At 42.3% G+C, this 133,302-nt stretch overlaps 6 protein-coding genes across 6 annotated transcripts; 4 read left to right on the plus strand and 2 right to left on the minus strand.

Moving 5' to 3' along the window:
* Positions 1–5,135: 5,135 nt before the first annotated feature.
* On the minus strand, positions 5,136–31,190 carry cd109 (CD109 molecule). Its single transcript, XM_041959402.1, has 32 exons — positions 31,120–31,190; positions 30,420–30,522; positions 28,213–28,449; positions 27,827–27,952; positions 26,939–26,978; positions 26,033–26,114; positions 25,788–25,881; positions 25,340–25,481; positions 24,767–24,876; positions 24,206–24,487; positions 23,070–23,171; positions 22,784–22,846; positions 22,218–22,391; positions 21,524–21,676; positions 20,468–20,557; positions 19,715–19,784; positions 19,490–19,601; positions 18,868–18,985; positions 18,459–18,572; positions 17,146–17,364; positions 15,514–15,655; positions 13,340–13,516; positions 12,651–12,732; positions 12,328–12,556; positions 11,289–11,460; positions 10,280–10,470; positions 9,117–9,272; positions 8,384–8,449; positions 7,174–7,310; positions 6,206–6,362; positions 6,032–6,134; positions 5,136–5,335 (listed from the first exon to the last, which is right to left on the minus strand). The coding sequence occupies exons 1-32, from the start codon at positions 31,188–31,190 to the stop codon at positions 5,136–5,138; spliced, it is 4,314 nt and encodes a 1,437-aa protein (XP_041815336.1).
* Positions 31,191–32,051: 861 nt separating this feature from the next.
* Positions 32,052–35,020, plus strand: naa20 (N-alpha-acetyltransferase 20, NatB catalytic subunit). Its single transcript, XM_041958310.1, has 6 exons — positions 32,052–32,125; positions 32,690–32,714; positions 32,987–33,077; positions 33,274–33,409; positions 33,486–33,631; positions 34,634–35,020. Exons 1-6 carry the CDS (start codon positions 32,073–32,075, stop codon positions 34,717–34,719), a joined length of 537 nt encoding a protein of 178 aa, XP_041814244.1. The 5' UTR covers positions 32,052–32,072; the 3' UTR covers positions 34,720–35,020.
* Positions 34,132–42,998, minus strand: crnkl1 (crooked neck pre-mRNA splicing factor 1). Its single transcript, XM_041958309.1, has 14 exons — positions 42,844–42,998; positions 41,975–42,127; positions 41,540–41,631; positions 40,951–41,109; positions 39,940–40,106; positions 39,629–39,807; positions 39,230–39,400; positions 38,454–38,645; positions 38,042–38,101; positions 37,772–37,852; positions 37,298–37,537; positions 36,911–37,012; positions 36,494–36,742; positions 34,132–35,497 (listed from the first exon to the last, which is right to left on the minus strand). The coding sequence occupies exons 1-14, from the start codon at positions 42,889–42,891 to the stop codon at positions 35,108–35,110; spliced, it is 2,283 nt and encodes a 760-aa protein (XP_041814243.1). The 5' UTR covers positions 42,892–42,998; the 3' UTR covers positions 34,132–35,107.
* Positions 42,999–43,354: 356 nt separating this feature from the next.
* Positions 43,355–78,287, plus strand: cfap61 (cilia and flagella associated protein 61). The gene is made up of 24 exons (XM_041959204.1): positions 43,355–43,497; positions 43,945–44,095; positions 44,329–44,405; positions 44,765–44,832; positions 44,919–45,039; positions 45,787–45,913; positions 47,228–47,377; positions 47,640–47,722; positions 48,642–48,681; positions 49,013–49,149; positions 49,252–49,378; positions 50,093–50,170; positions 51,204–51,410; positions 53,030–53,158; positions 57,985–58,112; positions 62,479–62,571; positions 68,390–68,558; positions 68,769–68,946; positions 71,678–71,970; positions 73,108–73,435; positions 74,918–75,000; positions 75,462–75,673; positions 77,829–77,916; positions 78,117–78,287. Exons 1-24 carry the CDS (start codon positions 43,355–43,357, stop codon positions 78,285–78,287), a joined length of 3,381 nt encoding a protein of 1,126 aa, XP_041815138.1.
* A 3,946-nt stretch (positions 78,288–82,233) lies between these two features.
* Positions 82,234–84,851, plus strand: insm1a (insulinoma-associated 1a). Its single transcript, XM_041959067.1, has one exon. The coding sequence runs from the start codon at positions 82,359–82,361 to the stop codon at positions 83,703–83,705; it is 1,347 nt and encodes a 448-aa protein (XP_041815001.1). The 5' UTR covers positions 82,234–82,358; the 3' UTR covers positions 83,706–84,851.
* Positions 84,852–124,136: 39,285 nt separating this feature from the next.
* Positions 124,137–125,555, plus strand: LOC121622446 (bifunctional protein GlmU-like). The gene is made up of 2 exons (XM_041959403.1): positions 124,137–124,403; positions 125,088–125,555. The coding sequence occupies exons 1-2, from the start codon at positions 124,137–124,139 to the stop codon at positions 125,343–125,345; spliced, it is 525 nt and encodes a 174-aa protein (XP_041815337.1). The 3' UTR covers positions 125,346–125,555.
* The last annotated feature ends 7,747 nt before the right edge of the window (positions 125,556–133,302 follow it).

Below are 133,302 nucleotides of genomic sequence, written 5' to 3' on the forward strand. Positions count from 1 at the left end.
TTTGTGTGTACAGATGACAGAAATGGTTGTTAACAGATAACACTCTGAATAAAATAGATTTACCTCACATGGACACTCAATTTGAAAGTTAGCTCATTATAAGGTACTGTATTACTTTATTGCCTCACTGGAACTGAGACTGTGAGACTTTTAAAAGCTCTTCACACTCACTCAGGTAATTTCTGTGACATCATCTAACTACAAGGACCTGTGACGACAATAGAGTTGTTAAATAGTAAATTTGTCCCACCACCAAACTGCAGCAAAACTGACAACAGAGTGAAGGAGATGGCAATCAATCAAACACACGTCCACCTGAGGAGAGGGCCAATCAGACAAACAGTGAGAACACCTGTGTAGGTAAGGTGATCCAGGCTGTCTTAATGTTCTAGTACAGCCATGTCCAAACTATTCCATAAAGGGCCGTGTGGCTGCAGGTTTTCGTTCCAACCAAGGAGGAGCGCACCAGGCTGGACTCATTTAATCAGCTGATCTCCCTTTTCAGCTGATAACTAAGGGATCCCTTGATGTTGATTGGTTGGCCTGGTGTGCTTCTCCTTGGTTGGAACGAAAACCTGCACCCCCTGGCCCTTTATGGAAGAGTTTGTACATGCCTGTTCTAGTACATTAAAAAGTAAACAATTTAAGGAAGAAATGTCATGAAGTTGATCCATTTCCTCCAGGATTCAAGGGGTTATGTCATGAATTAATGTAAATTTGAGGATCATTTGAACGATTATGAACAAAGATGCCTCATTTAATCCATCCTCAGTCATTTCTGTCAAGCAATCAGTAAAAAAATTAAACCACATCTCAGTTTCACTCATGTTCCTCTGATTGGGGACTAAAGGTTCTTCGAGGAGGATGTGAGTTCCTGCGTTTGTCTGCTGTATTGTCAGACTTTTATCCAATAGAAACAGCCTCTGTAGCTCGTCCTTGGCTGCTGATTGAACCCAGATGGCGGCAGCTGCACGTTCTAATGACTCATCTCCTTCATCCAAGGGGCTGTCTTGAAAAATGGTAGCGCCAGCTCTGTGCGACCATGGCATTCCTGCATTGTTTGATATCCATGAGAAAGAGCGGCGTGGCCTGCGGGGCATGTGCTGCAGCTCTGCTCGCTCACGGACGATGCACTGAAAGGCCGGTGTTTGGAGGAGGAAGTATTGTTTATGCTCTGACGGCGTCTGATACACCATCATGGCTGAGCGATGGAGAAAGTGGGAATTTCACACTTTGTTTTTGTAACCTGGTATGATGCACAGAGGAAGTTTGTGTTTTGACTTTATGACACAAATTCTGAGAAGGGGAACCAGTTTTAATGATCAGAGGCGCATAGAAGGAACGTGAGTCAGTGGGTTGTTGCATCAACATCCTAACTGATAGATTTCAGACATGTGTCCGTGCAGAGAGACACCTACAGTCCACCTCTGCTGTTCAGACTGAAATATCTCTGAAAATATTCGATGGATAACGTTTAAATTTTGTACAGACGTTCCCGAGAGCGTGAAGCTTCCTGACTTTGGTGATCCTCTGAGTATTCCTCTAGTCTCCACAACTATTGGCTGGACATTCATGTTCGATGAATTATCACACGCTTATTAGCAAATGTTAGCATGCTAACACGGTAAAGTGAAATGGAGAGCAATGTAAACAATACACAGCCCTGATCCCAAAACGGTTGGGATGCTGCATGAAACATTAAACTGAATGTGATCGCTTGTTAATCTTTTCTGATATAAACTCAAATGAAAACAGCACAAAGTCAATATATTTAATGTTTGTCTTCATCAGCGTCATTAATTTTTCTAAATATCTGCTGATTCTGAATCTGATGCAGCAACACGTTTCAAACAAGTTGGGACAGGAGCAACTAAAGACTGGGAAAGATGTGGAACGCTCCAAAAACACCTGTTTGGATCATTCCACAGGTAAACAGGTTGATTGGTAACAGGTGATAGCATCATGATTGAAAGGCTCAGTGGTTCACAGCGAGGATGGAGAGAGGTTCAACACTTTGTCAACACATTATTGGATAAAGGAGATTAATACCTGGGCTCAGGAACACTTCAGGAAACTGTTGTCAGGAAACACAGTTTGTTGTATTTTGAAGGATTTCTGTGTACAAGCACTCAAAAAAGCTTTAAAGCAAACTGGCATCTCATTATCAAGTGTGAGAATTAACCACAGCTCACTGTTGATGATGGTTTGTCAGATAGTTTCAGCTTGTCCCCAGCTCTAACAGCACACACCATTTCCAGCTACACTGAAGCTACGCTAGGCTTCTGTACAGTTTATTGGCTCCAAACTGATAACAAATGTTGACTCCTGCGAACTCTGAGAAATATGACCCGCGGACCGTTGTGCACCTCGAGTGGAGGTCAGGTGTAATGAGGCAGAACGACTGAGGCCGTAAAAAGCCAGAGGACGGATAAATACCGGCGATATCGATCCCACCTGCTTCTCAGGTCCACATGTGGGTCAAATATATCGGCTCAGATCGTTGTTCCTCTTAACTGGAAAGGTCAAGCTGTCCATCCAGGCAGGCTCTTTGAAGTCGAGACGCTGCGTCGTTAATGTTTATGCCTCCATCACTTTGTTTGCTGCAGGGATTTATTGCTCTCTTGTACCGTTAAAGCAGCATTACTGCTTTATTATACAGATTTATGGGAGGAGCTCAGGTGCTGCTTGTGTTACATTTGGTCACAGTCACAGTCCACAGGGTAACTCTTTCATATTGTTTCGTGATGTTTTGTACTCTGTCGTTATTCCGATGAGGACAGGAACAGCTGTGAGACTGCTACTGTCCTCTGGCACACCTGGTTCTCCAGCCAGGGGCCGGGACCCCCCCAGGGATCATAGAAAGACTTTACATGAATTCACATGAAATATGTGTGTTCTTTATTGGAATTATTTTCACCAATGAGGTCGAGTTTTAAGTTGCACTTCTGTCTGTTTCCTTGTTGTTTACAAGCAGGATGATGTGAGTTAAGTGCTTTAAATCCCTCAGAGCCCCTGATGAACGTCCTCAAGTGATGTCACTCGAGTCAGCATCGGAAGAAGACTACAAGTTTGAAACTGAAATAAGTCTGTTGTTGTCCAGTTAGAAAGAAGTGAACTGACCAGACCTGCTGCAGGCAGCTACAAGCATAACACACATCTATACATTTGAGTGAATCAATTCAAGTTGCATTGTGGGTAATGTAGGCAGCAGGTTTTAATAGGGGAGAAGAATGTATGGAAATAAAACAACATTTGTCGCTCTGCTGTGTTGATTTTGATCCTTTTTTAAAAAAAAATGTCCATTGTGAGTCTGATGAGAAGTGTACTGCTGAATCACTGCAGTACTCTTTTAATGAGGAGGGTCTTTATGAAGTCTCACAGACAACACGACACACCCACTTTACTACATGACACGCCCATGAGATAACATCCTGGATTAGCAAATTTATCTTAACTCAAACCATGATCTTTTCTTAACCTAACCGAGTAGTTCGGGTGCATAAACTCCATCATCCACGGCATCATATCATAGGAGTGTCCTGCTGTACTCTGCATCCACAGATCTACTTGCTTTTAATGACACCAGACGCCAGGTCAGATTCGTGAAATGGTTCGTATGTTAAGAAGTAGTACAAAAAGAAGAAACTCAAGCTGCATCCACAGAAAATCCCATAGGCAAGAATTTCACAGTGACATTTAATTTTTGGCAGCAATCTGCACTGTCTCTACTTATTATGTCCTATAACTTCATAAATCATTGTTGTTCACTTAAACAAAATCATATTTTTAATCAATGCAGGTGAAACACATGGGATATACATGTATGTATCTCATGATGAAGTAAAGCCTTTCCCTGGCCTCAATCATTTGATTAAAATACGAAATTTCAATTTTAATATATAAACATGACACAGTGCAAGATTTAACAATATAAGAGACACAATATTTAGTGGCTTTGTTCACACACAGAGTGATTATATAGATGAATTTGGTTTGTTTTATTGATTTTCTCTGTGCTTTTGCTTGCTTGCTTTTGTTTTATCACTTGTTTCTGTTGCTACTCTGAGTTGCCTCTGGGTGTGAAATGTGCTGTATAAATTAATTTGCCTGAGCTTAGAAAAGCAGGTTAACGCCTGGCTTCAAATATCTGAAAACGTGTTCCCGAACAGAAAAGGGTTCATTATGATCTAAATCAGTCCAAAGATGGTACCAGTATCCAGACAAAACTGATCCTCACTCTCAACTCCAGGTGTCTTCTTGAAGCTGCAGTAACAATTTCTGAGCACTAGAGGGTTTAAAGGCTGTCTCTACTAGCAGACTCAGAGCGATAATCACTCTCCTTTTAGCTCTGGTTTGGTCTCCACCAGCTACTGAGAAAAATATGTCTCTTTAGCTGCTTTCTTCACCACATATTGTCTAACTGTGTCTGCTGGGTGGTGCTGGGCGGGTGGTGTACAGGCTGCTGGGAACCAAAATTTAAATGTGCCATAAAACCAAAACTACGAGCTAAAGGAGGCTAAAAGGCTCTGCAGAGCTTGTTGGTGTTGATTCTATGAGGGGTTAGCACTACAGTCCATTTAACACGACCCTTCTCATTTAAATGTAATGTTACCTTAAAAAGACATCACTCACTGGAGTTTGAGGCCATTTCTTCCTCCAGCTCTGAACCAGCTGAGAAACAAACCTGCTCATAACTGGTAAGATCAACGCTTCCATTAGCTCACTTAGCATTACAGCAGTTTCTGAAGCACTAAACTTTTTTTTTTTTTAGCCAAGCAAAAAATCCATCATGTCACACAATGCATGTAGCCACAGTTTCTACCTTCTACAAAAAAGCTGAACTTGAGAAATGTTTTCACGTACAAAGGTTAAAGGTCCAGTGTGTAGGTGTGTGGCATCTAGTGGTGAGGCTGCAGATTGCAACCAACTGAGTACGGTGGCTGCTAAAAACATGCTCCGTCTCTGCTTCTGTAGATATAAAGAGCTCATTCTCAGCTAACAAAAACACGATTCCTGTTTTCAGGTGGTTTATACACTGATGACAACATAATTATGAATATTATATTACATTTCTGCCATTAGATCCCCGTAAATCCCCCACACTGGACCTTTAACTAGCAATAGCCGGACCTTATTTAGATGCCGAAGGTAATGATGAGGAGGAGGAGCAGAGCAGGTGGTAAACTGGTCAGCAGCAAGTTTTGGCTGCAGTGGGATGCAGCGTTGGTAGAGTAATGGATGTTTACTTCGCAATAATAGTAGTCTTCACCACAGAAGGAGGTGGAGGACATGTCGCTCCTCCAGTCGGATTTATACGTCCTCGCCGTCCTCCGTGCTGGAAGGTCAGAGGTCAAAGGTTCAACATGAGTCTGCCGACATTTAAGTTCTGTTTGCTCAGTTTCATGCCCGCTGTGTTGCTTTTAACAGGTTTCCTCACACTCAGGCTGCTTCTGTGCACTCTGCTCTCAGATTTCTGTTCTCGGATTTTTGGTGCGACCACCCCTCAAAATGAATGAACTGAGCCCTGCCTCATTGTGCCTGCCACACTCCATGCTGCAGGAAGTACAGCGAACACGCCCAAAATTAACAGGGATCATTTCATTGGTCAACTGAAACTGACAGATGAAGTTTTCCTTCATGTCTTGAGAAAATTCTCCTCCTACACTGTTCAAAAAGCCTCTCGGATCAACTGGAAAATGCATCGTAACAAAGCTGAAAACAGGCTGTTTTTCAGAGATATGAGGTTCTCACAGGACAGCCATGCTGCAAACATGTGATGATCTCATAGAATATGATGCATCGCTGTAGATTAAACCAGGCAACATTATATAAAGTAGTTCAAATGAGCTCAACCTGAAACATCTACAGCAGGAATATTAATCCACAAACATTATACATATTACAGAGAATCACTGACAGGAACGTTTGACACTTCCACCACTGTTGCCACATTTAGCTTAGCAACAGAAATACAGCTGGTAATAGTAGAAAAGGTAGAAATGAAGATGAATGAATTGAATTTCGCTCTTACCTGGTTCATAATAATCATAAATGACCACACTGGCTTCCTGCACTTTGGCAACCTTGTACTCCATGACCAGAGGAATCTCAAGACACATCTCCTCCGTCGTCACCTGGAAACACATGTTACCTGTCAGACGCAGCACACGGTGTCACCGATACAGTTTTTTTCGGCGATGCTTACAGAGTCCAGGTACAGGATGACTTTCCCCGGCTGCGTCTCCACTTTCTTTACGACGCTGTCGGTGTGGACGCCGTCCTGCAGCAGGCTGAAGCCGCTCGGCAGCCCCACCTCCATGATGGCCATGCCGGTCGCGTTCAGACCCAGACCCTCTGACAGACTGCAGAGAACATTTTATTTATCAGGTACAAGGACTTTATATTTGTCACAGGTGTGCAGGAACAGACAGTAAGAAACCATCTGAAAATAAAGCAGATATAAAATATTACACTACTTCATCATAACAAACTTTGTCATGTAAGAATTTAAGAATAAAGTTATCAGTAGCATATAAACTGCATACATACAAACTTTATTTGTAAAGGAACTTCATTTCAGTTTACAAACTTATTCATATGGTGACTTACAATTTTTTATTGTTTTTGAAATATATGTTAAAACATGAATATTTGTGCATATTTTTTAATCCTAAATTAAAATGCTCATAAATTAACAGTAAAATGTATTCATTTTAAAATCAACATAAAATAGTTTCATTATTATGTATCATTCAACATTAAATAAATATAAAATGTAAATACTAAATAATCTAATAATTTCAGTTATTTTTTAAGAATCTATGATTACAAATCTACCAGCAGCCTTTTTGGTGAAGAGCAAAGACACGATACAACATTTGAAGTGATGTGATTTTTCAGAATTGCTGGATTTTAACACACTGATGTTTTCTTTCTGATGTTTCACTTTAGTTTCTGTGGAATCTTATTCACATGTTCACATCTGGTATCTTTACTGTTCATCCTCTTCACTTCAGTCTTTACTGAGCATGTTTTATTGTGTGTAAACAGGCGTAGTGTAAATGTGACAGATATCATACACAAGCCGTTGATTGTTCTGTTGCTGATGCAGCTGCATCATGCTGACATCATGTGAACAAACAGGAAGGACGGTCACAGAGCCAAGCCGCTCACCTGCTGCAGATGTACAGATGTGCCGAGTTTATTCCGGTGTCAAACAGCTTGACGTGCAGATGAAACGCCTCGTGTTCGCCCGCCTCCCGCCGCCTCCTCATCAGCTCCTCGCTCCTGACGTTGTAAAACACGTTCAGCTGGGGGAGAAGACGAGAAGGGAGATCAGACTCCAGTGCATAGTTGCTGCGATGTCATGTTGGCGTGAGGGTGCAAAAGGTACACAACTGATCTCAGACCAGGTGTACTGATTAAAGAAGTATTCCACTTGCAAGAAATTACAAGAATTATTACAAGAAAATTGACACTGTGAGACAGATTGTGGCGGTTTTTCAGGTGCAAATGTGATGCACTCCTCCTCAGTTATACTGCGTGTGGTGACTGTATCAAACAAAAGAGCACAGGCTGAAGTTTTGGTACATTTAAAATAATATTAAATGTTCTCAGTCTGATTGAAAACAGATGGAGGGAGTTTGGTTCGTGCTGTGATAAATTTAAACCTGATATTGAACTAATTCTAACATCACCACAGGCTGCACTCATATTTCTGACTGCATTTGGTTCAGTGTTTTAGTGACACGTCACCCATATGAGCAGCATCTCACCTCCACCTGCTGACCTCAGAGCTGCTGGACCTCCTGCTCTGACTCTCTCCACTGGGTTGGACGGTTTGTGTAGATTTTGTGTGTCTTCGATGCATCTTGTTACGCAACTTCATCTCCTATGATATTAACAATATGTGTGTCCACTGCCTCTCTCCTCGCCTCCACTTTCCTGTGCGCTCTCTCTCCTCTTTCCCTCCTTCAGTCTCGTTTCCAGGGCGCCTCGAGTGCATCCAGTTGTTTTGGCTACGAGAAAATCGAGCATGTTTGAAAGCTGCGCTCGTGTCTGGAAACGCTCACGATGAGGCGTCTCTGAGCTGCAGGAACTAGAGGACGCGTCCTGACTCGAGAGTTTTTCATCTCAGGTCAAAGACGTTTGTCTGAGACGAGTAAATCGTCTTCGATCTTCTAATGTCACCTTCTGCTTTTGTTGTAAATTTTCAGTATTAGATTTGAGATTATCTCAAGAACACAATTGTTTCTTCATGTAACTAAAAATCTGCTCCCACCATAGTGGCTGTAGACACGTAACGATTTCATTAAGCCTGTGCATGCTGACCAGCAGGAGGCGCTCTTATAGTAGTGATGTACTAACTAGAACTGTGTCTTACCTGAAACAGGGCGAGTCCACGACCCTCTGCAGTCACCTGGAGCTTTAGTTCCTTCACTGGTTCAATCTGAAACAAGATGAGATTAATTCTGACTTTACCACCATCGGTTTTTGGAGCCAGAAGTGACCATATTTGGACGAGAGCATTGATCGGATCTGACTGAGAACCCGTGGACACGTTGGTGTGGAGACTTGTAAAATTACAAGGTAGCCACTATTTATACAGTTGATGATCCTACCTGAGCGTCAGTGAGCTGATCTGCAGTCTGCCGCTCACTGCACCTGCAGATCAGCTCACAGTGAACTACCTGACATCTCTAAAGGTGTGTTCAGGTGTGCGGACACAAAGCAAAGCGGATTTTCACCAATTTATCAAACATACGTTAGCTAGCAATGATTTTTCAGGACTGGAGCCACAAAATAAAGCCATAGTGCAGCTGTATGACACCACCAACAATATTTAAACCACACTGTCATGCCCCCCAGAGGATGAACCATTTTGATCGTAATGATGCCAGTACTGCACATTTAATTTAGCACCAAAACCAGGAGAACAGATTCAGCTCCACGGCTGATCAGACATCACGATGTTCTTTGATATTGGGACAAAACATGTTTAACACGTCTGTCCCTCATTGGTTATTGACAGTTCTTGATCATCAGATGCTGAATCGTGAGTGCACAGATCACCTTTCAGCTTTTCTCCCTGATAAACGCGCACAATGCAAGCGTACCTGCTGCCTCTGGTGAAGCAGATAGTTGTCCTGGCGGATGTGGAAGGAGGCGACGGTGGTCGAAGCGTCGGCGTTCACTCGGACAGTGAGGTCAACATCGTGAGAGCCGCCAAGAGCTGCGAACGTGGACAAGGCCTGCAGAGCCACGACTGTATCCTGAGAGAGGAAACGAGATTCAGCCGCTGATTATCTGTGAATCCGTTCCAACATGTTGCAGGTCAGTCTCTGGCTTTGGCTTTGATAGTCGCTGTTAATTTCCTGTTTGCGGTTGTGTATGTGAGTGTTGTTTTGCGAGTGTGTTCCTGTGCTCATATCTGCCTTTGTGCATGTGTCCATCTGTGTTTGTAGACAAGTTTGGCTGACAAAGCCTGAGAAAACCCCTGCTGTACTTTTCAACGTTTTATATTTGGAGCCACTGACGCAGTATTTGGATGCTTTTTGTGTCCTGTCGTGTGTGTTTGTGCATGTGTGTGTTCATGCGTGCTGGGGGTTCATTCCACTTTAGTCACCACATGCCCAGACGGCCACAGCCTCACTCTGATGTGACACAAACCAGAGTTTCCAACTGAGGTGACACAGATGGGAATTGTCAGGTTAGTCCAGTAAACAAAAGACTATAATCTTTTAAAGGTAAGTGACCTTTTGGTTTTTGTTTTGATCCTTGTATTGTGTGTCCCTGAGAGCACGCTCACAGGGACACACATGTATGCATTAAAGACAGGGCTGATGTGGAATTTCCTGCAGAGGGAGGCAGCAGTTGTTGGGCTTTAAAGGATACAGCTGGGAATATTTTGTACTTTTCTAACAGCAAACAAATCCTATGAAAAACCAGTCCATCTCTAAATACTTTCTGATACTGTTACTTCTCTCTCTCTCTCCAAGCCTTTCGGTATCTTCTGATTAGCTGATTCCATATTTTATAAAATCCTTCCACATATCCATTAGCACCTAGTGAGGGAAAATGGCTAATTTAAAGTTGTTTTAGATTCACTAAACTTTACTAAACAGCTACCTTTATTGTGTAAACATGCAGAACAGAGACTGTTCTATACTTTTGTAGGATTAAAATTAATACTATTTATTTTGACATCTACATGCTCATCACTCAAAGTTTTATGAGACCACATTGATTCATTTCTGTGTTTTGAATCTTAGCATCTCACCTGGGTGCTCCCGAATCCTCCCATGTGGTTCCGCTGTCTGCTGAGCCACTTCATGAGGACCAGGCCCTCTGTGATGAGACCCAGTTTGTGCTGAGTTAGCAGCAGGTAGGACGCCATCTCAATGTCTGCAGAGCGAGGCTGCCACGACAACGACAGGCCGCCTTCTGGGGACGACCACATCGGCACGCCATCTACTCACGGAGGAGAGTCGGGGGAGATGCAGGCTTCATTAGAAAATATGATTTATTTGGTGTCATAAAAAAGAGTCTTCAATAAGGCCATCGTTAAGTAACTACTTTAGTATTCACTGTGCATGGCATTTACTGTGTGGAAAGGCTGACTTTAGCAGTGAGGTATATTGTCAGATCAAGCATGATCAGGGGTAAACTGATGTCTGGAATGGAGGCCACTTTTAGGTGTGGTATGAGAGGCCACGTAGGGTCAGATAAAGAATAGATAAACCAGAGGTAGTAATGTTTAGGGGGCTATTAGGACTATTAGCTTTAGATGTAGACATAGATTGTCACAAAGGAGAACATTCCTTAGTGGGACAATGCCCAGAGCATGATCTGGTCTTTAAGCTAGGGAAAGGTATGGGTGGAGTTAGATTAACAGTCATGCTATATATTGTGTTGTCTGTATGTTAAGAGCAGAGTCTTCTGATCTGACCCTGAAGCTCTCTCAGATGGCCGGCACTCAAGCTTGTATCAGCGGAGTTCTTCCTACATCATCATCATACCACTGCTTGGCAGGACCTGGGTGATAAACTTTCACCCCAGCAATCCAAGCAGACATCGTCGCATTTGCAAAATCCATCTGTTAGTGCTCGATCCAAAAGCCCTTTTTCTTGTAATTTTTGAGGGGGGGGGGGTTAGTGATAGTTGTAACTGTGAATGTGCAGCTGTGAAGCCAAGATGACTGTAACTCCATGAAGGAGCAGTAATCTTCTTGGGACTCTCTACCCACACAATTCACACGCACACACACTCTCAAAGAGTTGTCATCACACCTTTCATCTCAGCTCGTCCAATCAGCTGGCTGACTGCCGTGTTAGCACCCGAGCTGCCGGCCAGAGCCAGAGCGTAGCTGAGCAGGCTGAGGCTGTAGTTACTGGAGACGCCAAGAGCCAGACGGGTTTCCAGGAATATCAGGGCTGCAGACACGGAGTTTTCAAACTGAGCCTGACAGACAGAGAACAGGGCAGCGGCATTTAAGAAGTCACTTCAGCTCAATGGCATTTATGAGATCAGACCATAAAGACGCAGTGTGGATGTTATTTGTTTATCCCATTTGTGGTCACATTAGTTTGTCCAGCTTTCACTTTTCATGTTTTAACAGGCCGCTCATTAAGATCAAACTTTATTGATCCCTGTGGGGAGAACAGATATCCATCGGAGTGAGAGCCAAAATCGAGTCAAACAATTGCAGTTTTTCTTACATGTGGTCGAAGAGTGCAAAAGTAATTTGTCTTCTGTCGTTATGCAAAACCCATCTGTAGCTGATGGGGCATTCTGGGTGAACAAATTGGCCTCAGCGCCTCCTCTGAGGTTTTCTCTGGTGGACAAACTGTAATGAAGACACTGTCTCAACCTGTTGAAACCTTGTTGGCATTTCTGTACTAACATTGATTTCACTTATTGAGCGACATATGCTATGCTATAGATCTGCAATAAGCTAATATCAGAAAATGCAGCCTGGCTGCTCAGTATTGAAATAGTTGAAAGCCTGGTATCCTTTGATCAAATCTATCGAGTTACCTTCTTTGGTACAGGTGCCGCTATTCTGTAAAATTATCATATGATCATGTGTTTACTTTTTTTTTTTTTCCTCCCTGTATTTCTGCATTATGTCTTTATTCCCTCAGATTTATTTTATTATTTATCTAATTTATCAGTTTTATCATTTCTTGGGTGCATTCGTCTAAAATTGTTCTGTTGTTTTTATTTGCCATGTAACAAGCTTGTCAGTCATCAGTAAAACATTGCACTCACCTGTATGAAAGGTGCAACAGTATTATAATCAAGCATGACTGATTCATTGACTCCCACCTTGATGTCGTTGGCTTCCAGCAGGGCGATCAGGACGTAAGCTGTGAGGGAGACGGGGCCGTCCAGGCCTCCCTGGAGCTCGGTGTGGATGACTCGGCCAGGCTCGTTGAATCTCCCATCAGCCCCCTGCTGGGCTCCTAACCAGGCCGCCACTCTGTGCAGCACGTGGTCGTCGATGCTGATGAACGGCCGCGCCTGCAGGAAGCACCTCAGCACGAAAGCGGAGAGCCTGCAGAGACGGAGTTTCTTTCATCCGTGTTTCTCAGAAGCATCATGTTTTCTGTCCATGTCTTCAGCTACTCGTTTGTACTAGTGTGACATACCAGGTGCTTCCAGATGAGTCCTGGTCTCCGAAGGCACTGAAGGAACCATCTAGTCTCTGATAGGACAGCTCTCGCTCATAACCTGGTAAGAAAGCCACCAGAGATTACACTGCAGTCAGGTCGTCTTCTGAGCATGACATCAAATCAGAATGATAAACATGGGGAGAAATGACCTAAAATCTCCTAAAATCAGATTATTTTACTCAATAGAGGCAAAAACTGTAGACAAAATTCAGTAAAGCCAGTTCTTAGTTTTGTAGACTCTTGTAGACTTGTAGACTCTTGTCCCTGATGGTAGTTCAGAAATATTCTGTCTCATTTTTGAGACTCTTACGAGTAGAAATACACACATTTCTATAAAGATTCCTTAAACGGGAGACTTATCATGGAGAAAAAGAGGCATTATTGGCAGAAACACAAGTTTAAAAGCAGCATCTGGTGGGCGTATGGACGTTTCTTGCATTTTATAGCCCAATCTGGTCATAAAAAGGAAACATTTTAAATTTAAAAAGCGTTTTCTGTCACAGTGTCTTCTTTGATACTACCACTGTGGGGTGCCGAAGTCAGAAAGGTAAATTAATTTGCATAATGAGTATTTTACCCATTGATACTTAAAGTACTTTTGCTGATGTCCCTTTGTTTTTCCCTATAACAGAGTCTTTTTGCAGTGTAACATGGCTGTGTTTTACCCTTCATCATGTACGCTGTGGCTCTGCGTGTCGTCTCCTCGTCACTCTGTCCTGTAGAACTCAGATACTGCAGAACGTAGATGTTCGGAGCAAAGTTGATCATGTTCTGTTCACCGCAACCGTGAGGCATCTGGATCAGAGAGTCCAGGCCGCTGATGGACGGGCCGAGGATGTCGCCTTGAAAAAGCAGACATGATGAGCAACAGCAGGGAGAAGAGTCACGTTTACTAAACATCACTCGTGGGTGGGTGTGCTGTGAGGAAAAAGATGCTTCACTTTCACAACAGATTAGCGAGACAAATATTTGGATTTGGCCGAGCTGCTTTGGAGGCAGAAATAATCCCATTGGTTGATTTAAACCTCTGAGGGCGGAGCCAGTGTGCCACAGTGATGGTAGATGAGTAACAAGATGGCCTTCTGTCAAGCAGGTCAAGTCTGCAGATTTTTGTTGGCGGGGTTTAGCTCCTCATGATCAGGACATTAAATCTGAGTCAAACTCTTTGATTTCCATTTATTTTTTTGTGGAAAACTGAATAATTGGTGAATAGTTGCTGTCATCTGACTGAATGTGTTTTGAAATGTCACCTGCAAACTGTGTTGCACAAGGTCAAGTTCAGCTCTGAGCTGATGTCTCTGCTCCTTCAGCGTGAAGTCATGTTTCCACTGATCACATGACGAACCACAACCAGCTGCTCCATCACAAGGTTCTTCCTCATCGCTCACACTACACTTAACCTTTAACATCATCATCATATCTCCTACGCGCACCTGGAGCGTACAGGAAAGTATGATCTCAGCGCGCTGCAGCTAGCGTTGCACATGTGTGTTTCACATTGAACGTCTGCACTTTGTTACTTGGAAAAGCAACGCGTTAACTTCCTGCAGAGCTTGCTGTTCGAACACGCGTGAAGAAACGTCCTCTGGTTATTGTAATCCATGTTGTCCAGAACACGTGTCTAAAATGTTTGACACATGCTGGAAGCCATATCGACCTATACAGACATATGAGTATGATGATGTGCTGAAATCATCAAAACATGCATCTTAGGTTGATTCTCCTGTCAGTCAGTCTCTGTTGACCAAGGCACTGATTTCCATAAAGACTCTTCTTTTATATCCGTTAACTGCAGCTGGTTTTATTTTGGCCATTGTTCAGATCTGCTCGTATGCCTTCTCAGTTGTAAAATCCCATTTACGTTCATCAGGAATCAGGAATCAGGATTCCTGATTCCTGATGAACGTAAATGGGATTTTATGGTGGCATGTTATCAACATCCAGCGTCTCTAGACAACTACCTCTGACGTGGATGATGTCATTACTGAACGAGCAGCCAGCCACAACACAGCTAACTCTATGGCGGTCGGCTACGAATACGCAATAACGAACCATAGCTGTGCCAAACTACAGCTAAACTAGCTGACCGCCGGCTCAGAGGGGAATAGCGCCAGCATATCATAACAAAATATTGGAATATGAATGAGTTTCGCCGCAGATTATGTGTTATATAGAGGCTGCGCATGGATGCCCCGAGTACTCGCATTATACGGATATACGCGCCGCTCCTCTGGGGCTAATTTCTTCAAAACGACTCCAAATGCCACCAAAGTTGTCTGGGTGAGTAAATGGTCGTATTTAATGCTAGAAATAAGGTCCAGGTTGTAAAAAACGAAAGTTATCCTTTAAGACAGCCCACAGTACTTGAATTAAAGTTGAAAAGGTTGAGTAGCCTTAATGTCATCAATTTACTTTACATTAAGAAATTGAGCACCTTTGAATGCTCGATATGACATAAAGAAGCTAGTCCCAGCAGTGTGGCTCTATGGATGCCAGTGCAGGTCTGTCTGATCCACACTGAAATAAAACAACAATTATTGGATGGATTGCCATGAAGTGTTTGTACAAACATTCATGTTCCTGAGAGGATGATTCCTGGATAAACTTGGGTGATCTCTGACTTTAAGGTTGACATTTGTGGCTTTGAGTGAAATATACTGGATGAAATCTGCTTCATGTGTGTTGTTGTGTTTACTGTACACACGGTAATGTTTCTCAGGAATCGGTGGTTGTTCTGCTGTTTCACAGGAATCTGACCTCTGGTGATCTGAACGTGAATCTGTGTTTGTTTCCCAGCAGCTTGCGACTCAGGTTTTTTTCGTTTGGTGTGTTTACATACCGACGGCCGTCACCGAGGCTCTTTCGCTGCCTTCCACAACATCTGCCGGGAAGGTGAAATTCACGTCTCTGGAGAGGCTCGACTGCGAGGGAGAAACCTCAAACAGCAGCGAGGTGGAGAACGACTGCTCGAGTCCTTCGGCCTGCAGAGTCAACAGCCGACAAATATGAAAACGCAACACAAACAAACGCGGTGAGTAATATTTCTGGGAAAGGCAGAGCTGTAAAACAATATCAACATTTCTTGGGTTTCAGCGGAGCAGCAGATGACGGTCGGTTATGTTAGAAGAGTTTCCTCTGAAACATTTTTGTTTTGGAGCTACAGCAGGTTGACAGATGCTCTGATAAACACAGTCTGACATCTTAAACTCTCACTGTCGATGTTTTGTTGAGCAAAAGCTGAACCTCTGACTGATCACTTCACTAGTTCTTTCACTTTCAGTTAAAAACCTCCGATCAGGAAAACTTCAAAAGCTCTTTACCTAAACTCTTTGAGGATGAAACACACAGTGAAGGTACATCAGTGTTTGGTTGAGCTGCTCACAGCTCACGTACTGTGCGACACCTGTGACGAGGGGTTATGAGTAGGTATAGTTTGGCTATAAAGGCTCACAAGCCAAAAAGCTTGAGGGTCACTCATCTAATCATTACATGATAAACTCAAAGCTGTTTCTTCCTCACATTCTGTAATATCGGATTATACACAGTTTTAGTTTCAATAAAATGTTCTCCTGCAGAAGTATTGTCCTGTAATTAAAGGATAACTTTCGTTTTTTACAACCTGGACCTTATTTCTAGCATTAAATACACCCATTTACTCACCCAGACAACTTTGGTGGCATTTGGAGTCGTTTTGAAGAAATTAGCCCCAGAGGAGCGGCGCGTATATCCGTATAATGCGAGTAATATAGCGGGGAATAGCGCCAGCATATCATAACAAAATATTGGAATATGAACGAGTTTCGCCGCAGATTATGCGTTATATAGAGGCTGCGCATGGATGCCCCGAGTACTCACATTATACGGATATACGCGCCGCTCCTCTGGGGCTGATTTCTTCAAAACGACTCCAAATGCCACCAAAGTTGTCTGGGTGAGTAAATGGGCGTATTTAATGCTACAAATAAGGTCCAGGTTGTAAAAAACCAAAGTTATCCTTTAAAACTTCTGTCAGCGCCAGTGGAATCCAGGCATTTCATCCACTATTATCATTTATCATTACTTCATGTGGAAGCCTCATTATTATTAAAATGAGGCTTTAAGTCATATGAAGTGATTGGTCTATCTTGCTATCAATCAACAGATCAATAGCCCTGTTTTTCACAAGCAGAATGCCTGCAATGCTTGGTTCTAACCCCTCATTGCATCCAAATGCACGTGTGTATTATAGTTTATCTAATTTTCTAGCTGCTCTAATTAAAGATTGTAAAAATGTTCTAATAATCTACGTAGGTTTCCCAAAACGTATTTATTTCTGTATAAGTATATTGCAGCAAAGTCAAATTCTTTGTATGTGTACAAATACTAATAAAGCAGATTCTCCTGACTATTATTTGTCTGATCTCGTCCACTGCAGCCACGTTATCTAAACGTCTCTGGCACCGACGCCTCATGTGCGATTTCCTCACAGCACCTTGACGAGCACCGTCGTGCGGATGAAGTCGGACGCCGCAGACGACATGGCTTTCACAGAGATGGGGATCTCTCCGAGGACCCGCGGCCTGATGGGAATGAGGACGGACGCTCCGCTTTGACTCCCCACGGACACATGACTAACACTGGGCATGGAGAGCCCCTCATTGTCCGGGAAGACGAACTCGAAGGTGTCACTGTGTGCGACGATCACCATGACCTTGCAACAAAGACAGAGAGAATCCACCCAGATCACATTAAACAGAGCTCTGACAATACGAGGAATGTGGGAGGAAACAAAAGAAGTGTGTTATTGTAACTAAATATCAAATTAAAACACAAATTCACAAAGAACAGCAGCTCTCTAAGGGTTCAATGAGCTCTTTTATGTCACTTTTATGTGTTGAAGGATTTAAAGATTAAAGAGAACCTGGGTCAGGTCTTTGTTGTGTCCTCAGAGGTGACAGCAGAGTTGCAGAAGATGATGAGTACACGAGACTATAGCAACCTGATGCCTAAAACACCCTCATTAACCCCGTTAACCACATTCACTGCACGAACAGCCAGCTGTGATCCAGCACCTGCTGTATTCTACTGTTATACTAAGCAGATACATGTATATCATGTAGTCTCAAATGAGCTCAACCTCAAACATCTACAGCAGTAAAATACAACAAACACATTAATACAGCAGTAATATTAATCCACAAACATCATAATAATAGAAAACACTGACACTTCACATACTTTAAGAACATTTTACTTATAATACTTTGATGAGGCTTTGAATAAAGGATTTGTACTTGCAGTGGATCTAAATACTTCTTTCACCACTGTCTATTTCACGAGGAAGAAAATAAATACTTTTAGATTAAAAAAATAGAAAATGAAAGGAGAGAAGTCAACCACGACTTCCAAGATCCAGTTCAGTAAGAAACACCCAATCAAAGAGCTTAAAATTCTGCTCATGTACAGCTAACATCAAGCTGAAGTTAAAGCTAACACACGCAGTTAGAATCAGTTCACTTTCATTCTGGGTCACTCTTAGATGAACTCGGTAACCACAGCATTGTGTTTCATACCCAACTGCCTCTGATAGGGGAAAAAAAATTCTTAGAGACAAAGCTCATAACCATCATGAGTCCAAACCGACAGCCTCCTGCATCATTCATTGGAAATGTCTCCCGGCTTCTTATTAACCATCCGACACCTTCAACATCTTGCATTTACAATGTTAAACCCAGTGGAAATCAGGCTTCTTTGGGGACCACCCACTCTCATCCCGCCCAGCTGCGTGAGGAGAAGCAGACTGACCTCCAGGTCCTGTGGGAGGTAGTTGAACAGAATGACTTCCAACAGCAGCTCCTCTCCTCGGACGATGTAGGCCGGAAGATTCAAGGACAGGAAGAAGTCCTGGAACACTGTGAGCTACGGGAGGAATGCATGGAAACTTTAAACAACACTAACAGGGCAATATACGACACTAATACTAACAACTGAAAGCAATATTAATACTAGCAGCGTTCTTACATTTACTATTGTGTAAGTTAATGCAAGAAGTCAAAGGGTCGAAACGTGTTTTAAGTCAAAGCTTAAAATAATATTGAAACAACCTGAATGGAGATCAGAAAAGTATCAAACATTTAGGTCTAGGGAGTTTTCTCAAGGTGAAGCAGAATTGGTTTGTCTTTTTTACACAAAGTCACTGAAGTGATGTAAATACCTCTGCAGGCTCCTCGATGATGGCCAGGCCCAGGTTCTCAGACATGACGAAGGCAGTGGCTGTCCAGGTTGTGATGCTGTCCGGTACAGTCAGAGTTATCTCTGCTGAGTCTGAATCACTGTGGGGAAAATAAAATAGATTACAAAGCTGATTTTTCACCGAACACAATGCAGTGGATCTACCTCATGAAATGTCAGGTCTGTCTTCTCCAAATGAAATCACATGTGCTCTAAATGGCGACCAGGAGAAAGAGCATTTGGCTTTTTTTAACATAAAAATCCCTTTTGCTGAGAGTAAATCACAGTTATGGAACACTTAAAACTGTCAGTGAGTCAGAATAAGCACATATTTACAAAAATCAACCAAGTTCATGAGGTAAAACATTAAAAATATTGTCCTTGTAAAAGTTTTCAATTAAGTTCATGTCAAAAAGGATCACCAAATGATCACATTCTGCTTTATTTATTTCTTACAAAGCTTAACAACTTTTTGGGGAGTCAGGGTTTTCCACCCTCTCCACCAACATACAGTCATCTCTGTCTTAAAGTTCACTTTTAAAGTGAAGTGTTCCAAACAGAAAAGTCAACAAATGTGTATAGTAATAGTGCGTTGGTGGCTTCACCCTGTGTTGGTGTCCATCATTATCCAGGTCTCTGGAAAGTTCCAGCGCTCCCGAGGCTCCGGCTGATGCTCCATATCTGAAATGTCCATCTGGAAGAAGGGTCCCTCCCCTGCTGTTTGGACGACGAGTGTCAGTTATGTTAGCACCGCATAGCAACAATAGACACAATAGACAAAAAAAACTGCCTGTGAAAGCTTTTGATCAACGTCGATTTTTAAAACTTACGTAATACAGGCTTCAGCTGATATTCCGTCATGTGTAAACTGGCATCAGTCAGCGCCACAAGGTCACATGTCTGCACAGAGACATGGAAGACACGAAAAATACACGTTTCACTCCATGTTTGGCTGGAAGGCTAATGAAGGATAAGTTCATTAGCTGGAATATGTAAACTGGACTGACCGGATGACTTCTGACAGTTTTTGATACTCGATTCTATGGATGCATTTTGGTCTCTGCTAAGGAAAGTATCAAGGTACTACTTACTATTACTATCACTGGAGTTTCTTTGAATCCTTTCCTCACTGTGCAAACTTGCAACATCAACAACATCATGTGCAAAATACCAGCAATCAATGCAGGGTCTCACTTTTTAATCATTTTGTTGGTTTAAGGGGTGACAAAGTCCTATATCATCGGCAGATTGGTGGTTGGACTGGGCCATGGCATTCAGATTAAACAGCCTATCAAGCCAGCTGGGGCAGCTAATGTAGGTCAGCCAGGTACAGGTACAATGTGGAGATAGAGTCAGATCACTGAAGGCCAGTGCAGGTAGATGCACAGGGATGAGGGTAGGATTCAGAGGCAGCTTAAAGGTGTGTTACGTCAGGGTTAGAGGATGATGTCGCCTGTTAGAAGGCCCACTTGATTTCACACATAAAAGCACAATCAAATGTGATTGGAGACAGTAAACAGGAAGTTAAAACAATCCTGTAGTGACAGAACAAACAGATGCGATGCGTCTCTGGGGAGGCTAACCTTGAAGACGGAGGATGGATCTCCCATTCCAAACATGTCCGAGTAGGCGTCAGCCATGGAAAGGCCGTACTCCCCCATCTCTTTCAGCACCTGTGAAAACAATACCGACATCCTCAGAGCTGCTACTGTTCCAGCCCACAAAGACCAACAAAGCAGACCATGACACAAAAAGAACACTTATTGTTTGAAACCTGTTTGACCGAGCTGGGATAAAACAGCTCATGGTGCCTCGGTTCACACTGAACTGATACTTGGGTGGGGGGCTGTAGTTTGGGTTTCACAGGAGTATCTGCCTGGGATGTTATACCAGTAAAATATGGGTGTAAGGCGGGTGGACATATAGCTGGAAAACAGTTACTGGAAGAAAATATTAAACCAGAGAGGACCCTGGGGAGCTTCTGGTGTTCACCGATCACAGGATGGACAGAGCAAGCTACACAACAACCAAAGGTCTTTATGAAACAGGAAACATGGGACTCAAGGCTTCTAGATTTATCTCTTTCACTGAGGGTTAGACTGAAGTCACAGTGAGCTGCTTCACTTTTTAGTAACAAGTTAGCAGACAAATACACTTAGTTAAAACATAATTTCTGAACACATAAGAGCAAACAAGTCAGTTCAGGATCCCCCATTAACACGTCAGTTGCAGGTAGATACACAGGGAAACTGAAGCTATCTGCATGGATTTATTTGTCCAGGTTTTGACATATCTGTCTATAATGGACATGAAAGCAGGTAAAAACAAACAGTGTCAGGTGGACTGGATCACAGCTTTTGCTGATGACATCGTTTTATAGCCATTATGTAAAATCAGCAGTTACTTGATCATGATGCGGTAAAGCAAAAACTTGCCGATTGCCAGGTCAACAAGACAAAGAGTGTAGTCATGCTATACACTCTGTGACATCAGCAACCCAGGATGCTTACAGTGACAATGCTAACATGCTGATGGTTAGCAGGTGTAATGTTTACCATGTATGTTGATGTATTTTGGTGTCACAATAAAACAACAAAGTAAAACTCATGAATAAGCAGTGACCCGGGTGTTGCTCTCACCGTCTCCTTGGTGATGTCATTGTGTGATCCGACAGACTTTGTTGCCTTGTCGACCACCAGGATCCCGACCAGAGAGGCGGGCTCTGCGACTTTGACCCTCAGTGTGACCTCCTCGCCTGGCCTCCTCATAGCGTTGTTCCAGCTCAGAGACACCTGCCAATCACAGGCTGGTCAGTCATATACCATCATTACATACCACACCACTTTCTACCACTGCACACCCCCATTCCCCCCAAAATCTGCTTTGCATAGGTGGTTATTTGTTTTTGGTCTAAAGTATGGTCAAACGTTTGGTCAAAATAGCGGTAAAAAGCGTATATCCACACAGAACCACACAGTAGATCTATTTATCAAAGACCAGTATAGGAAAGCTTAGAAAAATATGTTTATGTTCCATTGAACATCTAAACTGGAAACATCATCTACTAACACTTTAAAGAGAGTTTTCTAGCCCACACCCCTTCTGACGTCTGACAGGGTGTGATAGCATGAAATCTTAGTTTAGTCTTAGTTTTATCTTTAGTTTAGAGGCAGTCTGCCCCCCATTCTGTATAGACTGTTGTGACTGAAGAGGGTCAGACGAAACCTCTAACTTGCCCAAACATTTCACAATATTTAGGCAAATCACCTAAATTGTTACTGTAAAGCTAGTTAGCATTAGCTAACTATCAATAAACGAATAACAATAAATCACCTGGTTTTGAAAAGTCTGTGAGATGGATAGCTGTGTCAGGTCGTTTACAATCTCTCCACTGGGACGCACACAGTAGACGATGATGGTGGCCAGAGGAGCCCAGGTGATTTCTGGGACCAGAGATAGAACACCAGAGCTTTTCCCTGCAAACACCACCTGGCCTCTGGACTTCACCTTCACACACAGGAAACAGATGTGCAGCCTTAGTTCTTAATTCTTATATACATTTAATGTTTAAATTACATGATTTTTTAATAAATCCAAAACAAATCAACAAGTTGTGACTTTAACAAACTTCATGTGCCATTATGCCATTTTAGTTTTTTACTGTTAAAAATTAAGTTCCCAAATTGCCACACAAGATTAAAATGAAGAATGTGAGAATATGGAAAAACGGGAACAGATAGATTTAGATAAAATTCAAGTTTATCCTACGGTCGTGCTTAATGTAAGTCACTCTAAATGAAAGCCTTGGAAGACTGAACCAAATGTAAATCAATTAAACGCAATATGAAACAGATTAAGCATCTTTTTAATCTTTTTGAGTGTCACAATATGGTTCTCACCAAGTAGTGAATCTCAGTCACTGGAAAATTCCTTTCAATGTGCAGCAGGAGAGGTGAACCAACCTGAAGGAAGGGACGATTGTGAGGAAACATGCTTAATGATTGCTTTAGAAGTGGTTTTGTGTGTGTGTGTGTGTGTGTGTGTGTGTGTGTGTGTGTGTGTGTATTTCACTGAAATAAATGTACATCCGGTTTGACCAACCAGTATCTCCACAGTGCTTCCAGACAGGACCATGTGACACAGGTAGTACTTACTTACGAAGTTACTTCAGTTGCTCATACTTACCTCTGGAGGTCTGGAGGGTTTCTGAATCTGCAGGTAGGAGTTACTGGGGGATGTGTAGCTTCTATAGAGTTGTAGTGTGTTGTGGCTGTCCTCAAAAGATGCCTGAAAACAAACAAAAAACAGATAAATATGTTAAAGAGTGTCTAGTTTTCTTTCCTGATGCTGAATATGTTGTAGAAAAATCTTTGTGGGATCTCCAGCTGACCTAAAAGTCCCAGTTTGTCTGTGGACATGTTTAACATCTGTGTTATCTGTATCTTTTTCACTTCCAACTTTACTTACCTCAAATCCAGGTCCTATAATAGTTCAAATTTACCATAATGCTCCGACACAACAACAATATCCATTAGAGTGTCCTGATCATGAGTCCAGTGATATGGATTGCCTGGTGTTACCATTATATTTTCTAATTTGAGGTTGCCTTGTGGAGATTTCCTGCAAGCAGAAGTTCTGTTTACATTCAGTGTTACTCACCATTACACACTGCATGTATCCCTGAGGTTCAAAAAATGTGTTGAACGCATTTCCTTCCATATAAAAAAGCCAGTTTTTCAAGTGTATGCATCCTTGTGCATATACATGTGAGAAAACAAAATTTAATCAAGATTTTATTGGCCCCAGTTGGCTCCAAAAATCAGAAAACATGGATTTTTTTTTCATTTCTATGCAGATGATACTCCACTCTACATTTCAATTAATCCTGTCAAAAACAACCACAGTGTCTAAATTTCAAACAAAATATCAATAGATCAGTAATCCCTCAGTTGAGATGTTCATGATGATTTCTGCTTCAAGTTCGTATGATATGAATTATATGTTTGTTTACTGGAATATAACTGGAAATTTGATTCGTCATATATGTTGAATTGTTTGTTTACCTGTAGACAACTCCACATTTTTGTATTTTTAGCTGTGATTTCACTTTTTCTGTTTCTATTTTTGCATGGCATTGCACACTCAACAGCACATCAAAATCAGACTGAAAAATCTACTGGTTTTATCCTTCGCTCTGGCATTTCTTGGTCTTTTTCTGTTGTCATTTTCATAGTGAATGTACAACACACACAATATATTATGAGACTGAGTATGCATCAGGATAAAGAGCAAGTTTCAAGGTGATAAAAAGTTCGGCTTACATCAATTGTGAGTGTTTCAGTTTCATTCATGAGCTGGATGTTGAGGGGTATTACTCCGTCTGCAGGAACAGGAAACTCCATATCTTCAGGCGGCATCTCCTCTGGACGGCGACGCACAGTTCCTGAAGGATCCGATATGTTTGATCTACGAGGCACCAATTCTTCCATATTGTCCATTTTCCAAATCCACGGACTTTGCCTTCGTTGAATCACTGACACTTGAACGATCTTAAGCTGATCATCCAGTGACAGCGGCTGATCGTTGTATGTAGATATTTTTAGCTACAAAATCAAGAAAACTGTTGACAACATGCTTTTAAACTGAAACCTTTAAGTAGAAATATAGAACAGTATCTAAACAGAACAGAATGTGCAATCAGAGGCCGTTGTCTTCAGATATCTTTGTGTAAGAGTGCTGAGGTGAGCAAATAGCTAATTTGCACCCATAATCCTTACACAACATTTTACCTGATATTTTACTTAATAAAGTAAATTATCTTGAACAAGAAAAGGAAATTCTCGCAACAAATTACATTGAAACTCTGAAAAAGATATACTTACCCTGGCTGTGAAGTTCAGAGAGGGTCTTAAGATCTGGGGATAGCCATCGAAGGAAACTTTATATCTGAACTTTGCCAACGACACCTTTGCCGTACTGTTATATGTGAGACCTGGAGGACGAGAAGCATCCACAGCGAAGTCATGAACACACAACATCAGGAATATTTGATAAATAAGCAAACTCCGCTGCAGTACAGAACGGCTCCAGGCATCATTAATGTTTTGACTGAACAACAGAACAAAACTTAAAAGTCTAAAGACACCCAAACGCCCCCTAGTGGCAGCACTGCAGAGTTCATTACACCCCACAGTACAAAAATGTTGGAGATGAGTTAGCTATTTTGAGAGCCTTACCAGCTGTACTGCTAGAAACACATTAATTAATTTTGTTGCAGAAAAACACACTTTTGTGCAAAATTCCTCCATTATTATGTATGTGGCGTGTTGTGACAGATCTGCACTGGGTGGCTAAAGGATCAAATCATGGATGGGAAACACTGAATCTTTTATTTAATTATTCTTCCTCCTAAAACAATGCACTGGAATGAGACTAATGAGCTAAGAACTGATTACCTGTGAGGTCTTCGGTCACATGAACCACAATTGTGAGAAACTCATCATCCATGTATTCATCATAGAAGACCATTTCCAGAGCTCTTCTGTTCACTGGGTGGTAGTCGGGAACCTCAAACATGAAGCCTTCGGTGCCGTTAATCTAAATCAAAGCCACAGGGATGTCACTAAGGATTTCTATTGAATATCAGTTCATCTGTTGATTACACACTATTTGTTAGCTGATGGATTGATTTACTGATTAGCCAGAAATAATGATGAATGTCTCAATTTCCCAGATGTCATGCCAGTCCAGAAAAACAGCCCAATGTGTTTGATTTATGTTGATATAAAATAAGTAAAATAGTAAATCTTCAAAAGCGAATATATACTTTTGGTGTAATCAGATCATCAATCCTCGCCTTAACCCTGCTTCCAAGTCACATGAACTTTAAATAAAATTACACACCTCTCTCTGTTCATCATAGGCGTCTTTAATACCATGAAAATGATGCAGGAACGTTATGTTCATGTGTCCCTGGACAGGCTTGCCGTACATGTACCTGAGGATGAAAACGCAATAATCATAAATAATCCTCAGGTTTTATTCACAAACAAGATCATTTATACACAAATGTGTAAATGGGTGTAAAAGTATTGAAACAGCATTGAACATGTAATCTGAATGTGTACCACAGAAATAAAGGTTCTCACTTTGCTGTGACCGAGCCCCACAGAGTGTCCTCATGAAAAATCACATCTGGAACGTCTATCGCAATTTCAAACTTTGCCAGAGCTGCAATCACGCACAATGAATAGAACTGAGTGATGCCAGTGGTGGAAGAAGTATTCAGCACATGTACTTAAGTCAAAGTAAAGTAAAAGTATTGCATTCAAAATCTTGCTTGCACACAACGACAAATATTATTAGTAGCAAAAAGTACTTCAAGTTGTCTGTTTGAAATTAGTTTTATTCATACTGTTTTTATTCCTGTTTGTTTGAGCTTATTCAGTCAAGTGGTTCCCAACATAGGGGTCAGGCCTTGTGCACGGGTCACCAGGATAAATGTGAGGGGTCGTGAGATGATTAATGGAAGAGGAAAGAAGAAAAAAAAAGTTCTGAAATACAAATCTGTTTTCACTTTTTGGTCTATGGATGGAATTTTTGCTTTGCTTTAATGAAATTTTGGATAATTTTACCTGTTTGTGCTTCAAATAGTTATTTAGATGAAACCATCTGAGCAGTTTAGAAGTGAAATGTCTCTAGGTGAAACTGATAACAACAAGGAGATACAACTACACACAGTTTTTTTTGTAAGAGGTCGGAAACCTAAATGTTTAAACTTCTATAATGTGTAATCTGGAAGGTGATAACTGGTAAATACATCTATCAAATAAATGGATTTCCTCTGAATTGCAGTGGAGTGAAGGAGCATAAACTGGATATACTTTTCCACCACTGGGTGATACTGACAACATTTAATATCACAGTTTACATGTGGATATAAAGTCATCATGTTTTATGCTGAAGAATTTATGCTTTATATGGAAGAAGAAAAGATTATTTCTACCTCCAGTCATCCAGCTTTCCTTATAATAGACATAACAAAACATACGTACCGTAATGGGCCACGTTGAAATGCTTCTCGCTTGTAACACTCTGTAAAACAGACAGAGGACAAGAGTGCGAGTGGGAAGAAGCTATGAAAAATGGCAGAGTGTTTCATGGAAAATCTTACCTCTGTGAGACCTTTCTCAAGTCAAACTGCAAGTCAAGATGCAAGTCTGCAATCTTTCAGTTTAATGATGGCTGATCTTCATTATGATGCAGCACCAGCTCTACTAGATGGTAGTGGACTCTCAACTCTAAAATTACAGCTGCAGAGTCCAAATCGTACATTTCATGTTTCACTTGATGTCCAGGTCTCAGATCTGCAGAATGAGCCACCTGCTTTCCCTTAGCTGAGCTCTTTCAGTGGTGTATCTCAAGTTATGTCATTCAGTTTCAGGACACTGAAAACATCTGTTTCTTAATAAGGAACTTCTTGTGCTCTGTTTTGAAATCTTGTTAGAGTTAAATGGAAGAATGTGGCAACAGAACAAGCCAATAGAAATCTATATAAACCTGATACCTTGTAATGAATATTTTCCTACAGACATATTTAGTTCATCCAAATTCCATTTTACGTCAGGGAATCTGTGATGGGTTCTTACAGTCCTTTAAAAGTCCAGTAAAGTACACTAAGAGCACCTGTTCCCAATGTGGGGGTCACCACCGCCACCAGGAGTCGCCAAAGCTTCATGCGGGAACGCAAAGCCTTCTTGATTTTAAGGGGTATACAGCACGCCTAGATCTCAGCATTTCATTCATTCATGTTATTTTGAAAGTTTAGATCATCAAAGATATACACTTTAAAAAATCGTACAGGATCACTGCCAAGCGTCAGGGGGGAGGGGCCCCTTCAGGAAAAAGGCTGGATATGACCGTATGAGATGCAGCGGACTTACACTGACTGTGGTGACGATGGTCCATTTACCCAGAGGGGGGTTTTCAGACAGCTGAAACTCTTTGGACACGACCCCCAGGACGCTGTCCACAGCCAGCCACTGTCTGAGCAGGTTCCCCCTCGGATCCTGGATCAGGTAGAACGTGGACACAGAGACATGACATGGTGCTAAGTGATGGGGGGTAGAACTGCAGTCAAGGAACCAGCATGACGGCCAACGTTTCTATCAAGTTCGATCAGAGTTTTTGATATTCCTGCTGATCATTAGTGGAGGTCCATCAAGCCAACAGATTGCTTAATATGTCCTTTAAGGAGTAGTTCACCAAAAAACTTTTTTCTTTATTACACATTGTACATATGTACAATGAACACTGATGTGAGACTCACTCTGATGATGATGTCCACCGGGCTCACGTAGGGTTTCCCGTCGGGGTTAATGGACACCACTCTGATCTTCACCTCCTGCCCGGGCAGATACTTCGGTTTGTCTGTCTGAATGAAGCTGGAGAGAGCTTTGGGGTCGAACTGCAGCTGTGTTGAGTTGGAGAAAACCTCAACGTTACCCTGGTGGCCTTTGACCTCCAGGCTGTAAGGGTGCCAGTAGCTGGACTCGCTCTCGTGGATCTGCGGGGGGACAACATTTACCCCCATTTAGAGGTTTAGCTGAGAAATGTTTGTAATTCTACAAAACCTCTGCAGACTAATACACCAAACAATCATTCTATTTAACAATGGAAACCCAAGATTCCCAAACCCTGACTGACCCTTTGTAACTGCTCCAGCATGAGTTAAAAGCTTCTCAGGTGTCTGTAAACTAAAGGATGGGCAGACTGAGACCTGGGCTGTGGTCCAGATAAGAGGCTTTAACTTTGGATCTGCTCAACATCTGTCTGAATTTTACTTGATGGTATCTGGTTCTGTTCAAAAGCGTCGGTTTACACTACACAAGCCTCCCCTCCTACTCTGAACACGGAAGAATCTGTGTTTCTAATTTCATTTAGAGAAAAACTTTTCCAGCACTGGTGGAAGACAACTTACAGACAGTGTCCTGAGAGAAAGTACTCAAATCTGTCTGACAGCCGCTCACAGGCAGGCGGGAAGATGTTTTAATCAGCTATAGCGTTCCGCATCACGGTCTAGCAAATGTCAACAAATGACAGATTATTTCCTGTTAGCCAACAGCTCAAAGCAGGGCGATGCAGTGAAGCTGAACGCTTCAATGATGTGGTCCTATTATGAGCATATTGTGAAACACACATACGATAAATCCACTGAAGCTAGCCTGGCCGCGTTAGCTAACTTTAAAGCTACAACTTCCAGCCGTTCCGACGGCCTGTCCGCGGACCTCAGGAGGGTTTATTGTTGTTTATTGTTCTTCCCGTCTACCAACACAAGCGCTATGTTCCCATTTATACTCATTTTACACACTGTTAGAAAGCTAAGATTCAACAGGAGGCACAGTAAACTCCAACAGCGGAGAAGCAACTGTTTCAAAGTTTAGGCAACTTTATTTCACCGATTCACCGACTCACCGATAACGTCTCTCATTGATCCACAGATCGATAACAAACAACCAAAAACTGTCTGGAAACATGTACAAAGGTCCAGAAGATCCAATGAAGTAAAAATATTTAGTCCATTTAGTTTCCCGCTACAACTTTTATAAACATTTAAAGACAGGCGCCATCTTGTCTCCAGTTACTCTAGTGGATTATGACACCTCGTTGACCAATCACAATCTGCCACATGCCACAGCAACCAGAGAAGCCAATAACAGTCTGAGTCTGAACAGAAGGGCCTCCTTCTCTTTTTCCATGTGAATATTGAACCAATCAAAACCAGTTTTGCAGATGATTGATGCTTCGAATAGCTAATGAAATTCTGAATACGCAGATAAGCCCGTTTGTTATGTACAGTTTCAATCACATCAAATTAAAGGATCTCAGTGCTAGTAGGGATATTAGGCGCAATTTAAAGTGATAAATATAATAAATTACCTCAAATAAAGATATACAGCCCAAATATAGGTATATATATACCTTAAATATGGCTACAGATGGTAAAAAAATGGGATTTTATGAATATAAAAATGATATTTATTTAGATAAATATATGGTTAATTGCCTTTTTTTGGAGGACACCTAGATGTACTATTTTTGTACTGAGTCAATCATGTTTTTATTGAACTTGTATCAGGGTAAGGCTTCATACTGTGGTCCCATTGTGTTTTTCAGCTAATAAGTCCCAGATACCGTCATCTGCAGGCATCTATTGCAAAAAAAACACAACGACTCTTCGAAACTTTGACCTAATGATGGCGCTAGATGAAAAGTGAGAGTATCACTAAGCATTGGTATCCTGAGAGCCACAACAAAAGCTTAAAAATGATGTATGTCATACTTACAGGCGACAAAGTCAGCAGCTTGGTTGAACCTTTAAAACAGAATTTGACAGTAATGTTGTTTCATTCCACTGCAAGTAACTTAAATCAGACGACAGACTTTTGTTAATCTGACACTAAAAGTTTCACCTCCTTCTACTGTCGTAGAGTTTGAGGCCACAGTTTGGTTGCCATGAACAATGTGAGCAGATACAGTGACCGGCGAGGTGGTCAAGATGGTGACTGACACTGATGTGGGGACTCCGGGACGGAGGGCTCTGGGAGCCAGCAGCAGGTAGGAGGGCTGATGGTCGGGCCTGAAGAACCGGAGCAGCATCAGGAACATAAATCAGGTTAAATACACAAACACACTGGAGGGAGAATAGATCTTTTTTAAAATGTCATGCGTCAGTTCTTTGAGCATCACACACTAAATTCCATTCACCTCAATTGTTTTGGGGGTGGAAGCAGAAATTACAGCTGAACAAATATGAGCAAAACATGACAACACACCACTGTATGTTTTGTAATTTGAGTGAACTAACTCCTTAGGGGAAAAAAAAGAAGTCATGAACAGATGTAAAGTAAGACAAGAGAGAAGAGTCTCAAGTGAATTTTGACTAATTGGTCCACTCTAAACCTTAAAGATTAATGTGCCACATTCATTGTAACTGTGTCAAACCTCTGTGTGATGATTTATGTTGCTTTTTCAACTAAACGATACATTCAGAAAAAACAATCAAATTATAAAAATGAAGTCTACTAATACATGATATGTTAATTATCCTTAGCATCAAAAATAAGACTTCATATCAGGCAAAGGTGTTGTTATAAATCTCATATAGACCCTTAAAATGTGCGGATGACTTCCCCTGGCTCTGTCTTCACCTGTAGGTTTACCTGCATGTGTTTACCTGTGTGTGGTGCTCTGGGCAGCAGTGAGGACGATGAGGCATAAGAATCTCCACACCCGGAGACGCTCCATTTGCACAGGTGAACCTCACTCCACGGGGCTTCGCTCAGTGCTGGAAGCAGGTGATGTCAGCGGCAGCCTTCATAACTGCAGACAGTGACTCTCCCCCCTCGTGCAGTATCACCTGATAAAACGAACCAGGGTCAGTTTACCTGAATCCCCTCAGGGAGCTCTCATATGAGGAGCTGAGACTGGGTGTTTCCACTCTGAGGAAATTTACACTGTTCACACAGATGAAAATGAATCCGTGTCCCAAAAAAGATTTATAATGTCTGTGTGGGTCGCTCAGCCTTGCAGCGCTTGTGTGAAGCTGGAAAAGGATGAGGAGACCTTGTTAAAAGTATTTGGCCTCTCAAGGAGGATTGATTGTCATGGAAGTCATGTCCACCTCCGAAATAATTTTAATAACCTTATTGATAGTTTGACTTTTGAAGACTCATTTTAGCAAAACTACCACAATCCCATTGGCCTCAGCCCTGCATTGTGTTTATGGCTAATTAGCAAATGTTTGTATGCTAACATGCTAAACTAAAATGATGAACATGGTCGATATTGGACCATCTTAACATCAGCATGTTAGCAATGTGTTTTGCTATTATATCTGATGTTTGTGGATTAATATTGTGCATGGCCTTTTACTGCTGTAGATGTTTTAAACAATAACAATGAAAGATGATTTATACCTTTTTAAAATGCAACGTAAAAATACTCAGAACAGGCCAAACACATATAAAAACACATTACACAAATGATAGTATTTGTTCCCAACATTGTTTTCTAAATGTAGTACCTCCGTTTCAGCAGGGGGCGCTACACTTTTTCTTTTTGCCTTTTAAAATGAGCCGATGTCTCTTTTCCTCTATGAGGTGAAAGGACACAGAGCACCAAGTCAAGATGACAACATTAAGACCGTTTACCTGCGATGATTTATTTAAATTCAACAACATGTGAGTGAAATCTTGTCAATTTTACCGTATGTGTTACATTCAGGAACCTGTTATCTTATGTTTATGTGGCAGACTTATCCGCACATCCTGTGTTTGGTGTCCAGCAGCATTAGCAGGCTAACCAGTATGAACACAGATGGATTTTGCTGGAAAGAATACTGTCCCAAACTCCTTTTAAAAAAATAGAGAATATAGTAGTCCCATCTCTTTTTTGTAAAAAGCATACTTATTCATGCTTGACTGAAACACTCTATGAATCGTTAGCATCCTCTGGAAAAATCGGCACTAATTTGGTTAGTCAACGTTTTGTCGTTTTAGTAAAAAATATAATCTTTGCCTGTTTACCCAGCTAGATAGCTAAGCTAGCATCTGGCATGGCTAGGTGAACAAGCTAGGACGTTAGCGAACAGTTCAGACAAGTTGTTTAAATGTTTACGGCAGTGTTCGTGAATAACGTTACATAAGGGAAGATTAAATTATTCGATTGTGTTTGGTTTGTTTGTGTCTTCATACAAGTCTTCACTGAGTAAACATGAACCCTGATGTTTTTGTTTTGTCCAACAGCAACCTGGACCCCTTGACAGAAACTGTATCCTTCATTTTACGATGAAAGTCAGATCCTAGCTAACATTAGTTTGTCATTTCATATGTAGTTCATTTTCATATTGTGAATATATTATAAATCTCCCATCTTTCTATCTCTTGGTCTGGTGTATGCCAGACTTTACAATCATAATTTACAATCAGTTGTTTAATAATTGCATCTATTGTTGAGCTGCATTGAGTTACACGGATTGGTGTTTCTAATATTACTGTTTTTATGTCATAAGTATGTAGTTTTCTTTGACCTTTGACCTTCAGTATGGGATCCCTTTCTACCTCCAGTACCTGGCTCACTGGCCGGAGTACTTTATTGTTGCTGAGGCTCCTGGTGGTGAACTGATGGGCTACAGTAAGTTCTTCTAAATTTTAATATTTTAATGTTTAAGATGGTTGAGTGGTCAGGGCGATTGTTCTTTACAATGACAAGTTCATGTTGTTAATCCTACAGAACAGCCACACAGTTCTCTTCACCACCATATTCCTGTGTTCTTGTTTGGTAAAATAAACCCTCCGTAAAGCTCATGTGACTCGTTGTTTGTTGACAGTCATGGGGAAGGCGGAGGGATCTGTGGCTCGGGAGGAGTGGCACGGTCACGTCACCGCTCTGTCTGTCGCCCCTGAGTTCAGAAGACTCGGCCTCGCAGCCAAACTCATGGAGATGTTAGAGGAAATCTCAGAGAGGTTTGTACCATCACACAGCACACAGCCCATACTGGACAGTCATCACGGAGGAGTTTAATGTTGTATTGTGTTGTAGGAAGGGCGGATTCTTCGTGGATCTCTTTGTGCGAGTCTCCAACCAAGTTGCGGTGAACATGTATAAACGTCTGGGCTACAGCGTCTACAGGACAGTGATCGAGTATTACTCAGCCAGCAACGGAGAACCAGATGAAGACGCATACGGTGAGAGGAGAAACTGAAACCAGATAATTAGGGGGGAAAATACAGGATTTTTAATAAAGGTTTTCTGTGAAAGGTGGATTTTTCAAAAAAATCTAACTGATCCCTAGAAGGAAAACTTGAAGGACCAATACTAGTGTTTTTGAGCCATTTTTAAATCATCAGTTTTCAAATTAATTTCAGTACACTGCAACTATCAGCCTGCTTGATTTGGTTCAAACACTGAGCTCAGTGACCTCTGAGTGATAATGTCGCTGAAAGTTTTGGAAAGTCTGTGCCACTGTGGTGTGTTCAGGTGCTGGTGTGAAGGCTCGACACTTGAGAGTTCTCTCCCCAACACCCAAAACCTTAACTGTTCAAACTGAAACCCAAAGGACCAAAAACTAATTAAATATAATGATCATGAATAGGATCATGTGACCATTAAAAAAAGCTGCTGTAGGGCTGCAGACACACAACAAGCGATGTTTATATCTTGGAGGCCAAATGTTCAGCATTTAATGGGTTAGTTCACTCAAATCATTAAAAACATTTCTCACTTCCCTTTTGTGGCATATTTATTTGCAGAGGTTTCAAGGTGTCAGTCTTAGATTTCTGCTGACTTAATACGATGGAGGTCAATGGAATTGTTTGTGCTACTTGACACATAAAACTGTTGACATCATTCTCTGGATTATAACGGTCATTTTTCTGCAAAGGCAAATTTGCTGTTGAGGTTTCTTTTTAATTTTCAGAGCTTTGCGCAGCACAGACATTTTCTTCACCTTCACTGTATTTGGGCTTCAGCAGAAGTTTCAGAAAACCTGACAAAGCATGGATCCATACTGCTGGAGGCACATTAATATTTTACTGTATTTGATGAACTGACCCTTTTAATGACTTTCATGTGTCACACTATAAACAAACTCTGTGCTGCCTGTCTTTACAACACTGGGCAGCAGAGGGCGCTGTTCCTCCAATAGCTGAGACTGGTTTTAAAACCATTTCTGTTTCTTCTTCCTGCAGATATGAGGAAAGCTCTGTCCAGAGACACAGAGAAGAAGTCGATCATCCCGCTGCCACATCCTGTCCGACCAGAAGACATTGAATAACAGTAGACTGTGGCTCTCTGCATCCTGATAATCACATGTGAATTCTACGCAACTACAGGTCCTGCTCAGTTACATTGTACATAATTAAACTGTCAGAGGCTTCTTACCGTCTCTCAGTGATTAGTCAGAGAGCCACCGATTGTACAAATTCCAGTTTCCTATCCTGTAAATTCTAAATTAACATTTCACTGAGAAATAAGACAACAGGCGAGTTTGAATTGATGTACGTATAATGGCATAGTGACAAAGAAAACATGGTCGTACAATAAAGACTGCTCATGAGATGCTTTTGTTTTTGTTAGAAAAGTATCAGTAGAAAATTAAGTCCACGATGAACGTCGCTCCCCTCGTGTTCCTCAGCGGGGAAACTTTCCTGCAAAACGTGAATCTAATCTTTTTCGTCATCTCCGCTCCTGCTTTCTTTTGCCTCCTTCTCTCCATCATCTTCGTCATTACTGTCACTCTCGCTGCTGCTGCTGCTGCTGCTGCTGCTGCTGCTGCTACTGCTACTGCTACTGTCTTCATCGTCTCGATCGTCGTACGTCTTCTGTTCTGCTTCGGCCGCCGTGTTTCCCTCGGAGTCGTTTTCAGGCAGTTTTTCAGGAGGGGCTGCAGGGTCGGAGGACAGCGGTGTCGTCTCTTCGACTTCTGGAACCTCCTTGTCCACTACCTGCTGCCTCTTCCACATCTTTGCCATGGCCAGCAGTTTGAGGTTGGGCTGGTTGGCAGCATCCTCTGGGAAGATGTAGTCGTAGTACTCCTCCCAACCTGCATCCGACTGAAAGAATCAGGAGAAGAGATTGTGATTAATGTCTGTGACTGACTGCAGCTCAGGGTTATTCTGATTACTGATTCATCTCATTTTTATCTAATAAGTCAATGTGACTAAAATGTAAAAACTGTGAAAAAAATTAGAAATTAGAAAAAACCAGGGAGACACTCAGTTTACCCTGACCCAGGATATAAAAACACTGAAAAGCAGTAAATTCATTTTTGAGAAGCTTTAACCAGATAAGTTTTTTTCTTTGCTAAAAGAAATTGACTGTAACTTGATTTAACTTGAATATTTAGTGCAGTTTTATAAAATCCAATTTGATGGCAGGGCGTTATAGAACAGCTTTGCCAAAATATTCTAAAATCTTTATCTGTTCTATTTGTTTTCCATCAGATTAATGCAAGGCAAACATTTCATATTTACACATTCTGTTCAGAAAACTTTTGTTGACTTGCTCATGAAATAGATCAGTTTCTACAGATTTATTGATTTGACCTTCGTACTGTCCTCATAGATAAAACACATACACTATCTTTGAGATGAATTTTCAAGGTTATTTTAAAAAAACAGAACAGTAAATCTTAGATTTAAATAAAAAAAAAAGAACTGGTTAAAGTAAATCAAATTAAATAATCAAAAATGATTCGAGGTTTCTCAAAATCACATCAATATTATTTTAGATTTAAACTAAGTTGTGCTAAAGATTAACTGAGCTGAGTCTAAGATACCAGAGCCCTTCTCAAATTAAAGACCAAAAGTTGTTTAAATGTCATCATAGTGGTTAAATGAGGAAGAGCAGAAGTTGAAGTTTAAACATGAAGTTTTAGCTACTCGAGCTGCAAACTCTCATCAACAGCCAATCAGTGAATTAAAAACTGAAGTTACGATTATTCATTTTAATTGTAACCTCTCAACTATTTATTGACTGAAAAGGTGGAACCGTAGAACGATGGACACTATGACACCACAGCTGTTCACCAGTTGACATCCAGTTCTTACCCCGTCCTCGGCCGTCAGCTTCCTCCTCTTCTTCACCTTCTCTGGCAGCAGCTTCCTGACTCTCTCCATCGTGCTGTCGGAGCCGAACTCCTTCTCAAAGTCGCTCCAGGACTCGAGCAGCATCAGCCGCTCCTCCTTCTCCTCGCAGCTCCTCAGGCTCTTGTTGGCCTCCTCGAAGATCTGCCGGCACTTCTGCAGCCTGTCGGGGCTGTCGATGGACAGCTCGAACTTGGCGTAGCTGATCCAAACCTGCAAGGGAGGAGGAGGATGAGTAACGGTTTGGTTGGTGGAGAATATAAATCACAGATCAATCAATCAGATTTCCACATTGATTGTAAAACCTCGGCGTCTGAATTCCAGTTCTTTCCAGGTTTGGAAAGCATTTTTTCCAGGTGAAAGCCACGATGCAGTTCTCACCTTGACGTGCTGAGTGCGCTGCAGCAGCCTTTTGTAAAGGTTTCTGGTGTTTCCAAACTCCTCCTGCTCAATCTCAAAGTCAATGTAGGACTTCCACAGCACCTGAATAGATAACAGATACAGAATGAAAGTGACTAAATGCATTTCGGCCATGAAGCAAAGATACTGAAGGAGAGATAAAATAACACTGTTACACTGGCAATCCTGTCGTGTTGATTTTTTACTTTATTCTGATTCCATACATATCAAAAAGTCTTTTCAGCCACCAAAGAGAAAACTGATGAGAAGGAACAGAAATGATAATAGAAAAATAGAAACACAGTATTAATTTATTTCATATTCCCTCACCCTGAAAAATGGTTGGATGAACAAATCTGTAATAAATACCTCCGGCATGTCCAGTCGTGGCTGTCCGATGGCGAGCTCGAAGATGCCGCGGGCTCTGTCCGTGTCTCCCAGGATCGTCTCCAGCTCGGCGAACTTGATCCAGGTGGTGCAGTTCTCCGGGCTGAACTCCAGGTATTTCTCGTACAGCTTCCTGCAGCGGTCGAACTCACGCAGCTGCAGCTCCAGCTCGATGTAGCCCTTCAGCAGTTTGTTCTTCGGGCATTTACCGATGGCTGTACCCTGAGAGGAGAAACAATGGCGATCGCAGATCAGGCTGAGTTCATCTGCAGAAAGTTTCCTGTTTCTGGCTTTTAGTCAGTAGATGTTTTGGTGATGATTGAGAACCTGTGACCACGTCTTCGACTAGAAAGTTATGTTCAACTTCATTTCTTGTTTGCTCTGCTCTCTGGGTCGATCTAAATATATATTATTTTATATATTTTTTGAAAGCTCGTCAGTTCTGGTGAATCTTACCATGATCCTTCTGGCTCCCTGCAGGTTCTTCTGCCGGATCTCAAACTGAGCACAGAGCAGCCAAATCTTAGCAAATGTGAACTGAAATGAAAACATGACATACGATTATCACAACCTTGTAAAAACAGTTCCAGACTTTAACTCTTAGATCAACTATATCAGCATTCTGTTTTAGTACAGAGACACTAGTGGTGTCTTTATTATAAGGAAGAGACACAACAGAACTTCAGGATTGATTATAAGAACATGTAGAACAGGAATCTAAAGTACCTTTTTATGTGGCATGAGGTCCAGACAGGCTTGGTACACCTGCCTTGTTCTCTCAGGATCCTGACAGAAAGTAAAAACGTATTATTAACAATCATTGCTTTCCTGTTGGATCAGTGTTACAGGACAACTGTGGTTATGCAACAACTCGCTCTCAGCCTGACAGCAAGCCTGCCCCAGACCAGGTTAGTTTCCCATCATAAGTTTCCATAGTAACTGAGCTCAAACTATGGAATTTGCTTTATGGAACCAATTTCCTCCAATTGAAAAAGAGTCAGACAGTCTTGGCTTATTTGGTAAACTCGCTTTATCGAACAGGTGTCTGGTCAGTTAAGTGGTAGCAGTAGTAATAATAATACACAATAATACACATCTCTTGAATTAAAATGACGGCTGATGATGACGATGAACTGACCTTGACCTCCAGCTCTTCATACAAAGCGTAGTTGATCCACAGGTAGATGTATCGCTTCCAGTGTCTCTTCTCCTGGATGGGGGGTATGTTGGCGATGGCTCTCTCATAAACCTCTCTCACTGTGTCGGGGTCGGCGTCGTTCTCCACCAGGCGGAGGTAATCAAACCACGCGTCGTAGTTGTGCGGGTTCGCCTGACAGAAGCAGAAAAACATCAGTGACGAGGACAGGATGTGACTTTTTCCATCTGTTGGTCACACAGACCGATCCTTCACTGCAGAGCTTCAACACAAAGGTATGTTTGAATAGAAAAAGACCTCTGAATGGTCGCTGGTAGATTAACTGAACAGCCATCAGTGGCCATTTTTAAATTCATTTGCAACCATGCTTTCTGCTTCAATTCCTCACTTTCTCAGCACTTTCGTTCATATACTCATTTCTGATATTTGTGAGGAAACAACACTGCACACTAATCACAGACTCGGGTTGGAATAAGTCCTAAAAACACACTATAAGATTTTATCTTAAAACAGGACATCAGACATCGTCTCTTTTTGTCTGATTATTAAAATTGCTTAAAGAACATAAGATTTATGGAATGAATAACAGAATAAATGACAATGCAAAGTAAACCTAAAGGAATCTGTGCCACTCAGTAGATTACTATTGAAAACAACCCATGATATAACTAAGTAAAATATTGTATATATTCTTGTGAATCTGAGATAAAGAGCAGGTTTTTATGGGAAAGCTAGTTGCTAGTTTCCACTGTAAATACCTTGACTTCCTCCTCATACTGGAACCTTCGTTTGCTGACGATGACGTCCTCAATTCCCCTCCGGTCCCCAAACTTCTTCTCGAACATGGTGTAGTACTTGAAGAGCTCCTGTGCCTGGTGTTTAGGGATTCTGTCCAAAGCATACTTATAGATCACCCGAACGCGTTCAAACTGTAAAGGAAAAAACATTTCATACAACCATTCAACACGGTTTGATAAGAAGCAATGACAGCCAAGCACAGCTCACAAGCTAGTGCCACAATCTAAGGACGAAGATATCAATGTTTTAATAACCCTCCAGCATAACAAGAAACTAAAGGCTAACCAAGGCTCTCTGAATCTGATCTGAATTCACAGTCTCTTACAGGTTGGTTTTGTTCTGTACTGGGCTGCACAAACCTCTTTCTGCGTCTCCTCAAACTTAGCAAAGGCCACAAAGAGGTTTTCTTCTACGTGTTCCTCTCCGAAGAACTCCACCGCCCTCTCGTACACCTTTCTGCTGTGAGCGATGTAGCCATGCTTCTCTTCAAAACGAGCATACTTGATCCAGTTCTTCACTTCAGGGTGAACCATGACGAGTACAGTGGAGTTAAGGTGTTTTTACATGACAAAGATCCAAAGCTTACAAAATACAAAGACTGTCACAGATGTCATCCAGTGACCGTTTAATACTCACAAAACAACACATGAAAACCCCAACGAAAGGATATATCGCTCGTAAATGGTGCGGGCTTTGTCCACTTCCTTGTAGCGCAGCTCAAAGTTGATGTAGGAGTGCCAGGCCTGCTCATCAGGCTCCCACTCCATCCAGCGCTCAAACACCTGCCGGCAGCCGGCGACGTTCCCCAGCATCTCCTCCATGTAGGTGTACTTGTACCTTTTACAGGACAGAGGGTCAAATGAAAATAAAGCAGAGGTAGATATTTGGATCGCCATGTCAAAAAGTAAAAGTTGGCTACAAACACACATCAAAGATTTGCAATCTGCACTTATAGTGATATACATTTATCAAGCTTTCAAAGTTTCAAACACAGGTTCTAAATAGATTCAAGCATCCTGATTCCCGTGTTTTCCAATGTAAGCATCAAATCAGCTGTTTCCTAGCAACGGAATCCAATTAGAACAACAATTTAAGCACTCATTCCTCCAACTCTTTCTTTCTGTAAATATGAAATGAAGCAGAAACATTTAGCTATAAGCTGTGATTTATGGGCTTGTACATTACAATATTTCCCATCTTAAACAAAGGCACTTTCAGCCCACTCAGCATAATTGATGATGATTAGTTGCTTTATCAAAAATACTACTATACATAGTTTCTTTAAACACATTGGAGAAAAGTGAAGTAAGCTAAACAAACAGAAATGCTGTTTTCTTATCTTATTTACAAACCAAAAGTGAACTGACACATTTCTCTGATGTTCATCTTTTTCTTGCTGAACGCTGCTGTTTATACGTAAGAGGCTTTAATAAATATTTCCACTTTTTTTAAGCAAAAAGGCAGCTTTCAAATATATTTTTGTTAATTCTACTTGGTTCAGATTGGAAGCACCTTTTCTCCTGCCCTTTAAATGGATACCTGACTTTACACACTGAATCACCAAAATTCAACTTCAAAAACACTGTTTTTTTTCTCCTTAATGAAATATATTTCTCACATAAACCTGCCTTTACCACCAGAAGCCAAAGCAAACACTGCAGTACATTCATGTCAATCGTACCAGAACTGGTTGACTCGTGGGAGGATGGTGATGGCTCTGTCCCAGATGTTGCGGGCATGGTTCACCTGGCGGCTCTTCATCTCCATCTCGGCATACTTCAGCCACAGAGTGATGTTGCGGTGATCGACGTCCAGTGCACGCTCGTATATAGAACGAGCCCTGAAACCAGAGGAAGCAGCTATGAGGTTAAAACCATTAGGCAGTGACTGTTAAGGATTCTGTTCTAACAACAACAAAAAAAAAACAGGCCAAATTCACCTGTAATATAAAAATGAAAAGACTGTTTTTATTTGTATTTTATTTTGTTATTTTTCAAAAATACTGACAACAACAGGAAAAAGGCTCAGTGTGAAACTGTGGTACAAAAGGTTACAAATGCAGGTTAGAAATGTCATTAGATATTGTTATTAAAAAGCTCCTCCCTGTCATAATGCACTTGACAAAGATCTTAAATGTTTGGAGTCACCAATGCAAACATTTTTTTTTTTTATATATTATATAAGTGGGAATTCTAGGACAGTGGAAAAAAAAGTCTGATTCACTGCAAGCTTCTGTAGGAAAAAATATTAAATGAATACAGGCACAATACCTCTGGATCTCCTTCAGGCTTTCTTCCCATTGTGCGTATTTTATCCAGTTACTGATGACAGTGCGATTCTTTCTGATGTTGTCCTCAAACCCCTGAAAGAAAAGGCAGACCATAGTTTGATGAGAAGTCAAATTTCTGCCTTTGTTCCTGTTAAACAATGATTCAGTCATGTTTCATGAAAGCAATATCATGTGTATTTCAGCGAGCACAAGTCTTAGAATTCAAGTATAATCATGTGATCTTGGGGCTCACAAATTTTAATTAATTATAAGTTTCACTGGACAAGTAATGCTGTTAAAATGTGTCTAGAAGATCATTTCGTTAAAGTCAAGTACGAATTGGAAAATCTGAGCTGTTTTGGTCAAATTTTGCACTTCTGCAAACTGAAATACTGTAGGTTCATATCAAAACAGAAAATGAGAGGCAAGCACATACCTTCCTCTTCTTAAGTTTGTAATCGTTCAGCTCCTCCTCATCAGTGATCTTCTGTTTCGGTGGTGGCGGCAGAAGTTCAAGCTCCCTCTCTTTGGCTTCTCTCAGCAGCTGCTCAGCTGTGATCTGAACTTCTGCAGGAGCTTTATTTTTCACCTGAAACACAAGAAGAAGTCATTTAACATGTTGCTCCATTCATTAACATAATGTTCCATCAGTTGTGTTGTAGGTAGGAAGGTACTGTTGGTATACAGTAAACAACCCTATTCAACTACTGCAGTAATCCATATTACGGAGAGAACGACTCAACTAAGTAAAAAGAAAGGATCGTCCAGCTATACTTTAAAATATGAAGGTCAATCAATATGCAAAATTTCAAGAACTTTAAATGCATCACTAAGTACAGTCGCAATGACAATCAAACGCTTTGATGGAGGGCCAAGACCAAGAGTTCCCTCTGCTGCAGAGGATAAGTTCATTACAGTCACCAGCCTAAGTAATCAACAATTAACCGCACCTCAGATTAGAGCCCACATAAATGTTTAACTGAGTTCAAAAAGCAGACAAATCTAAACAAAAACCAAAGCGCAGTAAGGTAGACAACGGCTAATCACGTTACATGCCTCAAATAGCTTAGATGGGAAGTCAGGTTAGCTGTTATTCGGGAACATGTGGTTTCCATCAGCCTCACACTATAATAACCATTTAGTGTATATTCTTCTACAAGATCTGAACTTGGCTAAAGCCAAACATAAGCGCTATCTGGCGGAAACTCGAGAAGTTTGCCGTATTACATTTTGAGTGTACCGCCATCTGTTAGCATTAGCTTAGCCGAAGTAAGCTCATCGTTCTTATACCGAGTTTCGTTTTACCTTCGCCACTTTCGGTATCCGCTGTTTGCCTGCCGCAGTGGAAGCCATTTTGATGGCAGGTTAATCCCAAAGTTACCAAGCTTTCTTAAAATATTTCGACAGAAACAAAACAACAACAGGTAAGGAAACGTTTCGTTCGGATCCACTGCGAGCCACCATGACAGTACCCAGAATGCCTTGCGAGTTCCCATTAACCCCTGGTGCAGCGTTCTGTTACTATGGTTACAGAGTTTATGATAGCTAGCTAAGACCACGGCGAAAAGTTGCAGTTTTTATGGAGCCTATAAGTGCCTATAATTTAATTTCTAATTTCACGGAATAGATAGTTTGCCAATAAAACTAACGCTGTAGTTTATTCGAAGAAAATCTGTTATAGGTAAGTGAGTCACAGTTCAGTGCGGTTTTCATTTTTTTAATTAATGTCAGCTTACGTCGTAAATTGTTGCTCCTGTTGTTAGTACAATGGCTGAAATGATACTGTACCGTTTTATTAGAATCGGTGCAGGTGAAGATGAGGATTTTAACTTCACCCAGTGGTCAAGAGGAAAGTGTGACCGTCAGAAGAAGTGAATCGGCGGATGCTCAGGGGATTGACAGCCTCATTAGCCCCTCAGTTCTGGCGGTTTTTGGAAGGGTCAATGTAATTCACCTTCTGTAAGAAAGAACATTTCTTTTTAAGTGTTTAAAGCATACAGTACACACAGTAGTTAACAATTTTTGTGTTCAGAGGCACACAGAGCAAGTACCTGACAGACATTATTTAGAAATACACAGTATACACATTTCTACTGCACTTTCTGATTAGATGGCAATCTATCTCGCCATACTGGTTCTTACTTATGTGCAATGTCTATAAAGTTTAATCTAATAATCGTATAAATTTGATGATTATTAATATATACAAAATTATGGTCATTTGCTCCACCTATCTGCACTCTTAGTTCACTGATCATCAAAACGGTGTATTTAACAATATTTTAGTGAATCTTGCCTTGCGAGTAATCATAATAATGATGATCATGTCATCAAGTAAGTGTTACATTGTCATCTTAACATTATCCTCTGGTTCTTGTTTCCTCTCTGGTTCCCTGGATCATCCAGAGAGAAAGCTAATCTGGCTGTGACTCTGGCCAATGAAAAGGATGACATTCTGGCCCACGCTTCCTTCTTTGATCACCCGGTTGGAGACTTGGTGGATCAGACTCACTGGGAACGTTTCATGCAGAAACACTTCAGTGCTGAAAAATGCACAGTCTGTATCAGTCTTAAATTCTTTCTGCAAAGAGCTGCTGCTGTAGAGTTATTTTTCATTATACAGGATCACATCAATCTTTGGTTCTAGCAGAACTAATCTGGCTGTATTCTTACACTTAGACTTTTCACTATTTAAAGTTGAAGTAAAGTTGCTTCTTAGATTTGATGAAATGAAATTGAACTGACACCTGCACTGGAGAGAACTAAAGCTGAATTTTCTTCCCTCTGCAGCCTTTGAACACACTCTTCCTCCACCTTTTTGTGGCACAGCCGAATTTTGCCACGGCAAGTGTAAAGGAAATAATGAGGTATGAAAAAATAACGGCATATGCACTTTTTTAAAAGCTAAATAAAACTGGTGCAATTTGCAGTATTCCTATCTTGAATATTCACCTTCCGGATTTCAGTTTCAATCAGTTCAATGGTGTTATTCCATAAGAAATCATCTGAAGCATAAAATATAGCCTTGTATGTACATTTGATGTTTCGTGTGGTACAGTGATTATAGACAACTGGACTGTAAAAAAATGAACATAGCTCTGTCATGGTTCAACTCCCATAAGCCATAAATATTAAAAACAGTTGTTACTCTAACTTGCTTTGGTTAAGAGGTTTATGCAACGTCTGCCAAATTATAATGCCCTTGTTGTTATGCTTCTCTTTGCAGGGCGGTCTTTAATGCAGTCGCAGAGCTTGAATATATCTGCCTGGTCAGCCCAAACATTGGTGGTTTAGGTGAAGAACTGCTTCAAAGTCATTGTTAAGTTCATCAGTTATTCATAAGAAGAGACTTGTGAGTCTTGTGACTGCTGTTTGTGCAGAGCCAGCACTGGATGAGATGTTTGTGCCGCTGCAGCGCCTGACTGACCCCGGGCCTCAGTGCTTAGCTTTCATCTGCAACAGACAAGAGCACTGTGCAAGGCTTGATATCCGCCCAGCCAGGTGATTTCAGTTTCCTCTTAACTAACCTAAAATTGTGTATAGCATATAGTGCATATTCATATAATGCAATGAAAAGGGTGTGGAGATCATGGTGGTGGACATGCATGTGAACATTTTCCTTCAACTTCAGCATGCCATGAGCTGGCTAGAATGTCTTTAAGAGTCAAATACTGTGATAATTTAATTTAGTAGAGGCACACAATGTGACAATAGTGAAATTACAGCAGGATTCAAAGGATATGAATCTTCATCACATACAATCTAGATGTATTGTGCTGTTACTGGGCAAAGTTAAAGCTGCATTCATTGATTTTTTTTGGCCATTTGGAGGCAGAATAGCTCCCAGCAAGCACACAAACCCATACACCACCAGAAGACATGGAGTAACATTACCATCCTATAGGAGTTCTGCTCGAGTCCACCTGATGAGTAAAAGTCCACTCTCCTTTTAGCACTGGTTTGGTCTCCACCAACTCCTGATAAGAACATCTTTCTTCCTCTTTAGCTGTTAAATGTCCTTTTTTCATCAGCTACTATTTTTGTTTAGTCACTAGTCACTATTTTTCACTTGGTTGCTGCTGCTGTTGGAAATGAGGTTGATGAGAGGCTGAACCATTCATGAAATGTGCTGTAAAACCAAAACTATGATATAAAAGAGTCATTTCATTCATGTATTATAAAAATATATATATATATTGATTGGTGAAGCTTTAAGGTGTCAGCTACTCCTCTTTTTGCACATTACAGGGTTGAAGATCATGACGACATCATGCGCATATTTGTAGAGCAAAACCAACTACTGTCAGACCAGCCATACTTCCTGGCAAAGCTCATTGAGGCACAGAATGAGGAAAATCACGCTGCTGTTTGTGAGGTTTGTTCCAACTTTCAGACTTTTCTCATGTAAAGGAGCAGAATTATGTTTATTAGTTTCAGGTTCATTTTTGACCTTAGCTGAACGGTTTTGAAAAGTCATCAAATGAAGCTATTAAAGGGAGAAAATTTACTGTAGCTCATCCGTCCTTGGTTGTTTGATCTTATGTTAGTCATTTCAAATCCACTGCTCCAGTCTGAAAGTAATGTAATAGCAACTCACTGATGATGCTTTGACTGTCTGTCAGAGACCCTGCCGGGGTCTGTTCCCTCGGGACCTGGAAGACGACAGATCTTCTCTCCCCTCCCCGCCAGTCGGGCTGACATGTGTTCATGGCAGCATATGGCAGATACGAGCTGATACTTGGCCAAGACATGCTCTCACTGAACATATTGTGTCCAGACATCTGAAGCATTTTGGGCTTTTTGTCTGAATATGTTCAGCACTCGGAGAACAAACCGTCAAACATTGCCCCAGAGGATTGGCCTGTTTACTCTGGTGAATGCCTTAAACTTTTTGTGAAGCTACAGAATTTCATTTGAATATTTTATTATTTTGTTATCTTGTTTTATATCAATCGTGATGTCAGTCAAAACTCAGAACAACATGACAATGAGTATCAGTTTCAAGAAGCCCCATTTCAAATAACGAAAATCGAGAATTGGGAATGAAATTTTTAAGATTTTTTTCTAAAACAGTATTTATAGATGACAAATATATATATATATATATATATATATATATATATATATATATATATATATATATATTGTACAGTTCAAGGTCCATGCAATAGCTGTTCTTGTGCTCTCAGTAATCTTTATCCGCCCATGGAATTTGCTTAGTTTAAGGCAACATGGAGGAAAAGTCCTCAAAGTGCTCAGAAAAAATGGAAATTTGAGCTACAATTCTGTGACCACTTAGCAAACTCCACCTGCTGAGGAAGCTTATGTGATAAGACTGAAAGCTCCAGGACGCCTAGTACATGGACTGAGAGGTGAGACTGTTCTGTCGACTATTTCTGTTTAGTCTCTACTAAACCAAAAAGTAGTCCGCACTTCCCAGACATCACTTGTCAGTCAAAGAGTGTCGGTGATGCTGTGATACCTTCTTTTCTGTGTTTGTGCTATTGCTGCTCATGCTAATTACCAAGTTCTTCTTCTGCTGTTTATCTTACTGTGCTGGTAAAAAAAACTGCTACCAGACAGCACATGCTTAAAACATTGTGATAAGCTCCATTAACTGGTAGAAGGCTGCTGCGTTGCAGAGGGAAATATAAGCATGACTATATGTATTTGTGTTCCTCTTCTACAGAGTGACGGAGTCGCCGTTGGCTTCATGAGCGTCACTTCTGATGTTGATTTAAAACGTCTGTGCAGCTTCGAGTTGAGTGAGTTTGATGATTTGTACAAACAAATAAAACCTGATGAACCTGCTGCTCAGCCTGACTCAAGGGAAGATGAAGTGGAACCCAGAAGCATCCAAACCTCAGATTCACAGCAGGTAATGTAACTGCACATCTGCACAGGTGTTGGTCAGATTGATAAAGACATGATGAAATTTACAGTCACAAGAAGGAAGCATTTCAGTGGTGTCTCCCTGCTAAAATGAGCTAATTAAGTCATGATTATTGCATAAACAAGTGCAAATGTTACACTGTCCAGTAGTACAGCAGTTCTACTTTGTGGTATGTTTGTTGTTATTGTCACTGTCATCTCAGCAGGAGGAGACACAGTCGACTGGAGCAGGAGAAAAATCCAACGCTTTCTGCATTCAGTTCTTCACTATTGACAGGAGTTATGAAATGAGGTGGGTCAGGATGAGGTCTGGGTGAGGGTATTAATGAGTGAGCTTTCAGTGTATTTGAAAAAGAGAAATCTGAAAAAAGAGTAAGTGTTGAGAGACGGACAAACAAATTGCTAGGTTTTGACTTTTCATGGGATTCATTGACAGTAAGAAAAATATAGAAAGTACTTAAATAGCATGAAAAATGTTTTCTGCAGGCTTGAACTTATATGTTGTAATGAACTCAAATGCTAAAATTCATACTATATATGTCTATTTATATGTGTGTGTGTATATATATATGTTTGTGTATATGTATGTGTGTGTTTTTATGTATATGTATACACACTCGTATATACGTATATGTATTTGATATCTGATATTTAACATTTATACAAGATATATAGCATAACAGTGAAAGAAGATAATCAGTGACATCTGCTGCAAATGACTCACTGTACTCACTTCTATAACTCACAAAAATCAGAAGTCTGATTCCACAAGTCAGTTAAGAAAATGCAAATATATCTTAAAAAGTATTCCAGATTTTTTTACTTCAGTATTTTCTCACTTAGAAGTACATTTTTGAAGAGGTGCTGATGGCAGCTGTCCAGAGTTACATTAGTCATATGCTGTGTTAAAGCAGGGAGAGTGACTGTTAGTTGGCTCCCGCTGAGCTCCTCTCACCACCTCCTTACCTCCCAGCTGTTACTGAGTGTGAAGTCGAGTCGCTTCCTGCCGAGAGTGAGCATGTTATTAATGAGAGCTGCGCTTAAAGTGACAGCGAGATAGAGCTGAAGGCGAGAAGTTGAGGTGGAAGCAGCAGCCAGATTGGTCGGCCAGTTGTTCCACCGCAGTGATAACTAGCTTTGGAAAGCTCTGCTGGCACAGACATATTTTCATTTAACTTCTTCTTCCTCCTCTTCTTCTTCTCCTCTTCCAGATCAGTGGACTTTATTCCATATGTATTCAAACTTTTCCCTGTGAGTATCATCTTTGTTTACGAGCTACACGAATGGACAACAGTAACTAAGTCAAAAATCTCTGTATCTCAACAATGAGATGAGATGAACACTTCTGTCTCCCTGGAATATTAATTCCGTAAGTGCAATATGTGTGCCGGGAAAAGAAATAAGTCCCAGTATGTAATTGTATACACTGGATTCCTTACACACCAGGAGGGATTTTAAAGTTATTGAATAGACACGACATTGATTTCCAGGGTTTGGAAATAAAGAAAGTGTAAGATCTTTTTTTTTTAAATAAAATATTGCGCCAATCTGCTCAGTAAAGTGTCTTGTGTCTGTCTGTCAGGACCTGGACTTCTGCATCATCACTGTACCGACGCTGTCCCCTGAGTTCCCGTTGCTGCAGAGCTTCATCAGGGTGCCGCGCTGTTCCACCAGCTCGCTGCCCCATGAACTCTACGTCTTCCACCGCACCGGGCTCAGGTGGGTCATCCGCACACACTGGTGGCTCCACCTGTAAATGAAAATTATGCGTACAGACCAGTGTTCCTCTCAGTTTGTGGTCATTGTGTGGTCTTGCCGCAGGAGTATGGAGGTGAGGCCGGCTGTGGCTGCAGACCGTCCGGCTGTTTCTAACCTGGTGAAGGGTCTGAGTCTGAACGAGTCCCTGCTACAGGACCTGGACTGCTTCTATGAGGCCTGTAGAGACCCGGTCAGTCAGCTAATCTTGCATACTACTGGAGCCAGCCTAATATCGTATGTGTGTGAGCTCACAGAAGTATGGTTTATAAACTGCAGCGTAGGGAGCAGACCCCAGCAGGGTCTCTGACAGACAGTCAAAGCATCATCAGGTGTATTATCACCCTGGGTTTTGCCTCTCAGGCTACAGGCTGCACTACGGTGGAGCTCAGGGTCTTTTGTAGCCTGAACAGGAATACTACAGACATGCATCTTCATGCATAAAATTTGTATTCAGTATTATTCAATATATCCCTCGAAACAGAAGCTGGGCAGTAATATGGTCAATTGTCAAGGTCACTCATTTTAAGCATAAACAGTAAATACAGAAACTATCAAGGTTTAAACTCTAACTGGGCCCCCTTTAACTTTTAAAATGAAATGATGATTATTTTGGGCAATCAAGTGTGACCTTAGCTGGTGATCATGATTGTCTTGGAATAACGAGGAATATCGCACGTATGCCAGGGAACAGATTGGTGAGAATTCAGTTGAACGGATTTTCCTCTCTGACTGACACCCCAGCTGTCACTGCTGCAGCTCCAAAACTGATAATTACTTTTCAAATGAGAATGCAGCCACTTCATGAGTATTCATGGCACGGGACTAATACAAGAATGTGCACTCAGCTCATACTCAGTTCAATACACACATGTAGATTTACACAGATTTTGTTTTGTTCTGTCAGGACGGGGTGCCGCTGCAGGCCTTCGTGGCCCAGGTGCACAGTCAGGTTGTGGGGATACTGATCATGAGAGACGAGCAGGTAAGAGCAGTTTACAAGCCACTGTCCTCAGATCAACCTGAAGAGATCGGCGGTTGTTTCTGGTTTCTGTTTCTAAGTAAAAATAAGTACTGAATTCCACTGAAAACTTTTTACTTTTAAGAGGGCACTTTTTTTTTCCACAATTAAAGACATTATCAAGATTTTGACTTGCATCATGGGAATTGTTGGATCCAGTGTTTTTGGAACTTGATCCATACTAGGGAATATAAATGTTCACCTAAAAACATATGACTATATAATCAGCATCTACTTTAGTGCTGAGAGTTATTTGACTGATCCAGAATAGCTGTGTGGTCGTTAAAGTGAACTGAAATCAATCTGTCAATCAACATTGACATTGACATTTCAGTCACTTATCAGTCAGAAATGCCAAACATTGTAATGATTTCTTGCTTTTCTCTGTTTTCTATCATTTGAAATTGAATATATTTGGGTTTTGTACCGTTGGTCAGACAAAAAAAGCAATTAGAAGATTGTGATGTTTTGACTATTTTCTGACATTTTATATTCTATTGCTTTTCTTGCTTATCAAAAATAATTAAAAGATCAATTGATAATAGAAATATATGTTAGTTTAAGCCCCGTTTTCCTCGGGGCTTTATTGAGGTTGTATTACACATTGACATGCATTGAATAATATGTGTATAAAGTATGGAAGACATCGAATATAAAGCTGACATATTTAGGATATTTGATTTTTTTTTTTTTTGGATCTGGACCAGAATTAAAGGGAAATATTTTAAACAAAAATGCACACTGTTTGTCTGCTCAGCATGAGTAGGACTGAAGAAAAGTCTGCTGCTGCGGTGAATTCTTTTTACTCTTCCTTTTTACTTTAATTAAAAAATGAAATAAATTAATTTGAAAAAAACTTGGACAGCTTGCTATGATGTGATCAAGATGTTTTTATCTTACAATCAACAGCAGATTGATTCCATGTCCAGGAAATGTTCCTCTTCTCTGGAGTTTATCTACAGAAAACTAATTTTATTATTTAATCTGTCTTTGTCAGGACATCGAGTACATTCGTGCCCACTACAACGTTGAGAAATTCATCTATTTCAGCCATCACCGCTACGAGGAGCACGCTCAGATGCGACACTTTGTCCTCAAATCCTCCTTCCAGTGCTTCACCAAACACTTGTTTAAGGAGGTCCTCCGGCTGGCTCACAAATCCTGCCTGTACCACAGAATCTACCCCCCCTACTACAGCCAAGAGGTGGGTGCACGGGGACCCTCAGGCCCTTACTGGCCCCTCATCACTGTGCCCCTTCCAGCCTCTGTGCATGTCTGCTCAGATACACATTGTCATTAGTGTAATGATCCTCCATTCATACACTGCAAAAAATATCCTCCATGACAAGTCATTCAAACTCAAACCCAGTGATGAGCTGATTTAATTGTTGACAGAAGTGGCAGTTTCACTTTTAAGGATTTTCTTAACATAGATGCCATGAATATAAAACAGTCAGGTGACTTCATCATAATCAAAATTCATTCAGGAAAACTGGTTACTGATTTTGGAAAACAGGAATTTGGCATTTCATTCATGATAGTGTGTCCAGACACTTTAACACTAGTGTTCACGGGCTAGGTTCTGTTCACAGAAAGCTGGAAAAAGTACAGTTATTGCCTGACTTCTTTATTTATGCAGCAGTAGTTTGTTTTGCTGTCCCCAGAAATATGTGTCTTGTAATACTGAACCGCATTTACCATTACTACCAACAACTGCAGTTGTCACCAAATCATCCAATCATGCCAATGCCTAGTCTTTACATTTGACTGATAAAAATAACAAACTTAACAAATATAAATCTGCAAAAACAAGTCATCAGTTAAGCCTGATAGAAAACGTGGTTTTTGTTTAGGTAAACATTTAAAGACATGTTCAAATCTACTCTTCTGTACTGTTGGACCACGCCTACGAGTCTTAATCTTACAATTTGCTTTAGATATCCTATATTAGTACATTATAATATAATATATTCTATATTGTAGTTTTGGCAATTATGTTAATTGTAGGTTATTTTATTTCTATATTATACTCACCAGCTTTCTGTAAGTGCTGCCACAGCTTCACAACAAAGTGAACATGTCATCACAAAACTCCAGAATACAGTTTGAAACAAGTCCAGTTAAGCTAAATTAGCAAGAGACTACCATATATTTATTTTATCATATGTTTACCATTGTTTGATGTAAAGCCTAAAGATGCCTGTCGGGCTCAACTTGTTTTTTTTTTTTTTTAAGTTAATTTTCCTTTCTTTTCCTTTTCCTGTGAACAAATCTGCAGGATCTCAGATATAGGTATATATGATGGAAACTGTCTCCTGTAGCTGTTTAGGCTGATCTGACAGATAGATTTGTTCTTGTAAAAATTCTGGAACTTTAAACAGGTTATTTTTTGCAGAGTGTGGCCCTCAGCAGGCTGCTGTCCCCGGGGTCGGGGCAGCAGGTGCCGTCAGCGCTGCCAGCTCCACCTCTCCACACCATAATAAGACATTTCCTCAACGTGTAGAGGCCTCCACTTCCTCTGCTAATTACCTTCCACAAACAAGCACCAGACTGGGAGATGATGATGTGCAAATAGAATAATGGCAGAAGATAACCAGAGAATTAGCTCTGATCAGGCAGTGGATGAAGCATTGGGTGATGTGTTCCAGGCAGCTCATATCACTGGTGTAAACCTTGCATCATCTAGCCTCTTCACCAGAGCTCATTATCACTCTGTCGCCTTCCAGTTGCCTCCAGAGCCCCCACACAGATGCTGTTTAACCTCTGAGGGGAGTTTTCTCTTTCTGAACTCACTGACATCGTGCCCTCTTCTTCTTCACCCAGAATTCCTGCATCCACCATCTGGATTTTGTCTTCAACTGTGCGGTCCCTGTCCGCCCGCGACGCCAGATCATCTACCCGCTGGAGGAGCTTGGCATCAACGCCCCTTCCAGGCAGCTCACCGAGGACCAGGTGGGCACTGCAGCAGCTGGCTGACAGGGAGCAGCCTGCCAGGGAATGTAGGTTAGCTGCTAACAGAGGAAGTACAATGTGACCACTAGACGGTGCTGTTTCAAAAGGGAAAAGCTCACAGAGACACAGACGGTGCTTCACTCTGAGCACATGTATAGAATGGAGAATCCAGTACAGAAAACACAGTATGATGGAATGAACAATGATATTTTATTTTCTATCTCACAAACAACAATTCCAAAGTTTTTTTGGCTGCCTCTGAAGAGCTTTTCTCAGCATTGGGGCACATTAACAGAGATATTATACATTTGAACTAAAACATTGCAAACTTCAGACACATCTTAGAAAATTGTTCAGTGTGCTCATTTAATTTAAAATACATCTATATTTCCTTACATGTGGCTACAAATGTATTCTTGTTGGCATTTGGAGCTGATGGCTCATTGCAAAGGGGTGAAGACTTATAGTCAGCCCTTATACAGTCTATGCTGTGTGGAGATGCAAGACAGATCTGTGGGGAAACTTAGAGGGGCAGAATGCAGAGGAATGAGCTGTTCTATTTCAGCGCCAGTGGCAATGCCATGGATTTATCACAGTGACCTGCCGATATTAAAGCAGCACTACTGCAGAAAGGCTATTTCAGAACCAAGGTCAGTGCCATGGATTTTACCAATAATTTGCTCAAAGCTCAGATAAAGGATAACAAAACAGGAAACCAAGGATAGAAGGCAAAGGAATACACAGTTTATCCTTCAGTGATGTTGGATGTCCGTACAGCCACACAGCCATAACCAAGCAGACACAGCAGTCAGCAACACAAACAGCACCAAACAACACAGATAACCACCATCTATGACAAGCCGATGTTATCACAAAATATGAATATGAAACAACTTACCAACATAAGTTTTTTTGCTTTGTTTTGTCCAGCAGCTGTCAGTTTGAATGACGTGTAGCCTGCATGAAATGTCCAAAAACTCCAACGTCTTCATCTTATTGCACCACCTTCCTCTCCTTCATCCTTGCACAACTTTCAGCCAATTGGTTCGTATCAATGTCAGTATTCCTCTCTGTGGAGATTGAGGTGAGGTTTAAGAATCTGGCCTCCTTCATTTATGACCAGAGAGTTTTTTAATTAACTTCTGCATTTGCACTGGTGACTGGTAGTGTTTTATAAATACGATATGAAATGCAGATGTTGCGAAATGGCCTCTCCATACAGGCACAGATGTCCTTCACAGACATAGAAATCAGAAAATGCATCCAATAAAATCCATATTTGGAAAATCTTTAGCATTAAACCGCTGACGTTTTACATATTGTGATGTGTGATCATTTGCACACTCACTGTGAAGAGTTCATGAGATACTTGAGACAAGATTTTTGTCATCATGAATTTGGCAGTTGGAGCTGTGTGGGAGCCCTTAAGGTGTCTGTGTCCTTCAACCAAAGTGCTTTCCGGAGAGACGAACATTGTCTGAAACCTACTCCCCCTCACACACCTGTGAGACATCAGAATTCAGAAAGCTGAGTCACACAGTTTTTTCCAAAACTGACTGAGAAGCACTCTCACTTTTTGCAGCAGCTGGTCAGGAGTGTGGAGGTGAGAGAGCAAGCTTCTCTCTCTGTTTTCTTATTCTCCACACAACTACTTCCATCACAAGTCTACAGTCATCATGTTTTGGTCATAAACACGTTTGTCGGGCATCTTGAACTCCTCACGTCTTCTCCTTTCCCAAACTTTATCAAAGCCTGTAGGATGTGAGGGAGCAACATTATGCAGTATGAGATCATCATCTAGCGTTAAAATGAATTAAGCCCTGCTCACTCAGGCTCAGAGAAAACTGGCCCCCAACAGACAACACTGAAGCTATGCAATGTAGAGAAAAACACACAGAAAAACATTTAACTGCACAAAGCAGCTCCTTTGATTTGTGATAATCTCAGCTCTGAATATTTTCTCTTCTTTTGTTAAAATTCTACCACTGAGTCCTGTGTTCGGTTGCGTGTCCTGCACTTCAAATATTTACCTCACATACAGCAGTTGTCTTTAGGCCCGAGGTGTCACTGTGTGCACTCACATGTTTATTTCCATTAAACCCCCCCCTCCTCACCTCGGGAACACGGCAGTCATGATTTCCAGGCTTCCGTGCAGATAAAAGCTTCGCCTCCGAGGATCGCCTCTGCCTCCTGAAGCCAACCTCGGGATGATTAATCAAATTTAGCGCTGTTCCCTCTGTGTACAGGATCGTTTTACACAGAGTCATAGTGTTTAGGGAAGGTGAGCCATCTCCAGCGTGATAAGAGCTGCTGCACCTGCTCCAATGCACATGCAGATGAGACAGGAGCTTTGTTCATCTGAATACCTCATCTGGTTAATTCCTGCAGTATTCACATGGATGCATGTTGGCATTTCATTTGCCTACATGCAAAAACAAACTGGGTTTTTTACATATAGTGTAATACACACTTTAAATAAATGTCAAAATACATCATCTGCATGACACACAGCTGAAAAGTCATTATTTATCTGATATGTTTTGTACATGTTGTTTTGATAAAAGTGTTTTCATGGATGATGCGGATACTAACATTTATATTTCTGACTGCTTCAATTGAGAACATTTCATTGTTGCATTTGGGAACAAACTACGTGGCCACAGTTGTTGAATTCTTCCAAAACTGACCAGAAATCTTAAAATTGAACTGTTGAATGTTTACAGTTTACTACAACATTTAATCTTTAGCTTCAGCTTGTAGCTAGTCACAAAAAAGAAGCTTCTTGGGAGTCAGTTTCTCTCTTTTCATTTTTCTTTATCTTTCTTTATTTTCTTGAAAAATCCGATATTTTTTTACATAGTTGTTTATATTTTGTTTTCATGACTCAACATGAAGAGTTTCGTGTTCACAAAATGAGTGGGACTTCCACAACCCTCCCAAGCAACTGCAGCGTCACTCTAATGACGCTCATCAGGCTAAAATATCTTTCCAAAGTGCCTCTTGAAACTCTCTTACTGACGTACTTTTGTACATAGTAGAATAAAACATGTTTTTCAGTTTTAATTAAAAACTGAAGAGTTCTGATGTGCACAGAGCCTTTAAAGTATTAGCTTTTGTTTTATTGCTACAATTAAAACTATTTGTAAGCTGTTTTTTCTGATGCGTGCACACTCACATTTAGGCCATCTTATAGATTAACCATATGCTCTTTTATTTCCCTGCTAATCAAACCCTGAGCCACGTCTCTAAGTATGTGACAGATGTCGGGCACACAGGCCCTCATGGAAATTATTTGAATTTTACACAAAGGTTAATTTCACCCTCGGGTTTCCCCCTTTTCACGTGATGCTGTTTTCATCCAACAAGATGCATTGTGGGGCCAATCTGCCTAATTATAGATGATGAAGGAGCCATTAGCTGCCTCAGATCACACGGCAAGGACCAGAGATGCTTGGCGGCAGAGGAATTGGGAAATTAGAACGCACTGTTCTACTAATTCCTGTGGGACTCTTTTGTAATTATTGTGGAAAAGTGTTCCTTAACTGTCAGGTCACACGTTTGATCCCTGTGTTTCTATCGCATTACAATCTGAAGCTGCACTCATAGAGCAAACACTTTTTTTTATTAATCCACCAATGGTAGACAGCAGGTTGAAAGTACAACAAGCACAAAGTAGGAATAAATACAAGTTGAATGAATGAATAAACACACAGCTCTCACAGGGTGATGGGACAATTACTCTGCTTATTCACCAGACAGAGTTTAGAGACAAGGAGTAAAGTGTAGACCAGGAGTAATACAACACAGGTCATATGTTATCAGGTAGCTCTGTGTTATGGGTTACTTTCACCATATCTTTCAAATCCTTTACAATCTCTTTCCACTCTCCTTTTTTTAGTGGTTCCCCACCATCTCTTCATTATTACTTTTACTCATCCTGAGTGTTAAATTCGGTTGGAATCTTACCTAAATATCAAGCGCCAAAACTATAACTCATCTCAAAACCCAGGTTTGAATTGAGTTATAGTTTTGTGTCACTATCTCTAGACAATAGGAATGGATTGCTGGATAATTCTGAAACAAGTGAAAGTGATCAGCGATTACATTTGCAAAAGGTTTCTTATTGGTGTTAAGGTAGTCTTTAAGCCTAGTTGATTAAACGTCAAACCATAACGTGTCTGGTTCATACAGGGGCGAGGACCTCTGTTGAATGCCACAACCCATCTTGCCCTCCACACATACTGTCATCACTCTACATCTCCACAAATAATACAACTATTTACAATACAAAAGTATACAAATGTCAAATTCACTCTAGAACAAACTTTTTGAAAGAGAAAAAAAGACTTGAGAGGTTTGAATTCCCTCTAGTCAACTGAGTGCTCCAGCTTATAAAACATAAAACGTTTAGTCTGTTGTGAAATATCTCAGCCTCAAGGTGTCGACTTTAGCTCCCCCAATTTCTGATGTTTTTTTGGAAAATCTGAATTTGCTAACCACCTGTAAAGGGTTTCGGTGTTTCATGTGGCACAAACTTCGCTTAAACATGACAGATAATGAAGGTTTTTCCCTGAAAGCTGGACTGCCTCTAAAGCAAAGTGCTTTAATGAAAGCTCGTTCTGCTTCATCCTGTGATGTTCAAGTGGGAAAAATTGGACACATAATTTTTTAATGCTTTTAGTGTATTAATTATTAAGGCTAAATGCTTTTGATGGATTATTTGATTTTCAGAATATGGCATTAGTCATTTTGGGAGTGACAAATGCCCTCCAACTTAGAGTGGAAACAGGGAATCTGACTGACTGCCTTCTCGCTGTTTGTCTCAGGTGCCCTTTGCTCTCAGCCTCATCAGCAGAAAGTTGACCATGGAGCCAAAGGTCACCATTAACGCCAGGATCGTGGTGGTGGGGGCGTCAGACACAGGTTTATCTTTCCTTGAGGTGCTTTGTTTCTGGTGAGTCTGCCTCTGAAGCTCTTAGGTGTCATTTTTCTCCCAGATGTGCAGTAAACTGATGCTTTGTCTTGCTCTTGCACTACATTTCCCAGAGTCCATCTGTGTAGCATTTGAGTTGCATCACAGACCGTTCAGAACAAGACAGAACACTTTCAAGTCATTTCCTATGTCTGTGAACATCAGCACAGATTATGACTGATCCTTTCATCCCATAGCCACAGCAATAAATCCGGAACCCATCACAAAACCACATATCTTCAGACACCTAAACATTAAAATGGCATTTTCCAGATCAGCAAAATAGTAGAAAATTAACTTTGTTTGCTACACACATGCAAAATCTGGAGTGAATATTGAGCTAGCAGATAAAAATGAGCAGCAAAATAAGATAAGAACATTAAATCTGTACTGTATCTACAGTTGTATTGTTCTGACATGGACAACCAATCAGCCACCAGTAATGCGTTAGTGTTAAAAATGCCCTATGGGGCTGGGGGGAGAGGCGACCACACCCACAGGAGACAGGAGTGTATACCATTTCATACCATTGGTGCAGCTTGAAACATGTCATGTTTTGTTAGAGAGCATCTTTGGTTGCGTCTTCAGTGAGTGAGTCTAGTGACTGTTGACCGCTAAGGCCAAAGGGTCATTCCTGTGACTTGTAAATAATTTTGTTCAAGAAAAGATAAAGGTTAAGAAATGTAACCAGACTGTGTCTGAAAAGTCTGGCTCTCACAAAGTGATATGTGAGTGGAAAATTCTGCCAGTAGATCCTCCTCCGTCTTACATGTGGGTCCTTTAAGTAATAGCTGATATTGTATGGGACTCTGAAGCCTTTGTATTCACAGCAACACAGTGGAGGAAAATGAAGATTAACAAAAATAAAACTTAACTTTATCTGCAGACTGTGAACATAATATTCATTAAAGATGTGCTTTCATCATAGTAAATGACACTATTGTTTATCACAGTTTCTGATGTGTCTGTAGAGAAATAATCCAGTGTCCCCACAAACCCTGAACCCACAGAGAGCCCCACAACGGAGCTTCTCTTTTATTTCTTTATCACCTTTTATTCCAAGAATCCAATCTCTGGAAATGTCACTTGACTCCGGGTCGGACATCTTACATGTTTGCCTTCGTCCTGCCTTTGTGAGATTAACTGCTCCGGTAGATAATAAGAAGCACAGGGCTGCTGATTCAGAACCAGGCGATAGCTGCCAGGCAACCGGGGTCATTGTTTTGTGCGAGTGAGATCTCACAGCTCTCAGAACTGGCAAGGTTGGCATGGCGGTGATGCCGGGGTGGGCGCACGCAGCTGTCTGAGGCCTGGCATTCAGCAGGGCCAGCGCTGGCCCCCTTTAATTAGCCACTCCACTGTTTCCCCCCGTCAGGGATCTGCTGCAGCGATCTGTGTTTGCTGTCACTAATGAGTTGACTAATGAGGCAGTTAGTGTCCGCTGAACTAATGGTGAGGCGGTGACGCATTGAGAGGGTGAATGATGGGTCAGTTTCGGCCTGCTGGGGCCCCCCTTATCAGCCCTGCCCAAACGTCCATCCCCCTCCCCAACACAGCTTTCCATGTGCTCATTGAATCCAGCCCAGCAGCACCAGCACCACCCCCCAACTCCATTACTGGCTGGGACGGGGTCAGACAGATAAAGAGCTCTGCGGCGACGCAGCCCTCTGCTCGCCGCGGTCAGGCTGCAGGGTCACCACGGCCGTCTGTCACCGGCTGATAACAGAGCAAATCCACAGCTTCTGATTCAGTCACATCCAGACACCAATAATGGGCCTTAATGCCTCAGTGCTGCCGCATAAATCCACCTTCTGGCACAGATTAACAAGGAAAGTTTAACTGCAGTCATTGTCTGATGGTTGTTCATTATTATTATTTGCATGTTCACATCAAAATCAAGGATCAAACCACAGAAGACACAAAGAAATGACAGTTGAAGATTCTTTTCTTGATCCTTCTGGAAACTAAAAAACATTTAAATTCATTGTGTTGCTCTCTGCAAGTGAGTAATACAACTTGTAAAGAAACAATTGGTCAGTTAATCCCTGAAAGGATTGCCAGAAAATTACTTAATTAATTAACTTTCAGCATCTCATTTAAGAGATGCTGAAAGTTAGCGTTTGTTGCGTACTGATGCTGCTTCATTGATATTCATCGTTGCAAATTTACACTCTTTGGATTTTAGAAGTTTGGTTGACAAGACAAGCAGTTTGAGGACATCGGCTTTGGGAAATGGGCATTTTTATTATCGCATGTTATATGTTGCTGTATTAGCATATATCGTATATTTTTCTGGGAATTTAATTTGGAAATCATTTATCGATAAAATAATTAGAAGGGACTGTCGACTTTTGGCTAATCCATCAAGTCAATATCCACAATGCTCGGATACCACCAGAAATGTTAAGTTTACGCGAACATCTGCTGGTTGACAAATTTCTGTCATCTCGCTCACAGCCTATATCCCCATGTTGTCCAGTCGTGCTGCTAGTGAGTAATTTAACAGTCATCCAAACTATATCCAGTCAGTCTACCAGCGTTTTGGTGTCTGGTGTTGTAGATCTGTGCCAGTGGGTGTTAATTTAGCAGGAAGCCGAGATAAGAACGGTGCAGGAGGCGATCAGAGGTGTCAGCGTGATAAGGCTGAACACTGCGAGGTACACATTCTGCTATTCACTGGACGAAGGAGCTGGAGCTGCTGTTGTCAGCTGTGTAATGTCCCGTAGGCCACCACAAAGGAGGACATTTGCATTACAAGAGATGTTGTATAATGTGGACAGTAAACACACAAGAGGTAGGAGGGTAGTTCAGGATTCTTCATTCTCAGGAACAGCAAATGCGCCAGTAGGCTGGAGAACTTTCACCTGAGAAGATTTCAACCACTGATTCGACACATGAGCTTTTTTGTTTTTGTGTGATGTTACTCAGGAGTTTTAAATGTATGTGTTCAAGCAGGGAGGAATGAACTTACATACACAGTAGTTTCAACTTGCACCTCTTGAGGTAGTCCATTGTGGATTTTGAGGTGTGTTTAGGATCATTGTCCTGTTGTCGAAGCCATTCTCTTTTCATCTTGAGCTTTTTACAGATGGTGTAATGCTTCCTAGCAGGATTTGTTGGTTTTTATTGGCTTGTTTAGATGACCCTTTGCAAACTTCTGATGCTGAATTTTGTGGTGAAGACGCAGGAAAGTTTTCTTCTGATGAGTCTTCCATCACGCTCATACTTGTGCAGGTGTTGCTGCACAGTAGACCAGTACACCACCACCTCAGCGTCTGCTAAATCTTCCTGAAAGGGTTTTGCAGTCAGACGGTGGTTTTGATTTGCCTTTCTAGCACAAGCAGTTCTCTCTGAAAGTCTGACTGTCTTGGTCTTGCAGACCTCAGCCTGACCTCCACTGTTCCTGTTAACGTCCATTTCTTCATGACATTACTGAGAAAACAGCTACATAAAAACACTTTGCTATCTTCTTTTAGCCTCCTCCTGCTTTGTTAGTGTCAGTTATTTTAATACTACTACTGATTGTTGTGACAGGTTGTGAGGGGCCACAGTATTTCTAAAGCTTTGAAATTTGCATCACCTGATCTTCCTAACAATGACTGTGATCAAGCCAACCAATCACTATCAGGCTAACAGGTGCAACAAAGCTAACAGGAAAGTGAGGGGGATGCTGATCAGACAGCCTGTACACACCCACAGAGACCTGAGAAGAGGTCTAGTCAGGATAAGTAAAATCACCTGTATGGGTGTAACATGGTCTTCAGGCCCTTTAAACTTTTCAATTATGAGAGCTAATCTCAACAAAAACTTCTGTCTTTTATCCACCTTCCTCAGGATACATATTGCTATGCTCTCTCCACCCACAATACTCTTTGACAAACATCCCATACAACTGACACTGTTTTAGCTGACTGTCAAGGAAAATAGCATGCTAATCCAAGGCGTTGATCCATATGATGAAACAACTTTATATGAGCTAATCCTTGATCTCTCTTTACTCCTCATGTAAGACTTTTTATCTTTGCTCATATCCCAATATTTTCAACACCAATAATAATAATATTTTAGGAATGCAAGGGCCAAGCATCTTTGCAGACGTATCACTGTGTTCACGTATGCTACAGACCTTCCAGTTACATAAAGCAATGTTCAGACTTGTATGTCAGTCTTTCTTTTCCTCTTGACATGGATGACATCAAGCTTTCTAAATGTGTTTGGATGAAGAAGGTAGTTCTTGTAGAAACTTGTCCTTGCCCAGAAAACATTCCTCTCACACGGTTTCCTGTATGCATTCACTGGATCTGGGCAAAAGCACTCATGCTTTTCAGTGTTGTTTGTTCTCTCGTAGCCCTCACCTGAGGTTCAACAACCTGACCCTCATCTCAACACATGGTTTCCCCAGCGACTGCAACCACGATGACGTTGGATTTCTGTCCACAAGGTCAGGGAATGTAACAGACATGAAAATGAAAAATTATGTGTTGGCATGTTAAATAACATAGATATATTTCAACATACCACTCTGAAATAATAAACACTGTAATTAAACTCAAGACATTATTCACACTGACATCAATTTTCTCCAAAGATTATGACGTTGCCCACTTATTGATTTAAATTCATAAGTCTACATACTTAATGAAATATGAATATATTATTATAATATATAATTATATTATTTGTTATAAGTATATATGTATAACAACAACAATAACAATAACGACAATAACAATAACAACACAACAATAACATCAACAATAATAATAACAACAACAATAACTATAATAATAATAATAATATGTAAAGTATCTTGTGTTTAAATTAACTCACAACTAGCTTGGCTAGTGACTGTTGTGAATAGAGCAGCTGACAACATGGGAAAGACCATGTGACTGCTTGGAAAGACAGCTGACAGGAGGGAAAAGACCCCACAGGTGCTGGTATGGGCTAGCAACCCATGGCAGCAGTGGCAAGCCTTAACCTTGCTACAACCAGACTTAGCTACAACCAATATAAGGAAAATACCCCAAGAGTCAGCGAGAGCAGGGGTGGAAGATGACTCACAGGTGGATTGCATGGTAACGAACAGGATAACGGATATGACTATGCCTTGGATACATGACTCAGTGAGGGATGGGGGCACGGACCCATCTCTTAGGGCCAGAGGTAGCAGTACTCAGGTGACAGGGAAGGCAACTAAGGAGAGCAAAAGTTGTGCAGCAGAGGATAAGAAGCTTCAAGTTTGCCCATGTGGCTGGCAGAAAATAACATCAATCCGAGGCCTTAGAACTCATCAGGGAAGGAGGAAGTGTTTAGCGGTGGAAGGGCAGAGTGGCCGCATCGACCAGTATTTCTTGAGAAGTCAGTCGAATCAGTCGGATGAAGTCCAGCGACAGGTAGAAAACCACAGTTCGCAGGATATCAGTAACACTATCCCTGGAGAGGAGGAGGTACGGAGAGGGGATGCAGTTGGTGTTGAGGGCAACAGGCCAGCCAAGGAGAGAAGCATGGAGCAGAAAGCTAGAGTTAAGTGGCCGAGGGCTAATGATAGCAAAGAGTGGGAGGCAGTTGATAGAGATTTATCAGTCATATTAAGCAGGCTTAGAGGAGATGTAGTGGAGAAATTGGATAAAATTGGAGATGTGATCTACTCCTATGGTCGAGAGAGATTTGGGGTGCTTGTCAAAAGGAAAGGCGAGAGGGTGCAGGTCGGCAAGTCTAGGCGGCAAAGAGAAATAGAGAAGTTAGTAAAGGAAAGGAGGCAGTTAAGAAAGCAGTGGAGGAAGGCGACAGAAGAAGAAAGGGAGGGAATTAAGGTGTTGCAGGAGGAACTGAGAAGCAGGTTAGCAGTACTCAGAAGGGCAGAACACCTTAGGGAGAAGAGAAAGAAGAAGGAACGTGCAAGGTCAGCATTTTTTAGGAACCCCTTTAATTTTGTGAAAGGCTTGTTTAATCAAGAAAAAGGAGGGCAACTTAAGGCAACGAAATCAGAGATTGAACAGTATTTGAAGTCGACGTATTCAGATTCAAAGGAGAATAGGAACATAGGTCTTCCACCTGACATGCCACCATTAGGGGAAGTGGAGCAGGAGATGGATGTGAGCCCACCTAGGTGGAGAGAAGTGGTGGAGGTGGTTAGGCGTGCAAAGGCTTCTTCGGCCCCAGGGCCTAATGGAGTCCCCTACCGTGTCTATAAGAGTGCACCTGGCATCTTAAGGACACTATGGAGATACCTGAGAATAGTTTGGGAGAAACAAAGTATTCCAAGAGCATGGCGCAGGGCAGGAGGTGTCTTCATCCCTAAGGAGAAGGAGTCATCGGACCTTAGCCAGTTTCGGATGATTTCTCTCCTAAATGTTGAGGGAAAGATTTTCTTTAGTATCGTAGCACAGAGGCTGGCTAAATACTTAGAAAGGAATGGTATGATAGATACGACAGTGCAAAAAGCAGGGATACCAGGATTTGCGGGATGCTTAGAGCATACTAGCATGATTTGGCATCAGATTCAGACAGCTAAGAGGGAGAAAAGAGACTTGAATGTTGTATTTTTAGATCTGGCTAATGCGTTTGGGTCAGTGCCACATAACCTTATTTGGAGTTCCTTTGACTACTTTAAAGTGCCGGAGATAGTTGTTAACTTGGTGAAAGCATATTTCCAAGACATCAGACTGTGTGCAAGTATCGCAGAGCTCACAACAGGCTGGCAAAGATTGGAGGTTGGTATTATGGCAGGATGTACAGTGTCCCCGCTAGCTTTCACAATGGCTATGGAGGTAATTATTAGGGCTTCCAAGTGGGTCGTAGGTGGAGAGAGACGGCAGAATGGAATGCGTCTTCCACCAATTAGGGCTTATATGGATGATATGACACTGCTAACTTCAACAGTGCCATGTACAAGGAGGTTGTTAGATAAAGTCAATCAGAATCTCAAGTGGGCTAGTATGAAGATTAAGCCTAGTAAGTCAAGGAGTATTTCAATATACAGAGGGAAAGTAAGTGATAGAAAGTTTGCTATAGATGGTGAGGAAATCCCAACAATTAGGGAGAAATCAGTTAAGAGTCTAGGACGGTGGTACAATGTGGACCTGAATGATGTTGAACAGGTTGTGCAATTTAGAAAGGATGTTGCAGAAGGGCTGGAGAGAATAGATAAATCAGGGCTCCCAGGAAAACTGAGGTTGTGGTGCTTGCAGTTTGGCTTGTATCCTAGGTTAATGTGGCCAATGTCAGTATATGAAGTCCCATTATCTGTAGCAGAGAGAATGGAAAGGCTAGTTAGCTCTTATATTAGAAAATGGTTGGGTGCTCCCAGGTGCTTAAGCAATGTAGCTTTGTATGGGAAAGGAATGCTTCAGCTGCCAGTATCCAGTCTAACAGAGGAGTTTAAATGCACTAAGGTTAGGGCAGAACTTTTATTATCTGGGAGTAAGGACATGTTAGTTAGCAATGTGGTTCCGAATCCTTCTGGGGGGAGGAAATGGAACCCAAGGGCAGCAGTGCAGGAGGCAGAGGCAGCTCTTAGGCATGCAGAAATAGTAGGAAATGTTCAATTTGGCCGGGGAGGCTTGGGGCTTGGCCCAGGCAAACCAGTGTGGAATAAAGCAGGTCTAAAGGAGAAAAGAAAGCTTGTAGTGGAACAGGTGCGTAGGCAGGAGGAGTTGTTAAGAGGGGCAAAAGCAGTTGGTCAAGCCAAACAGGGACAATGGTTGAATTGGGAAGGTGTTGAGAAGAGGAAACTTAGTTGGAGGGACCTGTGGAATATGGAGGAAGGCCGTATTAAATTTCTGATAGGGGCGACATACGATGTGTTGCCAACCCCGCAGAACCTAAGTCTCTGGGTACAGGGCGATCAATCGTGCCCACTCTGCTCAGGTACAGCAAGTTTAAAGCACATTTTGTCAGGTTGTAGAATTAGCTTATCACAAGGCCGGTATACATGGCGGCATAATCAGGTGCTGAGAAGCTTAGCCGCAGGCATTGAGGAGAGAAGGAAGCAGGTGAATTCTGGAAGTTCTAGAAAGGAGAGGTTAGATGTGCAGTTTGTTCGAGAGGGGGAGAAAAATAGAGCTGCTAAGTCAGGGAGAAAGCAGGGAGGTGGCTGCCTGGTAGGGGCTGATGATTGGCAAATGCAGGTCGACTTGGGAGGACAGCTAGTTGTGCCCCAGGAAATAGTTTATAGTAATCTGAGGCCAGACATTGTCTTATGGTCCATGAGTAAAAAGACTGTGTATTTTATTGAGTTAACAGTCCCTTGGGAAAATTCAGTGGAGGCAGCTTATGAAAGGAAGAAGACTAAGTATGCAGATTTAAAGACAGAATCTGAGCAGAGGGGATGGAAGACCAGGGTCTGTCCGGTTGAAGTGGGGTGTAGAGGTTTTGTTGCAGGGTCAGCTGTTTCACTGTTGAGGGAGCTGGGAGTGCATGGGCAAAATTTAAGAAAGACAGTGAGGGAGATGTCAGATGAGGCTGCTAGGTCTAGTCAGTGGATATGGATCAGGAGAAATAATAGTAGTTGGGGGGTGAAATAGGGACAGTGGGGGGGCAGGCAGAGGACATGCATGCCTAACCCGGCAAGAGAAGAGGTTAAAGTCTGAACAAGACACCTCTCCTCTGCTCTGCTTTCCCCGCCCCATCTTCTCGCTCTGCCAATAGGAAGAGAACCAGGAAGTTTAGATAAGGTGGGGGTGTGGCCAGCTAGAGTCTCTCTTTGGGACCATGCGGCCTGTTCAGGTGAGTTTGCGTGGTAAGACACAGAGTTGGCTTGTTTTTTGATCTTTTTGGTTGTTTTCCTGTTTTGTCTGCTTCTTGAAGGAAATGTTAGGGTTTGTTATCCTGCTCTGTTTGCTTTTTGAAGGAAATGGTAGGGTTTGCTGCTTCTTGAAGGAAATGTTAGAAGAGGCTGTTAAATCTAGTCTGTGGTTTAGGCCTCCACCTTCAGCACCTTCTAAATTTTCCACCCCCTACCCGAACAAGGGTCTGTATCCAATCCCTACTTTCATCTTTTGACTCTACCTCTTTATTTTCTATCCCCTACCCGAACCAGGGTTTGTATTCCCACCCCGCTTTTTCTTGGTGCAGTTGGTGAGAGGCAGGGGTAGATGATGGTAGTGTGGCAATCGGCAGTTACATGTGGCATCTAGGCCTGTGGTAGCATTGTAGCAGCTAACAATAGCTAAAGCAGTGAGAGTATGATAGTATCTTAGCAGTTAGTATTGGTAGCTAGCAATTAACATTAACAGTATAGGTGAATCTAGCGTTATTGTCTTCTTCTGTTCCTCTTAGCAGGTAGCGGTTAGCACATAACATTAGCTAAATGGTAGCATAGGAACTGTATTGTCTTCTTCTGTTCTTCCTAGCGGTTAGCAGTAGCATTAGCAATAGTTAAATGGTAGCATCGGTACTGGCCACTACCTGGAGCATCTCTGGGTCAGTTGAACGTGGCGATGCTGTTTGGATTGTGTAGGAGCAGTGTGAACTGGCACTAGGGGGGGTGACTCTGGGACGCCGGAGTTCACTGCCTAACCTCCTGGAGGTGTAGTGGGACTAAGTAGGCGAAACACTGTTGAAGGGAGGTTTCCACCTGATGACCCCCAGAGACGTGTTAGGAATCACTGCTCTTTGGCAGGTATAGAGGCAGATTAGAGCTCCAAGGTTCTTCACTGAGAATGAATCCTCTTTTTGAGCACAAGTATCTTGTGTTTAAATTAACTAACATATAGCTAAATGCTAACATCAGCATGCTAACATGCTCACAATGGCATTGCTATCATGTTGATGTTTATTATGTATAATTAGCACTAAAAAGTCAACAATTTAGTCAACTAAAATACTGGACAAAGTGAATGTTATGCCTGTGAACCTCACAGTGGCACAAGAGGAAAAATCAGAAGATTTTCAAAGGCAGCCGGATTAATCATCTGGGACCCTGAATGTCTGTAGAAAATTCTATGCCAATCCATGCTGAGATATTCTCACTGGAGCTGAACAAAGTGAAAACAATGAATGTCTGTAAAAAAAAAAAAAAAATCATGGTGATCCATCCACAGCTGAGTGACTGAGCTTGTCATCTCTACAGCCATGATGCTAACATGGCTAAAAACATTCTTTTTGCTTATTTCCATTGCAAGGTATAAGCAATCAAAAAATCCACATTCAGCAGCGGTGAAGTTGGCATTACAACAGCACTTTCAGCACATTGATAATTAGCTTCATGAACAACGGTTCCAGCAGAGTTTCTCAGTCTTCTTCACTTCCTGCAGTCATGCATACAGCAGCAGAGACTTGGCCCAGCTTCCTCTGCATTCATGTGTCAACGTGGTGACTGGGAAGATGATGGGCATCAACAGGAAGTCCAAATTCGTCCTTGTGTCTGGTGGTGGGAGGGTGTCTTACGATCACCTCATCCTCTGTACCGGCCTGCAGTACCAGGTGAGACAATGAGACAATCACAGAGTTCTGGTTTCACTGCCTCAATCAGCTGCCTTTTGAAATCGGAATCTAATGTAATTGAAAAGTCGTTAAACTGTCGCACTGACCAGGTTATCGTTGTGTTGTTGGTCAAAATAAGCTCACTTTGGGTGACATTGTTGTCTGAAATGTACGTTATAAATCAAACCTATGTGTCATGTGATGCTGTAGGTTCCCTGTCCTACTGGTGTGGATCTGAGCCAACCTGTCAAAACCAGCCAGCTGCAAGCTCGGTCCGCTCAGTGCAGATACACCGGGCCCATCCCATCCAACCTCTTCACCCTCAACGACCTCCACGACTGCATGGCTGCTCGCCGCTGGCTGTGTGCCAACTTTGTGGAGCTGGAGGGTAATTGAACACACACACATGCACACATACGCACACAGAGCCTAAAATTAATCTGTAGTAGTATGTCATTATTCAGCCAGTCAGCGCTGAAGTGCCCCGGTACAATTAGCAGCTAATTAGCTGCAGAGAAATCTTTCATCTCTGTGAATCAGGTCGGCCTCTTCCATCCATTTTCCATTATCATATCACTTTCTGAGAGCCAGGCTTTTCAGAGCAGGAAAAAAACACACAGTGTCATTTAGCAAAATTAATCTGCTCTCTGAAGGAATTGTGCAGTGATCTAGAGTGAGGCTTTTATACACACTAATTAGTTGATCTCAGTCATAAAGGAAAACCATTAATAAATGCAAATTGACTAGAGCAGATACCATGTTTATTTCCATATTTTAATAATAACAGCAAAAGGAAACAGAGCAAATGCAAATTTAGCATTAGACTAAAGCAGAGTGCAGTCACTTCAGTCCCAGCGCTAGCTGTGAACGATATCGGTCTTATTGACAACAAATCCCATAAAAACATCTAATTTAACAATATATATTATTTATTTCTCAGTACTTTTTGCGTTCTTGTCTTTGGCTGTCAGCTCCAAGCCCATTGATTCCTACCGAAGAAATCTTTATAGACAAATCTCAAATATATAGTTTATTTTTTTCTGAAAGACACAACTTGCTCACTGCAGTTTTTATCAAATGTCACTCTGACAGGAGGAAATAGTGCTTTTTTTGGGGACTATTTTCAGTGGTGGATTAATCCACATTCGGTGCTCTAGTGAGTATTTGGGTCAGCGGAATGGTGTGTGTGGGAGTCAAAATAAACCCCAGTGTGTGAGTTCATAGTGAGGACGGAACATGTCAGCCAGTGCAACAGTGTGAGTCACTGATGTGTTTTAATAGTTTTTGGACAACAATAGAGCTCTGTGGCTCAGAGGAAGAAGCTGTATGAGGCTGTGATACGCACATAATGCTTGTTGGTTGGTAGATACACTGAATGCTGGTTAGGATTTTTCAGTCATATAGTATATCTTCAGACTTATACTTGAGATGAGATACTACATGGTTATAATAATAACAGTGACAGGAAATGGAAATAAAAATACAGTAAAAAACATTTGAGGAAAGCAGCTTTTCAGATCTGACAGCATACGACACAAAGCAGGTGGTCCTGATGCGCAGGTGGGCAATCAATGTCTCATGAATTTCCCCTAAAAGTCAAGGCACACTCCTTCATGGAGGTCCAAGGCCACAGTGGCTACATGATTAAAAACTAGTTCATATTGATCGCATATCGTTCTTCCTCAGGACCCTGAAGCTTTTTAACTTTTGTACCTTTACAAAGTGTTGTGCATTGACGTTTTGGGGAATTCATTCCCTTTTTTTCTTTAAACATTAAAACATGTTTCCTTGGGTGGTTGTGGTAGTCGTAGTAGAAGGAGTTAACAGATGAAGTGAGCAGTGTAGAATAGATTTATTGATTAGAAGCTTTGTGTTCTTGTGGCCTTCAGTAGCAGCAGTGCTTCTCTCCTTCAGCACCATGGACAGAGACACTCAACAGCAGCCTGTTAAAGCCATGTTCATCTCCAGCATCAGCTGCTACTCTATTACTCCAACTGCTCAGGCCTTTTACTCAAGTAAAACTAATTATAAACAACGTAAAAATACAAGTCCTGCATTCAAAAAACTTAAATTAGCTTTGACTTGACACACAATGATCACAGGTTTATCAGAGCGTGTTTGATTTGAAGGGATTGTGGCTAGAAATTAAGATTTTCCTGCTTCTTTTTATTATGTGTTTATACAGAATTAAATGATGTGTTGTATAACCAATGTTATATGAACTCCAGCTCTAACAAACACGGAAAAATACTCCCGCATATATTAGATGTCAGTTTTTGTTGTCTTTGTTTTGCAGAGCTTTGGCATGACGACCCTGCTGCTGCAGGCATTGTGCTTTAAATGTAATTTAATCAGTGAGAGACGAGGCGCATACTCGCATTATATAGCAGCTCGTTCTGCAAATTGTAAAGAGGTTTTTCTGAAGAGCAAGCATTATAGGGTAGATTTGCACGAGAAAAAGTCCATTCAGATGTTCAGATTTATATTGTTTTTTATTTCTCTCTACGCATCTGTGGTTCATGCTTCAAGACTCTGAGAGCTTCTTGTTAAACATGCTCGTGTTCTCTTCCAAGGCTGTTTGGAAAACCTGAGCACAAACTGCCTTTGGTTGGTGGAAAATCTTGGAGTGAGAAAGGGAAATCATTTGTATCATGATTCTATGGTGAAAATGAAGAACGGTTTTGCAAGCTAATGTCTGTTTTTAAAAATGAATGCTTCATGGTCAACATTCAGTTCCTATAAATTGCGGAGCGTCTTTTGTATTTGAATATTATATTATTATAGTATATGATAAACATCTACTTTTCCTACAATCAGAGGAAGACTGGCTTCATTATTACTGTAGTGGGTTGTTTGCTTCTACATCTTTTAGATGCCATTTAGCAGGGCTAAATTAATTGGGCAAAGTATAGTTGTGGAGGAGTGAATAGCAGTGGATGGATTGTCATTAAATCATGTTCATGGCCCCCCTCTGTGGGTAAATCCTGTTAACTTTTGGTGATTCCTGACTTTTCCTCTAGCGCCACCACGAGGTTGACTGTGTAATGTTTGCTATAAATTGCCAATTCCTTCAGACTGAACTCTCATTTTGGAAAGACAATGAAAACATTTCTTTCCAGATAATGCTGTTGTCTACGGAAACAGCACCGATGTCTTCACCACCATTGAGACTTTGCTGGGCCTTGGCATCCAGGGATATCGGATCCATCTAGTCCTCGCACCTCCCGAGCCCGGCGCCCCCTACTTCAGTGACCCTGTCATCGAGAAGGCTGTGGTGACGGCCACGGAGAAGGCCGAGGTCCAGGTCCACCAAAACTGCCTGCTGGCCCAGATGAACAATGGGGAACACCCCGATCCTCTCACATGTGTGTCATTCACCACCGACGCAGAGCCCCTCCATCTGCAGTGTGGAGTAAGTTAAAGTTTTTAGGGACTTTCAAAATCCACTGGACGATTTCACTGCTTATCCAGCCAGTTATTAGTTTTTACAAAGGAAAATGTTCTCCAAACAATGGTGGGTTACTGGCCAGCGTGTCTGCTAGAGCTGAAAAGCTCACAAACGACAGGCTGAATTCACCAGCTTGTGGCTGTTGGTTGGATGTTAATTTTCCTCCTGGAAGCAGACTGTGTTTGTCAAACACAAAATGATTTTGGTGTGTTTCCCATTTTCATTGTTTCAGACAGCAAGACCGGATTCTACTGTCTTTTTTTTCTCATTTTAGTCTAAAATAGAGGTACCCTGTAGATGAGGTTGTATTCTGAATTTAAGTGCTGTTCTATCAGACAAAGCAGTTTCCAAAACATTCAAAATCTGGCTCAGCAGATGTTTTTTGAGGAAGGAAATATGTTCATCTTATTTGGTAGGCTTTAAGAATACACACATTGTGTTTTGTTGAGAAACACTGATATATTTCCCTGTGGCCACTGGTGCTAATTAGCAGCAAGGCTGAGTGGAGGTGCCATATCCAGCTTTCTTAATACATCCTCGGCTGGACTGGATGGATGTTTTGGCCAGGAATAGTGACTTCCTGGAGTCTTGCCGTCACGGTAATGCTTGCCGGCGACCAGCAGAGACTCTAGGAAGTCTCGTGAGAAATTGTTCAGCAAATAACTCTAAAAAAAACTATTTGGCATTTTTTACTTTTGTTTATTGTACAGATTAAACAAACAAGTTAGTGAGTGTAAAAAGGTGAGTTTTGCACATGCCGGTTGGTGGATTGTGTTATATTTAAAGAGAACCATGCTAGCTTTTTCTCGCTGGTTCCAGACTTTTATGCGAGGCTGTCTCCTGGTTGTAGCTTCATATATGTACATATACACACAAAAATTAACAGAAAGAAATGAGAGTGGCATCAATTTTCTCATCTAACTCTCAAGAAGAATATGAAGAAGGGCTGTTCACAAAGAGACACCCTGTGTTAAAAGGAGGAGGGAAGTTGCGGGGACAAACAGAAGCATCACCTCTGCAACAGGAAGAAGTGGTTAATGGGAAATGTTGTCTCCATGTTTAGAATTTGTACCTTTCTGTACCTCTCCCTTCTCCTTGCAGGTGTTCATTAACCTCTCCAATAAAGGAGTTGACTACAACGCCTTCAAGAGCATCAACAACTGCTTCCTGGTCTTTGATAGCAGACTAGTCATAAACGCCACTTTCCACACCAGCGATGCAGCAATTTGTGGGGCCGGACCTCTCACCAAATTCTCCCGCTGCTACCATGCAGACGAGTGGTCGCACGCCAACTTCAACTCCAAGGAAGTGGGCCGGGACCTGGCGGCTGCCTTGCTGCCCCTCTTTGACCCGACCCAGGAGCCTGCTGATGATCCTCCACCTGAAACGGATCACCTTGTTCCGCTGTACAAACAGGCCAAGATTCAAGGTCTGATTTCAAGAATGAATTCTTTCCTCTTTTAAAAACTGAAAGATACACTTCAGACGAAGCAGAAATCTCACCTTTGTGAATGTGCTACGCTGTAATGGGCTCATTACTGCCTCCTGTGGCAAGGGGGTGGAAAAACACGCACTGGTGCTTGACTGCTGGTAAGAACTGCAGTTACACCACAAAGGACAACAATGAGCCCACTCCACACTTAAAAACAACACAAATGTGAGATTCATGCTTTATCAGAAGTGTTCTCAAACAGTGTTTTTTGATTTTACAAAAGAAAAGACTTTGAGATGAAGACTAAGTGGTTATTATACATCATAAAACAGAGCAGGCACAGCCGCCTCCCTGAGCTGTTCTGTGGAACCTTCAGGGACCATCTCCCACTCAGCGCATGAGATCAAACAGGCCAAACACACTTGTTAATCTTTTGTGTTTGTTGTAATGATTCAAGGAGAAGAATGAATGAGAATCAACGGGACTTCTGGAGCCATGGATGCCCAGACAAACTATTAACAGGCATGTTAATAATCATTTAGGCTTATCATAAACACAAAATTCCTTCACATTCATCAGTGGATGTCAGGAATATGTTCTCAATGTGTGCCAGCTTACCTCGATCCTCTCCTCTGTCCCACTTCCTGTCCGTCCATGTTTTCGTCTGCTTTTATCTGAGAGAATTTGCACTGCCAATATTTTTTGATTATGTTTTTGTAGCATATTTTCCAATCTTTCACCCACCCACCCACTGCCGATGTTATTGTGACAGACACTCAAACCACACCAGGGTGTAACAATGCTGCATTGTGCTGCTGCTTATTCACGGAGAAACCAAGGCCACTCCACAGGTTGCATAAACACAACAGCCACTCTGCTTCGCCCTTCTCAGAGAGATGAAACACACGTGAACTTTTCAATGTTCAGGGAGAGCAGAGATGCCATATCGCCGCCTGCTATCTGAGTTCATTGCCTCGGCTCTCTTTTCCTCTGTGGGTGGATACTGACGGTGAAATGCACATTATGATCTGTTCTTGTCCCAGCTTTGGTGCCAGTTGTTGTTTCAGGACTGAAAGCTTCAGGGCATTAAACCTGGATGAATGAGAATATTCACAGGCATGTTTCAAGACTGAAATTAATTTTATTTGAATTGCAAAACTTAAAAAAGCAACAAATCTTCACATTTCAGAAGCTAGAACTGGAGAATCTTTGCCTTTTTTTCATAACTGCTTAATCCCAGTTGTTTTCATTTTTGTGTTGATCAATTAATTAACCAGTGGTTTTCAGTTGTCGAACACGATGCGGCCTAATGACCACTGCTTTCACTTTTTTTTTTTTTTGTTAGCATTTTATAATTAAGCAGCTCTGACATCACATCCTTAATCTTATTCACTCTCTGATATATTCCTGTATTCTATTACGGCATGAATGATATGAACCATCACAACTTAACCTTCATCATGTGTTTTCTCTCCTCAGGTGGGAAGCTGCCTGGAGGATATAACTACCTGCACGTTACCAAACCATCAGCTACCAACCTGACAGCTCCTCCTGTTAAACATGTAAGGTTTATCTGTCCAACATGTCCATCAGTGCTAGTTTTTCTGTGAATGTGACCATATTTCACATTTGGTCAGATGCTGAATTGGTGACACTAATCTTGGGCGTGATTAGTGTCACCAATTCAGTCCCCAACAAATGCACTACTTCCTCCTGTTTGAGTAATGTTTGATGAACCCTCAGGGTATCCCCAACCACCTGCTGCCATATGTTGCACAGGTTGCCACTGGGAGGAGAAAGTGCCTCAGTGTGTTTGGCACTGACTATGCTGAGAGCCAGAAGGGAAGAATAGACCAGGAATTGATGGATTGTTGTTTTTTTTATCTTTTCTTAGGATTTGTGGTCAAAAACAAAATAGAATATTGCAGCCTGATCCTTTAATCCATCTCTGATAGGGTGGAGGCAACATTAGTTCAAGACAAAACAAGTTATTGCACTAATGTGTGTATTTGTGTATGTGAAGTTACAGGACAGAGGTATCGTGACTGGCCGGGTGGAGACAGGGAACTACTTTTGTTTATACCTCGACTGCTACGAGCTGGTGGAGACGCTCACCTGTTTCTCCCTGAAGCCCCTCCCCGTCTCCAATTACCTGAGTCTGTACGGGAAACACCAGCAGCTGCTGGGCCAGCTGTCCACCCGCTATCACCAGGGCCTGATCCACGACCTGTACAGGTGGGAGAAAGAAGGACAGTTAATATTCAAATGTCTGCAATACAGTCTACATTAATATTTCACTATTTCTACAATATAAAGGATCCAACCAAACTTCATTGGAGGGAGCTTTCAATTGTCATGCCTCTACTTTTATTTCTTCATTATAGGCTGTTGAAACATATCTAGGAAGCATAATAAATCTGAAGCAATTGAAGCAAACCCATAAATATATGAATTACAGTTTCTCATATGACAAATACCTCCTGCGTTACACATAACAGACATGGCAGAGTAAGAAGTGACATTTTCATAAATATCATCTTTTATCTGTTGCTTCAGCAACTCAGGAGGTAAACAAACAGCAAAACAGACGACTCACAGTACAATAGGCCTTTAGAAATGATCCGTTTGGTGAATTACATGATGTCTGCTTTTTATTTGTTGTCAACAAAACAACAAACAACTTCACCAAATTGATATTTTCTGCCCCTGCAGTAGTATGATTTCATTTATACACTTGCAGTCATTGTGCAAGAATCCGTCTTTTTCAGTTTGAGTTTTCGTACCAAAATGTAACAAACGCCATGTGGTCAAGTTTTAAAAAACATCTGTTTTCTTAGCCAAGTTCTGTATCAAAGCAAGTCACTTTCACAGTTAGTGAAGCTGCGCTGAGTCTGAGAGAGGAAGTGTTTTCAGAAAGCTGCAGGTAGTAAAATTTACCATCATTCATCTGCTGACTGATGACCTCACGCATCAAAATAACACATAAGTGGTCTGGACAGGCGACAGAGATTTAGGCCGTCAGTGTCTTTTGTCCTCATGCTGTCTGTGTGTTTGCTGGTGTGACTTTGCAGTGTGTGTGTTTGTGTGTGTGTGCGTGTGTTTGTCAAACAGCGGGTGACCTGCTTCTGAGGTTTCAACACAAATGACCCCCAGATATGGACGTCTATTGTCCCCCGCCTCCTAATCTGTTTATGCAGCTCCCCAATCTGTCTTTGTGTCCGGCCCAGGCCGAGACAAAGCCGCAGCCTCCGCGCTGCAGAGGCCGATTCCTCGTCACGCCGCTCACTCAGCTGACTCGTAAAGTCATTGTGGAGGCTGACGGAGCATCGTGAGCCGTTAAAATAATTGATTGACCGTGTGGCGGCTGGAGGTTATTCAGTCAACACAGTTAGTGTAGCTTCTGGTGTGTGTTTGGTTCCTTCAAGGGTTCGCTGCTACTGAGCTTTATTTAAAGGGTCAGTTCACTGCAATTACTGAGACAGACTCTCACTTACCTCTTGTGTCGAGCTATGCAGATAGCCAATGGTGGAACATGTGTTGCTTTGGTAAAAGTACCAATAACACAATATAGAAATACAATCTCACAAGAAAAAGTCCTGCATTCAAAATGCTACTTGAGTAAAAGTAGAAGAAAATGTACTTAAAGTGCCAAAAGTCAAAGACAAATGGACCTTGACTGACATACTATGTTATATATTACACACAGATTAATTACAGGTTGATAACGATTTTTACTGTGGTAGCTGCTCGTGGTGAAGCAAGTTTAAAGTATTTTATATACAGGTAGCTACTTTAATGCAGTTGTTTGCCGACTATGCATGTGTGTGTGTCACTCGATGAATGTAAGTCCAATATTTACTCTCTTTTAGCTCTGTTTTTGGTCCCCACCAGCTCCTGAAAGAAATATCTGTCTCTTTAGCTGCTAAATGCTCCACTATGTTCGCCGGCTAGTCTCTAACTGTGTCTGTCTGGCTGTTTGCTGCTGAGCAGGTAGTCAGAGTGTTTTTTTTACAGCTTTTTAACCATAAAGCTCCATAAAGCTGAGAGGAGCTGGTGCTAATTCTTATTCCAAAAATATGCTGCTTTAACCTCTTCGGGCCTCAACAAACCCTTTGAATGAACAATCTGAAAAAATCATTCTTTAGTTCACAGTCCACAGCTGTGATGTGGGTTAGAGATACTGTTGTTGTGTTTTTTTTCCATAAGCTGGAGACTTAACAGGGTAAAATGTGAAGTGCCGACACCAGTAATTTTCTGTGAAGAAGCTTCTTCTACAGACAGATGTGATGCACTGAATCACTGCAGACCTGAAGGTTGTCCACAGCGGGGACTGTTGGGATTTAAGCAGTGTAAGATCCTCACGGTGTACGAATGTGTGTGTCTCCTGCAGTTTCTTCAGACAGAGCTGGTGTTTGGCTGTTTATCACGACAGATTCTCCGACCTTGAGCAGGAGCTTCGGCAGATCACCTCAACCACAGTTTGTGCTTTTATGTTTATCCTGTAAAATCAACGTCAGTCTGACCTTTAACATGTACATCCATGGAACGAAAACACAATGTTAAATGGCTGATTTAATTTAGTTTAATTAATTTTAACCCACCAAAAACATGTTACTGTAATACCAAAACAATGCAGTGTCGTTTGTCTGTGCCACACCTGACCTGTGTGTCCCTGCAGGACGATGAGTCGAGGCAGCGGGCGACGGAGGACGCCGACGCCTCAGACGTCCTCCCTCAGGACAGATTTAAAGACGCTGAGAGTCGAGCAGCTCTGAGGAGCAGCGCAGTGAAATATCTGACCTACAACCGTAACCTGCTGCCCATGTTTGCCTGCCCGGGACAGCTGTGACCTCATGAGTGACATCACCAAGTTAAGAAGGCTTTTAACCCTGTTCGGTGTGTTTAAACGGCAGAGTATTCTGTTAAAATGAAAATCATATTGTCAAAACGCTGTGTGTCCGGCAAACATTGAATATATTTCATTCCTCATAAAACATGTGAAAAGACATTGTTTACATTGATGTTTACTTGCTAACAGTCTTCTTCTGCTTTGCCTTTGTTGGCACATTGCTTCTCTTCTTGACTAGTTACCACCATGGACCCGGTGGCAGGAGTCTCTTCGCCTGCATGCCTGCTTGTGCACAATACAACCAAAAACATTCACAGCACAACGAGAGGTCAAACATTTTGCACATTAATGTGTTTTCAGGTGTCTAAATGTCCTCAAGTGAGTCACTCGGGTCAGCGTCGCTTGAAGTCTGAAACTGAAACTGTTGGTGTGCAGTTAGAAAGAAGTGAGCTGAACAGACCTCTGTCGCTGCTCCTCACCTCTGCTACATTAGCTGCTACTAGCATCAGACACCCCAATCTCCTGACTGAACTGTCGGTTGTCAAGTTGCATTGTGGGTAATATAGGCAGCAGATTTTTTACAGTTTGTTCATGCAGTTATATTGTCAGACTAATCCCAATGTCAAGAATGAGAAAAAGAATGTAAGAGCGAATGCTACTTCTTTTATGAACAGCAACAACAAATACTGCCACTCTCTGCTAAAGGAATTATTCATCATTTTATTTGCTCTCTTGTCAACAGTTAGAAGAGAAAATTGTCTTTTAAACTTCCCTCACGAGTCTCACACTGTTAAAGGAGTGCAGTGATAAGACAGTGGACTCTTTTAATTCAGACACGAGGTTAATACTCTCTTTTTGTCAGGAGTGAAAGCAAAAAAGCAAACATTTCCAAGAATGTTGAATTATTTCTTGACGAAAAGACCCTTAATTAGAATTAGTGGGAAATTTAAGCAACTTTTCAGGAACTGAAAATCTGTTCATGTTCAGTAAGCATTACATTAAAATGAGTTGCTGGCTGGAAACACTTCCTGTTAAAATCAAGAGATTTGCAATTAATAAAGAACTGAAAGGTTCTTTGATATGTGAAGTCTTTTTGACTTTTTTCTCAATCTGATGAAATTAAGAGACTTTTCCAAGACTTGAACCCCAGTCTCTCCCTGTTAACACTGTCTCAGCTGGAACAGACAATTTTACAACATTTTCTTCATGTAAACATTCAATTAATTCACTTTTTTGTCTCTAGTTTGATGTTTTTTTGAGGGTGGAGACTCATTTCTGATACTAACTTAAATAGGAAGAGTTCGTAAATAGTTCAAAACGAGTAAAAAGAGAATTCTTGCCGTTTCTGGTTTTATTTCCTCCATAATGTGCAAACTGTAACTGTGAGTATGAACTCTGCCCTCAGTGACTCTGCAACAGCGTGACCAATCACACGGCCCGTATAGCGGCTGGAGATGAAAGCTGTGGAGGAGGAGGAGGAGGTGGAGGAGGAGGAGGGTGTCACTCTACAGCTGTATGCTAATGAGGCTCAGCTGAAGCCTGTCGGGAAAATAACCGCACACACAACAACATATGTCCGCACCTACAAACACCCCGCATTCTGAGGAGACTGCTGGTGTCCAAAAACCAACACCGATGTTATAGAATTCATATCCGATCAGAAGTGTTATACAACGATGCAAATCACCAGCTTATCTCTGCATGAACAGAGACTTTTTAATGAAATATAAATAGACATAGATACGAATTTCCCTCCTGGAATCATCAAAGTTTCTTCTGTTTTAATCTCCTATGATATTTATATGAGATTTACCAAGTTTTTACAGCGTGTTTGTGGTACTCAGTAGTATATGTAGTGATTTTAATGTAACTTTACTGCCTTTTTTAATGTTCTTGCCTTAATATTTTGATAGTAATTAGTAGTAATAGTGCTGCATTTCAAAGCGCCCATGATATAGACACAAAATAGCCTTTGTAGTGTTTTTATGATGTTTAATGTGTTACAGTGTTTCCTCATATGCTTTGTGGTTTTCAGTTTTTAATTATTAGTCACATTATGTGAACTCGTGATTTTCTTTTGTGTATTTTACCTGTTATTGCATAATATGTAATATTTTCCAGGTGGATTACTTGAAGTTATCACGATAAAGTTTATTACTATACAAATATTTCGTTCCAAACAGTTATCACATGAGATGTAAAACAAAACTCATCCGCTGCAGGACAAGATCTCAAACCTTTAAAGTGAGTTTGATCCTAAAAGTCTTCTTTTTCAAAATAAAATGAAACTCGTTTCAGGGATTTTCTATGAATGAGTGTGTGTATCTTTAATAAAGAGACGGAGGGTCGCAGCTTGCTGCAGTAAATCAGTGACACTTCAGGAAAATTCTTGAAACAAGTTGATTTAAATATTTTCTTTTGTTTTCAAAAAGCAAGACTTTTATGGCTCTGGGTTCAGATGAAACACAACTTTTAAAACATCAGCACGTGAAAAATGAAGGAAATAAGTGCTATTATTGTTTTTATTTCAGTTTTGAAACAGCATCAGCCAAAAATGTGACCAAATCAACAGCAACCTGCTGCTTTCCAGACATCTTTAACATCCACACGCTGATTCGTACACGCGCACCTCTAAACATTTCATAGCTCTCCTCGAGCTCAGCACCGGCCCGTGTGACATCCCGTCGTCCCTCACGGTGGAGGACGGACTCATATCCGGCTGACCGGGTCAGATCTGACCTGCAGGAATTGGGTTTGGTGTGTTTTAACTCGCAGATAATCTCGGTTTGGCCCATTTGGCGACACAGAAAAAGCGCACTGATTACGCACAGCACGCGCCGACGGTATCTGGGGGCCAGATTGCTTTTACGGGGCCCCCACTTTTCTTCTCCTTTTTTTCAACTGTGCAATTTCCTTTTCAATCACGGCGGGTCTACAGCTTGCACAAGCGCAGCCATTGTGATGCAAAGCAGGAAACCCTCCTCTCGCTATTAATTATGTATGCGTAAAATGACGGATTCATATGTCCGGAGTTAACTGTCACGCCAGCGCACATGCTGCAGGGCCACAGTGGTCTGAAATGCTTGCTTGGTTGCTGTTTGGTTATTTGTCGACTGTAGTTGGCCGAATTTAACTCGATCGTTCGGTGCGTAAAAGCGCTTTTCAGATCTCGTTTTGGGATCCTTAGTTGTCCTGGAAAGTCTTTCAATGCCTTAAATTGTAAAATATGAACCAAAGGTCTTGAGCCGTCCTGAAAACAGTTCAGTCAGTATTATAACGCAGGGTTGGGGCTGTTTTTTTCTTAAACCTGACCTCATCATTTAATTTCCGAATTCATTCTTAAATTTCCGTCTAAGTTTTCCCTCTCTGGATCTTAATTTTGCAGCTTCCCGTTCTACATTTTCCACTTTTCCTTCTTGTTGTTTTCCACTCACTTCTTCTTCCTGACGCCGTTATGTGGACGGATGTCTCCTTTTTGGACACATCGGAGCCCCCACTAACCAAAGGAGACACATAAAGCCGAGGCACGTGTAGATTTCTATACAAACTCATCAGACCGTAAAAGCAGGAGGCTCCTGGCGTGTGCCCGGGTCGAGACGAGGAGGAGGAGGAGGAGGAGGAGGAGAAAGAGAGTGTGTGTGTGTGTGTGCGCGCGCGTGTGTGTGCGTGTGTTTGTGTGTGTATAGAGGGGGGTGAAATACAATAAAACCCTCAGGTACATCTGCTTTGCAATCTGCAAATCCTCTCTCCATCACCCACCTCCTCCCCTCCATCAGCCTCTCCATCCTCCCACACCCACTCCCCAAATCCACGGGGGACCTCGGCTCCTTCTGATTGGTCGCGGATGAGGCAACAAGGGGGGACGGGAACAATGTCATCATGTCGCCTTAAAAAGAGTGCAGCTATGTTGTGGTGAAAGCACCTCGGGAAGAGAGCAGAGGATCAGTAGCAGGAGCAAACAACAACAGAAAGACGCATCAGATGTTTCTGTCCTCGAGCGGCTGAAAGTGGATTTCTTCTTCCCGCAGCAGCAGCGTCCAAAGTGCCTTCAGCTCTCCGTCCAGCGCGAACATGCCGAGAGGATTTTTGGTGAAAAGGAACAAGAAAACCAACCCGGTGTCCTACCGGGTCCGCTCCGACGAGGAGGAAGCGGAACAGACAGCGGCCGATGCGCCGCCGCTGCCGCCGTCCTCCTCTGCGCCTCTCGTCTCCGTCCCGGTGCGCGCACTGACGCCGACGCCCACCTGCGGGGCGGCGGCCACGGCTCCGGAGCATGATGCCAGACCGGTTCAATTCGGAAACCCAGAGGCGGTGTACCAGGCGCTCTACAGCCCCACCCGCCCAGTAAGCCAGGACCACGACCGCTCCTACTTCGAGAGACGCTTCAACCTCGGATCACCGGTTTCCGCGGAGTCCTTCCCCACACCAGCAGCGCTCACCGCTTTGGACCACCTCTTTGCCCCGGTGGACCTGAAAATCGGCTCAAGCAACAGCAGCCGCACCGACACCAGCGCCACGTCCACCGCGACGCTCCCCACGGCAGGGACCAAACGACCGTCCAGCGACACCGAGCGCAAAAGCAAACCGCCGTCCAAGAAAACCAAAGCCATCCGGAAACTGCACTTTGAGGATGATGTCACCACTTCTCCGGTTCTCGGGCTCAAGATTAAAGAGGCACCGGTTGACCAGAAGCCCCCCAGACCGCAGCCGTCCGGAGGTGAAAACAACCCGCTGGGCGAGTTCGTGTGCCAGCTGTGCCGTGAGGCGTACGCAGATCCGTTCTCTCTGGCGCAGCACAAGTGCTCCAGGATAGTCCGGGTTGAGTACAGGTGTCCTGAGTGCGACAAGGTGTTCAGCTGCCCGGCTAACCTCGCCTCGCACCGGCGGTGGCACAAACCGAAGCCGCAGAGCGGAGCTCCCGGTGTGCAAAACTTGGAGAGCGACAAGGCGGCCGCGTCCGGTAAGACCGCGCCGGACGAAGCGAAGGATTCTAGTGACAGGGACACACCCAGCCCCGGGCCGTCCGAGTCCGGCTCAGAGGAAGGGCTGTATGATTGTAATCACTGTGGCAAAAAGTTTAAGCGCCAAGCGTACCTGCGGAAGCACCTGGCGTCTCAGCACGGCTCACCAAAACCTGCGGAGGAGGAGGACGCGCCGGCCTGCGAGCAGAGCGCGGCGCCGCTTAACCTGAGCTCCTCCACCTGCCACCTGTGCCCGGTCTGCGGGGAGAACTTTTCCAACAGAGGCAGCCAGGAGCGGCACATCCGCCTACTGCACTCCTCACAGGTCTACCCGTGCAAATACTGCCCTGCTATCTTCTACAGCTCCCCGGGACTCACCAGGCACATCAACAAATGCCACCCATCCGAGAACCGGCAGGTGATCCTGCTGCAGATGCCGCTCCGCCCTGCCTGCTGATCCCAGACTTTAGGCTGCTTTCACACGGTCCAACAACAAGATAACAAAGTCCAGCCTTGTTTCTGAGAGGATTTTAGGGTTAAACTGCAAAAATATCCGTTTTATATAGATTTTTTTAAATTTACGTTTGGCCCCTTAAAAACGTACTTTTTCAAAATCAAGTGAAAAATATATGGCACTTTGGTGAGAAGCTCTGGGATGGAAGTGATTAAATATTTCTCTTGTTTCAGTTATTTGGTAAAAAAAAACAAACAAACAAAAAAACACATTTTTAAGAATTTTAAACACTGAATTGAGCAATTTGCTTATTTTTGGATGTTAATTCAAGAAAATGCACGAATCTCAAAGGAAAAAGAGAAATTACTTCTTGGTTCACCATGTTTAGGTAAATTGTGACATCTCACTGAGGTAAAAGAAGAGCTGAAAGGATATTTTTGCAGTGTAACTCCTGCAGCAAACATAATGATATGACTGAAATGCACCAACGTGTAGAGGTCAGAGGTCAGCCGCTCACCTGCAGCTGGCAGGGATTCAGTGCCTTGCTCAAGGACACTTCAGCAGGTTCTGGGTGTGTGTTTGAACCCTGGCCTATACCCCCCCCCCCGCCCCTTAAAGGATCTCTGACGTCATACTTCAAACACTTAAAGCGTTAGACTGTTAATTTATTTTTCTAGCATCTCTGCACAAGTGCTATTAGCTTCTAGACCTAAGAGAGGGGACGACCTGTAGCCGATAAAAACCAGAAGTCGAAGGCCTGAGAAGACCTGATCTCATCACTCTGATTAGCTTTAATATAGCTTGTGGATCTTTGGATCAGTAGCTGTTGCCTGAAAACAAAAAGAGGAAAAACTAGTGTAGCCGGTAATGCCTTTGGATTAGAAACTCCTGCTGTAAAACTGCCTTAAACTGAACTGATCTGATTGTTTTTTGATCACCTATTTATCACTGGCTGGGTATAATATGATTATTATTTTTTACAAAGCCTTCTGTATTACCACTATACAGTATATGTAACTTTTTTCTATTTATTTACCTATTTATTAAATTATTTGTGTAAATTATTGCTCTGTGTGGTCTCTGTGATCTGTTGCTGTGTTTCTTCATGATGTAGCCAAATTTATTTTCTTTAACTTATATCAAATGATGTGTGAGGACGCTGCGTTCAAGTGACATTATCGCAATCAATGACTTTTATCAGCCGATCTTGAATAAAAACTGAATGCAATCATGATTTTACTTGATTTTGTATTTTTGTTTTGGTTTCTTTGTAACCGTTAGCTCTTATACTGCTTTGGATGTTTCTGCAGTATTTTGCTAAATGTCCAAAAATAATAAAAAACCAAACTGAGAAACGGCTTTTGCTCTGTCTTTTATGTCTTCTGGAGGTTTTTAACATAGAAATATATTTCCAAATGTGGTTTAACAGCTGGATTTCAACCCCAAATCAACTTAACTGCGGCTTAACTGATGGACAACAGAAAACTCCTTAAGTTTTTCCTTTACTAATGTATTTGAAAGTCCGAATTTTTTTGTCTTTGTCTAAAAATATCCTGATAAGGCTTAAAAAAACAAAAAACTGCCTTTAAGTACAGACTTGAAGTACTTGAGTATCTCTGCCTCTTTATACTTCCTTTTCACTGCAGCTCAGAGGCAAATACTGTACTTTCCACACCACTACAACGTTTTGATAAAGTTACTATAAAACAAAACCAGGAGCATCACTGAGGACGTGACTCCGGCTGAACCGCTGCTGCAGCTCAGAAAGCATGTGGCGGGATTTGGGTTAAGATACAGATTTAATGAATAAATGACTAATTAAGGTATAAACTAACGACACTATGTTCTGAAATGAGAGCAAGAAGCAGAAAAATACAACTAATTGTTGACTCAGTCTACGTTCTGTACACAGAACAGCAGAGCGAAGCGACAGTGACCTGCTTCCATCACGTTCTGTTGATATTTCTGTGTAACAGGATGAACATGTGGAGGCTGATTTGTGCACACTGTAAGAGCAGCTGGGGGTCAGAGGTCGGGCCAGAGGTCCCCTGCAGGTCAACACATGCAAAACATTTCTGCATCTGAAAGACATTCCTGCAGTTTCACTCTGCTTCTCTTTCAGCTTTGAAAACACTGACACACAGCTGCCATCGTGTTCTTCTCTGCAGCAGCAACCTGAAGTCAACTTTACTGCGTGTCCTGTTTTATTCACCAGTAACTTCTGCAGAACCAGCCCGACCTCAGCTGGTCTGCTGCTGGCCATTTAAGACTCAACTGACCAATCAGACAACCAGAGGACAGTGAGTACTTTTACTGCTGCTACTTTAATAATTCTGCACTTTTTCTTAAGTAGCATTTTGAATGAAGTACTTTTACCTGTGATGAAGTACTTCCACGTCGTTGCAGAGAAATGGAAGCTGATTCCATGACACTGAACAAATAACACAAATAAACTGTTTCCAAAGTCAAGAATGAAGTTAAACTCAGTACAAATGAGTTTTAATCAGTTGTTGATTTATACTGAAAACTGCTTACGAGTTATTAAATTTGCAGTGGTGTGCTTATTAAACACACTAATTAATAATTCCATTTCATCATTTTGTCTTGAATAAATTAACGATCTTTTAATGGATTCCCATTCACAACATGGTTCTTAAAACGCTTTTTAATTTATTTATTCCAGTTACGAATGTGTCCTCTCACTGTTACACACATCTGGAAACTGAAACTCACCACTATGGAACTTTTTCATCATATCACATGAAAGCTCATTTTTGACCTCTGAGGCAGCAGCTGACAAAATAATCTCACCTGAAGGTTCATTCAGTGGCCGTTCTGGAGCTTTCGGTCGAATCAGACGGCCTTCCTCAGCATCTGTCCCCGAGGTCAAGAGTGAACTTTCAGTCTACATTCAGAAATCGTTCAGTAACTGTATCAGATTATAGATAACAGCTGTGAAAGTGTTTTAGTTTTTCCTGTGATGCTCTGCAGCCTCCTGAAAACTGTGGGGACAGAAGAGGCGAGCAGCAAAAGCTTTCTGAAGCAGTGATCAAACTCAATAATTTACATGAAACAACAAACTGAGACATTTCATGTTGACTTTGACTTTTTTTGCGGAAATTGCTGAGAATTTTCACAACATCTGGATGTAAACCTTTAGTTTCACCTACACTTTAGCCCCTCCATCACACACACACACTGTGGCACCTTCTCCCTGCCTCTAGCTTTTACCACAAGCACTTTCACTACACACACACAGACACACACACACACACACACACACACAAAGAGAGAGAGACAGGCCATCATTCTGCATCTCCCTGCTTGTGTGGCTCTGACAGGTGTAAGCCAGCTGGGGAGCAGACTGCAGATAAGAGCTACAGATAACACACACACATATTAACACACACACACACACACACACACACTCTGTCTCTATAATGGACCACAGCAGCGTTTCCACAGAAATAAAGAGTGTGAGCAGAAAGCAGCAGCTGTCAGAGATGCAGGACTCAGACTGAACATCTGAATACGAACATGTTTCACAGCTGAGCCTCATCAGTAAATAAGATCCTTTAATCCACAGCTCACGTCTGGTTTGTGTGTTTCAGACAGTCAAATGATTTCAGCCACAGTAACAGAGTTCACCACTGGAATGTCTCAGCAGCTATTTGATGGATTTGGTTCGTTTACCAGTGGAGGAATCTTTCCCACGTTGACGATTGTCTGAGTTTTCATGTTGAAACATCTCAACAAATATTAGATGAACCGTCACAATGATTCTTTTCATCGAGCGCCACCATCAGGTCACATTTTATATATCTGACTCTGGTTTATGGTTTATATAATCCATCCAACCATCCATCCATCCAACCATCCAACCATCAACCATCCATCCAACTATCCATTCAATCATTCATCCATCCAACCATTCATCCATCCATCCAACTATACATCCAACTTTCCATTCAATCATCCATCCAGCCAACCATTCATCCATCCATCCAACTATACATCCAACCATTCATCCATCCAACTATCCATCCATCCAACTATTCAATTATCCATCCAACTATCCATCCAACCATTCATCCATCCAACCATCCATTCATCCAACTATCCATCCATCCAACTGTCCAACTATCCATCCAACTATCCATCCATCCAACCATTCGTCCATCCAACCATCCATCCAACTATCCATCCATCCATCCAGCTATCCAACTATCCATCCAACTACCTATCCAACCATCCATCCATCCATCCATCCATCCAACTATCCATCCATCCAACTATCCATCCAACTATCCATCCATCCAACCAGCCATCCAACTATCCATCCATCCATCCATCCATCCATCCATCCATCCAACTATCCAACTATCCAACTATCCATCCATCCATCCAACTATCCATTCATCCATCCAACTATCCATCCAACCATTCATCCATCCAACTATCCATCCATCCATCCAACTATCCATCCATCCAACTATCCAACTATCCATCCAACCATCCATCCAACTATCCATCCATCCATCCGACTATCCATCCATCCATCCATCCATCCATCCAACAAATCAAATCCATCCATCCATCCAACTGTCCATCCAACCATTCATCCTTCAATCCATCCATCCATCCATCCATCCATCCAGCTATCTATCCATCCAACTATCCATCCAACATCCATCCATCCAACAAATCAAATCCATTCAGCCACACAATCTACGACGTCTATTAATCTATCCTCATCCACCCAAACCAGCCAACCACATTCATCCATCCATCCAGCCAAACCAACCACATCCATCCATCCACCCTTCCATCCATCCAACAAACCAAATCCATCCATCCACCCAAACCAACCACATCCATCCATCCATCCATTCATCCATCCATCTATCCATCCAAGCAAAGGAGGCAACAGAGCTTTTAATATGATACTGGCGAAGAGAAGAACACACATTTGTTTATGGAAACTGTGGCAGGTTGTTCCTCCAACCACGAGTCTCATGATATCACAGCTGCTCTGCAGTCGGTGGTAACGTGTCCTCATCACATCTGCTGTTGGTGGTTTGGCTTCTTTCTGCTGCTTCACGTCAGACGACTTGTTGTCAGACATGAAAGCGACACAGTGTGATTCAATTTGTCTGGTTTAATCAGACATTTACTGCTTTCTAATGCTGTTAGCTCAGGACAGGGAGTAATGTTACAACCTGTGTGTGTGTGTGTGTGTGTGTGTGTGGACATGTATTACTCATTACATAAATCTGTTCACACAGTCACATGGTGGGGACTTGCCTTCCTTCTGGGGACAAAACGCAAATCCCCATTATGTAAATCATGTAATTTTAGGGCTATGACTTGGGTTAGTCAGACAAGTATTGTGTGTGTGTGAGTGTGTGTGTGGATAAATGAGTGTGTTTTTGTTTGCATGAAGCATGTGGATATAGCTATAAAGGATAAACTGCATAATTTATAGACCTCAAAGTTTCTATTTTTGTATTGTATTGTTACCCTGATGATGAAACGGTTTCATTAAAAATAAATGCTCTATCTAACACTAGTAGTACTCCAGCCAATCATCCATACACCCATCAGGGACAGATTTCAACCATCCAATACGTGAAAACGGCTAAAAAGATCTTTCCAGTCAGCCTAAAAAAATAAACGTCTGTTTTTAGACTATGTGACACTACAATTGTTCTACAGGCAGATTATTCAACCGTATCAGGTAAATAACACGGACCAGCACATAAAGACACATCTAAACTTCATAAAAAGTTGCTGTTGCCCAACTTTGTTGTTGTTTCAATTCTTCTCTACGCGTCAGCTTTTGTGTGCAGCATAGAAATTCCTGGCGAGCAGGTGGGGGTTTTACATCACACTTTCCAGTCAACTCACATCGACTTGCATCTTTTCACCTCCTCCTCCTCCTCCTCCACCCCCCCGCACTCCATCATGGCCGCCCTCTCTCAGCTGCTGCCACCCTGCACGCGCCTCCTCTTATCTCCAGCACACTCAAACAAAGAGACCACGAAAAAAAAGAAAGAAAAAGGCAGGAGCAGACAGAGTAAACACGGCCTCGCCGCCTCGCTGCGTAGGCCGAGGTAAGTCAAACAAACCTCGGGGGCATTTTCCAGGCCGGCAGGTGTTGGTGTCAGAGGCAGGCGAGCGTGGCGTCGAGTCAACAAGTGGAGAGGAACAAGCAGTGAGAGGCGGACACAAACACAGGAACGGTGTGTTTAAAGTGCATGTTAAGCTTTAGCTGTTGCTACTCGTCAAGTGTTTGCTGCCTTTTGCTCGCTCGTCATGTGGGTGCTGAAGTTAACGTGGCGAATCCCTAAATACTGTAGTGTTTCTGCACGGCACGACCAAGAGGCCTTCTGCCAATCACAGCAGAGTAGGTGGGACTTTGATGACTTTTCCATTTATTATGCTTCCTCCAGCCTGTGACCCAGAAACAGATCAAGGTCCACCATAATTGACGATGTGTCGGTGCCTTAAATGTGTCTTATATGCTGGCATATGAACAAACAGTGGTGTCGGGCTGCACAATGGTCGCAGGAGAGAGAGGTAACGACATGATGCTACATGCTAACTGTTGACACAAACGTGTCTTCAGCATCGTCAATAGTTTACGTTAACTTACGTATCCTATCAAACAATGTTCATGTCTTGTTGGCCCTTCAGCTGAGTTTCATTTCCTTTACTTTGAAAGGTCCCTTTATGTTTTATGTAGTGCAGAATTAGATGCACGTCAAAATAAAAAATCCCAGTTGCCAGCAGCAGCAAATATTTCTGCAGTCTGGGGTGTTTCGATGCACCGCACATCACAGTAGATCCTTCATTAATCTGTCGAAATCTTCTGTCACAACAAACAGGAACTGATGTTCTGTCAGATCATTTAAATAGTGGACTGCTTCTTTATTTTAAACAAATCTCCAACCTCTGTTTCAACTGAATAATCTAAATAAATTCTGTCAGCGGGATTATTACACACACATTTATCAACATATATATAAATATTTAAATTACTCTTTCAGCATCATCTGCTTTTCAGCATCAGCCAAAAGGTGTTTATTTCTTACTAATTTCCTGCCAAATATTTGTCCTCCACAGCTTCACACATGTGTTCATTTTATACACACAATATCGTCTCTCCTTTCAATGACAATGAATGTTGAGAAGGTGATGAATCAGCAGCCTCTGGGGCATTAAAAGGTGCAAAGTGCAGATGTCTTGTAACACTGATCGTAAAGGCTCATTATTTACCGAAACATAGAATAACATGGCAGGAATTCAAACACGTACCTGACAAAAACCTTTCGGGAGGCTGTTCCATGATGTTTGTTTGTCGTGTTTTAGAGATTATGGAAGAACTGCTTTGTTTTCAGTGGTTTGATCCCTTGTGTGGTTCAATGATCGAGGCAAAAGTCACCAGTTTGATTCAAAGCACTCACGACACTTACAGCACGTTTTTTCTCCACTTAACAGCATCTAAAGCCAATGCTTGACTACTAGTTATCAATAAACATGGTGAAAGGCGTTGTGTGACATGACTTCCAGGGTCAGGGTCTGCAGATGAATGTTGATCGGCTTTACAGACGAGCATGCAGCTGGCTGTGATACCCATCTCCCCTCTGATCAGCAGGGCTCAAGTAAAACCTTAATCGCCTTGTTGACTTGAAAGGCTCTCAAAGTGGGAAAGCTAATTAACTCTACCCAGCAGCACAGAGGCAGAGAGGCATTTCAGCAGTTAAAGAAATCCTGCAAGAAATACAAACATGCATCCATTTGACACAAACATCAGGAAAGCAATTTTATTCATCTGCTAAGTTTTATTTTTCTTCTTCAGACACATAAACTTTCTAGAAACGGATTTATTCTAATGCCTCCCTTTGACTGGCTTTTCTCTCTCCACTCGCTCACAGGTGTAGCGGTTTGTCTGATTGAGATTACCTGTGGCCACAGCCTGGATTGGGCTTGTCCTTTGGTCATTTGTGCTCTCTGAGGAACAAGAAACAAGAAGGAATCAAGAACTTTTCTGTATTTTTAATTTAAAATGCTGTATTTCCTGAGACTGAGCTCCCCTTCAGTGCAGTGGTTCTCTATGACTGAATCAGCAGCAGCGGTTTGAAGCACTTAATTACACTTCCACACGTGAAGCTACATGAGCGAGCGACTGCACTGGAGGAGGATGGAGGAAAATAGGCATCCTGCAAATAACAAACAATACATGAAAGATGAAAACAGGTGGACAACAACGCAATTAACACATAGAGGCTTACAGCAAATAACAAATTAATGCCTCAAAATCTCCTGCAGGGTGAAAGTTAATGATAAATTGGTCATTTATTATGCAAGCTACTTATTTACAGTCTGAATTTTGAGTGTGTAATTATAATCGATGTAGTGCCCTTAAAAAAATCTGCAATGTAAAGAAAAAGTAGTGTTGATGACGTGTAGCCTACATCCGCTCTCTGCTAACAGTCCCACACTGTAATACGGAGCATTTTATCGGTGGAAAAGTTACGTGATAAACAACGTAAAATGACATTTGAAACATCAAAAAGATTTAAATTATGTTTGTTTCATAATGAGTTGTGAATGAGTGAACAGGGAAGTGATTTCAGACATGGTACTCTAAACTAGCTAGCTATTAGCTAACATGCTAGCTAGCCCCTCACCCAAATTACCTATTTTTCTCAAATCAACACAAGAAATATTTGCTGGCGCGTTCTGTAGAAAAAAAAAAAAAACACTACAAATTAACTCCCAGACGAGGGCTGCAATTGTGATACGCTAACTTAGCTAGCATCCAGTGGTTAGCTATAGCCAGTGCTGCCAGTTGACTGCAGTTTGTCGCCCAGTTGGACTCCTTGTTTATTTAATTCAGAGGGTAAAATATTGGGGAGCATTATTTTTACCATTTGGGCAGTTTCTACATATTAATATAAATCTTTCCCTTCGAGTGCTACGACTGACACCGAGCTCAGGTGGCTCAACACACCTGTCGTGTCTTTTCAGCTCACTACAGTTATTCAGAGGCTTTTATTCCCATTAAAATTATCGTTCTGTGATACATCGCCGACATGTAGAAGCTCACATCTGTTCGTATGAGCGGAAACGTAACATTAAATGAGTTTTATTTTGTTTCTGCTATTATTCATCATCATAAATCGTTTGTAGTTTCTCCCAGTCAGCCCAGCTCACCTGTTTATTCAGAGTTAGTTAAAAGCAACTTTCCTTTGTTTCGTTAGTAGGTGTCCATGTTGTGCCCTCTAAGACATTCTTAGAAGTCTGAATGTGTATTTAAGCAGCAAATTGTGTTTTCATAAATGATTTTCTCAATATCGAGTAATCGAAATGCATCAGTGTTTAATCATCTTAACACTTAATAAAATAGTTTCTAAAAACTTCACAAATTGAAGTAAAAAAATGCACAGAATACATACTGCGCTGAGTACACTGGGAAAGATGAATCTCGCCTCCTCATTGGATCGTCTGCAGCGTTTGTGATGCCTCATGGTCGTCTTTACAAACCTTTCACTGAGTTACGGATGACGGTATTTAAATTCCCTGGGTTTATTCTGGGTCTGTACTGACAGGTTTGAAATATCGGGGATGTGTTTGCTCTGTGACACAAACACTGCACACGAGCTCGTGGTGGAAATTGGGGAGCAGCTTTTTGCATCTGCTGTGGTTGAAAGCACACTTCTGTTCTGTAATTCCTAAAATCCTGCAAAACATCAGTGTGTTCTGTAAGCTTTTGTTCAGAGGGTTGAGGTAATGGGTGGCGCGGGGGTGGTATCTGTGAGTGTGTGTGTGTTTGGGGGGGGGGGGCAGCTGATTTGAGGGCCCTGGCAAACACAAAGGGGCCAGGACCTCCTCCACACATGCCCCACACAATGCCCCGGCCCTAATGCTTGTAAATCTATTCACACATCCAGAGGCCAAAGATAATAACAAGCTGTTCAGAATGAATTTCTAATGACCAAACTGAAGCCTGTCTCTCCACTGGAAACCTGATTCTGGTTCAGCAGAAATCCTGCCTCACAGTCTGCCATGAAACAAACGCGCCTGCTTAGCATTGATGCAGATATGTGAGCGTTCTCTGACGAGCCGATGGCGTTTCAAAGGAATCCGAGCCGCGAACACGCACAGATTTAACATTTAACGTGGGTCAAAGCTGCAGCTCGAGATCAAACATTCATCTTAAATCTTCAAACTTATAATGTTTAAGATTTTAGTCCTGGTTGATTTGGCAGCACAAGTGTGGTTCAATGCTACTGTGGCGTCCTCACAATAGAAGCTACGCTGTGAGAAAATGTTGTAAACAGCTGATATCAATTCAGCGCAGAAACAATGCAGATTTCCTGATACCACAGTCTTTCAGCGTCTTCTATAACTTCTTCCCCGTCATTGCCCACCCACAAACGCAAGATTTGCGGGAAGCGAAACGGCACGTGACCCAGCGTCGGAGCGTTCGGTGTCAGTGCTGGCGCTCTGGTGGAGCTTTTTGGCTGTGAAGGTGTTTGAGTTAGCAGCTGAAGAAAGGTCATCAGAGGTCACAGCAGCTCCCCTCATCACTGCAGGAAGCGGGGGCATAATTATGGAAATGAGCATGGATCGTCCCTGATGCTGCCAGTCACACACACACACAAACACACACACACACACACACACACACACACACACACATTTTACAATATGGGTAAATTGTGAATAAAGTAATATTGTAACATTAAAGTCATTAAAGTTAGTATGTGGACACATTTCTTGACAATGAGTAGGTTCGTAGAGCAAAAGGGTTTCTATTCATAAAAAAGGTCAAATATGTGATTTCTGTCATTTATACCCAGTTTTAAAATATTGCGTTAAACAGTGAAATTACAATTTGTTGTGCAGTTGAGTCAAGTCTTTAGTTGCTGCATCAGCGAGCAGCGGTGGTGGATGTAGGATGATTCAATATAAAGAGCGTTGAGAAATCAATAAAAAACATAATGATGGAGACAAAGTGTGAAATAAAAATCCTGTCTGAAGTCAAACAGCGAGTGCGTTGATTGGCTCGTTTCCATGTCGATGCAGCAGTGACCTTCACAACACAACTTCACTTTAATCACTGGTCAATACAGTTAAACGCCCGCTCCGACACAGCTCAGTGTGTGTGTGTGTGTGTGTGTGTGTGTGTGTGTGTTTGTGTGTGTGCGTGTTCAAACCCCTCCACTTGTCTCATTCAGTCCTAACCTCCTGATGACTGCAGCTAATGAAAAGCCTGCAGAGAGGAAGGAGGAGGGAGGGTTCGCTGCCTATTCTTGTCCCTGGATGGGGGCTGGGACCGGTTGCCAGGGCGGACGGCGACTCCCGGGCCCCTGGCTGACAGCAGCAGGCTGCCGGGCCGAGCGGCCGTCTGGCGAGCAGGCCCGGCCCTCCTCGGCGAGCTGGCACGCGCCGGCGCAGCAGCCCGGCCGAGGCGTGACGAATCACTGAAAGAGACCTCGCAAGGCCGCGCGGAGGAACACCTGAGCCACCGAGCAGAGGGAGGGGTCAGGATGGAGGGAGGAGTCCAACGGTCTGGTGGCACAGACGCCGGCTCAGCAGACAGGAAGACACTCGAACACAGATATTCTCCTTAAATGATCCCATTATACGATCATTTAGCTTTGTGTGTTATTTTCCAATATTTGGCCATAATTTCTATTAGTTTAGAAGCTGAGATCTGGATTACTATTACTACGATTACTGTTCAGCACTACTAAAAGCAAAAATATGCACAGTCCAGTCATCACGAGACGGTTTATCCAGAACATTCAAACCTGCTTACAGCAGGCTGTTTGGGTGACTATTTTACTGTTTGCCATCAGTTTCTCTTTAAATACATTTGACTGCATGTTTGTTTCTAACCTTCCCGACCTCGTGTCCCTTGACCCTCTGGACTGTCTTCCCCGTCCACCTGTCCCATCTAACTAACATCTAACATCAGCGCTCTGGCGACTACATGCATCCATTTTCCACCACATATCCTGGTGCAGATCAAGCTAAGCGAAGTATCCCAGATGTCTTTCCTCCTCGCCACGTCCTCCAGCTCTTTCCAGGCGAATCCCGAGGCTCTTCCAGGGCAGATGGGATTTGTAATCCCTCCGGTGTACTCTGGGGTCTCCTTCCAGTTAAATGGCTGGAATACCTCCACAGTGAGGCTCCAAATCTGATATCCAAACGGTTCATTTCAACAACAGTGTGAGGCAAAATATTCATAAGCAACAAATGCAAACAGCTTTCCATGTCCGGTGTCAGAGTCTGCGTCGTCAACTGCGTCGTCAGTACGTCGTCTGTCTGAACGCAAACAATCTATACCTGTTCCCTCTTTTTTGTACTTTCAGACAGTTCTGGACAGTCTCTCTTCAATAGCTTTCAAACGTTGCCTAACTACAAACACTTGACGTGATGTCGATGTTGAGCACTTCTGTGACAAACATCTGTGCTGTTTCTGGTTTCATGTTTCGCTGTTTTGGATGCTTCAGGATGTATTGGGAGCATTTAAGTGGCAGTTCAGTTGCTATAGCAACCAAAGCCTCATCACAGACTCACACGTTTTTTTTACAACATAAAGAATCACGACATTTTATGACAATTATATAAAAAGCCTTTACAAACCGCCATTTTCAGAAAATTGACACCCACTCCAAACAAAATGATTGCCGGCATTAAGGTGAAATGCATTATGGGTTTGCTTTTATGTTATGAGTCATTCTCAGAGCTTTGTTAAAAAAAAAGATGAATTTTCAGTTTTAAAAATAACGACAGATAAACTTCAATTAGCAAAATAATTTCCCAAATGCCTGCATGTAGCTGCAGCAGCTGATCTAAAATGAACCCGGGTCCTTGATCTCCATAGGAACAGAGCTTTTCAGATTCAGTTTCACAGGGATGAGTCACTGATGGACGAGCAGCCGGTGAGTTTCATGGACTCGGAGGAGCGAGCAGACCTGCCGCGCTCCCTCGGGCGAGTATTGATCCGAGACAGAGGCACTCAAGTCACGTACATCTGGTTGGGATTCTCGCGGTTGAAGGGCAGTAAGTCGGCTGTGAGGGTTCGTTTGTTAGCTTACAGACGTATCTGAGGCTCCCAGGCTGGTAGAAAACATCTCACCGTGTGTCCGTCCAAGCTGTAAGATGCTGAACCTCCACCTGCTCCGACGCCTGTCCGTGACCTCTGACCCCGCTGCAGGAATCGGTGGAGCTATGTTTATGGAGGGTGAACGGGCACTTTCTGGAAACATGTTGGTTCTCATGTATGAGCACATTAAGCTTCTTCATCATCACATAAAAATAAAGTTGCCGTAAGTGAATTAATCACATGCATTTGAACATTTAAACAAGTTTAAATAAATATAAAAAAGACGATAAATATATATCCTGATTAGTTGACTGACAGGAAAATAATTTGCAACAATTTTGATAATCGATTAATAGTTTAATCAGCATTTTAATGCAAATACTCCAAATATTCGTAGCTGTTCATTTGTGACATTTAGCTATGTTTTCTCTTTTCCTGTGACAGGCATTCTCTCTATTTTCTGACATTTAAATAACCAAACAATTAAGAAAATAATCAGGTTAATGGATGTATAGATAATTGTTAGCTGCAGACCAGAGTCAGTTAATGACTCACATCAGCCTGCAGGATGTTGGACTTTGGAGTCCGGTCCTCCTTGGGTCAGTTTGCTGCTTTAAAGCTGCCTGTTTAGACATCCAGCAGACATGAAGCAACATTAAAATCACATTAGAGTCTTGTTTGTGTTCACCTGATGAGTGTAAATCCAATATTCACTCTTCTTTATGCTCTGTTTTGGTCTCCACCACCAGCTTATGAGGAAAATCATCATATCTGGCTCTTCAGCTACTAAATGTTCCACTTTGTCCACCAGCTAGTGTCTAGCTAATATTGACTCATCTGATTCTATATTAACAGCAAACATACGCCGATGACTAAACATAGTTTTAGATTAAATATTTATTTTCTGAAACGTACAATTGTAGAATTGTGCAGCCAGACTGTTCCAATGGGTTCCTGCTGTCACGCCTGAACAATGACAGACATCAGTAATTGAAACATTACGGCACCCCAGTGCTGTAGCTCCAGGGCCTGAGCTCTTTGGAGACAGTGTGTGTGTGTGTGGGTGGGGAGTTGAAGAGGGCGCGGTGCAGACCTGAATCAATAAGGGTCAGGGAGAAGGGGTCGTCTGAAGTCCCCATAAACTGACAGAGGTTTCAAAAGGTTTGGGGATGGTGGCAGCTGAGGCCTTTTACAGGGGAGCTGCTGGCGGATTAACCCCCTCCAACCACACAGTCGGACAACTTGTTTCATTGCCTAATGGAGCTGCAGGCAAGCGGATTACTGCAATGGCAGACCATGACGAGAAGTCTCTCACCTCAAAGATGATGTAAGGACACAATCTTCTGGCCTTTGACAGGTCATTATCGTTCACCAGCGACTGAGACAATCGTTCGATGGAGGGAGCTTTGCCTCTTTTTCCTTTAACCTTGAATTATTCTGCACTTCCTCCAAAGTACTGTAAACATGAGCAAAAAGAAAGGATCCCAGCCGATGAGGAGACTCCACCATGGCCATTTCAAAGTGTTTGAGAAACGTGTCAAGCATGCTCGAGGACGCCGTCTCTGCTCTGAGAAGCAAATACGTCCTTGATTTCAAGAAACAAGACATTCCTCTGATGGGTGAAGTAATGGGTGACTCACACTTGACTGCCTCTTGAGCGACAGTTGGTTAATTAGCCCCCATCGACGACGCTGACCTTCACGTAACATGCTCGAGAGGCCTGCGGTCACACCGACCCTCCCTCACAGAGATAATTGGCCGGTAAATATGAAGCCACTCATAGGGGGCTCAGTATGGTGCAGCTATAGAGGCTTGCACCCCCACGCAGGCGAAACACACGTCCCTTCCTGCCCGAGTCAATACACCTGGAAGTCAACGATCGCTGGTGAACACAGGCGTTATAACGAAATTAGGAGTCATTACAGCAAACCAATATGCTACAATTTGGGAAATACGTCTATCAATCTCATTACATATGGAGCTTGAGTCAGGAAATGTTAGCCTATAGCTTAGCATATAAACAGGTTAAACAGTAAACGTCTAACCTAGCTCTGTCCTGTTCAAAAATACGTCTACCAACACATCTAAAGCTGAGCTATTAGCTATGAACCGATTCCAGACGTGATCAATTGTTGCCCACACATTTAAAAGTTTAGCGATTTAAGCTAAAACTGTCACTCCTCGTAATAAACAAACATTAACTGCATGATGAATAAATGATAGAATAAATACAATGTACAAAGTTTATCATGCAGCAGTAGTTGACGCAGGCTAATGATGACAACCTGGCTAAGGTGCCTAACATTGCTAGCTAGTTTAGCAAACATGCTAGCGACCATTAAAATGTTGGCTGTGTCTGAAATCACTCCCTCTTTACCATATAGTGCTCTTTATTTATCCTCCACCAATTCACCATTTAGTGTGAAATACTTGATAAGCACTATATGTGTTGATGTCATGTGGGCTTACGCTACTTTGCCGTCCAAAATTTACGTTTGTGGGACTCTACATCAACGAACGGCGAAAAACTGACGATGAGTGACAGAACAGTCAAATTACTGCTCGCAGTAATATGTTCTGTTATATAGAGACACAGTAAGGAAATAATTTTGGACGCAGCCTTTGTTCCAGTCCCTTCCCACGTATTTTCAGTCACATTATCGTGCTGATTTTTGAGCTAAATGCCTGTTTTTGTAAGACAACCGATAAACATGCAGTCACTGACCTTATGGGCGAAAGCTGTACGCTACATTTGGTGGAGAAGACTTAAATCCCACTTCACTGAAAACAACATGGAGGCAATGTCAGCCCAAATAATGGAGTGTTAACAAAAAAAAAAATCATATTTCGTGTTGAAACCTGATTCACACCATCTTTCTCACCATCTCCTGGATGGAGACGACTCCGCGGTGGTGAAAGTCACAAACATCAGTCTTGTCCCAGATGGCTCAGAGCTGAGATACGGTATAATCTAATTTCCATCTCCATTACCCAAATAAGTGAGCAGATTAAATTTTCATCTGCATCTAGGGTTTAGGAAATTAAGACGGTGCTGTAACAGAGATGAGGCTTGATTGCTGCTAAATGTGATTGTCAGTGCTGCGTTTCTCATGGATGATATTCAGTGACGGTGAAAATTAGGATTTTTTTTTTTGTGTCGTCCAGAAAGTGCTTCATTATTCACACACATGTAAATGAGAAAATAAGAGTTTTAGGTTTTAGGAGTGTTTAACTGCTATTTTTCTTTAATTTATAATAATAATGCAACTGAATCTGTCAAATATAACTGCCAAATGAATAGTGCAGTAAAAATTTTAATATTTTCCTCTGAATGCAAATGTAAATTTTCATAAAATGGAAATACTGTAATGAAGCACGAGTTCCTCAAGTACTTTTTCGGGTTGGAAATGATGCAAAAGTCGACTGAAATGTTCAAAAAATGACCTGCAGGTGTGACTGAATGGCGACGTATTCAGCTGCTGCTGAAGCTTGGAGCTGGAGCCTGTGTGACCCTCTGCTTCCTGCTGAGCGCTGATCAGCCTCCACCCTGTCTGGGCATGCCAACACCCGGGCGTCTAGTTAACCGATCTGGTGGGAACGGTTTGTGCCGAAGCGGCAGGAAGACGCGGAGATGGCTGACGAGACCCTCCCCGCTGTATTAACAAACCACATAACAGCACACGGCAGCGCCTCCGAGTTCTGAGAAAGCTTTTTGTGTGATCATTAGAGGGAGAAAGGCATCTCCCTGAGGTTCGGCACAATACAACAACCACACCGGGCCTGTGGAAGGAGTGTCTGCTCCAGCAGGCAGCTAATGAAGGCTGAGAGGACCTGTGGCGGCTCGGTAATTGAACCTCGGGGACATTCTCACACTCTACATCAGCATTCTGCTCTCCTGAAGTTACAGGCAGTATCATACCGCTGAGCTGAGGGTGTGTTTCATGTGCAGGGACAAAGGCGTTGTGTTGTGTTTGGGAGAGGATCGTCTTGGTTTTGTTGACTTGTCAGTTCACCTTTGAGGACATTTCCGTGTGCAGAAGCAAATACGCTTTGAAGGAAATACACAGAAATACAGAAACAGCTGCAGTGACTTGAACACAGGATTCATTTATCAATAATACACCAAACGGGACTCAGGGCTCCTGTCTCTGGAGTCAAAATCCAGCTCTTCACACCCACCATCCAACCAGACAACCTCCCTGCGACACAGAAGCAGCACATTGAAGTTGACATGATATGAAAAAATGCCTTTTTAACCCTTTCGATCGCTGAACCCTGGTCAGATTGTGCACCTATTTAGCAAAATCTGCAAAATCCAATCATGTTTTCTTCCTGTAAAACAAAGTATGACGTGTGCTTACGTGAGCGTGAACCAACCAATATTATCATGACATCCATCCATCAGTCTTCAACTTTTAGCAGCACAGAGCGACGATTCTTTTGTTAGCTTGTGAGCAACAGTGCGATACATCAGCCTGTTTTCGTGTGTTCGCCAACTCAGACCTCGTCCCGTGGGACAGACGACTGGGTGATGAAGGTGTTCAGCACCTCAGTAGTCCTCTATGATTGAGTGGAGGTCAGCATCCAGCTCTGAATCCCTGTAATCCTCCATGTTTCTCGCCTGCTTCTCCTGCTCCACGATACGGAAGTTAGATACTCTCAGCATTGATTCTCAACACAATCCAGGCAGCAGTTACAGACACCAATTAAGTAATATATGAACACAATTTCTAGATTGTTATGAAAGTATGAAAAGCTGCGAAAATGATTTTTACAAAAATTGGAAAAAGACCGAAAATAAAAATGATAGAAATTCAACCATGTCTCACTTTTCCTTAAATGAGATGTAAAATGTAGGCGATGAGATGAGATTTTGGGGAATAATTTGTCTGTATGCTTTAACAGGTCAGAACACAGCAGCGTGATGCACATGTTTTCTGTAAATACACACAATCTGAATCTTAACACTTGTTTGATTTCACTTTGACACTTAAAGCTGCTATAATCAATAACAATGATCGACTCTGCGGATCAACTCAGCTGTGCGACGAGTTTTAGCGTCTTTTAGCTCTTTGTTTTAGTTCCACAGCTGTGGTTCCCCCTCACTGCTCTGACTGCTCGCCAGCTGCAGCACCGAAGTGACCGAAGGGTGGAGTTCAGCGTTATGAGATGATATGACAGTGCTGTGTGTACAGCTTGTTGTGCTGCCCTCTAGTGGGCAAAAATTCAATGTAATGCTGGTTTAAATCACAACCTTATTGAGGTGAATGAAGAAAACAACAACAAGTAGATTGTTTCATCCTGTGTGACATTTGACAGTTAAATGGAAATACTCAAGCTTGTACAAGTACACAAAAGAACAGCTTTGTAACAGTAGCAGGAGTAAATGTAATTATGCACCTCCACCTCTGCTCACCTCCACCTTTTCACAACAGTATGACTAAACGTGTTGAGATGAAAACCAGCCTCAGTGCCATCACGTCCTGGCACCGTCTGAGACACGTCTACCATGTCTGTCCCACAGATGGCTCGGCCCCGCTCCCCCTCTGTCCGCTGGCTGGACCGGCTGTCCGCTGGACGCCACCGCGGTGCCAAATCCACCCCCCTCCAAAAAAAACCTCTCCTCCAACAACTCCCTGACTGCTCCTGGCAGCCGAGGCAAAGCTCACGCACTCATCATCTCATCTGACTGCGTCTGTAAATAAATAACAACAACAAAATAGCAACAAGAGGGTGACGCCCGTCAGAACCCGGTCGGCCACGCGGGACCTGCTGGTTGTCAGCGTTTGGCGAGGTGCAGGGGTCACAGATGGCGGCGCAACCCCCGCACCGGCCCACATTTTTCCAGGCTACTGTGCTTTCAGGTCATCCTCCATCACTAAACCGCCCTTTTCCAACTAATTTTTTGAATGTTGACACGGGCTCAGATGGGTAAAACACAATAGCAAATAATTAACCAAAGGGGGCTGAATTAAAGGGGGACTTAATATGAGACGGGTGGCGGATGACTCACTTTGCATTAGGCTTTGAAGCCGGTCCCTAGTGGCCGGCGTCGGGCGCTCCGGCTTTAAAAAGCTAGTGCATCTTGGCACCTTGCTCAATAGAAAAGCAGGCGGTTGATCTGTGCTGCATTAGTGCTGAGCCTTTGTTCTCCCGAAGGGCTGTCAAATGGAGAGACGGCTCCCTGAGACATTTTATAGATACATTCCCCTCAAAGGCAGCTGAGCACCGGCAGGATGAGGAAGGCTCAGAGTATTAAAGCTGCAAGGATTCCATTCATCCATTTGTAAACATGGACGGATGTGACTGACAGACAACTCAGAGGTTGCATGAGAGGATTTGAAGTTCAATTTCATTCTTGTCATTGTCCTTTGTTGTTATTTCTTTATTTTTCTCTGCTCTCCCTGCTTCTCCTGCACTTTCTGATTAAATGCTTTCATGTGTGGCATACCGTGCGGGGAAATGAATTCCTCATTACACTTTGCCCGAGAAGACAGAAGTGCTTTGGAGGGCACTTAAAATTTCTGCAGATTGGAGTTTTAGCTCTGCAAAGGTTTCATAGAAAGCGAGATGCTGTGAAAGCTCAAAGTAGGTTTCAAACAGCGTTTCAGGGCGAAATGCAGCTTTCTGTGCTGGTTTTGATGCTCCATCAGGATTCACATTCAAACCTAAATATTCCTCAAGGAAAAGAAAGATGGCTCATGTTGAAATCTGCAGACAACAGACCACAGCTGGAGGCGCTCGGGCCCACGGCGTGAATGACGCCTGCACACCTGCACAGGTTGCACGAACAGCTGCAGAAGCTGCGAACCACAAACTGATGGGACTGAATATCTCAACGACTGTCAGATGGTTTACCAGGAAGGTTTGTACAGACATTCATGGTTCTGAGATGATGAATCCTATTAACTTTGGTGATTCTCTGAGCTTTCCTCTAGCGCCACCGTGAGGTTTACGTTTACAGTTTTGAACAGAATGTTCAGACCAGTCAAATGGATTGTCATGCAATCCAGATACCCACACAGCGAATGACATTCCCATCTAATGAGCAAATGTTAGCATGCTAACATGCTAAACTAGAATGATGATGAAACATGATCAAAATTTTATGTGACATAAAAAAAATAAAAATGGCTTGAAGTGGGAAAACAGGCATTTTCATCATGAGTATCATAAAATAAAAATCCTTATTATTATTTTATTATATCAAAATAAGAGTGATTTTTTTCTGATAAGAAGTTTAGTTTTAATAATTGCTTAAATGAATATTGTTTTATTTCTATATTTTCCACAATTTATTCATATCATCATTTTGTAATTATTTTAGTTGACATTGAACTCCTTGGAGCTCTATGAAATTGTACTGAAATGATCATTTGATTAAACAGAAAATATGTAAATTTTTTAACAATTTATTAACCATTTAAGGCAGCTGTTTTGCAAAAATGCATTTTCTGGTTCAAGATTATCAAACGTGACAGCTTGTTGCTCTTCTTTGTTTGGTAGCTGAACGTCTTTTGGGTTTTGGAGTCTTTTTATTTTCTTGACATATTGTATTTAAGCATTTAATAAATTGAATGAAAACTGAATTACTAACTTTAGAATGGACTCAATAAATTAAAACCTACTCATTTATAGTAACAAAAGCATTTGTAATTAGCTCCTTTTTACCCATGTGATGTATATGCTGATCTCCTGTTTTAGTAGTGCTAGTAATGACTAATGTGATGCAGGTTTTCCTCCCTCCTAAACATTCGCCGTGTTGTTCTGATGTCTGTAAGTAGAATAATCCCGCCGCTGCTGCTTCAGTTCCAGCCGGGCTCCTCCTGGCCCCGGGTCCCGCAGGAGATCAGGCAGTCAGGCCCTGTGGACGGTTACCTGGCAGCCGGTGCAGCGGGGAGGCTGAAGGTCCCTGAACACAGCAGCACTCAGCCTCCTCCCACTGATCCTCCTCACTGCATCAGCTCCATCTGTGGCCACCGTCACACTCAGGAAGATTATGTTACATCTACAGTCTGTCTGAGCGCTCACTTTGACTGAATCTATACTGAGAGAGAAGCTGCTAGAGCTGGAAATACGTCGGTTTTCATCAGTCATCTGAGAATTAAACTAGTCCCGGAAGAAAGTGGTCATGAAGCTTGGTTCAGGGCTGGACAAAATAAAAGAAGCGCATGAAAAAGGACATGAAAGTAGTTTTTTAGAACAACAATATATCAAATGACAACATGCAAATTATCTCCTGAATCTGCAGCTAACCTCGGCTTTACGGAGCTGTATAGTGAGAGTCAGTTTTTGGCCACAGCAGGCAGCTGTTTTTACTTAAAAAAATTTTAAAAAGAAAAAAGTTAATTGCAGATTTTGGTATGTGTGTGTGGAAACGTTCCACATGTGCTAAAAATCTAAATGTTGTGTTGCATCTAGAGCACTGTATTTTGTCTCTAGCCAAAGTTAACATTCGCATCTATTTGGAGTCGTGTTTGAGTCCAACCTTCACTCTCTTTTAGCTCTGGTTTGGTCTCCACCATCTGCTGAGAAAAATGTCCATCTCTTTAGCTGCTAAATGCGTCGCTATGCTCACCAGCTGGTCTATAAGTGCTCAGTCTGCTGTTCGCTGCTGAGCAGTTTGCTGAAAACTCCGAACCAGACACTGAATGTGCCATCAAGCCAAAGGGAGGTGAGGCTGAAACGCTGTGGAGCTTCAGCTCACATTACAAACAGTCGTTTGACTCTTTGTTCTCATAAAAAGACCGATTAGTGCAGCTTTGAAGAGGAATTATAAAGCTACAGCTAATGATGGATTTCCTCACACAACATGTTCATATTTACGTCACGCTTGTGGACTCTCGTGGTGATTTACAGAACAGCCCGTCCTCACTAGAAAGAATGTCTGTCAGTTATTATGACCCATATTTACATTCATTAGTGACATAGTATGAAGAGCAAGAAAGTCCACAGATGGAGGAAGGTGGGGTGGGTGGATGGGCCAAACACAAACTTTATTGATTTATTGAACATAGCGTACTTAAGTTATGCCACGTATGTAACAGTGATGTACTTATTCTTGTCACATCGTGGTGTGGTTTGTCTCGTCTTGGGTTTCTTGTCTTGTCATTTCCTGTTTTATTTTGAAGGTCTAACTCTCCTGTAGTTTCAGAGCAGTGTGTCACCTGTGTGTCCGCCCCATCACCTGTTGTCTCCACCTGTTCCTCATTACCCTCCACTTGCCAGTGTGTCTTTGTCCTTTGGTCGACTCACCCGTGCTTCCCTTGTTCACAGCCACAGAATTATTGCTTTCGTGTCTTTTGATCCTCTTCATGAGTGTTTCAACCCAGTAGTTTTGGTGCCTAAACCAAAAGCAAAGTGTTCATCATCATGTAAATCACGTGACAAAAAACCTGCATGACAAAGGCACAGCACGCCTGTTGGTGCAGGCATATGTGTTGACCTGCAGGCTAATAGCTATAGAGTATCAGCTTAATGCCTACCAGGCCCTCATGGGTTCAAACCCCAGACCTTCTGTCTGTAGCTGTTTCCATCGAGGTGTTTTTATGAGCATTTTGAAATAAAGCGCTCGAAAAGCAAAAAAAAAAAAAACACAAAAATGTTTTTACACTCACTTTTGGTGGTTTTGCCTTAAAAAAAATGCTAATATGCTAAATGGGAGGTGAAAACACCTAAGAAAAAGTTCTGGTGTAGCGAACATAACTTACATGACTGATCAGCTGTTTCTGCTACAAAACCCGAAGAAGAAGACGACGCTATCAGCCCAGGTATTCCTGTAAAGCTCCTCCTCTTCATAATCTTCGTCTCTGGACAGCGTGAAACAGTAGAAGCAGGCATGAAAGAACAATTACAACTTGCCCAAATGAAACTAATTCATTTGTCCCTCCATTTTTCTCTCAGGTGGCGTCTAGTGTTGTTTCTGGTTTTCAGCATTCCTCTTCTCTGTTTTTGTCACACATGACGTAGCTTTTACCAGCAGCTTCTGACCAAACTACGCTTTGTGTAGCCGAGTTTATTCGCTTCGAGCCAGTTAATGAAAACGCGTGGCTTCTGAGGCTGCAGCGCTAAACTCTAAGGCGCTAAACAAGCAACCAGTGATTCCTTTTTGCTGCAGCTGCAGAGATTGCTAAAAAGATTTCTTAACACAGTGAGACGGTCATTTCTGTACATTATGAAGTGCTGGAATGAAAACTGCGTTTCTGTGTGGGTATTTTGACGCAGATCTGCATCCGGCGGCAGATTTAAACAGCTTTTATAATAAACTTGTGATGCGAGTTGCGGCTGTAAAAGCAGCCTCAGCAGGAGGCTGCTCCCTCCTCCTAGTTGAGAGAATTGTTTGAGCACTTTCCTGGCTGAGATTTGGACCTCAGTGTCTCAGGGTTCAGGAGTCATGTTTGCTGGAGGCAAATATTCTGCTCCATCCAGCGGCTCTCCAGCCTCGGCGTCATCCGGGAGCAGATAGAGACGCGTCCAGGCCCCCGGACGCGGTGGCTGTTCACCTCAGATAGCCTCCTCGAGCCACGTAACCAAATAAAAACTGCACTCCTGGCCCCCTTTCATCCCCTCCTCCCCGAGTCCCTTCCCTTTTTCCTTTCATTACGACTCAAGGAGTGTGTGTCTGTCTGTGTTGCACTGGGGGGTTAAGGTGGGAGGGGGGCTGTAGTGATAGAAAATGGACTTCTGTGTGGTAGCTAGCAGCAACAGCTTTTTTTAATCCTAGCCCCAAGCCATACTGTGCACTGAAGCAAGCTATTACATGGCAACAATTAAGAGGCTGGAGCGCAGCACCTGGTCCTCCCCATTCGCTGGCCTTCAGTGGCAGCTGACTATACAGTTCCCCACGCCAGGTGGTTCCACTTCAATCACATTAGCTAGTCACTGTAGGGTTAATAAAGAGCCCGCTAGCCCTCCCTCCACACTCCCTGCTTCTTTTCTGCTGCAAATCTGAAGACAGAGCATTTTAAAACTCGTTAAAATTAAGATCCCTCCGCCGGCGCTGGATAATTAAAGCAGTGGCAGGACGAGCTCCTTGGAATCCAGGGCTAATGTTTCAGGCAGGGGGGTGTCAATGAGGAGGGGGTGGTGGGGGTCCCTATCCGCTTAGTAGTCCATTTGTTCAAAGAGCAGAGGATCATAATAGACCTTTTCATGGATAGACAAAACAGATGGAGGCCAATTGAAATGAGACAGGCAGGGAGACTGTACATATCTGCCCGGATACTGGCGATGTGGAGGGATTCACAAAAACAAGTGGCGAGCCAGCAGCAGCGAGCGGCGGCGGCGGCTCCGCTCGCCTTTTGTTCGTCCCCGCCGCTCGAAGCGTTATCACACTAGAAACAGCTTGAAAACCAAAACCTGTAAATAAAGGAGTTCGGGCCGAATGTGTCAGCCTCACAATCAATAGTCATTTGTAAGCGCGGGAAGCAGATGTATGCAGTGACATTTAATGCAGCTCGGCCTCTTTTCAGCGGGATGTTAATGGTGCGTTTCTCAACTTACCTCCTGTTGCTTTGTTGTCGACGTCGATTTTCTTATCTGTGGGAAAAGTTTTATCCTTTTAACCTTTATTCTCTTCGCTCACTTGAGGAAGACGCCTTTGTTTGTTCACAAAAAATAGATTTTTGGGGGGTTTGGGCATCACTTTTATTCTCAGATAAAAGGATGTTATGAGGCGTATTTGCACGGGACTGCTGTCACCTGGAGGCCTCGACGGCTGCTGTAGAAACATGGCGGTGCAACATGGCGGACTGTAGACACAAAGAGCTCACTCTAATGTCATGGAAACACAACAATCCTTATTTTCAGGTGATTATACACTAATAAAAACATAAATTCTGCCATATTCTGCCAATAAATCCTACTGGACCTTTAATCCTGTGTGAATCTGCCATGTCTGTAATTCCACCTCAAATTATCTTACCATATTTGTCATTATTATAATTATTAGATATCATATCTGGGGCATAATGGCAGTAAATTCAAGCAAAACAGAGACGTTGTTTATTCCGTGTGAATGCACTGCATGAAGCAGAAATATGGTTAAAAGAGGTTGGGGGGTATTTTGATGTTTTAACATCCGGTTTTCCCTTGTTTACTCCCCTTTAAGCAGCTAAAATCTTCAATATTTCTCACTATCTGAACGCGTCATTTTATTCTGTATCATTGAAAACTGTATGTTTACATTAAGTAAAACATGCAAAACCAAGACTCAATTCACAGAATATGTTTGGGAAGTTTGAACAATCGCTAACTACACAGCAATTTACATGTTTACAGCCTGGTACAAAAAACAGTTGTGGTCTCTGTAGCTAATTTTCTCCTTCGGGACAACTTACATAACTCACTCGTTTGAATTATATTAAGGCTTAAAGTTATACATACTTATGGCATGGCCGCTTTGAGTGACAGCTAGCCGCTAAGTTTTAGCAACCAGCAGCCTCAGCTCCACCCTCGCTCCACCTCTTTGTCCATTTTTGGATTGGCTAGGAGTTTGGTGGTTTATACAGTCAATATATAAAGGACCGTGTGTTGAAAAATTATTAGTGTTACCATGGAGACCACGGTAAAGTTTCTGCATTAAAACTAATTCGTTAACATCTTCTGTCGGTCTGCCTCAGCCTTTTGTTTGCTTCTCTTTCATCGGCAGAATAAAAACCCTCTTTGCAAACCCTGTTTCTACGTGTCGAGTCCTTTCTCTGGATGCAACTCCACTGTATTTCATGTCTGCCTTCCCCAGGAGCATCACGAGACACATCAAAGCCCCGAGGCCGAGCTGGAGATGGAGGGAGGGAGGAGGGAGGAGGGAGGAGGAGGGAGGGAGCGCAGGATGCCCGCACTTTAATCTTCTTTATCCGCTGATGTGAGGACAGACCGTCCCAAATTCCATTTATAAGAGAAATACTGATGCAAAAAGGCTGAGCGTGTCTTTATACCAGAGTGAACAAATTGGGATGCAAATGCGCAGCCTTTGAACTGTGTAAAGTGGCATAATGGGATGATCCATAAATTATTAATCAGTGTTGGTTTAGAGCTGAACACAGAGGATGGCTGACATCACTGCTGCACAAGAAACCCAGTGAAGAAATGACATTTTCCCGCCGGTGAGCTAAGCGATAGCACTACGACACACCTGACAGAACCGTGATCACGTCCCGATTTCTGTCTTTTTCACCTGTTTTAACAAGGTTTGGAAACATGCTAGCCAGCTTTAGCTCAAAAGTAATTGATTTCAGTGCAACTTTTAATTTGCAGAGACTTTTCTTGGAATAACTGTGGTTCTATAATACAGATATTTGAACAAATTACTTCAAAATGCTGTTGTAATGTCAGTATTATTAAAGGCAAAACCTAAATGGAAAGATCCATGAATGCAGACCAGAAGGCAACAATTGCATCTTTAACCTAATATCAGCACAACACTGTCTTGTCTCATCTTTGAGCGATTTTCTATTGAGAAGAATTCACATAATCAACTTCAGATCGAAACTTAAGGCGGCTACAGTCAATGTTTCTATAATATTCAACTGACTTTGTGAGGTGTGATACAGGTGGCGCATCGTCATGAACCCACTGACTGCACCTCCCCTCAGCTCCACAAAACGTTTCAGCCTCTTTTCAGCTCTTTGTGTCGGTTTTACGGTCCACGACTTTACTGCTTTGGTTCGGCCTCAGCTCTCTCACGGCGTCGCTGTCGTCTGCAGCAGCAGAGCTGTAAAAAGCCGCTGAGCTCGACCTGCTGGGCAGCAAACAGCGGACAGATGCAAAGACTGGCTGAGGAGGAAGGTGGAGCAAGTTTCTCTCTGTCTGCTGGATGTAGAGGCAAGCACCTGTTTGCTAACATGTGCAACAAGCTTAAAATGAAGATGATACATCCACACGGGCTTCCTGTCAGGTTATCCAGGCCCAACAGGGTCCACCAATCAGCCTCACAGGCAGAACTCAGGGCTGAAAATAGATCATTTCCTGTTCTCGAGAGGATTATTGCTGTTAGTGATGAACCAGAAGACTGTATAAATGTTTTTACAAACTCCTTTCTCACCTCTTCTTATCTTAGAAATTCAAACAAATCAAATAAGATTAAATCAAACAGAAAAACTGAACCATGAAGACAAAACATTTAATTCTCAGATTTTGCGCATCTTTTTTGAGCAAATAAATAATTTTCAAACATTTAGTACAGATTTTGTCGAACAGAGCTGCCGTACAATACAAAATAATTGTGTAAGATATGCAGACATGTTTTGTATATAAGTTTCTAGGTGTGTATATATGAACTTTAATTAATTAATTTGGAGCCTGACTGACTGCGCTGAAGGAAATGCATCAAAAAAAGAAAGAAATGTAAGTTTTAAAAAATGCTCAAACGATAACCTGATCAATATGTCCATTCTTCTCGCACTTCAGAGTCAAATTAAGATGAAATGCATCCTTGAAATGGACTTTTGCGCTCGTTTGCCACACTGAGCACAAAGAAACGTCTCCAGGTTGCACTAATCTTCTCCTACCTGCCTTCAGACCCTGCGGGGCCTCTCACATTGTTTGGGAAGCTGGATTAGCGCCGCTCTGAGTGACTCGGCATTATTGTGTTGCGTTGTGGAACTCCAACGCCGCCTTTCCTCGGGGATCCGCGCCACATGCTGTCCGGGCTAGCGCGCTAGCTAGCAGGCAGGAGCGCTGGGGTCGTGGCTGATAGGCTGGCAGGCTGCTGGGCCTCGGAGCCAAAGCACGCTGCAAAAAATGACCTCAGAATCTGCTTTTTATGAAAAAACAGCGAGCATAAATATGTTGAGTTCTGATACATAATGCTCAGACCAGAGGCGACTTGCATTGAAATGTAAATGGGTTTTCTACATGAAGACATTCTATCCAGAGGGCCTGAATGAGGACTTGTCTCTGGTTTTAATAATGCATCACTGTCATCTTTTCCACAGAGTCTCATGGGGGAACTTTCATCTGGTGGCAACCCTGTCCCCTAAAAAATAGGGTTATATACAACTAAAAGGTTTTTCCAAATACATTTTGCAGAGAATGTCTTTAGATGTTCTTGTTTAGGAAACTGAAAGACTGTTTTAAAGCATACGTTCACTATATTTTTAAGCTTTTGCTGACTTTAATCCTTCCTCTGTTCATACTGCTCATTAGATTCCTCCCTAATGTGCATCCAGTGTAAGTGATGGAGGACATAACCGACATTTAGTTCAAATGCAGTTGATATGAGGCTGCAGCAGGCTGAGATAGTAAAAGTTGTTTTTAACACAGATTTCCCTCTCTGTTCGTCCTTGGACAGTGTTTTCCTGCTGAACTCCGGGGATTATATTCTAAAAGCGCTGCAGCTTCAGTGTGGATCCGCTTTAAGTGTGTAACTCAGGCTGCTCAGGACTTTTATTATCTTCATACGAACTAAAATATTTTTTTGAACATGAATACTATTGATTTTGTCCCCCATCACTCACACTGGAAGCACATTTTTCATTGTTTTCATTGTGTGACTGAGAGCTTTGAGTCGATGCATCGATGAAATCATGTTGCCAAGAAAGGAGACACTAGAAAACAGATGAAATATGCTGTCAAAAGACGTTTAGCTTTGAACATTTTAGAACTTTTCAAGTATGTTCTCTAAAAGCTTGTTCAGAATATGTTTGTAAAGAATAAACTGAATTTTTACTTCTTTATATTTTCAGATTTCATTAAAATTTCCTTCTGCTAACTTCATGAAAAGGGGAGTTCAGTCGTATTTGCTATGTCTCAAATATTTATGAAAATCAGCCAGTGTATCCCAACTGCTGCTTTTTACTATTTTTGACCACACCTTCTGGACTTTACCTCCTCGCTCCTGATTGGCCGGCAGTGATTGAAGAAGTACTCAGATCAAATTCAAAATCTTACTTACTTACTCGTGAAAGTATGTAGTATTATCAGCAGAATGTACTTAAATTATTAAAAGTAAAAGTCGTCATGCAGCAGTAAAATGTTCCTGTCAGTGATTCTCTGTTATATCTGATGTTTGTGGATTAATATTCCTGCTGTAGATGTTTCAGGTTGAGCTCATTTGAACTAATTTATATACTGTTGGCTGGTTTAATCTACAGCGATGCATCATATTCTATAAGATCATCATATGTTTGCAGTGTGTGAGAACCTCGTATATTAGAAAAACAGCCTGTTTTCAGCTTCGTGACGATGCATTTTCCAGCTTATCCAAGTGGCTTTTTAAACAGTTTATTTAGCTGAAGAAGGAGGAGAATTTTCTCAAGCCATAAAGAAACACTTCATCCTTCAGTTAATCAGAAATGTTCAACACATCTGGAGATACGTGTTTTTCCCTGCACAGGAATCTGAATTGAAACTGTAGCTAAGTAAAAGGTGGAAATGTAAAGTTGGCTGAAGCATTAGTGGTGTTGCCATGGTTACCTTCTGGTACATCCTGCACAAACCTTAAACAGTTGTGTCATCATCACAGTCAAACTCGAGACAGCGTGCTTTTTTTTTATCACATCACAAACTCACTTTCCTTCCTGCTCCTCTGTGACTGAAGACGTGATTTTAGCCTTCTTGCTGGGACTGACATTTTTTGCAGCGTGTGAGTGGTGGCCAGACTCGGAGCAGCTGGTCAGTTAGCAGGCCACATCAGCGTCAGGCCGCCTCACTGATAATGGGATTAGCTTAAGCCAGGCAGCAGGGAAAGCAGAGAGGGGAGGCGTGTGGAGGGGGGGCAGAGTGTGAGTGGGCTGCAGGGCAGTGGGGGGGGGGCAATCGCCACAATACACACAGCGCTCGCTTCTCCTAAACCCCAAAACCCATAACTGTACACCGCAGGGCCGGGTAGTGCAGGTATGTCGGTCAGGTTTCAGACTCTGGGTCGTCCTATCAGCGCTGTGCAGATGAATGGAGGAGAACTGGTCCCGCCGAGATCAGCTGAATATTTCTTTTAGCAGTTCGAGTTTCCTGTTTGTAGTTTTTCACACTGAACGTTCTGACGAGTAAAATGTGGGACAATCAGAACAGGTGTCTTGTCTGATGAAGATAAACGAGACAAAATGTATTTGTTCGATAATAAAGTTGTTCTTTTCGCGTCCTCATATGATGAAATGTAAAGGAACAGTTCACCCTAAAATCAAAACTACCTTCTGTCCTCTCACCTGTAGCGCTGTTTAACCTTTCGGATTGTTGTGGTGTGAGGTCTGAAGATATCAGCTGTCTGATGTCTGTCTCCTCTCAAATATTATGGAAGTGGATGAGACTCAGCTTGTGCAATGTCTCTTTCCAGAAATCATGACCCGGTTACTCAACATAATCCAAAAACCTTGTTGTGAGCAGTTTCATGTCGGGACTATTTTCTTTCTCACCCGCTAACCGTATCACTGCGCAGAAAGTAGCATGCATCAGTAAATACATTTAAGTATATATTCAGCTATATATTCAGCTGTTCTTAGTATATTTTGTTGTCTTAGTATATTTTTATTTCTGGTATATTTTTATTGCATATTTTTACTACATATTAGTTTATTTTATCTTATTATCTTTATTCATTTTATTATCTTTCTTATTATCTTTGTTTCTAACACAGGGGTTGCAATGCAAATTTCGTTGACATGTCCATGCTCAATGACAATAAAGTCAATCTTGAACCTTAAATCACCTCCCCCCAACCTCTAACTCCACCCTGACATCGGTAGCTTGTCGGGATTAGCTTATAGCTAAAGGATACTGCTAGCTAACGTTATTGATCAGCCGAGATGTTAATGTGTACATCCACGAGCGCGAGCCCCTCGTCCGTGAGTAGATGCCTCCCTCTCAAACATCTTGTACCCCCCACCATGGATACAGGGTGGGGGGTGTGGTGGTAGCAGTGACGTCGACGTCGACCCGAAGCCAAAAATCATTCCTCGTTTTGTGTCCACACCAAAAATACCTCAGAAGCATCATCATTTCCTCTGTGAGCTCAAGCCTCCATGAACTTCTGGGCCGGATATTTTTCACAGCGCACGCTCTCCGCCCCTCAGCTCACCTGGGGTGGAGGCGGTTGAACCACACTGGGCTCTAATAGGCTCACAGCAGCTCTATTATCATAGCCAATCTCACTTGCTCGCAGCCTCATCTTGTTCTGCACCGACCGCAGGCTTTAATGGCTGAAGTCTTCGCCAAGGGGAGCGCTAATAGCGGCATCAATGCGAACAGCAATTTTGGCGTGATGAGAAAGCCCCGAAGTCGACATATTACATCCTCTAAACCGGCAGCAGCAGCAGAAGCACTACCACGTAATTTCACCCTAAAAGCCCCTGGAGCTCCTGCTGAGGGCTGGAGAGGGCTGTAGGGGGATTGATCTGTGAGAGTAGATGGATGTGTGAAAGCCTACAGAGACGCCCGTTGGTTTCAGACGGCGTGGAGGAGGAATCCATGATAACGAAAGGTCACCGCTCCTTAATCCTGGTCTTTAATCAGAGCAGAGATCCGTCCCGCAGCCTCCGGCCTTCTTCAAGAGAATCTGAAGCCGCCTGAAATTTCAAAACAAGATACGTTTCAGAGGCGAATCATTCACAACGACCTGTCTCGGTCGCTCGTGATGCACAAGAAACAGCTGCACTCTCAATCTCAATCAATGAAATATTGATTTTTACCCTCCAAAACGTCCACACGCTCCGAGACTGTCCTCGTTGTTTGAAGATGTCTTCGTCCTCAATGTACCATCATGTCCCAAAAATGTTCTCACTTTTAAAAAAATCACTTAAGTGTCCTCACTTTTCAAAAAACTTAAAGTGTCTTTTCAAACATGTCCCCCTTAATATCTTCACTGTCCAAAACTGTCCCCATATACCACATTCAAGTCCTCACTTTCATTAAATGAAATCCCTGCTTTCCAAAAATGTCCTAATTTTCAAAAAATGTCCTCCTTGTCCAAACAATTTTCTCTTTATAAAAATGTTCTTACTCTCCAAAATGTCTTCTCTGTCCAGTAAAGTCTTCGTTTAATTCTCCCCTCAATGTCCCCACCTTTGAAATTTTCCTCACTTATCCAAAAATGCTGCAAGTTTCCAAACGTCTCTCCAAAAACGTCCTGCCAAAACTGTCCTTAATGTCCCCCCGTCCAAAAAATGTCCCCACTTACCTCATAATTTCACACACAGAAGCACACACACACACAGAGACACACATTTCCCATGAGGCACCTGACACATGCAGCTGCCTGCGGCTCGGACATGTTCGTACATGTCATTCCAACATGCTGCTGAGTCCAAACACACACACACACACACACACACACACTCACAGTGCACGTGGAAACATCTCAGCTCAGCGACCTTCAGCAGGACAGACGAAGAGTTTGACTTCAGCTGAAGACGAACAGAAACATCAGGCGTTAAGAAGGAGCTGTGCAGAGAGCTTTTTATGGCTCTTCGCTTCGTGTCGTACGTCGGTCCTTCTTGTATTGCCTCACATCTACCAGCCGAGCAGCGTCTGACGTAGCGATGCTGACCTTGAAATGAATGGATTGTGTCTTTTAATTAGATAATTTAGATTTAATTCACATCATCATAAAAAGTCTCACGACTGAGAATGAACAGTGCCAGTACGAGTTGAATTAACAAGAAGCAGCAGGAGGACAATTTCTGGCCGAAAGCACTAATGAGCTTGTTGAACACACTCCAACCTAATTAAGGACTTTATTTGTGTGAGTGTGTGTGTGTGTGTGTGTGTGATTGGCATGTTTTTGGTTTATTCATTCATTTTGAAGGTGAAGCTGTGGCCTATGAGGCTCCACACGTGTTCAGATTCTTTATTTTAGATCATTTCTACATGTGAAAGTGCATCATAGCACTCTTCAGTGTAGCGAGGTAGCCACATAGCATCGTCGTTAGCGCACACTGAGGAGGAAGTCAAAGTAAAGCAGCTTGGATCTGCCGATTCAGGGAGACAATGTGATAAATTGTTGTTTTCTGGAGCAATGATGTGCATCAAGATGCCTCCAGCGAGTGTTGCCCTTTAAGCAGATGTAGAGGATTTCTAGTGTCTCTGTGTTAATTACTTAGGTGATTAGCTTAGCTTAGCTTAGCTTAGCATATAGACTGGAAGCACAAAAGTAGCTGGGCTGACTGTGTCCAAAAAAAAGTTAAATTTGGAGTTGTCGTCCACCAATAGTTGCAGCGTGTAACCCTGAAACCATAGGTTGTTGTCTATGGGAAATCCATACTTCCAGTCTTTATGCTAAGATAAGCTAAGTGCCCCACATATACGACTCTTATCTAACTGTCCACGATTGAGTATGTTTGTTTCCTAAAATGTTGAATTATTCCTTTAACAGAGCCAGAAACAGTATTTGTTGTTGTTGGTAGATGTAGTGGAATTTTCATTGTGGCATCAGTAGTGGTAGTAAAAGTAGTAGCAGTACAAGTACTAGTATTGGTAGTGGTTGTAGTAGTATAAATATAGACCCAATTGGCGCTTTAAGTCTAGGACAGCATTTTACAAATTAAAGAAATTGTCATTGTTTATTATTATCCTTAAGTTTAAGTCAGTAGAAGGCACAACTATCAGTATCTGTGTATCAGTATTTCTAGTATTATTGGAAGTACTGGTAGTATTAAAAGCAGCTGAGTGTGACAGTTCATTCTTGACATTGGAATTAGTAGTTACATATACATGCCTACATTACCCACAATGCAACTCGAGTGACATCACTTGAGGCAACATCGTAACATCCAGAGCCAACAAAGTGCTAAAAACGGCAGTTCCTCAAATGGCCACTTGAGGCTGGCTCCAAAAGTGAGTCATTTCCCATAGACCCCCATATTAAAATGCTCAACTCAACTGCAGAAATAAACATGTTTACATCCTGAATCAAAGAAAAATATATAATATATAGTATATAAAAACTCACTTGTTTGAATTATCTTCAGGCTTAAAGTGATGTATAATTTTGGGCATGGCTGCTTTGAGTGACAGCTAGGTGCGAGGTTTCACTAATCAGGCTTCATTCCGCTGCCTCGGCTCCACCCACGCTCCACCTCTTTTTGCATTAGGTGGGAGTTTGGTGGAGTCAGGCACTACCATCATGGCGACTGCCTGAGCTTCAGCACGGCTCTTCAGAAACCTGCGGGTGATGTCACGGAGACTACGCCCATGTTTTATAGTCTATGGACTTCACACAGCTCCCTCTGGAGTTCCCTGGAGTTGAAGCCCACTTACAAGCTTTCCCCAGAACTTTAAACTCATGGTCTTCATCAGCACATGGAGCCTGCTCAGGGAGATTCAGTGGTCACATGACCTACGAACAGAACGTCAGCGTATGGGGGTGTAGTACAGTGAAATGCTGTTTTAATTGCATTGGTACTTGAAGGTTGCAGCAGCTCACGGTCTCATTATGCAGATGATGTTATAATGACCAGAGTCGTCCCCCCATCAGCAGGCTGGACTGTGGGGGCTGCAGCAGGGGCTGCTGACAGCTCTGGGGTGGTGGTTATGGCTGAGGCAGCAGGGGCTGCTGGGAGCTGCTGGTGCCATGGAACGATGCCTGAGCCGCCAGCAGCGCTCCTCGGCTTCTTCAGCATCGGACACAAGCTGACACCCCCCCAACGCACACACACACACACACACACACACACGCTCGGCCAGCCGTGCCTTTGTCTGGCGTGTCCACATACATCTGTCATGCATGGCAGCGTTGGCACTGACAGTCTGCTATTGTTGCCCCCCACAAACCCCGTTCACCCACCCCTTCAGTAGGAGACGCAGCCACAGTTTGGGGTAATTGCTGGTCCTAATTAGTTCACACACACATCGACACACACACTCTCACATAAACACACACACATATGCCAAAAACACTGATTTAATGCCCAAATCCTATTAAAGGGAAGCCTCACTAAAACAACGTGAAGTGTATTTTCTACGGCGCCATCGCTCACTTCTAAATGGACAAAGACGGAAAGTTTCTCTCTTAATTGTGTGTTTAACAGTCGTGATGGAGAGCTGACGGATGCTTCACCTCCTGGTGTTCACATGTTTTACTCCACACTGCTCAGTGGATTATGGAGGAAAACAAAGCAGCAGTTTAAAGGAATTTAACTTGTCTAATTATGAAAATACAAACACTTGTTCTTACAGGATTTGGAGGGAAAACAGATTTTAATCCTAAAATAAATAAAAAAAACAAATTGAAATGAGCAGTTTGTGTTAAGTCATGACATCGCTGAATAAAAATATCAATTAAGTGTTTATATTAATAACTTGCAAGACAAATGGTAAAATTTTAAAGCTCCACTGCTGTGAAAAATCATGTTCCTTCTATCTAAACTCCTGACTTTGAGACCACTTCATAGTCATTGATATTTGAACCAATCACACCATGACAGATTTCTGACCCCACCCACGTCTCCTCTGCCCCTCCCACATCACGTCCACCCTCACAACCCTGTTCCAGAACATGTGATCTGCAGACTTTGCTGATGGAGAATGAATGCGCATATTTTCTGATCTCAAGTCAGTTTCAGTTCTGACCACAGCCTGGAGGTGATGTCACTGGGTCTTGGAGTACACGCTGACATCACTGCAGCCAGGTGAGAAATTAAACCAGCGAAGAAGAAAGAAACAAAAACAATGCAGGTTTCAAACTTTTCAAATGTTTCATGAGGAAGAATTAGGCACGTTTGTTCGAACTTTGCTTACAAGAACACCTTGAAGGTAAAAGGGTCATCACTGCCCCCTGTGGTGACTGAGGGAAACACACAGCAACTGCTCTCAACAATGATCTATTACAAGCTAACTCATGGGTATTATTTATACTGCATTACTCCACTACTACCGTTATTATATATACTACTATTATTACTATTAATGTAAGTAATTGTAGTAAAAGTATTGTTATTATTATATTATTAGTATAAACAGTTGTAGTACTAATGTTGCTTAATATAGAATGTTGCACAACAGATTTTCTTAAAGATAGTTGCTATTTATTGCTGCATATTACATAGTTTTAATTTCATATTGTTTATTCATGGTTAATTTTTTTGTTTTCATATTTTTTTACATATTTGTTTTTACATATTCTTTAAAATATCTCTTATTTCCTATTTCTGTTTTATTTACATTATTCTACAATGGGAGCAACTGCAGCTGACCGAACTTTCCCTCAGGGATCAATAATGTATCCTGATTCTGATTTTTGATGTTTTTCTTTACAGATATGTTTCCCAGCGTTGCGAATCATCCTCCACATTCACGTATGTTGTGCATTTACAAGACAACAGGCTTCAAGGATGATCATCAGTCAGTTCTGAATCACCACAAATCCATTAAACTTCACTGAGCTGACAGACAGTGTGACTAGGCCGCAGGCTGATGCTTCACTGTGGTTCTTGATGATGAACAGAAGAGCGAGGCTGGAATCACAGCAACCGAACCAAAAGAAATGTCCGAACTGTCACTGCAGAGTTTGATCTGAACTGAACTCCTCTTCCTGCTCAGCACAGTCCTGTTGCTTTAAAGCTGCAGCCTGTTGTCATGGACACTGTTACCTGATAGTAATCAGGGCTTCGCGGGGGGAATACATGCGAGCGCCTCTACTCGAAATAATAGCCGGAGCGTGGCCTCATTGGCTCCCAGGAGCCCCGACACCGCCACAACCCTGATTTAATCTGCTCATTATTACGCAGAAAAATACTGACAAAATACACGAGCAGGCCTGGGATTCATCTGTGAGGCTGCGTGATTTGCATTCTGCTTTGGGGAATCCACGGTTCACCTGTTAGCTGTTTAAAAATCACATGGATGAAAGCAAGAGAAACTTTTTCTTTATGTCATTAGAAAGTCACGGTTTGGTTCTGGTCTTTGTTTTTATTGCAGCTGTGACTTCTTTCTACATTTTTACTGCAGAAAACCACATTTTGCATTCATCTGCAGTTCTTGTGCTTCTTCTGTAGCATTTTTCTGATATGACCACATCATGATTACAAGCCTGCTGTGACCTCTGACCTCCTCACCATTGGTGTTGACTATTTACTTTATCATGATTGTACTTTTGATCTGAGGCTGGTTTCATGGGGCTCGATCCTTTACTTCCAGTGAAGGGAGATCTTAATGCTACAGGATACAATACTATGGAGACAATAGTGTGTTTCCAGCAGTTTGTGTTTGTCCCTTTCCTGTTTCAGCACGTCTCAATGTCTTCGTGCTCCAGAACGGTGTCCTCTGTGTGGAAGAACCTGACCGGCCTTCACAGAGCTGAACTGGAACCCCGACTGTGAGTGCTGGACCGACTTTAAGATGCTCCTGTAGTCAGGTTCAGCACCTGGTGGAAAGAGGAGGAGGAGTGGAGGCTGTCACAGCAGCACATTAACACCAAGGATTTTGGAAATGTTCGCCCTCCACATACTTGCTGATGTTAATGCACTTCACCTGCAGGCTCTGTTTCGGTAACGTGACACATTTAAGTGGCCATAAGTTTGTAATTGTGAGTCTGACTCACCTCAGATGATTCATCCTTGTAAGAAGCCCTGGAATGATTTATAACAATACCTCAAAGTTACATCAACCACTGCATTCAGCACTTGCAGCAGCTTCCTCTGAGTGTCTCGCTGTCAACTTTCTACATCTGAGGGTGAAACAGTCTGCTGGAGGAAGTGCAAGCAAAACAAAAGTTTTAGCATCAAAACATACTTAAAGTACCAAACGTAAAAGCACTCAATGTGCTGCTTATATCAGATATGATAATAACACAATGTATTATTAAAGTTGTCAGAGAAAAGGTATGTGAAAAGTATACTGTTAGCCTCTAAATGGAAGTAGTAGTAGTAAAACTGAAATACTTAAGTACTTCAAAGGTGTACATTAGCACAGTACTTGAGTAAATGTACTTAAAGTGCTTAAAACTCACTGGAAATATCTGACGAGGTAGAAACTGATGAAAATACTGAATCAGAACAACACGACTGACTGAAGTGGTTCCATGTTGATTATAATGACTTAATTCGGCTAATTAGTTGTAATCAAGTTTCAGTTGCAAAGTTCAATGTGAAAAGTTGATTTCATAAGTCTACAAAAATGTATGAATTACACTGCAGCTCAGCCTCCAACAAAGATAACGTATCACAGACAGTAAATGTTCCAAACTGATAATCCTCAGTGCTGCTGGACTGAATCATTCAGACTGGAACAAACCTCGTGTGCAGGAGGGTGAAGGTGTCCAGATAACTTTGCTGTGCTGCATCAATGCATTTTCCAAACCACAGCGCCATCTAGGGTCTGGAACAAAGAAGTTCTCCAGAATTAAAGTTAAAGGCAGTAAAAAGAGTGAGAAAGCAGCAGAGTTTCAGGAAATGTGGGGTGTCGACAATCACGTGAGGAGCTTTTAACGGCTGTTTCTGACTCATATTCGAATTATTATTATTAATTAGTTCTATCAGCATTTTAATGTTCTTGTCAAACAAATTAAAACAGTTAAACAGTTATTTTCCTGGCTTTTAAACAGCATTTAGATCATCGTGCACTGGGGTAACATATACAAAAAACATACATAAACAGAAAGCATTAATAACATTTTTAATCTGAGATGTCGACCAAATACACGAAGTAGCCCAGATTCCTGCAGAATGTGACAATTAAAAGCACCTTCACCTTCTCTGAATGCTTTGCATCACTTAATCTTTGTTTTTATTTACGGTTAATGTGACTTAAACGTGAATCAAAAATAAGGCAATAACGAGCTCATGATTAGAATTAAAAGCACAACAACCACCTTCATTATGATGAATGAGGTTTATGATGAATAAACCTCTGACTCCACTTCTGAGCAAAGAAAAGACAAAATGCAACTTTCTGTAATATTCTGCATGTAATGTTTGGTTACTCAATAAATGTTTCTATCATGTTCCTGCAGTTGAATGCTGAGCGCTACACCACCAGCAGGTGGCAGCAAAAGACCAGAAATACAAGCCGCTGAATGTTTGGGAATCCTCTGCAGGAAGTTGTCAGTTTCAGAGTCCACTGTTTACTGAGCATGCGCAGTTCCACCCAAGCTGTCACGATCCTGCATGTGTGAATGTAAATGTGTAACTGAAGTGTTTGTGCTCACAGTTCAGTCCTTCAGGAGCCTCAGACTCGTGCAGAATGGTGAGTTTTGACTTCATTGCGTTCACTTTTAAAGCTTTTCAGACATTTGCACTCAGCTGAACTTGAACACATGTCAGATATCAACATGTGTGAATGCTCTCAGCAGGTTTGTTTCAGTGTGACTTGAGGGAAGCTGCAAAAACTGTGACAGATTACATCTTTTCACCACCTTCAGCTCCTTCCAGTGTTTGTGCTGAAGCAAACTGCTGCAGAGGAAAGTAGATCCAGCTACACAGGAATAGATTAAGTCTTATTCAGTTGCCTTTTAATGCAGGTCTTCAATGAAATCACAAAGTCATTTTAAAACTTTCTTTTAGTGTTGGTCACCTCTATAAAACTGACCATTTTTGGGAAAATCTAGTGTGATTTGGAAATGGGTTAAAAAAACAGAATCAAATGACCTTTTAAAAGACTAAATATGCTGTTTTTTAAAGCTGTTGGTTCACACATCGACGCATCAACATGTGGAGTGAAGAAACGTGAAGTAACGAGACGTTTGTTGCACCTCGCTGCCTGTTTTCCTGAAGCTCTTTGTAAACCTGCGGATCAGTGCAGGCTTCATTCATGTCTCCCTCCTCCCGCTGCAGGGTCAGAGGTCAGGCTGCTGTTTGGTTAAGCACAGTGATCCTGTTAAAGATCTGAATGGACCACAAACACACACACACACATAGACTGGACAACAGATTTTTGTGTGTCTTTTCAGTACATTCAGAGCCTGTTTCACACAGCTGTTTGACAAGTAAACAGAAACAAGAGTGAATGCAGCAAAGACACAGCGGGACTGGATTCAGATTTAAGGTGTTCGGGACGTGAACGTCCTCTAAGGAAAAATGAAGCGATCAAACGTCGAGAACGAGCATTTACTGTCACTGTGTTGTAGCTCCACACAAACATCTCACTGCTGCGTTCAAACTATAAGGTCTGTAAAGGCACCCGACCAATCAAAGCTCGCTGTGTTTCACGACCTGCGTGATGACATCAGGGAATGTAAACAGCGTCTGAGGTAGCGTGGAGCAAACTGACCTTTCCTCTCTTTCGCAGCTCCACCTCGATGTCTCACCAACATCACTCCTCTTTCCCCTCGCCACAGTTTACAAAACAGTCTCGACTCAAGGTCAACTCGCTTGCTCTCGTGCTTTGGGCCGTATCACATGATCTTCCTCAGCTGATGAGGTTTGCAGTAGATAGACAGTTTCGTCATGATGGAGCAAACCCACCTGCTGATCAGGATCAGGTGTTGTCATCAAGAGGTGAAAAACGACATCTTTTCCTTCCAGAGTTCAGCAGGAGGAGGATTGTCCCTGCGGGTCCATGCGGTCCGGTTCAGTCCGGGTCAGGAGCTGCTGGGATCTCTGCAGGCGTTCGTGGAGGAGAGGGGACTCCGAGCGCCATTCATCATCACCTGCGTGGGCAGCGTCACCAAGGCCTCACTCCGACTGGCCAACGCCACGGCAACAAATACAAACGAGGTACCTGGCAGCAGCGTGAAGGCCTGACGTTCATTTCTGGGGTCCAGATTCATTCTGGTTCTGGTTCTTTGTTACAGGCTCTCTGTGTTTTCATTCTTTGTTTGGCACCTTTTAAATGTCCCACCTGCATGAGATCCTGATCTCAACTCGCACTGATCATTTTTTTCACGTATAAAGCTGACAGGAAGCCAAAATACAAAAAAAATGACACAAGTGCCAATAAAAATGTACGAATCTTGAGTGAAAATCCCTCAAAATTTTATTCTAGAACAAATCAAGGTTGAATAAAATATATTATTTCGCTAGACACAAATACAGCAAAAAAAATTCTGTCTTTTTTATCCCAGTTCATTTTCGATTTAAAGAGTAAATGTGTGGTATTGTGATTGTAAAAAGACATAAATGAGATACAGCGTTAAACCCCCACATCTGTACCTTTAACTGGTTTTCTCAGCTTGTCTCTACATGATGTATAAATGAATGTATGTTTGGGGAGAATCAATATGGAAGTAACACGGGATGAAGTCTGGTATGTCCGACTGCGTCATCACGTATGTACACACATGAAAATGAGTTTCTGTCAGTCAGACTCCAGGACCTGGTCAGGGAGGCAGTGGACAGGATGTGGGCGTGGAAACAGGACAGTGTGGTCATCCATGTCAGCTTGTCACGATGTTCCCTCAGGTGATCCACCTCAGCGGGAGGTTCGAGATCGTCTCCCTGGTCGGTACACTCAACCCGGACGCCCACCTCCACATCTGCCTGTCGGACGTCGAGGGCCGGACGGTCGGCGGTCATGTGCTGGGAGGTCTGGAGGTGTTCACCACGGCCGAGGTGGTCGTCGGCGAGGCGGTCGACTTGCATTTCACCAGAGAGATGGACGAGCGGACGGGATTCCCTGAACTCGTGGTTAAACCGCGCTCACACAGTGAAGATAACTGAAAAATGTGACCGTTAAAGGAGTTAAAATACGTATCGATAGAAACGCGTGGTGATTAAAACACGTAGTGCGACTCAGATTATTAAAAACATCCAGCGTCTCTTCAGAACGTCTTCAAGGGATGCAGCTTCTTAAACACACACACACACACACAGTTATCCAGAGCTTCAGCAGCCAATAGCAGCAGCCCTGCAGGGGGTGCAGCTTTCTGCTAATAGATGTTAAACTGGGCTGCGGCCTTTCAGAGCCTCTGACCCCCCTGGTTGTGACAAGACAAAGCGAGAACCCCCCCCCCCCCTCCCCATGGATTAGCCATGACCTCGACTCGGTCACGGCCGCCGCCGCGAAGAAAGGAAGGGCTCCGCTGCCGTGTGGCGGGCGGGTCGGAGGGAGGGAGGGGAGAGGGGAGTGGTAGCAGCCTTTTGATGGAATCCGTTTCTTGCAGTTTAATTGGACCTCAGGCTGATTGATGCCAGCCTGGCTGACATGTTTCTTCATTACCATGAACACACACACTCATTTATTTTGACTGAATCACACCGCACACACCGTCCACCAACAAACGCTCACTAGAGAACCAAATGTGGATTAATCCACCGCTGAAAATAGTCCCAACAAATGCAGTAATACAGAAAGAGAGCAGGGGTACGCCGAACTGAACTCAGGATGTGACATAATGAATCTATGCTTGGTCAAATATTCATGAAAAGGAAGAACAAAACAAATGTCTGTTCATCTTTTTTCAACAAACAACTGTTATGAATGTGCCAGAGCATCAGAATCTCTTCAGATTTCTGAGTGAGCAGCTGTAAAACAAAGCATCCAAACATCCTAAAGTCTTGAACGCTGGATCTTCCTCAAAGACAAACACACCGCTAAGGAGAACTTTAAAAACATTACCAGCCTGTAACTGCGTTCTCATGCAGCAGTCGTTCTCACACAAACCTAATGCGCGTTTTTATCACAACAACCGACTGAAGGCCATCAGACATTTTTCTGTTGGTTTCACACAGATCTGATGCTCTCGTCTCCTCGGTGACGTTAAACTCTCGTGCTTCATGTCTGTCCTCAAACCAAAACGACAACGACACATATGACCGTTGGAGAGTAGCAGCGACAGGCGCACACACTCACAGAACTGGAATTACATCCAATAACTATTTAAGAGTTTGGTCAGGTTTGGCACCAAAAAGCTCATGGTTTGGGTTCAAATAGATACATTTGTTACATAACTCAAGTTACTTACGTAACTGACCTTACGTACGTGATGGAAATGAACTTATATAACTTACATTTAAGTAAATAATTGAACTTATGACTTTCAGTTTTACACGATCCATCGTGCCCATACACGTCCTCCATACACAGACTTTGTGGCTCTTCATGTGACATCACCTGACTTCCTCCTTTGTTCCCGTCATAACTAAAGCGGCCACTAGAGGTCGCAGCCTAACAATAAACGTAAATACGTAACCAGTACGTCTGTTTTTTTGGGTACGATGGTCTGTTTAAGTCTGTTTCCATTGCACATTGATGCATTTTGTTTTGTTTTGACTTCAGCGAAGCACAAAAAGTTTTGTGTGATAGTTGGACTTATTTTTTTTGACATTTACGTTTTTTTTACATAATTTTTTTCTGAAATTTCTCAGATTTTTTAGTGCACAAATGTAATAAGCATTCATAGCATTAATTCATATTCCTGAATGTGGAATGTGATGGATTATATCTGCAGAAAGTTTCAGTCTCGGCAAGTTGATTTTCAGAGAAATAACTGAAAGGACGGTTTATAAAATACTCAGCAGGATATTAAAGAACAATTTGTTGTCAATTGATATAAAATGCAAAACCCGCCGGTCCAGTCCCGGTCTGGACGGAGACCCTGAAAGTGTCTCCCACAGCACAGCGACACTTCAGCGGGCAGCCGGCCTGCCGCCACATTAAAGCGGAGCAACAAAGCGTCCCCGCTGCAGCTTTGTGCTTTTGTTTTGCTGTGTTGACGCAGCATGGTGGCCGAAAAAGCGTTGGTGGTCTGCCCCAGTGCCCCCTGGGGGGCAGTTTTACGCATCCAACTAAAGCAGCTCAGTTCTCTTCCCTGACAAATTGAAAGCGATGCAGCAGCCCAAAGCGGATGTTCTGGATTTGAAATCTAGCTTTTGATCTAAAGACCGTTCTCAATTCTCATCTTTTTCTCGTTCTTTAAACGGCATCGTCATGCAGCAGAGATTATTAAACATGCTGCTGTTGTTTTTCCTATATGCTTACGTGCACTTGTTACATCTCCACAGAAAAAAACGGTTGTTATCCTTGTTTGAAATGTCTGCGAATAACTAGCTAGTGGTCGTGCTTGTTGTTTATTAATGCTGCAGCAGTGTTTGCTGTTGGCGTCCTGCTGTGAGGCACCAATTACATTTTACTGGGAGACTCTTGCTCAAAGACTTGACTTTAATCTCTGCACAGCTCTAATGTTCAGGACTGCTATGGCTGCCAGCTCGTATATCTTTGACATGGACAAAAACAAAGTTGTTGATTTGTTTTTAAATAATCTGAAACCTGAATGCCACCAGAAATATTTCTCTTTGAAATTTGGGCAGTTTAGGCAAACTAGGCTTTATCTCCTCCAGGTTAAATTTCGGGTTTTACGTCTCAATTTTAGCTACATGAGGAGTTTGTGTTCATACCGGAGCTCACATCAGGTCACATCAAGGTACCAAACTTGATTTTTAGGACTACTGAAGACACACTGAGGCCAGGACGTGCTGACTGAAGTGCAGCAATCGACAACTAGTGACTGCAGGAGCTCTTTTAAAGTGATTTTACGCTGCACGAATGGCCGCAGTCACAGTGGAAGCAGCCTGGAAACTGTCATGAGTGAGTCTTTCTGTTCATTTTGCATTGAGAAAAACTGGAAATGTATGCCTCTAACTTCCAGATCTTTTGTTCTCTTTACAGCAGCCCCAGTTAAAATGGCCAGATGAAGGTCATAGTGAAAGCGTTTTAGCATTCACAAATCAGGGGACGCGCAGGTACATGTGTCGTCCACATGTGGCCTTCCTCAAGCATTTTATAAATCAGCCACACAGGCAATTATGAAGCTTCAAAAATTGGCTTTGTGTTCAGCCTGAAAAGACCTTCAAGCTATTAAATATTCAGAGAAACGTGTGAGGACGTGGCCGTGCAGTTCTCAGTGGCAGCTTCAACTCTGTTGGTAAAAAGCTAATGCCAAGATCAGACTGCCATGTCTTTGAAGCTGGACACTACGTCATATCGTGGCCTCTTATATTCCTGCTTTGACTTGGAGACAGACTCAGGTGAGTCAGGTGTTGGCACTCGGCGGGACCTCCAGAATGTTTCATCCAACAATCTCTGTAATTTGCCAAAACTGACAATCTGACATTCACACACACTTCACCAAAATGTCTGTAAAACTGGTGTTTTTTGTAGCAGGGCTTTGCAGATCCAGCAGGTCTCGTCCTGCTCTGCTCAGGTGCATCTCCCCCTGCAGCTGTGGACGGTGTGAGTGACAGACGTGAAGCTGGTGAGGAGGTTCGTAATTCCTCCATTTAGTATCTGCTCCTTTGCTCATTAGTGACTTCTCCTCCCTGTCGCCGTCTGTCCGTCTGTATTATCTGTGTGAGTAATGAGCCATGTGAGCGGCGCGGGGACTCCGGCGTTGTTAAGCCGCCCCCTCTCCGCCTCGCTTCAAACGAGACCAACCCATGTCATTTGTAAGCCAGCTGCTAAACAGCCTCCTGTTTGGGGAAACAAGACGAGCGGCGGCGGCGGTCGCCGGCCTGCGCGCGTCCTCCGGCGCAGGGATGCAAGCGGCCGCCCACCCGGGGAGCCGCCGCCGCCGATCAGGCAGCTTTCATGTGGCAGCCAAAGATCTCAGGCTAATGACACGCAGCTCTGTTTGAATGTCGCAGCATGAGGCGGAGGGCCGGACGGATAACAAACACAGATCAAAACATCCGAGCCGCCGCTGCCGCCGCTGAAGGAAGTTGTCGCAAGTTTGTTGAGTTTTTGCTCCGACATTGTGTTGTTTTTAACATTTACAGACTCTGAGGAGAGTCAAAGCGACACTCACGGAAAATCAGCATTGCTGTAAACACAAATGGTTTGCACACAGTTCAGTTCGATTTCCAACAACAACAGTGCATCCAGTTGAGAAAGTTTTTCTTTAGAGGTGGAGGAACGAGTCCTTTACCAGATTATATGTCACTTTCACTTAAATAGCCCGATATCACATATTCATATCGCACACGTCAGCCTCCATCCTCAGATCCTCCATTCAGATGAGGAAAAACTCCCCCCAAAAAACACTTGTCAGGATCAGCTTCTGCTGGACTGCAAAGCTTCAAACATGGACGCTGCTGCAGAATAGCTGCAGACACACACGTTCAACCCGTCAACACAGAAGATCTTTATAATCAGCTCAGTATCAAGGTGGACGCCCAAGATCAGAGTCACCAATTCAGCATCTGACCAAATGTGGAATATGGTCACAATCTGCCTTCTGTTTCTGAGTTCTGCTGCTGAATGAAGGACAGAAGAGTTTCTGCAGAACATTATGACGTCACAGTGAAGCTGACCTCTGACCTTTTGGATATAAAATGTCATCACTTCATCATTTTATCCTCTGAGTCACTTCTATTTACATCACGTCGGTAAATTAACCCAAACCATAAACTCTTCTTTAACCTAACCAAGTCCTTTTCATGCCTAAACTGAACTAAATGACCATTGCACAATGTTCTGCATATTATTGTTACTGTGACGACAAGGGTCACCTGACTTTGACCTTTGCTGTGCATCCAACATTTATACAGTGCAGACCGTGTTAAATGACTCACAAAAAACTTAAAGTGCATGATGTTCTTAAAGGTGGTGTGCAGGTTACTGTGTGTGCCATCCCATGAGATCACATTGAAAAATCAGATACAAATAAAAGAAATGCAGAAAAAAGAAATAACAGGAGAATTAAATAAAATGGCAATTAAAGATGAGATAAAACTTTATTGATACCTCACTGGGAAATTAAGTTGTTACAGACAGCAAGAACAAAAGAGAGACATAGAAAAAGACACAAAAAAAGGATACAGAATAAAATCAACTAAATAAATGTGCATCATTTACAAAGGAAACATTCTGAAGTGCACATGAGTCAGATATGTAGAACAATATACAGTGTTTTTTGTACTATTACACAGTAGAAAAATATATGTAAGATATTTGCACAGATTTAATGTACATGAGCAAATGTTGAAACATAAATAACAGCAGAGCAAAACATGGGTTATGATGATGGATACACAGCCACATTAAACAAGATTAGATTATTTTAAAAATGTTTAAAGTCATCATTCAGTCTGAAATCAGGCTGCTCCTGAAAAGCTGGTGAAACACACAATGTTTACCAGACAGATGCATTTATCTCATGTTGAGAAACACGTCTCAGCGCGAAGACAGATCACGAAGCATAAAGTCTCTTTCTCACAAGGTCAAACCACAGCAGCTGATTGTTGCTGGAGAAACTACAGTGAGAGGTCCACTCGGATGTGGATATGTTTGAAATAGCTGTGTCAAATGTCAAATATCTCAAAAAAATCCACACTTTTCAGATCCTGTCTTACACTGAACTGAATCTCCTCTATTTGACATCTTCTTTAAAACAGCGCTTCAATAAAATAAAATAAAGAAAAAGAAGTTGTTACTGGTGTTGTGTAGATGGAAGGTCAAAATACAGAAAAACACGACCTGTTGGGTTTTATTTACATTTTTTTAGTATGATTGACTATGAAAACATTTTTAATTTAATGTAAAAACATTTCATGGTTCACAAATGTGAAGAAGCGCCGCTTTTAATTTGAATGTATTTGTAATAATGTTGAGGTTTGACCTGCTGGTTTGACCTAAACAAACATTATGAAGGTCTCACTTTGGGCTTTTTGTGACAGCATTTCCCACTATTTACAAACCAATGATAAAAACATCCACGGTGTCTCATTTTATTTAGCAAAAATATCCAAAATGTACTCTCATAAGATTTTTTAAAGGGGACAGAACTGCAGACAGGCTGGAAACTGTCATCACTTTCTACATTTTTCTTGATTTTAAAATAGATTTAAAAACAGTTTGCAGGCACACTTTAAAGTAATAAGATAAAAGATTTGGTCACAAAGCGTAAAAGTCTTATTGCGTTTGACAGAGTTAAGAGTGTCGGCTGCAGCTCGGTGTGTCTTTAAGCTTCTGCTCAAACAGTCACTTCCAGTCCACAGACTGCTAATGAGCCTGATGAGGAGACACCAGATCCACTTCAGAGGGGCCTCAGGTGCTGCTACAGTCGGTCGCTGCCAGGGGGCAGCATGAGGCAAGAAGTTCATGAGAGGAAGAGGACAGCAGGAGATCATCTCTGTGACAGCAAGGACTTTTTTTTTCTTATTCACTAGTTTGTCCTGAGGGTGGCGCCAGAGGAAAGAGTTGCCCAAATTCCAGATTCAAGATTGCCTTTATTGTCATTGAGCATGGACATTTGCATTGTAATCCCCTGTTACAAACAAAGATAATAAGAAAGATAATAAAAAATAAAGATAATAGAATAAAATATACTGACATGCAGTAAAAATATGCGTAAATGCATTAAAAATATACCAGAAATAAAAATATACTAAGACAAATACAATAAACAAGTGAATTATGAGTTGGAGCTGCACATTTTATAGCTTCTTTGAGGATTTTATAGAAAAAAAAAATCTTAAAATCAAACAGTGATCTGCCCAATCCTGTATCCTTTGCTTAACTAATTTATTTCCTCATCTAAACTAGAATCAACCCTTATTTAAAGGCCATCACAGTGCTCCCTCCCACCCTGCCTCTTCATTTGTGGCCCTCAAGCTGTATTATTATTATAACTGTCACACGCAGGTCGTTAAGTTTTGTGTGTTTGTCTGATTGTTGGTTTTTCTGCCAGTAAGACGATCTCTGCGGTTGAGAAATGTTTAAGTAACTGAAACTGAACCGATCGGCCCGTCTGCAGCAGATGAGGCCCCCATTTGAAAACGTGTAGTGAACTTCCATTAACAATAATTGAGTCCCACTTCAGTGTGATGTTAACGGAGGAGGAGGAGGAGGAGGAGGAAGAGGAGGAGGGGTCTGTGTTGTTATTAAAATGCCTTCTCGTCTAATGTGCAGGTAAGGGCCCCTTCACTGTGGCGGCCCACCTGGCCCGCTGCCAGGACCGTCTCTCGCTTTTAAGTGAGCACCTTCAGACAAATTTAGCTCGATTAAATGGCTTTACCTCTGCAGAGTGTTTCAGAGCTGCAGAGCCTTTCAGCCAGTTGCCACTGATCCTGCTACTGTCTGGCTTTGTGATCCTCCTGCTGCTGCTGCTCCGTCAGCATTACATCCATCATGGAGGACAATCGAGGATGTTTTTAACAGGAAACAAACAGATGCACAAATAAGTAAATGACTATATAAAGAAATAAATGTGGAAATGAGCCTGAAGACTTAAAAACAGGACAGCTGGTGGTCAGGAGACATGTGAGCTGCAGGGAAGGAGAGTCCACCGCTGAAAACGCTCAACAATGATTGGAAGGATTGTCATGATGTTTGGTAGAAACATTCATGAGTCCCAGAGGATGAAACCTGCAGACTTTAGTGATCCCGTGACCTTCTGTAGAGCCGCCATGAGGCTGATTTAAGTGGTTTTTAGTGAGACATCTTGACAGCTAATGGCAGCCAGAGGATTCATTTTAATGACGTTTCATCTGGCACCACTGTGAGGGTAAATCTTTAATCTGACTTTTTCTCATTGCGCAAGTTTCTGCAATAATAACAACATTCCCATCATCCTCCTCACCATGGAGACCATGTTATTACTGTTAAATCATGACTTCAGCTGCTCAGTTTTCCTATAAAATTGTCCCATGACCTCTGTCTCAACTTCCTTATTGCCCTCTT

The sequence above is a fragment of the Chelmon rostratus genome, chromosome 18 (genome assembly GCF_017976325.1).
Source record: "Chelmon rostratus isolate fCheRos1 chromosome 18, fCheRos1.pri, whole genome shotgun sequence".
Classification (NCBI taxonomy): domain Eukaryota; kingdom Metazoa; phylum Chordata; class Actinopteri; order Chaetodontiformes; family Chaetodontidae; genus Chelmon; species Chelmon rostratus.

Excerpts from the sequence above, each read along its gene's own strand:
- cd109 (XM_041959402.1), bottom strand. The coding sequence starts at position 31,190 with ATGGAGCGTCTCCGGGTGTGGAGATTCTTATGCCTCATCGTCCTCACT. Across the intron at positions 22,847-23,069 it reads AACCCTCCAGACCTCCAGAG|GTTGGTTCACCTCTCCTGCT; the intron begins GTAAGTATGAGC and ends CCCTTCCTTCAG. Across the intron at positions 6,363-7,173 it reads CATCTGTACATCTGCAGCAG|TCTGTCAGAGGGTCTGGGTC; the intron begins GTGAGCGGCTTG and ends TGTTCTCTGCAG.
- naa20 (XM_041958310.1), top strand. The coding sequence starts at position 32,073 with ATGACAACATTAAGACCGTTTACCTGCGATGATTTATTTAAATTCAAC. Across the intron at positions 32,715-32,986 it reads TGGACCCCTTGACAGAAACT|TATGGGATCCCTTTCTACCT; the intron begins GTATCCTTCATT and ends TTTGACCTTCAG. Across the intron at positions 33,632-34,633 it reads ACCAGATGAAGACGCATACG|ATATGAGGAAAGCTCTGTCC; the intron begins GTGAGAGGAGAA and ends TTCTTCCTGCAG.
- crnkl1 (XM_041958309.1), bottom strand. The coding sequence starts at position 42,891 with ATGGCTTCCACTGCGGCAGGCAAACAGCGGATACCGAAAGTGGCGAAG. Across the intron at positions 38,102-38,453 it reads ATGAAGAGCTGGAGGTCAAG|GATCCTGAGAGAACAAGGCA; the intron begins GTCAGTTCATCG and ends ACTTTCTGTCAG. Across the intron at positions 37,013-37,297 it reads CACGACTGGACATGCCGGAG|GTGCTGTGGAAGTCCTACAT; the intron begins GTATTTATTACA and ends TTATCTATTCAG.
- cfap61 (XM_041959204.1), top strand. The coding sequence starts at position 43,355 with ATGAGGATTTTAACTTCACCCAGTGGTCAAGAGGAAAGTGTGACCGTC. Across the intron at positions 75,001-75,461 it reads CAGCTCCTCCTGTTAAACAT|TTACAGGACAGAGGTATCGT; the intron begins GTAAGGTTTATC and ends GTGTATGTGAAG. Across the intron at positions 75,674-77,828 it reads CTGATCCACGACCTGTACAG|TTTCTTCAGACAGAGCTGGT; the intron begins GTGGGAGAAAGA and ends TGTCTCCTGCAG.
- insm1a (XM_041959067.1), top strand. The coding sequence starts at position 82,359 with ATGCCGAGAGGATTTTTGGTGAAAAGGAACAAGAAAACCAACCCGGTG.
- LOC121622446 (XM_041959403.1), top strand. The coding sequence starts at position 124,137 with ATGGAGCAAACCCACCTGCTGATCAGGATCAGGTGTTGTCATCAAGAG. Across the intron at positions 124,404-125,087 it reads CGGCAACAAATACAAACGAG|GTGATCCACCTCAGCGGGAG; the intron begins GTACCTGGCAGC and ends ATGTTCCCTCAG.